The sequence below is a fragment of the Anolis sagrei genome, chromosome 10 (assembly GCF_037176765.1).
Source record: "Anolis sagrei isolate rAnoSag1 chromosome 10, rAnoSag1.mat, whole genome shotgun sequence".
Taxonomy (NCBI): domain Eukaryota; kingdom Metazoa; phylum Chordata; class Lepidosauria; order Squamata; family Dactyloidae; genus Anolis; species Anolis sagrei.
In genome coordinates, this window is record NC_090030.1 from 20,798,665 (window position 1) to 20,942,843 (window position 144,179).

The 144,179-nt window shown below is 44.4% G+C and overlaps 1 protein-coding gene across 2 annotated transcripts; it reads right to left on the minus strand.

The window, feature by feature from the left end:
• Positions 1-55,432: 55,432 nt before the first annotated feature.
• On the minus strand, positions 55,433-118,916 carry LOC132762903 (BTB/POZ domain-containing protein KCTD12-like). Of its 2 annotated transcripts, XM_060756142.2 has the most exons (5): positions 118,838-118,916; positions 106,857-107,727; positions 72,879-72,935; positions 64,726-64,851; positions 55,433-58,376 (listed from the first exon to the last, which is right to left on the minus strand). In XM_060756142.2, exons 2-5 carry the CDS (start codon positions 107,701-107,703, stop codon positions 57,793-57,795), a joined length of 1,614 nt encoding a protein of 537 aa, XP_060612125.2. In that variant the 5' UTR covers positions 107,704-107,727; positions 118,838-118,916; the 3' UTR covers positions 55,433-57,792. The 2 variants fall into 2 exon arrangements, with proteins under 2 accessions (XP_060612125.2, XP_060612126.1); XM_060756143.2 differs by lacking the exons at positions 55,433-58,376; positions 64,726-64,851; positions 72,879-72,935 and having other exon boundaries at positions 103,735-107,727.
• Positions 118,917-144,179: the final 25,263 nt, after the last annotated feature.

Consider the following 144,179-nt stretch of genomic DNA (forward strand, 5'->3'; position numbering starts at 1 on the left):
TTGTAGTTCACCTACATCCAGAGAGCACTGTGGACTCAAGCTATGATGGATCTGGACCAAACTTAGCATGAATAATCAAATGTGAACATTGGTGAAGTTTGGGGAAAACAGATTTGACATTTGGGAGTTATAGTTGCTGGCAGGCCCGTAGCCAGGATTTCGATTTGGGGGGGGGGGGGCTGAGTTTGTTTTGGGGGGGGGCTGCGTCTGAGTGAAAGAGGGTCTACCCTAGCAAACCTTTTGTATCGTTACCCCAATACCCCCATGCATATGGGATATATGGAGCATGGTGATCAGATCATGATATGAATAAACATTACAGTTTAAGTAATGCACCAGTAAGGCCTTTCCGCGAACCACCATGAGAATTTCGGGGGGGGGGGGGGGGCTGAAGCCCCTCAACCCCCCCCCCCCCCCCCGGCTGCATGCCTGGTTGCTTGGATTTATAGTTCAACTACAATCAAAGAGCATTCTGAATTCCAGTGATGATGGAATTGAGCCAAATTTCACACACAGAACTCCCATGACCAACAGAAAATATTGGGTTTGGTTGGCATTGATCTTGAGTTTTGGAGTTGTAGTTCACCTACATGCAGAGAGCACTGTGCATCCAAACAATGATGAAACTGGGCCAAACTTAGCATGAATAATCAATATGCCCAAATGTGATCATTGGTGAAGTTTGGGGGAAATAGACTTTGACATTTGGGAGTTGTAGTTGCTGGGATTTCTAGTTCACCTACAATCAAGGAACACTCTGAACACAGCCACATTGGATCTGCACCAGACCTGGCACTCTACCTACATGACCAACATTGAATACTAGTAGGGTCGGGAGGGGGCTGTTTTTGAGTTCTGGGAGTTGTAGTTCCCCAACCCCAAAAATGAAGAGAAGGACAGGCAGAGAAATCTTCAGCCTTCTCTGTCAAAGGGATTTCTAAGACCATCAGAAATATGTATTTCTGATGGTCTTTGGTGACCCCTCTGAAACCCCCCTCGTGACCACCCCCAGGGGTCCCGACCCACAGGTTGAGAAACACTGATCTAGATCTAACTGCATGAAAGTTTGGAAAATTTCTTTTCAGAACACTTTGCTTGTTACAGTAATTAATTGCCATTCATTGTTGCGTGTTTGTAAACGAGCTTTTCTTTGGCTTTGTGCAAATGGGATTGATGATCCCTTTGGAAGGATGAGAGAAGGGCAGAACGGCTAATGGAATTCCTCTCGAAACGTCTCCAAAGGGCCCCAAACCTCCTCCGAAAGGGAGCTCTGCAAAGTAACAAGGAAACATTACTCATTGTGTCAATAAAGTGATTTCATGTCTCCATATCAGCTTGCCTTTGAAAGGTGGTTTTGATCGGTCAATACCGGAGAAGGAGGAAGAAGAGGAAGGATCCAGAAGCTCCACTTTAACAACCCAAAGTTGGACCTCTGCCATTGCAATTCACTCTGAGCTTGCAAGGAGGAACTATACCACGGAATTGACTCAGCTTGGCACCACTTTCAATAGCCATGGCTCAACGCTTTGGAATCCATGGAAATGTAGCTCTGCAAGTTGTCATACTGCTCAAGATGCACCTCCAAAAACTACAAATTCCATGATTCCACAGCATTGAACCAGGGCAGTTCAAGGGGTATCAAACCGCATTAATTCCACAATATAGATGCACCTGCGGCCTCCAAGCCTGGAAGCGGTGCTCTTGTTTTCGAGACACATGGAAAGGGGGAAGAGAGGCAACCAAAGTGGATGCAAACGAAGGGTTTTGTGAGCAGATTTGAATAGGATGCAAAATGTCTCATGGGAAGGGAGGGCGGCAGGAGATCCTAGATGAAACTCCTCTTAAAACACTGTTTTTCAACCTTCCTAATGCCTCGACCCCTTAATATAGTTTTTCATGTTGTAGTGACCCCCAACCATAACATTATTTTCACTGCCATTTCATAAATGTAATTTACTACTGTTACGAATTGTAATGTAAATATCTGATATACCGGATGTATTTTCATTCACTGGACCAAATTGGACACAAATACCCAATATGCCCAAGTTTGAATACTGGTGGGGTTGGGGGGAGGTTGGTTTTGTCATTTGGGAGTTGTAGTTGCTGGGATTTATAGTTCACCTACAATCAAAGTGCATTCTGAACTCCACCAACAATGGCATTGAACCAAACTTGGAACACAGAACTCCCATGACTAAGAGAAAGTACTGGAAGGGTTTGGTGACCATTGATATTGAGTTTTGGAGTTGTAGTTCACCTACATCCACTTTGGACTCAAACACTGATGGGTATGGACCAAACTTGGCACAAATACACAAAATAATAATAATAATAATAATAATAATAATAATAAACTTCTCCAGCAAAGGATCACCGCCTTGTCGGGGCGCTGGAGCTTGAGCACCTCAATGATGTCATGAGCGAAACCGTGAAGGGACACCCAAGACGGGACGGTTGTGGCAGAGAGGTCAGACCAAGCGTGATCCCTGGGGAAGGCAATGGCAAACCACTCCAGTATCCTTGCCAAGAAAACTAAATGGACCAGTACAATCAGAGATATGTCGGTATGCCATTGGAAGATGGGACTCCCAGGTCGGAAGATGGCCAAAATGCTACTGGGGAGGAGCAGAGGATAAGTTCAACTAGCCCCAGATGTGATGACGCAGCTAGCTCAAAGCCGAAAGGAAGGCTAGCGGCCGACGGTACTGGAGGTGAACGACGAATCCGATGCTCTAAAGATCAACACACCATAGGAACCTGGAATGTAAGATCTATGAGCCAGGGCAAATTGGATGTTGTTATTGGTGAGATGTCAAGACTAAAGATAGACATTCTGGGGGTCAGCGAACTGAAATGGACTGGAATGGGCCACTTCACATCAGATGACCACCAGATCTACTACTGCGGACAAGAGGAACATCGAAGAAATGGAGTAGCCTTCATAATTAATAAGAAATTCGCTAAAGCGGTGCTTGGATACAACCCAAAAAATGACAGAATGATCTCAATTCGAGTGCAAGGAAAGCCTTTCAACATTACAGTGGTCCAAATATATGCCCCAACCACAGCTGCTGAAGAAGCAGAAGTAGATCAGTTCTATGAGGATCTGCAGGAACTACTGGATAATACACCAAAAAGAGACATTATTTTCATTACAGGAGACTGGAATGCCAAGGTGGGAAGTCAAATGACAACAGGGATCACAGGCAAGCATGGTCTGGGAGAACAAAATGAAGCAGGACGCAGGCTGATAGAATTCTGCCAGGAAAACTCGCTGTGTATAACGAATACTCTCTTCCAACAACCTAAAAGACGGCTTTACACATGGACCTCACCAGACGGTCAACACCGAAATCAGATTGACTACATCCTTTGCAGCCAAAGGTGGCGGACATCCATCCAGTCGGTGAAAACAAGACCTGGGGCTGACTGTAGCTCAGATCACGAACTTCTTATTGCCCAATTTAGAATAAAACTAAAGAGATCAGGGAAAATACACAGACCAGTTAGATATGATCTCACTAACATTCCTAGCGAATATACAGTGGAAGTGAAGAACAGATTTGAAGGACTAGATTTAGTAAACAGAGTCCCAGAAGAACTATGGACAGAAGTCCGAGACATTGTTCAGGAGGCGGCAACAAAGTACGTCCCAAAGAAAAAGAAAACCAAGAAGGCAAAATGGTTGTCTGCTGAGACACTGGAAGTAGCCCAAGAAAGGAGGAAAGCAAAAGGAAACAGGGATAAGGGGAGATATGCCCATTTAAATGCGCAATTCCAGAGGTTAGCCAGAAGAGATAAGGAACTATTTTTAAATAAGCAATGCATGGAAGTGGAAGAAGACAACAGAATAGGAAGGACAAGAGACCTCTTCCAGAAAATTAGAAACATTGGAGGTAAATTTCAGGCAAAAATTGGTATGATAAGAAACAAAGATGGCAGGGACCTAACAGAAGCTGAAGAGATCAAGAGAAGGTGGCGAGACTATACGGAAGATCTGTATAGGAAGGATAATAATATTGAGGATAGTTTTGACGGTGTGGTGAATGAATTAGAACCAGACATCCTGAGGAGTGAGGTTGAATGGGCCTTAAGAAGCATTGCTAACAACAAGGCAGCAGGAGACGACGGAATCCCAGCTGAACTGTTTAAAATCTTAAAAGATGATGCTGTCAAGGTGATGCATGCCATTTGCCAGCAAATATGGAAAACACAAGAATGGCCATCAGACTGGAAAAAATCAACTTATATCCCCATACCAAAAAAGGGAAATGCGAAAGACTGCTCAAACTTCCGTACAGTGGCCCTTATTTCTCATGCCAGTAAGGTAATGCTCAAGATCCTGCAAGGAAGACTCCAGCAATACATGGAGCGAGAGTTGCCAGATGTTCAAGCTGGGTTTAGAAAAGGCAGAGGAACGAGAGACCAAATTGCCAATATCCGCTGGATAATGGAGAAAGGCAGGGAGTTTCAGAAAAACATCTACTTCTGCTTCATTGACTATTCTAAAGCCTTTGACTGTGTGGATCATAATAAATTGTGGCAAGTTCTTAGTGGGATGGGCATCCCAAGCCACCTTGTCTCTCTCCTGAGGAATCTGTACCAGGACCAAATAGCAACAGTAAGAACTGACCACGGAACAACAGACTGGTTCAAGATTGGGAAAGGCGTACGGCAAGGCTGCATCCTCTCACCCAACCTTTTTAACTTGTATGCAGAACACATCATGCGATGTGCGGGGCTGGATGAATGCAAAGCTGGGGTGAAAATTGCTGGAAGAAACATTAACAACCTCAGATATGCAGATGACACCACTCTGATGGCCGAAAGCGAGGAGGAGCTGAGGAGCCTTCTAATCAAGGTGAAAGAAGAAAGCGCAAAAGCCTGGTTGCAGCTAAACGTCAAAAAAACTAAGATTATGGCAACAAGAATGATTGACAACTGGAAAATAGAGGGAGAAACCGTGGAGGCCGTGACAGACTTTGTATGTCTAGGTGCAAAGATTACTGCAGATGCAGACTGTGGCCATGAAATCAGAAGACGCTTACTTCTTGGGAGGAGAGCAATGTCCAATCTCGATAAAATAGTGAAGAGTAGAGACATCGGACTGGCAACAAAGATCCGCCTAGTCAAAGCCATGGTATTCCCTGTAGTAACCTACGGATGTGAGAGCTGGACCTTAGGGAAGGCTGAGCGAAGGAAGATAGATGCTTTTGAACTGTGGTGTTGGAGGAAAGTTCTGAGAGTGCCTTGGACTGCGAGAAGATCCAACCAGTCCATCCTCCAGGAAATAAAGCCCGACTGCTCACTGGAGGGAAAGATACTAGAGACAAAGTTGAAGTACTTTGGTCACATCATGAGGAGACAGGAAAGCCTAGAGAAGACAATTATGCTGGGGAGAGTGGAAGGCAAAAGGAAGAGGGGCCGACCAAGGGCAAGATGGATGGATGGCATCCTTGAAGTGACTGGACTGACCTTGAGGGAGCTGGGGGTGGTGACGGCCGACAGGGAGCTCTGGCGTGGGCTGGTCCATGAGGTCACGAAGAGTCGGAGACGACTGAACGAATGAACAACAATAATAAACTTTATTTGTACACTGCTACCATCTTCCCAATGGACATGGTGCGGCTTACATGAGGCCAAGCCCACAGCACATCAATAAACAAATATTCAATACAAAACAGTTAAAATAAACTCAAAAACAGAAAATACACAATAAGCAATAAACAATAACAATAACATACAGCATTTGAAACCTATGGCCGGGCCAAATGTAATAATTAAAATTAAAATTTAAAATGCTGGGCATGAATAAGGTAGGGTAAACCAGGATAGAATTTTCAGAGAAAGATGAGGGCGCACAGACAATCCTAAGTCAATATTAAAGTGTATTTGAGGACATATTGCTAAGAGTTTTCCTTATTCTGGGAAGGCACACTGGAACAACCACATTTTCAAGCTCCTCCTAAAGACTGCCAGCGTTGGGGCTTGCCTGATGTCCTTAGGGAGTGAATTCCAGAGTCGAGGGGCCACCACCAAAAAGGGAACATTGGCGAAGTTTGGGGAAAATACACCTTGACATTTGGGAGTTGTAGCTGCTGGGATATATAGTTCATCTACAATCAAAGAGCATTTTGAACTCCATCAATGATGGAAATGAACCAAACTTGGCACACGGAACTCCCATGACTACCAGAAACACTGTGTTTTTGATGATCTTTGGTGACCCCTCTGATACTCCCTTGTGCCCCCCTCAGGGGGGCCCGACCCCCAGGTTGGGAAATGCTGCCTTAAAGTCATAAAACATCCTCAGAACCAACTTTGCCAAGAAAATTATTATTATTATGTTTCTTATCATGTTTGGAGCCTTTGGTGGCACAGTGGGTTAAAGTGTGAGCTGCTGAACTTGCTGACCAAAAGGTTGCAGGTTCGAATCCGGAGAGCGGCGTGAGCTCCTGCTGTTAGCCCCAGCTTCTGCCAACCTAGCAGTTTGAAAACATGCAGATGTGAGTAGATCAATAAGTACCGTTCCGGCAGGAAGGTAACCACGCGCCATGAAGTCATGCTGGCCACATGACCTTGGAGGTGTCTACGGACAACGGCAGCTCTTCGGCTTGGAAATGCAGATGAGCACCAACCCCCAGAGTTGGACATGACTGAACTTAGTGTCAGGGGAAAACCTTTACCTTTACCTATCATGTTTATTTAACCCCGCTTTTCCCTCCACAAAGAGACTCAAAACCCTGTCATAGGTTTACCTTCGGGCCACCGTAGGTCAGGAACGGCTTGTGTTTGTGTGTGTTGCCATTTCCCATTGACTTTGTGTGATCTTCCACACACTGAGACCCGTGTTTGAGTCTGGTTGCCTCCCTCCCTTTCCTTGTCAAAGCCAAGCCCAGCCGCCAAGGCGAATGCGATTAGCTGCGTTTTGCAGCTCCGTTGCTTTTAAAGAATTGTTTCCATGAGAAACCAGCTTGGCAAATACACACTTCAGAGGAGGAGGAGGAGGCCAGAGGTGAAAGGAATAATAGGCACATTCCAGCAACATGAGACACACACATGGAGAAAGACACAGGCACACGCACACGATTTAACCCTTCCCTCGCTGGGCTGTAGACGAGAAACCTTTTGTGTTTACAGGTTTGGGATGCTGACGCCGTCTCCGTCTTGCCCCAAACGTGTCCAAACAGGTCCAAGTCTGCTAGGCCTCCTCCGCTTTCGTTCCTGCCAAAGCTGCTATTCTTCTCCAAAATCTCCACCAAAAAAACTTCTCAAGCAACAGCAAACTGCGGACCACCCACCACACTAAACTAAACTATCTCCTAGAGTTTCAGGTTCAAATCCCCATCCTGCCATTGTAGCGTATTTTGGCCAAGTCACACTCTCATAGGATGCTTCTGCATTGTAGGATTAATGCAACTTGATACCACTTCAATTGTCAGGGCTTGTAGTTGGAGTTTCACAAGGTGCTCTGGGCCAGAGTGAAGAGAGAGGGGGCCAGGGGACAGTTCCATCTTGTCTCCTGCATATGCCATCAGTTGGGGACCCTTCCCCTCAGCACCAACTGCTGCTCTAGGCCAGAGTGAAGAGAGAGGCGGCCAGGGGACAGTTCCATCTTGTCTCCTGCATATGCCATCAGTTGGGGACCCTTCCCCTCAGCACCAACTGCTGCTCTAGGCCAGAGTGAAGAGAGAGGGGGCCAGGGGACAGTTCCATCTTGTCTCCTGCATATGCCATCAGTTGGGGACCCTTCCCCTCAGCACCAACTGCTGCTCTAGGCCAGAGTGAAGAGAGAGGGGGCCAGGGGACAGTTCCATCTTGTCTCCTGCATATGCCATCAGTTGGGGACCCTTCCCCTCAGCACCAACTGCTGCTCTAGGCCAGAGTGAAGAGAGAGGCGGCCAGGGGACAGTTCCCTCTTGTCTCCTGAATATGCCATCAGTTGGGGGGCCCTCCCTTCAGCACCAACTGCCGCTCTGGTCCAGAGTGAAGAGAGAGGGGACTGAAAGACAGTTCCCTCTTGTCTCCTGCATATGCCATCAGTTGGGGACCCCTATCCCGAGCACCAACTGCCGCTCTGGGCCAGAGTGAAGAGAGAGAGAGCCAGGGGACAGTTCCATCTTGTCTCCTGCATATGTCACCAGTTGGGGACCCCTCTCCCCAGCACGAATTGCCACTCTGGGCCAGAGTGAAGAGAGAGGGGGCCAGGGGACAGTTCCATCTTGTCTCCTGCATATGTCACCAGTTGGGGACCCCTCTCCCCAGCACCAACTGCCACTCTGGGCCAGAGTGAAGAGAGAGGGGGCCAGGGAACAGTTCCACCTTGTCTCCTGCATATGTCACCAGTTGGGGACCCCTCTCCCCAGCACCAACTGCCACTCTGGGCCAGAGTGAAGAGAGGGGGGTCCGGAAGACAGTTCCATCTTGTCTCCTGTATATGCCATCAGTTGCGGACCCCTCCCTCCAGCACCTACTGCCACTCTGGGCCAGAGTGAAGAGAGAGGGGGGCCAGGGGACAGTTCCATCTTGTCTCCTGCGCTATGCTAATAATATAATATAATATAATATAATATAATATAATATATTGTATATACATATAAAATTTATAATTTTAAAATGTGATACAATATAATACTACTACTACTAATAGTAATACAATATTATAATTATATATTTTATATTACATGTAATATTACTAATAATATTACAATATAATGGTGTAGTACAATACAGTAATATATAATACTGATATTTTACTATGCTAATATTTAATATATTGTGTATATATGTATATATAAATAAATAATAGGCTGTGACGGGTAAGGCATATCAATGAAGCCTATCTCAAACCTGACAATGGAAAGGTAAAGGTGTCATGGGGTGTGGTACTCATCTCCAGGCCTGTAGCGAGGTGGGGGTTTTAGGGGTTCAACCCTCCCCCCCCCCCCCGGAATGTTTCAGATTTTTTTAAAACCCTGGTTTACTCATGAATTTTCACTGGTTAACCAAATCCCCATGCTAAGTCTATGAGATGCAAAAAATTAAGAGTCCCTCCAGAACTGCAAGCACTATCTCAGGCAAATATTGACAATTTATTCACACTGTCATTACTTGCAGCAATAACCGATGTAGTGAAGCAACCAAGTTGGGGGGCGGGGTCTTGAATGTTCTCATTAAGGAGGCCAGACTTGGTGGAGGTGGTTGACAGGGGCGGAGCTGCAGGCTATTGAAGGATGCTCTGCCCCCTGCTGTGCTCTTGGCTTCAGCATGAGCTAGGAGGCATGTTTCAACGCCCCCCCCCCGTGAAATTTTCAACTCCCCCCCCCAAATTTCAACCTCTCCCAAAATAATTTTCTGGCTACAACCCTGCTCATCTCCATTTCTAAGCTGAAGAGCCGACATTGTCCATAGACACCTCCAAGGTCATGTGGCCGGCATCTCCATTTCTAAGCTGAAGAGCCGACATTGTCCATAGACACCTCCAAGGTCATGTGGCCGGCATGACTGCATGGAGCGCTGTTACAATGGATACATGGTCTAAATATACAAGGCTTATAGGATTTTTAATATAATTTCTTCTGGACGACTTCAGTGCCTGAGGCCCAGGGAATGTTAGTGGTATCTGCTGTATTTATTAACTTGTTATCTATGACTTACATAACTGTGTTATCTGTTGATCAGTTTTATTTTATTTTGTGTCTTGTAGTTTCTGTCATTTTTGTTTGTTCGCCGCTTTGAGTCTCACCCATGGGAGAAAAGCAAGACGAAAACAAACAAACAAACAAACAAGCTCCAAAAGGTGAGCATTAGATTTGAGTAAATAGGGGTTACATAATTATAAAAGCAATATGGACACATTTCCTCCTTGGCAAGTAATACTGCAGAAAGTGATGCCTGAGTGCCACGGGAGAGGGAAGCCTTGGCAGGGACTCAACTGCCAAACTCCCTCCTCCTCCTCCTCTTTACCGGAGGCGTCACCTTTCCCACAGTCCCAATCAGGCCTCCTTGGCGCTCCTTTGCCATCCAAGTGTTTGCCGAGCGGCCGCCGCGGTGCCAGGCGGGTGAATCAGGGGCCACGGCGGCAGGAAGCGGTTGCGCCCTGAAGCCAAGGCCCAGAGGCCAGTGAGAGCAGGGCCCATGCGGAGCAATGTGCTCTGGCATCTATGATTCTTTGCCACCTCCCAGCAGTGAATCACTTGCCTGGCAAATATTGCAAATACTACCTTGCAAATAAAAAGAGTGTGTGGCATTTCCGCTTGAGCAGGGATAGCTTTCTCTTTGGTCCTTCTCTTTCCCTCTTCTCCCAAACAGGGAAGTTTTGCTCTTTAGTATTCGTATGTCGTCAGTTTTTAATTGCATGTTGTATTTTTTTTTGCATGGTTTGCTGCTTTGAGTCCCTTTTAAGACAGGAAAGCAGGATATAAATAAAAGATAATATTATTTATTTGTTTGTTTAGAACTTTTATATACCAGTCTTCTCACCTCCGCAGAGGGTGGAGTAACACAACAGTATTACAGACAATCGTCTAAAAACCTCACATCCCATAATACACTAAAACATTAAAATACTAAAATACAATCATATAATTACATTGGCCAAGTCGTCAAAATAAAATCGTAGTTCATCACCCTCCGTCCGTGTAGTCACAAGTTATTGACTCACTCGTCAAATGCCAGTTTCCAGAGCCAAGTTTTCACCTGTTTTCTAAAAGTCAGGAGAGAAGGGGCAGTTCTAATCTCCAGTGGGAGAGAGTTCCAGAGCCAAGGGGCCACCACCGAGAAGGCCCTGCCCCTCGTCCCCACCAGACGCGATTGCGAATGTGGTGGGACCGAGAGCAGGGCCTCTCCAGACGATCTTAACAATCCTGATGGTTCATAGGGGAGAATCCGTTCGGACAGGTAAACTGGACCGGAGTTGTTTAGGGATTTATAGGTTAACACCAGCACTTTGAATTGTGCTCGGAAGCTAATTGGCAGCCAGTGGAGCTGGCGCAACAGAGGAGTAGTATGCTCCCTGTACCCCGCTCCTGTTAGTAATCTGGCTAGTGCTCGTTGGACTAGTTGGAGCTTCCAGGCAGTCTTCAGAGGCAACCCCATGTAGAGAGCGTTGCAGTAGACTAAACGGGATGTAACCAGAGCGTGGACCACCGTGGCCAAGTCAGACTTCCCAAGACATCCCATAATAACTACAATGATGACGATACTGGTCTTTAAGAAGCAGATCTTAATGACGTTTAGCTAGAGATTACACTACGTAGCATGATTTTTGTTCCTGGATTATACATGTCATTTCCTAATTGGTTCTATCATTAAAACATAAGGAAAGTTTACTAAACTGCAAAAACTTTGTCTTTGCGGATGGGATATCATCCTGCAGCACATTTTGCTCTAGTTTTTCTAATATCTCACTGAGGGTCAACTAATCCAAACTAGTTTGTGTCATCCACAAAAACAAAAATTCTGGAGTGGAACAACTCCTTTCAAAGCAAGGACTGCACAATTAGGAAACAGGAAATAACAATTTCAAACCAGGAACAGAAAATGTTTCAAATTTTGTTACGTAGTGTTATTATGAGCATCTTAGCAGATCAGCCACATTCGTTCATCTTAACATGGCCAAAGTTTGGCATGGGGCACATCATTGTGCATGAGTGCAGATAATGTATGCTGATGTATGTGCATTTATTGGGTTGTGTATTCTAAAAGATTGCAATATGTGAATGAGACCTCAGTATCATCATCATAAAAGGTAAAGGTTTCCCCTGACATTAAGTCTAGTCGTGTCCAACTCTAGAAGGCGGTGCTCAACTCCATTTCTAAGCCGAAGAGCCAGCATTATCCACAGACACCTCCAAGGTCATGTGATCAGCATGATTGCATGAAGCACCGTTAACTTCCCGCAGAAGCTGTACCTATTGATCTACTCACATTTGTTTGTTTTTGAACTGTTAGGTTGGCAGAAGCTGTGGCTAACAGTGGGAGCTCACCCTGCTTCCCGGATTCAAACTGTTCACTTTTCAGTCAGCAAGTTCAGCAGCTCAGCAGTTTAACCAACTGCACCACCACGAGGCAATCATCACCATAGTTATTCTCTTTTATTTATGTCCTGATTTCCTCTTTTAGATAAAGGTAAAGGTTTTCCCCTGATATTAAGCCCAGTCATGTCTGACTCTGGGGGTTGGTGCTCATCTCCATTTCTAAGCCGAAGAGCTGGCATTGTCCGCAGACACCTCCAAGGTTATGTGGCCGGCATCACTGCATGGAGCGCCGTTACCTTCCCGCCAGAGCAGTACCTATTTATCTACTCACATTTGCATGTTTGCAAACCGCTAGGTTGGCAGAAGCTGGGGCTAACAGCGGGAGCTCACGCCGCTCCCTGGATTCGAACCTGCGACCTTTCAGTCAGCAAGTTCAGCAGCTCAGCTCTTTAACCCACTGTGCCACCGAGAGCTGCTTAAGGAGGAACAATGTTAAAAACAATACAGTGTACCACTAAAAACTGACCACATATCAACACTAAAACAGAATTAAACACAGAACTAGTTAAAACCATTGAAACTATTAAAAATAGTGAACAACCTGTGTGTAAGTTTGTGAGTATAAAGTTATGTTGTGTGAATGCAATGGGAGTTTATGTTCCCTCCCCAAACTTGCTCCCCTGAGTAATCATTCCCTCTTTTGCCACACTCTGTATTTTCTCTTTCTGCTAAACTGGTCCTAGCCCTCCATCAAACATCGGGCTGTGCCTCTGCTCTAACAGGCCCAAACTTGCACTGACACAGAGATACATATTTATGTGCCATTATGTAAAAAAGCGAGGCTGATGCTTTGCGGAGGAGAATCATAATAATCCTATCTTGCAAAGGTGGGCCCTGCCTGCGCCGAGAGGAGACATTGCAGCACAGCGTAATCCATGCGCCATGTGACCAGTTGCACCTTATCTCCCCGCCGCAGTGGTTAATGCAAATAGGACAAAGGCAATGCATTTAGCCTCGCCATTGTGTGGCTTCTGCAGACCCTGCGGAGTACGTGCTTTCATGCGCTGTGCTGAGGGGTACACGGCCTGGTTGATGCAGTTTGCAGCCAGAGCATATGTGCTCACCTGCTTTGACTTTAGCAAACTGCATGCATCAAGAATCTTAGGAGTCTAAGCAGAACACAAACTGATCATAAGCCAATAGTGTGATGCAGCAGCTAAAAAAGCCAATGTGATTCTCGGTTCCATCCACAGGAGTGTAGAGCAGTGGTTCTCAACCTGGGGTCCCCTGATGTTTTTGGCCTTCAACTCCCAGAAATCCTAACAGCTGGTAAACTAGCTGGGATTTCTGGGAGTTGTAGGCCAAAAACATCTGGGGACCCCAGGTTGAGAACCACTGGTGTAGAGTGTAGACCAGGCATGGGCAAACTTTGGTCCTCCAGGTGTTTTGGACTTCAACTCCCACAATTACTGGGCTCAGGCCCTTTCCTTCTCATTTGTCATTTGGGAGTTGTGGTTGCTGGGATTTATAGTTCACCTACAATCAAAGAGCATTCTGAACTCCACCAATGATGGAACTGAACCAAACTTGGCACACAGAACTTCCAAGACAAACAGAAATACAGGAAATGTTTGGTGGGCATTGACCTTGAGTTTTGGAGTTGTAGTTCACTTACATCCAGAGAGCACTGTGGAGTCAAAGAACGATAGATCTGGACCAAACTTGGCATGAATCCTCGATATGCCCAAATGTGAACACTGGTGGAATTTGGGGAAAATAGATCTTGACATTTGGGAGTTGTAGTTGCTGGGATTTATAGTTCACCTACAATCAAAGAGCATTCTGAACTCCACCAATGATGGAACTGAACCAAACTTGGCACACAGAACTTCCAAGACAAACAGAAAATACTGGAAAGGTTTGGTGGGCATTGACCTTGAGTTTTGGAGTTGTAGTTCACTTACATCCAGAGAGCACTGTGGAGTCAAAGAATGATAGATCTGGACCAAACTTGGCATGAATCCTCAATATGCCCAAATGTGAACACTGGTGGAATTTGGGGAAAATAGACCCTGACATTTGGGAGTTGTAGTTGCTGGGATTTATAGTTCACCTACAATCAAATAGCATTCTGTGAACACCACCAATGATGGAACTGAACCAAACTTGGCACATAGAACTCCCAAGACGAACAGAAAATACTGGAAAGGTTTGGTGGGCATTGAGCTTGGGTTTTGGAGTTGTAGTTCACCTACATCCAGAGAACACTGTGGAGTCAGACAATCTATGGGACGACTGGACAATGCGACCGGATAATGATTTTAGTAATGAGATGCTGAGGATTTTATTTTTATTGGTTTTTACTGCTTTGTGTGATGTTATTTATGTGAATTGTTTTTAATTGCTTTTTATGTTGGGAGGGAAATTTGTAAACCACCCCGAGTTGCCTTCTGGCTGAGAAAGGCGGTATATAAATTAGGTAAATATATAAATAAATAAATGATGGATCTGGACCAAACTTGGCACGAATCCTCAGTATGCCCAAATGTGAACACTGGTGGACTTTGTGGAAAATAGACTTTGACATTTGGGAGTTGTAGTTGCTGGGATTTATAGTTCACCTACAATCAAAGAGCATGATGAACCCCACCAATGATGGAATTGAACCAAACTTCCTACACAGAACCCCCACGGCCAACAGAAAATACTGTGTTTTCTGATGGTGTTTGGTAACCCCTCTGATATCTTCTCTCCATCCACCCCCGGGGTTATTGACATAGGGTATATACATCCCTCTCTCTCCATTTCTAAACTACTGTATATACACTTCTTTTGATAACCAAATTTTACCATGCAAACTCCAAAGTATCAAATCATTTTCTTTTCAAAGTATGAAATCATTTTCCTCCCTCCCTCTCTCCCATTTCTTTCTTTCTTTCTTTCTTTCTTTCTTTCTTTCCAAAAGTCATTGTTTTTGTTGTTTCCTTTATTTCATACCTGTTTAGATACAAATACAGGAAAGAATGCAGTTTGGTTTGTTTCCATGGCGGAGTCTCATAACAGAAACAAACCAAGCTGCCAGGAAGCCAGGCGCTTATAATGTGCTGCCTCATTGAGGCATGGTGGAGAACATGGCCCTGCTTGCATTGGAGTTGCATAGAAGTCCTTGAAACTGAAGCCTTAAATAACGACAGTGTGTCAAGAGGCATTCCTCATGATGGCCTTCTTGTCCTCTGCTTTCAATTGATAGGAAAGCAGGCCTTCTTCATGTGTATTTTTCCTGCAGCCTGCCGATACTTGCTTGATTTCCCCATCCGTTTCCATGGTAAATATTGTCCCTCCGTTGCCACGTTCCGATCGACAGCTTTTCCCCAGGCCTTTGGCAGGACTGTTGCACAACCCTCCACATGGCATGAATGGGAGACGTCAGCGTCTTCCTGGGTGTGTTTCACATGGATCAACCTGCACACTACAATCGGGCACCCTTTTCCTGACTCTGGGCAACCCTCTGCCCCTTGGTGGCATCCATCCAGAGTTTTGGGAGCTGCAATCCACCACATGCGGTGAGATGACGTTGCTCTGCCATTGGGAGTTGTGGCTGTCATTGCTTTATGTCCTGTTTTCCCCTGCAGTACTAAACAGGATTTAAAGCATAATAATAATAATAATAATAATAATAATAATAATTATTATTATGTGGTGTTGTAGGTTTTTCCGGGCTATCTGGCCATGTTCTGGAGGCAATTTTTCTCCTGACGTTTCGCCTGCATCTATGGCAAGCATCCTCAGAGGTAATGAGGTCTGTTGGAACTAGGAAAAATTGGTTTATATATCTGTGGAATTATTATTATTATTATTATTATTATTATTATTATTATTATTAGCAGAGACTCTGGCACAAACCAGTAAAGGTTTGTTTTCTAGAAATAGTTTCTAGAAATAGTTTTCTAAGATCTACAGAGACACTCGCTGGAACACCTCAGCAAGCCAGAGTCCAAAAGTGGCAGGCTCAAACCCAGCACCTCAACCAGTGGCTGATACCAAGTGAGAGACTCCCTCCTGGGCACACAGAGGACTGGGCGACTTGGAAGGCGCTGAACAGACTGCGCTCTGGCACCACGAGATGCAGAGCCAACCTTGAGAAATGGGGCCACAAAGTGGAATCCTCGACATACGAGTGTGGAGAAGAGCAAACCACTGACCACCTGCTGCAGTGCAACCTGAGCCCTGCTACATGCACAATGGAGGACCTTTTTGCAGCAACACCAGAAGCACTCCAAGTGGCCAGATACTGGTCAAAGGACATTTAACCAACTACCAAACTCACAAGTTTTGTATTTGTCTGTTTGTTTGCTTTGTTCTGAAATGTAATATAATGGACTGGTTGCTCTGACACGACAAATAAATAAACCAGTAAAGGTGGTCCCAGTGGTGATTGGCACACTGGGTGCAGTGCCTAAAGACCTTGGCCTGCACTTAAACACATTCGGTGCTGACAAAATTACAATTTGCCAGCTGCAGAAAGCCACCTTTGTGTAATTTGGCCCAATTCTATTGTTGGTGGGGTTCAGAATGCTCTGTGATTGTAGGTGAACTACAAATCCCAGCAATTACAACTCCCGAATGTCAAGATTCTATTTTCCCCAAACTCCACCAGTGTTCACATTTGGGCATATTGAGTATTCGTGTAGAGATTGGTCCAGATCCAGGCATGTAGCCGAGGGCGGGGGGGGGGGGGGGAGGGGGGGGCTTGAGGGGCTTCACCCCCCCCCCCCCCGAAATTCTCATGGTGGTTCGCGAAAAGGCCTTACTGCTGCATTATTTAAACTGTTATGTTTATTCATATCATGATCTGATCACCATACTCAATATATCCCATATGCATGGGGGTAGTGGGGTACCGATACAAAAGGTTTGCTAGGGTAGACCCTCTTTCACTCAGACTCAGCCCCTCCGAAACTCAGCCCCCCCCCGAAACCCCCCCTGAAAAAAACTCAGCCCCCCCCCCCCCCGAATCGAAATCCTGGTTACGGACCTATCCAGATCCGTCATTGTTTGAGTCCACAGTGCTCTCTGGATGTAGGTGAACTACAACTCCAAAACCAAAGGACACTGCCTACCAAATCCTTCCAGTATTTTTCTATTGGTCATGGCATGGTTGGTCTGTGTGCCAAGTTTGGTTCAATTCCATCGTTGGTGGGGTTCAGAATGCTCTTTGATTGTAGGTGAACTATAAATCCCAGCAACTACAACTCCCAAATGACAAAATCAAATTTTTTTTGAGTGAAGGACATCATTGGGTTGTTAGGTGTCTTGCATCCAAATTTGGTGTCAATTCATCCAGTGGTTTTTGAGTTCTCTTAATCCCACAAACAAACATTACATTATTATTTATATAGATTCCAGGCACACTCTGTCAGCACTTATTGTTATGGTTCAGAATGTATTAGGGTCCCCAGATTTTCCTAACTGAAATGAATATCCCGAATCAGATGAATTTATTGTGCTTTGGATTACCTAATGAGATGGGGACGATGGGAGATTTCGGAGGCACGAGTATGATCCCCAAGGCAGCCGAGCCCATCATCCTTGCCCTCTTGGCTGCTCCTCCTCGCAGTGGATGAAGATGCTTATCCGAAGCAGGCGTTCACTAATCCCTGCTTTGCTCTTCATTTGTAATATGCAAAAACGGAGGTGTAATTGCAGGGCTCAGGCCCTGTGCCCAGAAGCGGTGGAAAAAACAGGATGGTAAAAAAACACAGAGCGAAGGCAAATAGGAAAAGGAGAAGGCTGGATCCCAGACAGAGAGTGATCTGACTTTGCAAGACCTGGGTTGCCCTGGCTTTACATAAGCCACCTTGGCGGCAAAGCAACAAACAAAGCAGACGAAGCACCAGGGAATCAGAACTATTGCACACAAAGAGCCAGCTCTGATTTCATTTTATTGCATTAGCATTATTTTAAGACCAAACCCGTTTGGAGGAAGGCAAGATTTTAAGCAAGCTGCCTCGCTCCCATCTGTCTGCATACATGCATACTAGGCTTGGGCAATCCATGGTTCTAAATGGTTCTAAACAGGCCTGTAGCGAGGGGGTGGTTTTAGGGGTTCAACCCCCCCCCCCGAAATGTTTCAGATTTTTTTTAAAAAACCTGGTTTACTCATGAATTTTAACTGGTTCACCAAATCCCCATGCTAAGTCTATGAGATGCAAAAAATTAAGAGTCCCTCCAGAACTTCAAGCACTATCTCAGGCAAATATTGACAATTTATTCACACTGTCATTACTTGCAGCAATAGCCGATGTAGTGAAGCAACCAAGTTGGGTGTGTGTGTGTTGAATGCTCTCATTAAGGAGGCCAGACTTGGTGGAGGTGGTTGACAGGGGCGGAGCTGCGGGCTATTGAAGGTTGGTTCTTGTGAGGTTTTTTTTGGGCTATAGGGCCATGTTAGAGGCATTTCTCCTGACGTTTCGCCTGCATCTATGGCCTATGCCTCTAGAACATGGCCCTATAGCCCGAAAAAACCCACAAGAACCTAGTGATTCCAGCCATGAAAGCCTTCGACAATATATTGAAGGTTGCTCTGCCCCCTGCTGTGCTCTTTGCTTCAGCGTGAGCTAGGAGGCAAGTTTCAACCCCCCCTCCCCGGAAATTTTCCACCCCCCCCCCAAATTTTCAACCCCCCCCCCCCCGAAATTTTCAACCCCCCCCCCCCCCGCCAAAATTGTCAACCCTCCCCGAAATTTTTTTCTGGCTACGGCTCTGGTTCTAAAGTACTTACAAAACTAAAGTTCTGGTGGTGAAAATTTCAGAACTCTAACAAAACTTTCAAAATTTAATTATTATTTCATTATTGGTGATTTTAATGACAGAACCAATTGGGAACTGCCATTTATTATGAAATTTTGAGAGTTTTGTTAGAGTTCTGAAATTTTCACCACCAGAACTTTAGTTTTGTAAGTACTTTAGAACCATTTAGAACCATGGATTGCCCAAGCCTAATGCATACATATGTATATGCACATGTACGTAAATTAGCGGCTCTCTTTGAGTCTCTTTTAAGAGCTATCCAAGTGCTAGACTTCATTCCCTATTATTGGGGGAAAGACATAGAATATTATACATTAAAAATATCAAAATGCAAAAGAAAAAGAGGAGAAGAAGAAATGTCACTTCCTAGACTCCTTTTAACAGTTTTGGTGTTGTTGTTCATTCGTTCAGTCATTTCCGACTCTTCGTGACCTCATGGACCATCCCAAGCCAGAGCTCCCTGTTGGCCTTCACCACCCCCAGCTCCTACAAGGTCAATCCAGTCACTTCAAGGATACCATCCATCTTGCCCTTGGTCGACCCCTCTTCCTTTTTCCTTCCATTCTCCCCAGCATCACTGTCTTCTCTAAGCTTTCCTGTCTTCTTGGCCAAAGTACTTCATCTGTGCCTCTACTATTCTTCCCTCCAATGAGCAGTCGGGTTTTATTTTTTGAAGTATGGACTGGTTGGATCTTCTTGCGGTCCAAGGCACTCTCAGAACTTTCCTCCAGCACCACAGTTCCAAAGCATCTCTCTTCCTTCGCTCAGCCTTCTCTAAGGTCCGGCTCTCACATCCGCAGGTGAGTACGGGGAATACTATTGCTTTGACTATGCGGATCTTCATTGCCAGTGTGATGTCTCTACTCTTCACTATTTTATCGAGATTGGACATTGCTCTCCTCCCAAGAAGGAAGCGTCTCCTGATTTACTGGCCACAGTCTGCATCTGCAGTAATCTTTGCACCTAGAAATACGAAGTCTGTCACGACCTCCACGTTTTCTCCCTCTATTTCCCAGTTGTCAATCATTCTTGTTGCCATAATCATGGGTTTTTTTATGTTTAACTGCAACCCAGCTTTTGTGCTTTCTTCTTTCACCTTGATTAGAAGGTTCCTCAGCTCCTCCTCACTTTTGGCCATCAAAGTGGTGTCATCTGCATATCTAAGGTTGTTAATGTTTAATTGTTTGGGGCTCATTGTCTGTAGCCCCAAACAATTCTTCCTCTGTACATGAGGCAGGACATTGTGGACAAGCATGCAGATGCGGAGTTGTATATCCTTGCGACGTGAGGCAGGATAAGGGTAACGATAAAGGTTTTCCCTGAAATTAAATCTAGTCATGTCCGACTCTGGGGGTTGGTGCTCCTCTCCATTTCTAAGCCGAAGAGCCAGCGTTGTCCATAGACACCTCCAAGGTCATGTGGCTGGTATGACCGCATGGAGTGCCATTACCTTCCCACAGAAGCTGTACCTATTGATGTACTCACATGTGCATTTTTTCAAACTGTTAAGTTGGCAGAAGCTGGGGCTAACAGCGAGAGCTCACCCCACTCCCCGGATTCGAACTGCCGACCTGTCATGTTCAGCGGCTCAGCGGTTTAACCCAATGAGACACCAGGGGCCCCTCAAGGCAGGGTACAACAGGGTTAAAACAAAACTCCCTCCTATCCTGCTGGAAGGCCCCACTAATTCCCCCCCCCCCCCCCGCCTTTGCCACTATTTGTTTTAGTTTTACATTTTTGAAGTGTAACCAGCTATATATATATATATATATATATATATATATATATACACACATACACACACACACACACACACACACACACAAACATATACATGAGCCCCTGGTGGTGCAGCGGGTTAAACTGCTGAGCTGCTGAACTTGCTGACCAAAAGGTCAGTGGTTTGAATCCGGGGAGTGTGGTGAGCTCCTGCTGTTAGCCCCAGCTTCTGCCAACCTAGCAGTTCGAAAAAATGCAAATGTGGGTAGATCAATAGGTACCGCTTCTGTGGTTTGAATCCCGAGAGTGTGGTGAGCTCCTGCTGTCAGCCCCAGCTTTTGCCAACCTAGCAGTTCAAAAATATACAAATGTGAGTTCTTTATTTTTGAATAAAAATTTTGTTTTTAAAAATTAGGCATATGATTTTGAGACTGTAAAACGGATGCCATAATGGAGAAAACAACATTATTTTGTGCAAAGAAGTGTCTTTACAAAAAATAAATATGGTGCATTGCTGGCATTAGGAAGGAAACAGGCCTAGCTGGATTCCCAGACCCTCCCCTGCTTGTTGCAATCCAAGGCAGCTTTGCCCCAGGGCTGCCACCCACCAGCATTGCCATTCCCCCCATTCCCCTCACTTCACCCCACTTCTCTCCATCCATGAGAGATAGATAGAGAAATAGATGGATAGATGCTTAGGCTCCCTTCTCATCTCTCCCCAAACGCCTCCAGGCACCTCCCATGTCAGCTTCGGTGATTAATGGGGCAATTCAAAACCTGATTTTTGGGTCTCTTTGTGAACCTGAAGGAGGAGGATTAGCATCATTACGGTTTCATTGCAGGAACCCAGCAGAAGGAACAGGTCTGGGTGGTGTCTGGGGCCTGCTGAGACTCGCCAAACCAAAACGGGGATTGACTCCCAATGGGGCCCATCAGCCAGAAACATCACCACAACGAACGTTTCCCTCTTTTGGGAACAACTAGAACTGCCAGATTTTGGGAGTTGTAGCCCAACGAAGAACTACATCAGACCTAGTAACAGTTCGGGAAGGACGTGTTTACATCAGGCATGGGCAAACTTGGGTCCTCCAGGTGTTTGGACTTCAACTCCCACAATTCCGAACACCCTCAGATCCCTTCCTTTTTGCCCTATGATTGGCTGGCCTCTCAGCCAGAGGTGGCCCTAGATAATTTTCAATGGTAAGCAAACAGTATTTTGCCCCCCCCCCCCCCCGGTGAACTACAACTCCCAAACTCAAGGTCAATGCCCACCAAACTCTTGCAGTATTTCCTGTTGGTCATGGGAGTTCTGTGTGCCAAGTTTGGTTCAATTCCATCATTGGTGGAGTTCAGAATGCTCTTTGATTGTAGGTGAACTACACATCCCAGTAACTACAACTCGCATATGTCAAGGTCTGTTTTTCCCCAAGAGCGTCTCAAGAGCGCCCCTGGGCAAAATCAACTATACTGTGAATGCTTACTTTGCGTAATGGGTTGAGCCGCCCCTGCTCTCAGCCAAGGGGGGGACTGTTTCTGAGGCTCCAAGCATGGAGGGGAGAGCAGGCATACTCGACACATGGCAGCATGGTTCGCATGCTCGGGAGAGGGTGAGCGTGCGAGGCTGGAAGGAAGCTCATGCCAGCAAATCCCTTCAAGGCATGAGGGTCCTGCGTGGGAAGTTCGGCCCAATTCTGTCGTTGGTGGGGTTCAGAATGCTCTCTGATTGTAGGTGAACTATAAATCCCAGCAATGACAACTCCCAAATGTCAAGGTTTATTTTCCCCAAACTCCAGCAATGTTCACATTTGCACATATTGAGTCTTCGTGCCAAGTTTGGTCCAGATCTTACTTACTTACTTACTTAGGCGATCCCTCTTTGTCTGAGTAGGATAGTCTTCCAAGATCAGTGTACTGGTGGTTGGTCCGTAGGTGACTGTGGAGCCCCATTCTTGATCTGCATCTTCTCCCGTAGTTTTTTTTTGGTCATGTCAGGAGCGACTTGAGAAACTGCAAGTCGCTTCTGGTGTGAGAGAATTGGCCGTCTGCAAGGACGTTGCCCAGGGGACGCCTGGATGAATTGATGTTTTTATCATCCTTGTGGGAGGCTTCTCTCATGTCCCCGCATGAGGAGCTGGAGCTGGTAGAGGGAGCTCATCCACCTCTCCCCGGATTCGAACCTGCGACCTGTCGGTCTTCAGTCCTGCCGGCGCAGGGGTTAAACCCACTGCGCCACCGGGGGCTCCTCTTCTCCCGTAGTGAGGGCATTGGTTTCCAGGTGGAAGGCGGTCTTGGTCGGGGTTGGCTTGATGCACCTTCCTCTTGGCACATTTCTCTCTTTCGTCCTCCATTCGTGCCTCTTCAAATTCTACAGCACTGCTGGTCACAGCTGACCTCCACCTGGAGCGCTAAAAGGCCAGGGTTTCCCAGTTCTCAGTGTCTATGCCAGAGGTTTTAAGGTTGACGTGGAGCCCATCTTTCAATCTCTTTTCCTGCCCATCAACATTCCATTTTCCATTCTTGAGTTCGGAGTAGAGCAACTGCTTTGGGAGACGGTGGTCGGGCATCTGGACAATGTGGCTGGTCCAGCGGAGTTGATGGCGGAGGACTATCGCTTCAATGCTGGTGGTCTTTGCTTCTTCCAGCATGCTGACATTTGTCTGCTTGTCTTCCCAAGAGATTTGCAGGCTTTTCCGGAGGCAACGCTGATGGAATCGTTTCAGGAGTTGCATGTGATGTCTGTAGACAGTCCATGTTTTGCAGTCGTATAGCAAGGTTGGGAGGATAATAGCTTTATAAACAAGCCCCTTGGTGTCCCTACGGATGTCCCGGTCCTCAAACACTCTCTGCTTCATTCGGAAAAATGCTGCACTCGCAGAGCTCAGGCGGTGTTGTATTTCAGTGTCAATGTTGACTTTTGTGGAGAGGTGGCTTCCAAGGTAGTGGAAATGATCAACATTTTCTAATGTTATATCATTAAGCTTTATTTCTGTCATTGGAGAGGGATTGGCTGGTGACTGTTGGAAGAGCACTTTGGTTTCCTCAATGTTCAATGACAGGCAGAGCTTCTTGTATGCTTCTGCAAAGGTGTTTAGAATGGCTTGTAGGTCTTCTTCTGAATGCGCACAGATGACATTGTCATCAGCATACTGGAGTTCTATAACAGATGTTGTTGTAACCTTGGTTTTGGCTTTCAATCTGCTAAGGTTAAATAGCTTGCCACCTGTATCTGGACTATAGACGGTCCAGATCTATCATTGCTTGAGTCCACAGTGCTCTCTGGATGTTGGTGAACTACAACTCCAAAACTCAAGGTCAATGGCCACCAAACCCTTACAGGATTTTCTGTTGATCATGGGGAATATGTGGGAAGCTTGGCCCAATTTCATCATTGGTGGAGTTAAGAATACGCTTTGAGTATAGGTTAACTACAAATCCCAGCAACTACAACTCCCTTGGGATGCCCCTCATCACAATGTTTTTAAAGTGGGAACTCTTTCTGTCTCTGTCTGTGTCTTTGATCCGGGGGTTTCTTCGCCGGCGCCATCGCAGGAGCCATCGCTTGCAAGGCCCAGGCAGTTAAAGTTAACTATTATCCAATGGGACTTTTTAATTGAGGCCATAAAGACCTCCGGAAAGTAGGGAGGAAGGCCGGCTCTTCTTGGGAACCAATGCCAGCCATGGGGCAGCTGCCCTCTATGGCAAACGCAGGCCTCCCCCATTGCCCCCCCCCCTTTCCAGGTGCTTAAACAAGATTAATGTTTAAGTAATAGACCATAAACATCATGTTGGAGCCTTGGCTGGGTGCCCTCCGCCTGCCTGCTGCTGCTGCTCTTGCAGATCCTGGGAAGGAAGGAACCGCACTGCATGGTTATTATATGACTTGGCTCCACTCCTGTGGATTTGTAGTTTGGAGAGGTACTTTCTGAGCTCAAAAACCCCCACCTGCTCCCTAGATGTCTCTCCTGGAGAATCCAAAGTCCTGCAGGAGACCAGAAAACCACAGTTATGTATGGGAATATTTAGTATATGCAACCAAAGTATCAGAAGTAGAGTATGAGACTTTAGATCAGGGATTCCCAGATGCTGGTCTTCTTGGTGTTTTGGACTTCAGCTCCCAGAAGCCTCTGCTGTCTTGGTCAGTGTTCAGGAATTCTGGGAGCTGAAGTCCAAAATCCCCGGGAAACACTAATCGATAGAGATAGGTAGACAGGATAGACAGGATAGATGGATAGATAGATAGATAGATAGATAGATAGATAGATAGATAGATAGATAGATAGATGGATGGATATAGGTGGATGGATATATCTGATAGATAGATAGGATAGATATAGATAAATAGAAATGAATAGGTAGCAGATAGACAGACAGGATAGATAGATGGATATAGATGAATAGATATAGGTGGATAGATATGATAGACAGATAGAGATAGGTTATAAATAGACAGATAGGCTACATACGATATAGATAGAAATTGTTAGATAAAATAGGTAGAGATTGATAGATATAGCAGATAGATGGATAGATAGATAGGATAGATATAGATGGATAGATTGATCAAGTGATGGATAGATTAATCGACTGATAGAGATAGATATGAGAGAAAGAGAGAGCGAGGGAGGGAGGGATGGGGGAGGACAGGATAGATAGAGATGGATAGATATGAGAGAGACACAGATAGGATGGATAGACAGACAGATAGATAGAGACAGATATGAGAGAGAGGATAGATAGATGGATAGATATAAGAGAGTGATAGGATAGATATAGATAGATAGATAGATAGATAGATAGATAGAGATGGGTAGATATGAGAGAGGGATAAGATGATAGATAGATAGATAGATAGATAGATAGGAGAGGGGGATAAGATAGATAGGTAGGTAGATAGATAGATAGATAGATAGATAGATAGACAGACAGACAGATAAAGACTGATAAATATGAGAGAGAGGATAGATAGATAGATAGATAGATAGATAGATAGATAGATAGATAGATATGGATAGATATGAGAGAGGGATAAGATAGATAGATAGATAGATAGATAGATAGATAGATAGATAGATAGATAGATATGGATAGATATGAGAGAGGGATAAGATAGATGATAGATAGATAGATAGATAGATAGATAGATAGAGATGGATAGATATGAGAGAGGGAAAAGCTAGCTAGCTAGCTAGCTAGCTAGATAGATAGTGATAGACCAAAATGAGAGAAAGAGAGAGATAGGATAGATAGATAGATAGATAGATAGATAGATCAATAGATAGTGATGGATAGATAGGAGAGACAGAGAGAGATAGAATAGGATAGATAGATAAATAAATAAATAGATAGTGATAGATAGATATGAGAGAGAGATAGGATGGATAGATCGATAGATGGATAGAGATAGATAGAGACAGAGAGATAGGATAGATAGATAGATAGATAGATAGATAGATAGATAGATAGATAGATACAGATAGATAAAGATGGATAGATATGAGAAAGAGAGAGAGAAATAGGATGGATGGATGGATGGATGGATGGATGGATAGATAGATAGATAGATAGATAGATAGATAGGGATAAAAGAGAGAGTGAGAGAGAGAAATAGGATAGATAGACAGACAGACAGACAGACAGACAGACAGACAGACAGACAGACATATATCTTGGGCAAAGCATATGATCAGACTAATAAAGGAAATATCATAGTGATCAACAGAATAGACGCTCATAAGAAAAGAGCACTGCATGGTATGAGGATGGATTCCATGAAGGCTTCATGGCTGCTGCCCTGAGTTGGCAAGACACAAAGAGGACCATTGAGGATGATGCTCTCAGCTGTCTCTCATTTCTGTGGTTGCCACAACTCAAGGTTAACCTGTCTGCAAAGGCCAACAGCAACCAATGCTGGAGAGACTCTCAAAACTGGGAATTGTTCCCTTTTGTAACTCCAGTTTACATCATTCTTTCCGATCAGCTGGCTACTGAGTGTTGAGGTCCAAAAACCCCAGCTTTGCTTGGCAAAACTTCTATGAGTGGGGGACACCCCCTGAGATGTTGGGAGCCCCAAGATGGCTCAGGCCCCCATCATGAGAGGCCAAGGCTCAGCTTTCTTAACAGAAGGACACAGAGACGCAGACACCATGGAAGGAGACCTCTAATCCCCGCTAAGCTGTTTCCAAGGAGACTCCTACCTACTGTCACCAAAGAAGAAAAAGGAAGGGGAGCCACAAGCGGATAAACCGGTTCTTGTTCCCAGTGCAAAGTTCTCTCTCTTTTAGGGTCTAACTGGGGGACCACAGATTTGGAGGAAGGGGGAGAGAAAATTGCATGAAAATAGTAGGCCTCTTTGGGGGCTTGGTGGGGGGAAAGAGCCCTGAGTTGGCCATTGCCAGCCAGAGGTTGGAAGCCTTCTCCATCCCACCAATCTGCAGTTTTGAAGCTGAACCAGATTTCAGCCCAGGATTAATTTGCTGTTATTTCCTTCCTCCTCTTCTGCTGGCTGTTAAGTATGTAAATGTATGGCATCTGTATGTCCTAGATGGCCATCTGTCAGGGATGATTTGATTGTGCTTTTCCTGCCTGGGAGAAGGGGTTGGACTGGATGGCCCCTGGAGTCTCTTCCAACTCTATGATTCTATGTATTTAATAAGTCACCATTTCCCCAGAGCAGGACCCAGGGTGGCTTCCAAAAATATCAATACTCTATTATGCTATGCAACATGATTTTTGTTCCTATTTCCTTATTGGCGCTATCATAAAAACATGGGGAAAGTATATTAAACTGCAAAAAACTGTCTTTGTGGGAGGGACATCCTGCTATAGCACTTTTTGCTCTAGTTTTTCAATCTCATAGAGCAGTGTTTCTCAACCTGGGAGTCGGGTACCGGGGAGGGGAGGGGGTTGTGAGGGGGGTGTCAGAGGGGTTGCCAAAGACCATCAGAAAACACTGTCTTTTCTGTGGGTCATGGGGGTTCTGTGTGGGAAGCTTGGCCTAATTCTATCATTGGTGGGGTTCAGAATGCTCTTTGACTGTAGGTGAACTATAAATCCCAGTAACCACAACTCCTAAATCTCAAGGTCTATTTTCCCCAAATTCCACCACTGTTCACATTTGGGCATATTGAGTCTTTGTGCCAAATTCGGTCCAGATCCATCATAGTTTGAGCCCACAGTGCTCTCTGAATATAGGTGAACTACAACTCCAGAACTCAAGGTCAGTGCCCACCAGACCCTTCCAGAATTTTCTGTTGGCCATGGGAGTTCTGTGTGCCAAGTTTGGTTCAATTCCATCATTGGTGGAGTTCAGAATGCTCTTTGATTGTAGATGAACTATAAATCCCAGCAACTACAACTCCCAAATGACAAAATCAATCCCCTCCCAACCCCACCAGGGTTCACATTTGGGTGTATTGGGTATTTTTGCCAAATTTGGTCCAGTGAATGAAAATACATCCTGCATATCGGATATTTATTTATTTACAATTTATTTATTTACAACATTTGTATCCCGCCCATATCAGCCCGAAGGCGACTCAGGGCGGCGTATTGACATTACAATTCATAACAGTATGAAGTAGCAATGAAAATAATGTTATGGTTGAGGGTCACCACAACATGAGGAACTATATTAAGGGGTCACGGCATTAGGAAGGTTGAGAAACACTATAATAGAATCTCAGCCAATTCAACATAACTTGTGGCAGCCACAAAAATTAAGTTTCTGGAGTACAACCACTTTCAAAATAAGGGCCACACAATTAAACAGGAAATAACATTGTCAAAGCAGGAACATAATTTTTTTCAAAGGTTGTTGCATAGTGTTATGTAGCTCTGTCTCCTCATGCAATATTTTGGATGTTATTCTTCCTCATCTTTCTCTCCTACTCTTCTTCCTCTTCCAGAAATGGCCTGTGCAAATGAGTCTTCCAAGACCCCTCTGCTTTGGGAGATGATCAATCCAAAGTGTGCTCATGCTCAATTCTCTGCAGGATTTTCTCCTGGCCTCCTGCGCCATCTAGTGAGAGACAGAGCTGGATTCTAGGCCTGGGTAACAACGGAAAAATTTGTTTCTAAAATCGATTCGTTTTTTGGGGTTTTTTGCGTTTCGTTATTTAAAAGAATTCCGAAATTTTCCTTTTAAAAAGTTCGATATTTACGAAAATTCATTATTATTAACGAATCGATTCGTTAAGATGGCGGACCCCCCCGCGCATGCGCAAATCACTTCCGAAACTTCGTTATTAAAACGGGGTCGATTCGTTAAGGTAATAACGAATCGATTCGTTAAAATGGCGGACTCCCTTGCGCATGCGCAAAAACGACTTCCGAAACTTCGTTATTAAATACGAATCGATTAGTTATTAAAATGATAACGAATCGATTCGTTAAAATGGCGGACGCGATTGCGCAATGCTAAATGCTCTACAAACAAAATCATTTCATAAAATAAATCAAATCAAATAATCAAATAGAATAAGATATTAAGATATTAAATAAAAAAGTAATAAGATAAGTAGCCAAAACTGAGTCAAATAATATAATGAAATAAACAATAATATAATAATAAAATTTAAATAAATATAAATAATAATAAATAATAATAATTTATAAATAATAATAATAAATATTAATAATAAATAATATAAAATTATATAATATATATAATATAAAATAAAATAATATAATATAATAATATATTATTATATATTATTATATAAATGAAATAAATAATAATATAAATATTTAATAATAATAATAATAAAATAATAATAATAAAAATAATATATAAAATTAAATGATAAATTATTAATAATATATAAAAATAATGTTATTATAAAAACTTAGAAAGTAAATATAAGAAATAAATAAAGAAAAAGTAAAAAAAAGTAACAGAAATTGCACTTTGAAAAAACTCTGAAAATTATCTGGGAAGTATTGCATACATACTAATTTCTGTAGCAGTATTGCAAGTTAAGGAGCACTGTAAGAAGCACTGTAAGCACTTTGTGTTGGCAAAAGGGCCGCACTGGTTGGAACTACACAAATAAGGTGCACTGTAAGCACTTTGTGTTGGCAAAAGGGCCGCACTGGTTGGAACTACACAAATAAGGAGCACTGTAAGCACTTTGTGTTGACAAAAGGGCCGCACTGGTTGGAACTACACAAATAAGGAGCACTGTAAGCACTTTGTGTTGACAAAAGGGCCGCACTGGTTGGAACTACACAAATAAGGAGCACTGTAAGCACTTTGTGTTGACAAAAGGGCCGCACTGGTTGGAACTACACAAATAAGGAGCACTGTAAGCACTTTGTGTTGACAAAAGGGCCGCACTGGTTGGAACTACACAAATAAGGTGCACTGTAAGCACTTTGTGTTGGCTTATGGGCCGCACTGGTTGGAACTACACAAATAAGGAGCACTGTAAGCACTTTGTGTTGGCAAAAGGGCCGCACTGGTTGGAACTACACAAATAAGGTGCACTGTAAGCACTTTGTGTTGACAAAAGGGCCGCACTGGTTGGAACTACACAAATAAGGAGCACTGTAAGCACTTTGTGTTGACAAAAGGGCCGCACTGGTTGGAACTACACAAATAAGGAGCACTGTAAGCACTTTGTGTTGGCAAAAGGGACACACTGGTTGGAACTACAGAAATGAAGTGCTCGCCCTGTAGTGGGGCGAAAACAGCCACAACAACTGGGTGAAACAGCTTTTGTTTCACCAAAGCCAAAGGGGGTTTTTTTCCTTTTTTTTTTTGAATATTTTTTGAATATTTTTTAAGAATAAAAGAAATATTTAGCAGAAAAAGTTTAAAAATAGAAAATTAACAAAATGCTTGCCCTGTAGTGGGGCAAAAACAGCCACAACAACTGGGTGAAACAGGGACAAACACACACACAGGCAGAGCAGCAAGCAATGCCTCCCCGCTGCTCCCAGCTCCTTAAACCGCCCTCGCTCTCCCGAGTCCCAACACACAGCAATGAATGAATGCAAGCAAGCAAACCTCCCGCACCTCCCGTCTCCTCGCCTTCCCAGCCCAAACTGAGCAATGCGGCCACGCGTAGCCGCTTTTAAAGGGCAGCCCGCCCAATCAGAATGAGACACGGTGCTTGGGAGCGCCGGATTGGCTCCCGGCGCACCCAGCATCCTACATCCTTAAACGTCATTTCCGAAACGGGCGGAAGCTCGTAAAAAAGATGGAGGATGCCGTTTCGGTATTGAAAAACACTTCCGGGTTTGAAAATATATTTCAATATCATTTTGTAAATGAAAAAAATAACGAATAATTAACGAATTACAAAATTAATGAATGAAACCTCCCAGCCCTACTGGATTCCTCAATAGCTTTGCTACCAATCGGTGGTCCTCTCCATGCCTCCTGTTTAGGAGGACTAGCCAAGGAGAGCCATAGGGCCAAACACAGTGGTGCTTGGGACTCCCACTGTGGCTGCAGAGCTCCATTCTACAAGGTGGCACAAGCTCAAGCTCCTTTCCCAGGGAAGCCTGCTGGAGTGCAAAGAATGAAGAATATAGGAGACTGAATGGGTGCCATCTGCACCAGGCCCAGCTCTGTGGACACCAGAGGGAAACTGGCATTTTTCATTTGGGAGAGCCATTTGGAAAAATAGCCCTTTAGTGGGAAATGAAGCAGGATGAGTACACCTTTTGGGATGGGTGCATTCCCTTCTCCAGAACTTCCGGGAGACTGTCTTTGAAAGGGATTCCCTGATTCCCTCCAGCATCTTCGGGTATGATAGTCTATGTATCTATTTAAAGATTTATAGTAAAGGTAAAGGTTTCCCCTTGACATTAAGTCTAGTTGTGTCCAACTCTAGGGTGTGATACTCATCTCCATTTCTAAGCTGAAGAACCGGTGTTGTCCATAGACACCTCCAAGGTCATGTGGTTGGCATGATTATATGGAGCGCTGTTACTTTCCCTATTGATCTACTCATGTTTTTTGCATGTTTTCGAACTGCTAGGTTGGCAAAACCTGGGGCTAAGAGTGGGAGCTCACCCCACTCCCCAAATTTGAACCACCAGCCTTTCATAGAATCAAAGAGTTGGAAGAGACCTCATGGGTCATCCAGTCCAACCCCCTGCCAAGAAGCAGGAATATTGCATTCAAAGCACCCCTGACAGATGGCCATCCAGCCTCTGTTTAAAAGCTTCTAAAGAAGGAGCCTCCACCATGTGCCGGGGCAGAGAGTTCCACTGCTGAACGGCTCTCACAGTCAGGAAGTTCTTCCTCATGTTCAGATGGAATCTCCTCTCTTGTAGTTTTGATCAGCAAGTTCAGCAGCTCAATGGTTTAACTCTCTGCACCACTGTGATTTAAAGCTTTATAAATTGTCTTAAATATTCTATTTACTCAAATATAATGCTCACCTTTTTTTGATAAATCATCTTCCCAAAATTAGGATGCACAATAGATGTGCATAATACAGAAATCATAGTACTGAGCCAAAGCAAAAGGAGAAGCTGCTTCAGGAGCTCCTGTTTAAGGGATGTCACCTCTAATTTAATTATCATGGCTCAATGTTATGGAACGCTGGGATTTGTAATTTGGTGAGGCATCTGCATTCTTTGCCAGTCCCCATGATACGAAACTAGATCTCCCATGACCCCATGGCATTGAACAAGACCGGCAGTAAAGGTGGATTAATTCTACAGTATCAATAATAATAATAATAATAATAATAATAATAACAACAACAATAATAATAATGGCATAAGCCAGTCAAGGTGGTCCCAGTGGTGATTGGCACACTGGGTGCAGTGCCTAAAGATGTTGGCCTGTACTTAAACACAATCGGTGCTGGCAAAATTACCATCTGCCAGCTGCAGAAGGCCACCTTACTGGGATCTGCACGCATTATTCGCTGATACATCACACAGTCCTAGACACTTGGGAAGTGTCCGATGTGTGATCAAATACAACAGCCAGCAGAGTGTCTGCTCTGGACTCATCTTGTTGTGTTTCAAATAATAATAATAATAATAATAATAAAAAATTTATATTCCACCCTATCTCCCCAAGGGGACTCAGGGTGGATCACAGTACCCATACACTGCAAACATCCAATGCCGTTTTGGATAGAAAGGACAGAGACAGACAGAACAGAAAGGAGGAATGTTGTGTCAATGGTCAGCTTTTCGGCACCTTGGGGGTTGTGCTCGAATCCAGCCACAGGGGGGTGCTGTCGCTCCATCCTCTATGACGAAGAGCCATCAGGACTTCCTGCTTTGTTTTGGTCACCAGGCATTTTCTGATTTTTTTTCTTTATGGTGTTGTAAAATACCTCCTCTGCGTCTTTTAGTGGTACCTATTTACTTACAGCTCTAAGCTGTTTTCAAACTGTTTAGGTAAACAGTAAGCTGGGCTGACAGTCAGGTGTTAATGCCGACCCGAAGCTTCAAACTGGCAGCCTTTCAGGAGTTAGATCTTACCACTGCTGGTGATTTACCAGCTGCGCTAAAGCCCGTCCTAAAGGTTTTCCTTTCAGTTGCTGGAAGCTTTGGTGTCCTAACACTTTTGTTTTCAAATAAGGAATTCTAAATGTGCAACAACTGCAATGTGGATCTTTTTGGGCCAAAATGGCAAAGAGTGTGCTTTTTGTTGCTGTGCGTTACATTCACCAGCAAAGACTTTTTTTTTGTACTGTCGAAGGCTTTCATGGCCGGAATCACTGGGTTGTTGTAGGTTTTTTCGGCCTATATGGCCATGGTCTAGAGGCATTCTCTCCTGACGTTTCGCCTGCATCTATGGCAAGCATCTTCAGAGGTAGTGAGATCTGAGTATGATTGCCATAGATGCAGGCGAAACGTCAGGAGAGAATGCCTCTAGACCATGGCCATATAGCCCGAAAAAACCTACAATAACCCAGACTTTTTTTTTGTTCCAGAGTTTTGAAAATTGAGGTGCGCATTAGATTTGATGGTGCATGAGACTCAATACAGTAATATACAACAAGAGGAAGAGGAGGAGAAGGAAGGAGACACTCTGCCACCTGCCATCACTCATTTGGGAGACAACTTGCTATTCAATAACATTTGAGATGCCAGGCTGCTTTGGAGGATGATGCTCGGGCCCAGTGGTCAAGCAGAGCCAGCCTGCCTTGCCAGGGCCTGGCCACCAGGGGGCACTCCCAGCCTGGATAATCATGGACTCCAGCAATGTTATAAGAGCAGATCCTCAAAGATCCTTAGAGAATTATATAGAGCTGCAAGATCCAGGGCCATCTAGTCCAACCCCATCCTGCCTGGCAGGACTTCCCAGGAAGTGGCATTTATAACCCAGGAGCAAACATTGTGTTGTATAGCGTAATATCCAAACATTTTCCTTATTAATATCAAAACATGGGGAAGTTACCTCTAGTACGACTCCCTCCAGACCCTTCCTCCAAGCCACTGGCACCTAAATCCGGGGTAGGAATCATGTGGTTCTTGCTGGACTACAACTCCCATCTGTTCTTTCCAGCATACACAATGGCAATCTCTTGGGAAGACAAGCGGACAAATGTCAGCGTGCTGGAAGAAGCAAAGACCACCAGCATTGAAGCAATGGTCCTCCGCTGGATCGGCCATGTTGCCTGGATGCCTGACCACTGTCTCCAAAGCAGTTGCTTTACTCCGAACTCAAGAAAATGGAATGTTGGTGGGCAGGAAAAGAGATTTAAAGATGGGCTCAAAGCCAGTCTTAAAAACTCTGGCATAGACACTGAGAACTGGGAAGCCCTGGCCCTTGAGCGCTCCAGCTGGAGGTCAGCTGTGACCAGCAGTGCTGCAGAATTTGAGGAGGCACAAATGGAGCACGAAAAAGAGGAACGTGCCAAGAGGAAGGTGCTTCAAGCCAACCCTGACCAGGACTGCTGTCCACCTGGAAACCAATGCCCTCACTGCAGGAGAAGATGCAGATCAAGAATAGGGCTCCACGGTCACTTACAGATGCACCAGCACACTGATCTTGGAAGACTAACCTACTCGGACAAGTAAGACACAATGGCAAGACTTTCTGAGGTCTAACAATATCTAGAAGGTTGCATGCTTCTTATCTCTAGACTAAATCCAATTGGTCGTCCCAGTGGAAGTAAATCTATTAAGTCAGTGGAGCATGTTGACGTGCCAAGTTCCCATTCACATTCAAGACATGTGTCCTCTGCATATCTTGGAGCGCAGTGCCAGCAGGACTAAAGACTGACAAGTCGCAGGTTCGAATCTAGGGAGAGCGCGGATGAGCTCCCTCTGTCAGCTCCAGCTCCCCATGCGGGAACATGAGAGAAGCCTCCCACAAGGATGGTAAAACATCAAAACATCCGGGCGTCCCCTAGGCAACGTCTTTGCAGACAGCCAGTTCTCATACACCAGAAGTGACTTGCAGCTTCTCAAATCACTCCTGACATGGAAATAAAAAAACAAAAACCTTGCATATCTTAACTACAGAGCTGGGAACTGTATGGCCTACCAGTTGGTGGTGGACTGCAACTCCCATTGGCCCTAAACATTGGTGAAACATATGGGAGATGCAGTGCAACTACATCTGGAGGGAAATATGATTCTGCGTCCCTGCTCACCTGCCTTTTCTTGATCCAGAGCAATAGTGTTATTGGCAGTCATAAATGGTTGCAGCTGGTATTTTCTGCAGTCCGTTCCCCATTGCCTTTCTCGTCTGCTTTCCTGCCCACAGCCGTGTGTGTGCATACATGCATGGCATTCTGGATCATATGCCATGCATCTGCTGCAATAAATGTGTCCATCTGTAGAAGCTCGAGGGGAGGCTCCGAATGTCTGTGTGTGTTTTTATCATTGTGTGAGTTTCCCTTGCCGCACTGCCTTTACTCAGCGCAGGAAGGAAAGAGGATTAAGCTGGAGAATTACATATTAATTATCGGTTTCCAAGAACAGTCATCCCACGTGTATATATATAGAGTGGGGGGGGGGGGGGGCAGAGAAGGTTCATTTTCTGGAGCCAATCAAGGCCACCATCTCAAACCAGGAATGTCATCCTGAAGGGGAATGCAAAGCCTTAGAGAAAATCCTGGGTTCTCTTCCTTTGGGAAGCAGCATTGGGCCAGAACAAGAAGGAAATGGGGCTGTTTGTGACCCACTGATGAGTTTTTACTCTCTTTTTCCTTTTCTATTATCTTTTTTGTTCCTTTTAGCTCCACTTTCCAATTTGTTTCCGCGAAAGCAAAGCAATCCTTTTGACCTAACTCTGCCTTCTGTGGTGCTCCTATCTTGCAGGATGGGTGAACCCAAATATTCAAAACATCAAGAATCATCCATTTCTGGGAAGGAATGGACTAATAGGTAAAGGCAAAGGTTTTCCCCTGACATTAAGTCCAGTCGTGTCCGACTCTGGGGTGTGGTGCTTATCCCCATTTCTAAACACAGGCAGCCAAAGGCATTGGCTGAAGAGGCCCATTGGGGAAATGCTGTCTAGAAGGACAGGAGACATCACAGGCACCTGCCCTTTCCATCCTGGGGGTGCAGGGAGTGAAATGCCAGTGCCAGCAGGCTCTTCCATCTCCGCTTCTGCTGTCCGACCCTCCTGCTGATCTCCAAAAGCTTTGGTGTTCTAACACTTTTGCTTATAACGAAGGAATTATAAGCATGCAGCCACTGTAATGCACATCTTTTTTGACCAAATTAGAAAGAATGTCCTTTTTGCCAATGCACATTACATTTGCCAGCATATCTCTACCTCTCCCTCCCTCCCCCCCCCCCTATATATTGATCGATCGAATGTGTTCAGAGGAGGGCGACTAAAATGATCAAGGGTCTGGAGAACAAGCCCTATGAGGAGTGGCTTAAAGAGCTGGGCATGTTAAGCCTGAAGAAGAGAAGGCTGAGAGGAGACTGATAGCCATGTATAAATATGAGAGGAAGTCATAGAGAGGAGGGAGCAAGCTTGTTTTCTGCTACCCTGGAGACTAGGACGCGGAACAATGGCTTCAAATTACAAGAAAGGAGATTGTGTTATTGTTCAATGCTTATGCTATTTATGTATGAGATTTATTTTAATTGCTTTGTATTAGTATTTGTATTTTGCTTTGTATTGTGGTTGCATTGCTTGTATTGATGTATTGTGGGCTTGGCCTCATGTAAGCCGCACCGAGTCCCTTGGGGAGATGGTAGCGGGGTATAAATAAAGTATTATTATTATTATTATTCCATCTGAATATTAGGAAGAACTTCCTGACGGTGAGAGCTGTTCAGCAGTGGAACTCTCTGTCCCAAAGTGTGGTAGAGGCTCCTTCTTTGGAAGCTTTTAAACAGAGGCTGGATGGCCATCTGTAGGGGATGCTTTGAATGCAATATTCCTGCTTCTTGGTAGGGGGTTGGACTGGATGGCCCATGAGGTCTCTTCCAACTCTATGATTCTATGATTTATGATTCTATAAGTTCAACAGCTCAGTGGTTTAAACCGCTGCACCATTTATAAATGGTCTTAAATATCCTATTTACTCGAATCTAATGCTCACTTTTTTTTTTTGCTAAATTATCTCCCCAAAATTAGGGTGCACAATAGATGTGCATAATACAGAAATCATAGTACTGAGCCAAAGCAAAAGGGGAAGCTGCTTCAGGAGCTCCTGTTTGAGGGACGTCACCTCTAATTTAATTGTTATGGCTCAACATGATGGAATGTTGGGATTTGTAGTTTGGTGAATGCAATGTTCCTGCTTCTTGACAGAGGGTTGGACTGGATGGCCTTTGAGGTCTCTTCCAACTCAATGATTCTATGATCATTTCAGGGTTTTGAAAATTGAGGTGTTCATTAGATTTGATGGCGCATTAGACTCGAGTCAATACGGGTACTATTTAGCAGCTAAACGGTCCACAAACTGCTGCTTCCGAAAGCTTCCCAAAACAAGAGACCATTCACCCACCTATTTGGGATATCCAGGGGCCAAAGAGCTAATTTCCAGGGGCTAAATGTATCCACAGGCTGCACTTGCAGACCCCCTAAGTGCTGGTTTCAAGGCCAGGAAATCAGCTCTTCTCAAACCCGCAGAAAGAGCAGCAATGCAGCCCTGCGATGCAAAGGCAACTGCAGAGTTCTGCAGAACCACGTTGCTCATGTTGGGTTCTCGGCTCTTTGGCACAAAGCTACATCTCCTACCAATGCAACAAAATGTTTAATTTATGGCTATCATTAGTCAAACCCTGTAGAAGTGGAATTAAATACAAAGTGCCTACACAGAGTTCAGAGAAATCAATTAATGAGTGTTAAGCCTCCTTACTTAAGCAAAGCTTGCAATGTCGGGAGAGATGGAGTCTCTCTCCCTTTGCCCAGTTCAAAGGGACCTTGCAACTTGTTTAAAGTACAGTGACCCAGGGGGGCAGGAAGGCAGGGCCACAATCCTACACTGGTGTAGAGTAAATCTCGGTGTTACGTATTGATTTACTTTTATTTTTTATGATGTGTTGTTTTTGTGTGAACTGATATTGCTATTGTCTAGTATGTTGATGTCATCTTACCTGTATTGTATGTGTTTATGGCACTTGTATGTGCTTCCGTAAGCTGCCCCAAGTCCTTTTAGGGAGATGGTGGCAGGGCATAATTAAAGTATTATTATTTGAAACACAAAAAGATTAGTACACAGCCAGGGGCGGCTCGTCCATTACGCGAAGTAAGCAGTCGCAGAACACTTTTTTTTGCCAGGGGCACAGTGGTGCCTCTGTAAATGCCCCTTGACTGCCACTTGAGGAGCACCCCCTCAGCTCACAACAGCCCTAGCAGTCCGGGGGGAGCCTCAGCTTTCTTGCCTCGCTGCCGTGCGATCCTCTTCCCAAAGGGGCCGGACCCTTGAGCCTCGCCTAGCCCCTCTTGTTCCTGCTCCACCCGGCCACAGGGTGTGCGAGCAGAGCTGGCGTTCAATCGTTCTCTGCGTTCAATCCCTTCCCCATGACCGGCTCCCTTTCCTGATCCCCCGGCGCTCCACCCACCTCCTCTCCTCTCCCCAATCCGCAGGTGGGCCAAGGGGCAGAGCCACCACGCCTGGCCTGCTTTGGGTCCGGAGGCGTGTCTGAAGACCCCAGTGTGCGCACCAAAAGTCGCCTTTTCTCCTGACTTTCGCTTCAGCCATTGGGACCAAGAGAGAGAGAGAGAGAGAGAGGGAGGGAGAGAGAGAGAGAGAGAGAGAGCCCCTCTGGCTGGAGGTATCTCCCACCTCCGCTCCCTCCTTTGTTTTTGCGCCTACCTTTAGGAAAGGTGGGCATCTCCACCCCTCTCTCTCTCTCTCGGTCCCAATGGCTGAGGAGAAAGTCTGGAGAAGAGGTGACTTTTGGTGCCCACACCGGGTTCTTCAGGCACGCCTCTGGACCCAAAGCGGGCCAGGCAAGGGAGCAAATGCGGCAAGTGTAGTTACTGGGATGTATAGTTCACCTACAATCAAAGAGCATTCTGAACTCCACCAATGATGAAATTGAACCAAATATGGCACACAGAACTCCTACGACAAACAGAAAATATATATCAATAATTGGGTGGGGGGGGGGGGGGCGCCAAAATACTGTTTGCTTACCGTTGAAAATTACTTAGGGCTGCCTTTGTACACAGCAACCAAGGTGACAGGTGACTCTGCTGGCTGTTGTATCGGATCACACGTCGGACACTTCCCAAGTGTCTAGGACAGTGGTTCTCAACCTTCCTTAGGCTGCGACCCCTTAATGTAGTTCTTCATGTTGTGGTGACCCCCAACCACATTATTTTTGTTGCAACTTCATAACTATAATTTTGCTAATGTTATGAATCATAATGTAAATGTCTGATATGTAGGATGTATTTTTATTCACTGGACCAAATTTGGCACAAATACCCAATACACCCAAATTTGAATACTGGTGGGGTTGGGGGGAGGGTTGATTTTGTCATTTGGGAGTTGTAGTTGCTGGGATTTATGGTTCATTTAAATTCAAAGAGCATTCTGAACTCCACCAATGATACAATTGAACTGGACTTGGCACACATAACTCTCATGACCAACAGAAAATACTGGAAGGGTAGATTCTCCAGCTGGAGTCCTTTGGAACTGTTTCCCCCCGGAATTTCGCAAGAAACGAAGCTTCTCTACAGGTGGAGCTGATTCACGTCCTGTAGCTAAGCTTTCAACTGTAAGACTGAGCTAAAATGGCTCCTTTTCCTTCCTGAACCCTGGGGAAAGGGGCGGAACTAAAAAACCCAACAATGATAGGCAGGTGGTTGCAAACCAAGGGAAGCCACCTTATTGCAAAATGCATGGAACTTTGGAATACATGCAAACACTCAAAGAAAGAAAAGGAAGTTGGAGCTCCTGGTACAGCTGCACCAGCACAGTATTAAATAAAGATTATTATTATTATTATTATTAGTATTAGTATTATGCTGTCCCGAGTCCCCGTTGGGAGATGGTGGTGGGGTATTAAATAAAGATTATTATTATTATTATTATTATTATTATTATTATTATTATTATTATTATGCTGTCCCGAGTCCCCGTTGGGAGATGGTGGCGGGGTATTAAATAAAGATTATTATTATTATTATTATTATTATTATTATTATTATTATTATTATGCCGCCCCCAATTCCCGTTGGGGAGATGGTGGCGGGGTATTAAATAAAGATTATTATTGTTATTATTATTATTATTATTATTATTATTATGCCGCCCTGAGTCCCCGTTGGGGAGATGGTGGTGGGGTATTAAATAAAGTTGTATTATTATTATTATTATTATTATTATGCCGTCCCAAGTCCCCGTTGGGGAGATGGTGGCGGGGTACAAAAAAGTTGATTATTATTATTATTATTATTATTATTATTAACATATATGTAAGAACATTTGAAATCCTTGTAGTTTATGAAAGCAGGCAGAGGCTAGGAACAGCTTCGCTCCCTTTGGCACGGCTGTCTTTTGTACTTTTCCCCTTCTCTGCAATGCTAATGATGCTTTGGGAAGGAAGGACATCCTTCAAGGCACAAATGGGGTTGTAATCACAAGATTGCACGACTGTTTGGAAAAACAAATTAAACACTTTTTCACAAAGTCCAACTCCCATTTCCTGCCCTTGGCTGGAGACTGGCTTTTAATATGCCTCTAATTTACAAATAAATGGAGACCTGTGCTGGAGCCCTTTGCCAGCCAAGCTTTATGGCACTTTGGGGGTTATGGAGATAGAGCACCTGCCAAGAGGGAGGATATTTATTGCCCTCAAGAGGGTCCTACAGATTCAAGACTGGTGTTGCATCCTATCGGAGCCAAAAGCAGGAAGAGGAGAAGAAAAATCAGCATCCAGATGGTATCACTCTTCCTTTGCTGCCAGAGGCTTCTCCTTCTTCTCCAAAGCAAAAAGCAGGATTTTGAACAAGTGCATTTCATATCTGCTTTTCTGTAACTCGTCCTATTATTTAATATGTTTTGGTGAACCTATAATGGGGTTTTCTGGGGCTGAGAATATGTGACTCAGTGGATTTCCATAGATGAGCAGGAAATCAAACCCTGGTCTTCAGATTCATTGGGTGCATCTACACTGAAGAATTGCTGCAGTTTGAAACTGCACATCTGCAGTGACATATATTGCAGATTGAACTGCACTATATCTGGTCAATGTAGCCTCATACAATGCAGATTGAACTGGATTATATGAGTCTACACTGCCATATAATCCAGTTCAATCTGCATTATAATGGCAGTGTAGTTGGGACCAGGGGCGGCTCAACCCATTATGCAAAGCAAGCATTTGCAGTATAGTTGATTTTGCCCAGGGGCGCTCTTTAGGCGCTCTTGGGGGAAAATAGACCTTGACATATGTGAGTTGTAGTTACTGGGATGTATAGTTCACCTACAATCAAAGAGCATTCTGAACTCCACCAATGATGGAATTGAACCAAATATGGCACACAGAACTCCCATGACGAACAAAAAAAATATATATCAGTGATTGGTGGGGGGGGGGGGCGCCAAAATACTGTTTGCTTACTGTTGAAAATTACCTAGGGCCGCCTCTGGTTGGGAACCACTTTGACTGCCAAGGATCAATGTTCTGAGATCCTGGGAGCTGTAGTTTGGCCCTCTTTGGCAGAGAAAGCCAACAACCTTGAAAAACTATAACTCCCAAATTTCAATCCCATGAAGCCATGGCAGTTAAGAGGAACCCCGTGTAGTGCAATAGGTTAAACCCTTGTGCCAGCAGGACTGCTGACCAAAAGGTCAGCGATTCAAATCTGATGAGTGAGGTGAGCTACTGTGTGGCAGCTCCAGCTTCCCATGTGGGGACATGAGGGAAGCCTCCCACAGGATGGTAAAAAAACATCTGGGCATCCCCTGGGCAATATCCTTACAGGTGGCCAATTCTCTCACACCAGAAGCAACTTGCAGTTTCTCAAGTTGCTCCTGACATGAAAAAAAGGTAGTTAATGTGGTATCAAACTGCTTCTCTGGTCCAGAGAGAAGAAAGAGGGGAGCAGAAGACAGTTCCATTTTGTCTCCTGTTCTCTACTAATAATATAATATATTGTATATTCATATAATATTTATTATATTATAATGTAATACAATATAATAATAATGCAATGTTATGATTATATATTTTATTAAATGTAATATTACTAATAATATTACAATATAATGGTATAGTACAATATAGCAGTATACAAAATGATATTGTACTATGCTAATAATATAATATAGTGTATGTATATATATATCTTGTAAGATGCTCTGAGTCCCCTTTGGGGTGAGAAGGACGGCATATAAATGTCGTAAATAAATTAATAAATACCATAGTGTTGATGTCCAAATACAGAGGCACGCTCCTCTTGCTTCTTAAGCCCTGACATAATATGTCCCTGCAAATGATGTGTTCGTTTTTGAAAATACATGTTATGAAAGGATGTTTTGGAAGATTTGGAAACATGGAAAATGAGTCATACTTTTTGGAAGGCTGAAGTCATGCTTCTATCCCACTGAGGCATTGTGTGTAAATCGCCCTTTAAAGAGATATCATAGAAAGGACCAGGCTTTTTTTACCAGAATACTCCAAGAGGAGTGTCATGCAACATTGTGGGGTGCAGCTACCTTGCAGAATTAATGCAGTTTGGCACCACTTGAAAAGCCATGGGAGTTGTAGTTTCACAAAGACTGTAGCCTTCTCTGCTAGAGAATGCCAAACTATAAATCCCATGATTCCATAGCATTGAGACTTGTCAGTTAAAAAAGTGATGCCAAACTACATTAATTCTAGCCATAAGTGCTATGCATGGAAACCTCATCATCTGCAAGAAGAAATGAGCAAAGCTCTTGGTAGATTTCCATTCCTACATGCACTCCCCGCCTCCCCAGAAGTGCGTTTTCTGTTGTTAGTTTTGCATTTGTTAACATCTCAAAAGAGGAAGACGCTGTTCTTGTTCCTGAAAAACAAATCCTCTTTTGCATTCTCCAAAGTCTTCTTAAAGCAAAACGTTTGTAATACTTTTCCAATTGTTTGCTTCCAAATGTTTGGGAGGGGGAACCAAAATAGGAGGACATCTGCAGAACAAGCTGTCCTCAACCTTTGGCTGGAACTGCAGCCCAAACTGAATGTCAGCGATGTTCTTTGGAGGGAAGGATGTGCTAGATACATGGCATCCCTGAACAATTGGTGCTTCCTTTCCCATTTCTGGACCTCTTTCAAAGTCTAAGAGATAAGAATTCAGATAGTGGGGCCTTGCTTTAGGGCAGTGCTTCTTAACCTGTGGAGCACGGACCACCAGTGGGTTGTGAGGACGAAAATCTGGTCTGTGAACCTCCTTCCTTTTTATTTATTTATTCTGGTCGCTTCTGCTGTGAGAGAATCAGCCTCTACAAAGACATTGCCAGAGCAAACACAGACCACCTATTACAATGCAGACTGAGCTATTGGTTAAAGGACGTTTAATATAATGAAAGTGGTCCCTGGTCAAAGTGGTCACTGGTGAAAGGGGTCCCTGATCAAGTGGTTTCTGGTCAAAGTGGTCCCTGGTCAAGTGATCCCTGGTCAAAGTGGTCCCCGGTGAAAGGGGTCTCTGCTCCAGTGGTTGCTGGTCAAAGTGGTTCCTGGTCAAGTGGTCCCTGGCCAAGTGATTCCAGGTCAAGTGGTTCCTGGTCAAAGTGGTCCCTGGTGAAAGGGGTCCCTGATTGAGTGGTTTCTAGTTAAGTGGTTCCTAGTCAAGTGATCCCTGGTCAGAGGGGTCTCTGGTCAAGTTATCCCTGGTCAAAGTGTTCCCTGGTCAAAGGGGTCCCTGGTCTAAGGGGTCTCTGGTCAAGTGATCCCTGGTCAAAGTGGTCCCTGGTGTAAGGGGTCCCTGATCAAGCGGTTTCTGGACAAAGTGGTCCCTTGGTCAAGGGGTCCATGAGTCAAAAGATCCCTGGACAAAGTGATCCCTGAGTCAAGTGGTCCCTGGGTCAAGGGGTCCCTGGACAAAGTGGTCCCTGGATCAAGTGGTCCCTGGTCAAAGGGGTCCCTGTTCAAAGTGGTCCCTGCGTCAAGTAGTCCCTGGTCAGAGTGGTCCCTGGTCGAAGTAGTCCCTCCCGGCCACCACCAACACCTGAGTATCATGTGACAGCATCAAGTCCAGGAGTACCCCCAAGCTATGGACCCGTGTCCTCAGGGGGAGTGTAACCCTGTCGAGCACAGGTTGCCACCCGAATACCCCGATCGGCCCCCCGACTGACCAGGAGGACCTCTGTATTGTCTGGATTAAGTTTCAACTTAATTTATCTGTAGGAACCTTGACATGTTTTGAGGCAATGAAAGGAAAGCTGGTCTCTCTTGGCTGGATGGGATTGCACAGCTGTTTTTGAGATTTCTCTTGAAGCCCTTCAATGGGAAGAGGCATGCAAACAAGAAAGTGGTGGGAAGAAATGGGGATGCTGTCTGATAAATTATGGGAGTTGTAGTCCAAAAGCATGATATTGCTAAGCAATAGCACTCTGTATCTCTCCTCTCCCCCCAGTACTTTGAAATCCAGTGAATCTCCAAGTATGAGAAGAGTCTCATTTTTTTGCTTCTAATAGGATCACAGCACCATGGATTTACCCCCCCAACCCCCCCCCCCCCCCTAAATCTCCTTGTGGCAAAGTGAACCTCTTCCAGCTCATTTTCCTTCTCTGCCTTGGCCTTGCTGGAGCTCAAATGTCATGCAGCCGCAGCAAAGCCACCCCCATAAATAAGGTTTATTAAGGAGAGAAACCTTTCTCTCTGCTGAAATATTCACAGCGAGGCTCCATCAGGGTTGGAGGGATCAGGGTGGAAAAGTCACAGCGGAAAAGAGAGAGGGGCTCTTTGTCTTCCACAATCTCTCCCTGTCAACTTTTGGGGAGACAAAGGGGAGGGTGGTCCAACTTTGCCTGAAAAAAGCCCAGGGAGGAGTAGGAAAGTCAGAAAATGAGTCACAGTCAGCAGTCGGCTCTGTTTAAATATTGCAAAATATAGAAAAAGAGGGGGAAGGAAGGAAAGAAGGAAGGAACTTATGAAGGAAGGAAGCAAAGTTGGAAGAAAGGAAGGAATCAAGGAAGGAACCAAAGAGGCAAGCAAGCAAGCAAGCAAGCAAGCAAGCAAGCAAGCAAGCAAGCAGGCAAGCAGGCAAGCAAGGAAGGAAGGAAGGAAGGAAGGAAGGAAGGAAGGAAGGAAGGAAGGAAGGAAGGAACCAAAGATGAAAGGAATCAAAGATGAATTGATGGATGGAAGGAAGGACCAAGGAAAGAACCAAAGATGGAAGGAAGGAATCAAGAAAGAAATGAACTAAGGAAGAACCAAGACAGGAAGGAAGGAAGGAAGGGAGGGAGGGAGGGAGGGAGGGAGGGAGGGTGGGAGGGAGGAAGGAAAGAAAGAAAGAAAGAACCAAAGAAGGAAGGAACCAAGGAAGGAACAAAGGAAGAAAGGAACCAAGGAAGAACCAAGACAGGAAGGAAGGAAAGAACCAAGGAAGGAACCAAGGAAGAAAGGAACCCAGGAAGAACCAAGACAGGAAGAAAGGAACCAAGGAAGGAAGGAACCAAGGAAGAACCAAGACAGGAGAGAAGGAAGGAACCAAGGAAGGAACCAAGGAAGAACCAAGACAGGAAGGAAGGAAGGAACCAAGGAAGAAAGGAACCAAGGAAGAACCAAGACAGGAAGGAAGGATCCAAGGAAGGAACCAAGGAAGAACAAAGACAGGAGGGAAGGAAGGAACCAAGGAAGCACCAAAACAGGAAGGAAGGAAGGAACCAAGGAAAGAACCAAGGAAGAAAGGAACCAAGGAAGAACCAAGACAGGACGGAAGGAAGGAACCAAGGAAGGAAGGAACCAAGGAACAACCAAGACAGGAAGGAAGGAAGGAACCAAGGAAAAACCAAGACAGGAAGGAAGAAAGGAAGGAACCAAGGAAGGAACCAAGGAAGAAAGGAACCAAAGAAGAACCAAGACGGAAGGAAGGAAGGAAGGAAGGAGGGAACCAAGGAAGAACCAAGACAGGAAGGAGGGAACCAAGGAAAGAACCAAAGATGGAAGAATGGAACCAAGGAAGGAAGGAACCAAAGATGAAAGGAACCAAGGAATAACCAAGACAGGAAGGAAGGCTCCTAATGAGACATTCTGTTCATTCCTTACATGTGTGCAATGATAAGCTTCATACAAAACTCAACTGCAGTTAAACTATCAATTGAAGCTGCAGTTTTGATGAGGAGATATTGGAAATATAGATATTTATACATATATTGTATGGACATTAGAAGCAGTGAAATGTAAGAAAAATCAGGTTCTCTCTGTATTAGGAAGCCAAGCTGACAGGACCAAAGGGTGCTGAAGGAGATCTGTGTTAAAAGGGGGAGGAGAAGGGGGGGGGGCTGTTATCTATACATTCCAGAGTCTGGTACAGCTTAGTATAGGCCATACCTTCTTACTTCTAAAAGTAAGGAGTCTCTCTCCCTCTTTCCTGACAGGTCAAAAGTAGGCCCCTTGATGGATCTGTGTAAGCTGAATCCTAGTATCGTGCTGTAAGCTGCTCTTTAAAAAAATGCTGACATGCCTCGCGCATTTTAGAAAGATATAATTTGATATTTCTATGATGCTTAAGGTGACGTAGTGGTGATGTTACCGTATGTAGAAGCACGTTTCTTTGTTTGCCTGCATTTGAAGATTTATAAAAGGGAAAGTCAATGCCTTTTGGAGGAGATTCCATGCCAGGGTCTTGGCTGAAAATAAAATGTACTTTTCTGCCTCTAACAAAGGATCGCTCTTGGTATTATCTCTCCTATCAGCCGCAACAGTTTAATAATATCTGGAGGATTATACTGCTTCCATCCCGGTCCTTAAAATGCCAGAAAAAATAAAATAAAATAAGGCCTTTCATTTATGGCAGAACATTACTCTAATTTAGGAAGATCCCACTTCAAATCTCAGCTCATCCATGAAAACCATTGGTTAGTCTTGGGGAAGTCCCAGGTTGGGTTGGTTTGAGTTTTCCAGTCTGTATGGCCATGTTCCAGAAGCATTCTGTCCTGACGTTTCACCTACATCTATGGCAGGCATCCTCAGAGGTTGTGAGGTCTGTTGGAAACTAGACAAGTGAGGTTTTTGTATCTATGGAATGCACAGGATGCAAAAAGAACTTATCTGTTTGAGGCAGGTATATGTTGCAATTGGCCACCTTGATTAGCATTTAATGGCCTTGCCGTTTCAAGCTCTGGCTGGTTGCTGCTTGGGGGAAATCCTTGGTTGGTTCTACATTGCCAGATAATGCAGTTTAAACAGCATTAAGTGATCAGTGTAGAACTGATTTTGCAAACATTAGTCATTTAAAACCAGTCAACTGGACATTTCTTCATTGTTTTCCTGTTGCCCGCCTCCCTTCAACCACATTGGCTGAGAGGCCAAAGCAGAGCTCAGGCTACCATTGGCTGTCTTGCTGGCTTGCCAACGTCACAGCCATTCACAACGAAGCTGGTTCAGGGAGTGGGCATGGAAACTTTTGAATCTGAAATCTATATATTCTGTATTTACCAGCCTAGCAGACATGTCGATTTGTTTGGCAGAATTACTGCAAATTCTGCCATGGGGGGAATCCTTTGTTGGTTCTACATTGACAGATAATGCAGTTTAAACAGCATTAAGTGATCAGTGTAGAACTTATTTTGCAAACATTAGTCGTTTAAAACCAGTCAACTGGACATTTCGTCATTGTTTTCCTGTTGCCTGCCTCCCTTCCACCCCATTGGCTGAGAGGCCAAAGCAGAACTCAGGCCTCCATTGGCTATCTTGCTGGCTTGCCAATGTCACAACCAATCACAACTAAGCTGGTTCAGGGAGTGGGCATGGGAACTTTTGAATCTGAAATCTATATATTCTGTATTTACCTGCCTAGCAGATATGTCGATTTGTTTGGCAGAATTACTGCAATCGCCATCCTTCCCAGCTGGAATGAAATAAACATCTCGGTGGCTTCTGCTTCAACTTGGTGAGATTTATTTTGCAATATTGGCTTCTCTTTTCTCACCAGGTAACCCACAATGGCTTGAGCCTAATCCACAGCCATTCTAAATTGCTCGATAACAGAACCATACAATGCAGTTCAAACGGTCAGTGTAGAACCAGCCTCAGGCCCTAGTGTGTGTGCTGTTGCACGCTGGGCCTGTGCATAAGACTGTAGACAGGACATAAATTCTGTGTACCCAACAGGATGCCGGGGCTGCCTTAGATTAAAGGCCCTTGGATTTCCTTAAACAGAGTCTTTAGATTGCTTAAAGGTTCAACAAAGTTCTTTATTATTGAAAACAAACAGGTACTTTAAGGCTTTCTTAACAGTCTATTGGCTCTCTCTCAATCTTGTCCACAGGGAACAGGCACTATCTTCATAATTGTGTACTAACTAATGGGGAAATCCTTAACTTCTAATCTGAGCAGTCTGTCTTTGCCTCTGTTGGCATGGAGCCCCTTCACCCGGTACCAACTGCTTCTGGCTTCCCCGAGTGACCCTTACCAAGCATAGCTTTGTAGACTTCCAGAGGAAAAAGGAGTTCAGCTTTCGGTGATGGCTGGCTGAAGTCCCTCAGCAAAGGAGCTGTAAGGCTGTATAATCCTCGGCCAAGCTACGGGACCTTTCTCCCCGGCCAAGCTGTAGAAGACGAAGCTTTCTACAGGAGCTCTTGGTATTATGTCCTGCATGGAAAGCTTCTCTGTGTGGACTGAACCCAAATTGGCTCCTATTCCCTCCAAAAACCCAAAAAGGGGGTGGGACCAGGGAAACTAACTATAATTGACAGGTGGCTTGCCCTATGATTGCAGCCAAAAGAAGCCATCTATCTGTAGAGTCCCTGAAACTTAGGACTACAACAAACATTCAATGCAAAGCAAACAAAATTGGAGCTCCTGGTACAGTTGTACCTGCACAGTGTGGGCTCATGTAATCTAGTTCAGTGGCACTCATCTGCATTCTGAAACTGCATTATATGCCAGTGTAGATACAGCCTCAAAGGGAGACAATGGTGGCAAACTTCTTCAAGGCTAAGTTCTAGTGCAACACTCAAACTGCAATTCTAGCAGAACCCTTCATCCTACAAAAAGATCAGCACATTTGGGGTGATCCTTTAAAGCAACCCCAACTAATAAAAGGCAGAAAAGGGGGCATATAGCTGCTCGATCCCACAGATCTAGAGGATGAACATGTTTCCTGGCGAACGGTGGGGACAGCTGGAGCAAACAACTCCGCCGATGACGCCAAGCGCCCTTTAATTAAAAGGGTTTGGCTTCTGTAGGCAGAAACATCATATGAAATATGCAAGAGCGGAGCCGAGGGGGGCATATGGCAGGGATCGTGCGGCCCCTTCCCTGGGCTCTGCTGGAAAGGCCGCCTGGCTGCGCTTAAAAGGTGGAAGGGGAAGGAAATTAAAAGCTCATTCAATGCAAGCCGCCGTTTCTGAGCAGGAAGATGATTAATTCATGTGCATGGAAGCAGAGGGGGGATTGTGCGCAGCCTTCAGAGCCCCCCTGGGAAGCCAGCTTTAAAGGGCCGGCTCTCTGCTTCAGCATATGCCAGCCACAGGCTGCGGTGGGCTTTGGAAGGCAATGCATTGCATAGTATTTATTTTCCCCCACCCCACACATACAATACGGCTGGATGCTTTTGCCCCGGAGATGAAGCTCCAAGCAGCACACTTTGGCTCTGCACAGGACTGAAGATGCTGCTTTGTCAAAACATCCACACTCTTTCCTTCCCATATTTCTCAACATTCCTAATGCCATGACCCCTTAATACAGTTCCTCATGTTGTGACTTCCAACCATAACATTGTTTTCATTGCTATTTCACAATTGTAATTTTGCTACTGTTATGAATCGTAATGTAAATATCTGATATGCAGGGTGTATTTTCATTCACTGGACCAAATTTGGCAGAAATACCCCATATACCCAAATTTGAATACTGGTGAGGTTGCGGAGGGTTGACTTTGTCATTTGGGAGTTGTAGTTGCTGCGATTTATACTTCACCTACAATCAAAGAACATTCTGAACTCCACCAACGACGGAATTGAACCAAACTTGATACAGAACTCCCAAACTGGAAGGGTTTGGTGGGCACTGACCTTGAGTTTTGGAGTTGTAGTTCACCTACATCCAGAGAGTACTGTGGACTTAAACTATGATGGATCTGGACCAAACTTGGTATGAATATTCAATATGCCCAGATGTGAACACTGGCGGATTTTGTGGAATATAAATCTTGACATTTGGGAGTTGTACTTGCTGGGATTTATAGTTCACCTACAATCAAAAATCATTCTGAACCCAACCACTGAGAGAATTGGGCCAAACATCCCACAAAGAACCCCCATGACCAGGCATGTAGCCGGGGGGGAGGGGACTTGGGGGCTTCAGCCTCCCCCCCCCCGAAATTCTGATGGTGGTCCGCGAGAAGGCCTTACTGGTGCATTATTTAAACTGTTATGTTTATTCATATCATGATTTGATCACCCTACTCAATATATCCCATATGCATGGGGGTATTGGGGTAATGATACAAAAGGTTTGCTAGGGTAGACCCTCTTTCACTCGGACTCAGCCCCCCTCCCCGAATCGAAATCCTGGCTACGGGCCTACCCCTAGGGCAATCCTGGTGACCTCCTAGGGGTCCTGACCCCCAGGATGAGAAACACTGCCATATAGGAAGTGTTGTGCAAATTTTGGTAAATACAGTACTTAAAACAACCCAACAAGCAAAACTAAATTCTTTGCACTTGGCATTTTGGAGAGGGAAGGTATATTGGACATCCTTGAACCGTGAATATTGAAAATGGCACCTAACCAAGAATGAAACCTAGCTTCACTCCAACATTGATTTCAACCCAGACTTTGAAGTATTTAAGCCAGGGATAGGCAAAAAGTGGGTTGAGGACTATTCATGTTTTGAGGCCTGTGGGACTTCAAGGGTTAACTATGGAAATAAAAAGTTGTGTGTGTGTGTGTGTGACCCAAAATGCTTTAAGATGCATGGGGCAGATGCCACCTGAGCTGAGGGTCAAGACTGCCTTTTCCCTGACGTTCGGATGCCTCGAAGCCTGGCTTCCGAGGGAGAGACGTGCCGCACGCCGCATTGTGCGATTTGCTTTCCAATTGGTTTTTAATCCAGCCGCCGTTTTAATGTGATGATTTGCTTTAATTGCACTGCCTTGTAATTGCAATGCATTGTGCTTTCTGGGGCTGCAATCAGGCAGTGAGCGACCTTGAGTAAAAGTGGGGCATCGATCAACGGACAAGACATACAATCCCACTTTGGGGCAACGTGGAGCATTGTTTTTTCACCCAACCCCCAAACATCTTCCATTCCTGGGTCCTTTGTTCTATATCTTTCAATGAGCCAGTGATCAATGAGAGCTGTTCAACTCTGGATTGTAGTCCAAACTTTAAAGTCACTGAATGTTTTGGGACCCACCTACCTGCATGACCGTATCTCCATTTACGAACCCACATGATCTCTTTGATCTTCCGGAGAGGCTCTTCTCTCGCTTCCGCCCGCGTCTCAAGTGCGACTTGCGGGGACGAGAGAGATGGCCTTCTCTGTGGTGGCCCCCCGGCTCTGGAACTCACTCCCCAGAGATATTAGGCAAGCCCCCACACTAGCAATCTTCAGGAGGAACCTGAAAACCTGGCTATTCCAATGTGCCTTCAGTGATTGAATGTAGGAACTCCCTGACCAAACTTTGCACTAAACGTCCTTAGAAGCACTTCATTTATGGTTCGTGCAATTGAAACCTCCCTCATTCTTGGATCCTCATCCTGATGATTTATATTGTCCTATCTCCCAGTTTTTAATTTTTTTAGCCTTGAATGTGGCCCTGCCCAGTGAAATTCTCTGTTTTTAAATGCATATTTTATATTGTCTGTGTTGTTTAGTACATTTCTTTGCATTTGATGTATTTATGTTCTGGTATTGTTATGTTTTTGTATTACAATGTATGTACTACACTGATGGACTTGGCCTCATGTAAGTCACACCGAGTCCCCCTGGGGGAGATGGAGCGGAGTATAAATAAAGATTATTATTATTATTATTATTATTATTATTATTATTATTAAGTGCTAAAATCGAGATAATGCCTTTAAAGTTTGGACTAAAATCCAAAGCGGATTGACATCCACATGCCATTGGTCACTGTACTTCCACCTTCCACCTGCACATTCAACTTTTTGTAGTCTTCCATACCTGTGGCCAGGTTTTTTATTATTATTATTATTATTATTATTATTATTATTATTATTATTATTATCATTATTATTTGAAACACAACAAGATGAGTCCACAGCAGATAAGATTACTCTGCTGGCTGTTGTATTGGATCACACGTCGGACACTTCCCAAGTGCCTAGGACTGTGTGATGTATCGACGAATAATGTGCAGATCCCGGTAAGGTGGCCTTTTGCAGTTGGCAGCTGGTAATTTTGTCAGCGCTGATTGTGTTTAAGTGCAGGCCAAGGTCTTCAGGCACTGCACCCAGTGTGCCAATCACCACTGGGACCACCTTGACTGGCTTGTGCCCCAAATTATGTCAGCTTTTCCAGTTGTTTCTCTTCAATCCTGTTGTCGCCTGGGATTGCAACATCTACAATCCATACTTTGGGTTGTTGTAGGTTTTTCCGGGCTATATGGCCATGTTCTGGAGGCAATTTTTCTCCTGACATTTCGCCTGCATCTATGGCAAGCATCCTCAGAGGTAGTGAGGTCTGTTGGAAGTAGGAAAAATGGGTTTATATATCTGTGGAATGACCAGGGTGAGACAAAGGACTTTTGTCCGCTGGGGCTAGATGTGAATGTTTCAGCTGATCACCTTGATTTGCATTCAATGGCTTGGAAGTGCCTGGGGGGAATCTTTTGTTGAGAGTGATTTTATGTGCCTCTTTGTTTACTTTGTTTTTTAACAGGATTGTTAGGTCAGGAGTATTGTGCTCCAAAACTCTGTCTGTCTGAATTCGGAAGTCCCAGAGTAGCTTGAAGTATTCATTCTCTGTAACTTTTTCCTGCTTGTGATCCCACCAGTTCTTTGTGGCAGGCAGATAGTATTTGTGGCACAAGTTCCAATGAATCATCTGAGCAACGGTGTTGTGCCTCTGCTTGTAGTCTGTCTGTCTGCATGATCTTCTTGCAGCAGCTCAGGATGTCATCTATTGTTTCATCTGCTTCCTTGCAGAGTCTACATTTGGGATCTGTTGTCAACTTTTCAATTCTGACTTTGATGGCATTGGTTCTAATGGCTTGTTCTTGGGCTGCCAGAATCAGGCCCTCCTTTGTCTCCTTTTTCAGAGTTCCATTTGTGAGCCACAACCATGTATTATTATTATTATTATTATTATTATTATTATTATTATACCTGCTTTTATCTCTTGATTGAGACACAAAGCTGTTTTCTAGTCAAAGAATGGACACTGGAGCCGTCCCTCACCCCAGAAGTGACCTTAGCTGGTGTCTCTTGTACTTTTCCAAGGAAGGCAGATGGGCAGTGAAGGAAGGATGGCAAAGGCACAGAGGGAGAGCTGAGTCAGGCTAGGTGAGAGCGGCTCATTTGTCTTTGCTCTTGCAGAGCTGGCTGGAGCTCAAATGAGATGCTGGCGACTGAGGAGCTTCAGGCTCTCGGCTTTCACAAGGCCAGGAGCCGAAGTCATCCTTACCTGGATGGTTGCTGCTTGACCCTCCTGAAAATGATGCCAAGGACCAGCAAATGGAGAGGCTGGCCAGATAGTGGAGATTCTACCCCTCGTAGCTCATTTGGGGGAAGAAATTGGGGTCCTTCCCTCCCTTCCCTCTTCCCTGGTTGGTTGCAGGAGCTGCATCTTTGCAATTTGAAACCTTCCAGTGTGACATATATTTCCAATTCCTCATATTTAAGAACCTCCCATGGTATAGCAGCTTGCATGTTCGATACTAGAAGAAAAGAGTTGAAATCCTTATTTATCACTTCCTTCGCCCATGTCCAGAATTATTTTGATTTTAATTACATTTGGCCTAAAGGTAAAGGTAAAGGTAGTCCCCTGACATTAAGTCCAGTCATGTCTGACTCTGGGGTGTGGTGCTCATCTCCATTTCTAAGCCGAAGAGCCAGCGTTGTCCGTAGACACCTCCAAGGTCATGTGGCCGGCATGACTGCATGGAGTGCCGTTACCTTCCCGCCGGAGCGGTACCTATTGATCTACTCACATTTGCATGTTTTCAAACTGCTAGGTTGGCAGAAGCTAGGGCTGACAGCGGAAGCTCACGCTGCTCCCCGGAATTGAACCTGCGACCTTTCGATCAACAAGCTCAGCAGCTCAATGCTTTAACCCACTACGCCACCGGGGGCTTCATATTTGGCCTACCCATAGTTTTTAAAGTGTATTGTCCTATTTGATAATGTTGTGTTATTGTGTTATTGTTTTGTTGTTTTTAAACGGCTTGTATTGTTGTTGTTATTGCTTGTATTGTTGTTGTTATTGCTTGTATTGTTGTATTTTGGGCTCGGCCTCATGTAAGCCGCACCGAGTCCCATGGGGAGATGGTAGCGGGGTATAAATAAAGTATTATTATTATTATTATTATTATTATTATTATTATTATTTAGCCGTAGGTGACCCTAGGCATGGCCCACTCTCTCAGTCGCAAAGGAAAGGCTGTGAATGTAGCTTGCCAAGAAAGGCCTATTTTGAAGAGCCAGTTGAGTTGCTAAAAGTTGTAATCCATTTGAAAACACACCACAAAAAGACCATCATTTCTAAATATCTCTCCAGCTTTGCAAATACAGTAGAGTCTCCCTTATGTGACATAAATGGGCCGGCAGAACATCAGATAATCGAAAATGTTGGATAATATGGAGTCTCCTACTGTTACCCGTCCGACGCAGCGCTACACACCCAAAATACTAACAAAGGGGACTCAAAGGGTTAAGGCAAGGCAATGCAAGTCTTTGGGATTAGAGTGGCCCAGCAGGAAGTGCCCAGTTGCGGAAGAGGAGCATGGAAATCACAGAGGGAAGGAGGGAGGATGCTTCTGCTTCCGGTCCTCCCTCTTCCTCTTCCTTGTCTCGTCTTTTTCATTTATTTGGAATGGAAAGAGAGTCAGGGAGCACTCTTTTAATTTAAGGGGAAGTGCTGGAGGAAAAGGGGGGTATCGGATAAAAGCGTCGGATAAGACGGAATGTCAGAAAAGCGAAGGTCGGATAAGCTAGACTCTATAGTATAGGGATTTTAGGAGGGTCTCCTGGAGGTGTCTTGAATTGGAGTGACACAGATTTGAGTTCTCAAGGACAGATCTTTGAGTTCAATTTTTATTGCTTCTTTTCCAAAGACTTCGAGGCCACCCTTTGATAGTCTACACAAGCTATTCTTACCAACCACCAGCATAGGGATTTTGGAAGGGTCTCCTGGAGGCGCCTTGAATTGGATTGGCACAGATTTGAGTTCTCAAGGACAGATCTTTGAGTTCAAATTTTATTGCTTCTTTTTGAGGCCACCCTTTGATAGTCCACACAAGCTATTCTTACCGACCACCTTGAGGCAACAGCTGAGTTTGGTAACTTGGCAGCCTTTTCCACCCTTTTAAAAATATTTAACGTTCTTTGCTTGAAGAAGATACCTTTGAAAGGAAGCATGGAAGCTCCACATCCCTTGAATTATATTATTATGCCATTCAACCCGCCCAACTCCAAGCCTACTGTGACCAAGCAGAGATAAGAAGATAATGGGCTTTATTACATTGGGATATACTCCATTTCCGAGAATCTTTGAATATGATTCCAAACAGGTCTCGTCACATGACATTTGCCCCATTCCATCAGTCACCTCAAATCAGTCTGCAAAACATTGCAGAAATGGAGTAATTGCACACGGGATTCAAATCGTGTGTTTTGATTGATTACAGTTTCATACATTGCTGAAGCACAATTTTTACAATTAAATCTTACCTTATCCCCCGGATCCCCTTTCCTGATATATTAAATTGCCCTATCACCCAATGATTTTAAATTTTTAACCTTTGAAATTGGCCCTGCCCACTGTGCTCATGTTTAGTGTTTTAATGTTCTGATTTTATATTGTTGCATTGTTTATTTATATTGGTTTTTGTATTTTATGTTAATATATTTTCTTATTTTCTGTTCTGTTCTTGTGTAATATTGACAAGCTGGAATGTGTCCAGAGGAGGGCGACTAAAATGATCAAGGGTCTGGAGAACAAGCCCTATGAGGAGCGGCTTAAGGAGCTTGGCATGTTTAGCCTGAAGAAGAGAAGGCTGAGAGGAGATATGATAGCCATGTATAAATATGTGAGAGGAAGCCACAGGGAAGAGGGAGCAAGCTTGTTTTCTGCTTCCTTGGAGACTAGGACGCGGAACAATGGCTTCAAACTACAAGAGAGGAGATTCCATCTGAACATGAGGAAGAACTTCCTGACTGTGAGAGCCGTTCAGCAGTGGAACTCTCTGCCCCGGAGTGTGGTGGAGGCTCCTTCTTTGGAAGCTTTTAAGCAGAGGCTGGATGGCCATTTGTCAGGGGTGATTTGAATGCAATATTCCTGCTTCTTGGCAGGGGGTTGGACTGGATGGCCCATGAGGTCTCTTCCAACTCTTTGATTCTATGATTCTATGATTCTATATTGTCTTACTGTACTGATGGGCTTGACCTTATGTAAGCCGCCCCGACTCCCCTTGGGGAGATAGTGGCCGGGCATAAATAAAGCTTATTATTATTATTATTATTATTATTATTATTATTATTATTATTTATGTGGGATCGGAAAATCAGTGTGCATCCCGTCAGCTAAAATCTCACGAGAACAATGGTTTGAGGCTTCTGGGCTCCATCACTGCGTAATATTAGAAAAAAATACATTTAAAATGACTTAGGGAGGCATTTGGATGGATTGGGAAGAGCCAGCCTTCCATTGTGTGATGAGTCAAAGAGCAGTACTTTCTAATTGTAAGAATCGGGTGTGATGGGGAGAGTATGAATGCATTATACATCCAATCCTAGAAAAATAGCTGAGTGAATACTGATGAATCAGAGTATATCCCAATGTGAGAAGGTCCAGCCATGCCTGTCTGTCATGATGTGCCTCATTCACATTCAAACACAGTCTATGTCCAAGTGCAGAGTTCTTGAATCAATGCCTAAATCCACAATCCCAGTGCTAGTAAGTAAGTGTCCACGTTCCAAGGTCAAAAAAGTCAATAAATAACAGTATAACTAATTGTAAGACAGAATCCAAAGTACTTAAAGTCCAGTTCCGGTCCAGGGTTTGTAAAGTCAGTCACACAATGAGTTCACGATAACACCATCCAGTAAGACGTTGCCTCCAGCAACAAGATTGTGAACTCAAGAAGAATCCTTTATGCTAAGGCCACAGGTGTTGCTTGTAGATAGCCTGTTTCTCAGCTAACCTGGCAGACCTGTGTCTTTGAGCTTGCTCTGGGTGAAATTGCACCTGAGAAGGAATATTTAACCCTTCTGCTGAAAGCTGTTGGTCTGCAGCTCCAGCCACTCACCCTCGCTGTCAGAGCTGACCAGGACACCTTCCTGGTTTGGTTGTTCAGCCCTGGAGCTTAGTCCACGATGAATTGGCTTGGTCCAGATCTCCTCCCAGCATATCTTCATCCGCTCTACTTGCACCCAAACTCATAAAGACATCCATGATCCTTTTCGTCTCTTCCATGGTCCAGAACCTCCATCCCTTGAGCTCAGCAGGAAAGGTCCACACTCTTCAAGGTGTCCGCTAAGTGTCACAAAGGACAAGGCCTTCTTTGTGGCCATGGAAGCAGCAAAGTTTGTGGGATTCCCTACCTCAAAGCTGGTATTTCTTCAGCAGTTCGTTCTGCCAGGGCCGCTTCCGGTTGGGGAAGGAGTTGGGAATCTTGATCCTCCGGAAGTCGGCAATACACTTGCCCAGTTCGGACTGCATGGCCGTCTTCTCCTCGTCGACCGGTGGCACCTCCGGACAGCTCTCCAGCCCATTCTCTTTGATGCTGGCTTGGTCACTGTTTCTCCGCTGCCCGGCCTGCTTGACCTCTTCCAACCTCTTCAGAGGCTTGGAGAAGTCTAGAGTGGTGGGCCGCTGAGGGCCACATTCCTCGGGGACATCTGGCCATGGAAGAGATCCCAAGGAGCCAGCCTCCGAAGGGGGACCCTTGTCCGGCGGAGGAGGGAGGTCCAAATCGGGGTCGCCGTCATCATTCGAGGGACCGAACTCCAAGTCCTTTTCCAGGGGGGGTTCCTCCTTACTGGTTCCTGGCTCTAAGGGAGCATTGGGGGCCTCCAGTGGGGTGACTTCCAAGGGGACTATGGGGATTTCCTCAATGGTGGCTGTCGGGGAGCACTCCATGGCAGCCAATGGGGTGATTTCAGTGGTACTCAACGAGGCCCCATCCACTGAAGGAAAGAAGAAGAGACAATGGTAAACATCAGAATAACACTATGTAACACAATATTTGTTCCTGGGTCATAAATGTTATTTCCTAATTGGTTCTATCCTAATTGGTTCTATCCTAAAAAGTACTGCTACTACTACTACTAAAGTAAGTAAAGGTTTTCCCCTGACATTAAGTCCTTCCCGTAGAAGTGGTACATATTGATCTACTCATATTTGCATGTTTTCAAACTGCTAGGTTGGCAGAAGCTGGGGCTAACAGCAGGAGTTCATCTCACTCCCTGGATTCGAATTGCCAACCTTTTGGTATGTCTGCGCCACCTGGGGGGCATTATTATTATTATATTTATTTACTTTATTTATTTACTTTACTTATATACCGCTGTATCTCAAGCCCGAAGGCGACTCACAGCGGTTCACAAACAGTAAAAACAGCAGAAACAGCAGTGGTTCCATACAACATACTCTGTAACTCTGTAACACGATTGTTCCTGGGTTATAAATGTCATTTCCTAATTGGTTCTATCATAAAAACATGGAAAAAGTTTATTAAACTGCAAAAAAATTTTATCTTGTGGGGAAGGACATCCTTTAGCACATTTTGCTCTAGTTTTTCAAGAAATATCTCATAGAGTCTCAACCAATTCAACCTAATTTGTGGCAGCCACAAAAACAAAGTTTATGGAGTAGAACAATTATTATTATTATTATTATTATTATTATTATTATTATTCTCTGTAACACGATTGTTCCTGGGTTATAAATGTCATTTCCTAATTGGTTCTATCATAAAAACATGGGAAAAAGTTTATTAAACTTCAAAAAAAATTGTCTTTATGGGAAGGACATCTTTTAGCACATTTTGCTCTAGTTTTTCAAGGAATAACTCATTGAGTCTCAACCAATTCAACCTAGTTTGTGGCAGCCTTAACAAAGTTTCTGAAGTAGAACAACTACTTTCAAAGTAAGGACCGACCAATTAAACAGGAAATAAGAATTTGAAACCAGGAACATATTTTTTTCCAAATTTTGTTACATAAGTAAAGGTAAAAGTTTCCCTTGACATTAAGTCTAGCTGTGTCATGTGGCTGGAATGATTGCATGGAGCGCTGTTGTCTTCCTGCCGAAGCGGTACCTATTGATCTACTCATATTTGCATGTTTTTGAATTGCTAAATTGGCAAAAGCTGGGGCTAACAGTGGGAGCTCATTCTGCTTCCTGGATTCGAACTGTCAACCTTTTGGTCAGCAAGTTCAGCATCTCAGTGATTTAACCCGCTGCACCACTGGAGGCTCTTTTTATTACATTATTGCATACTACTTCATCACACTAGAGAATGAATCCACTTTAAATCCGGTTTCTGCCTCCTGCAGAATTTTGGGGTTTGTAGTTTAGTGAGGCTGTTAAAGGCCCTAAACTACAAAACCCAGAATCCTACAGGAGGCAGCAACCGGATTTCAAATGGATTCATTCTCTAGTGTGATGTAGTCCTAGGGATGAGGTCCCAGGGTCCTAGTGGAGAACCCTATCTATCTATCTATCTATCTATCTATCTATCTATCTATCTATCTATCTATCTATCTATCTATTGTTTTCTCAGGCATGGTCTTTCCAAGGTGGCTTTGCCAGTCCAGCCTCAATCCATTGGTGGACTCCCATCCAACTCCAAACCAGGGCGGACCCTGCTTAGCTTCCAAAATGAATCAGAATCTGGTACCTTCGGGGTATAAAGGGTATGGGAAAATGCTCAGAAATATTGAGGAAGTGGTCAAAAATTTGCAGTTTGGGCCTTTTCAGCTTTTCTGTGCAGAAAAAAAGCACTATTGCTTTCTGCAGACTATTATATTTTGTGCAGAAAATGCTTTTTTTATACCCAAAGGAATAATATATGAATTGAGTGCAGAATAAGTCCCTAATTGTGAATAGGGATGTGCATGCAAGGGATTTGCTTAAATTATGCTTTTAACATTCCAAAATTGATTTATTTTTACATTGTTTAAATTGGCACAACAAAATCATTATTAATAGAAAAACGAATGAGAGATTTTGAAGCAGAGGCTGGATGGCCATCTGTTGGGAGAGCTTGGATTGTGTCATCCTGTGATTCTATGATTCTAAACCTGTTCTTATTCCCATCTAGAGGAGGCCCACCGCATCTGTGGGTTTACCTCTGTGTTGATTCTCCATTGGGCAGTTCATTCCATGGGTCTCCTCTAGTGCAAACCCACCCATCGGATCACATTTCCTTCGAGAGGAAGGACTGGCTGTTCCCTGAACTTCTGCAAACCCCATTAAGGCTAAACCAAAGCTGAATGCTAATGCAGCAAAGCCAGATCCATAAATCTGAAATTGTGCTGTGCTGTTTTATACCTGCTCCATCATTGTTAGCCACCTTGGACATCTATTTTATTTTATTTTTTTAATGGAGAGGCAGGGATATAACTCTCCCTGGCAAATCGATAAATCTCTCCGGACGAGGCGTCTCTGCTTGAATTGAGGAGCAGCGCCATTCATCCCCATTGATTAAGTGGCCACTTTGCCCTATCAGCCTGGGTTTCCAGATTTATTTGGGCCTATCTCCGCTCATGGCCTTTGGGTCACAAGGATAATTTGGGAAGGAGCCCAGGAGTTTTGATGGGACAGGTGCGTTTGCTCCTTGGAATCACTCTGCAAAGAGACACAGAGGACGAAACAGCAGGAGAGAGGGATTTTGGAAATGAGATCTACAATCCCCAGAAAGCCTCAACGAGCAAAGCCAGTGGCAAGCAGGACCATACTTGGAGTGGTGACCGCAAAGTAAGTAACTTTTCCATGCTCTGTAAAACAGTGATGCTAATGGCACCAAACTGTAGCATTTCCTAATTAGATTTGGAAATGCATCAATCAGGCTCTGAGTTCAAAATCAACCCAGAGTTTTAAGTTTTCTGGGCCAAAACCTTAAATCTACAACAACAACAACAACAACAACAACATAACTCGCACTTACTAATCTTTTAGATTTCTGGCCCCAAACATTAACTATCATATCTAACAACAACAACATTCGCACTCACTCAGTTTTAAGGTTTCTGGACCAAAACCTTAACTCTCATATCTAACATCATCATCATCATCAACAACAACAACAACAACAACAATAACAACATTCACACTCACTCAGTTTTAAGTTTTCTAGCCCGAAACCTTAATTATCATATCTAACAACAACAACAACAACAACATTCATGCCCCCACAGTCACTAATTTTTAAGGTTTCTGGCCCAAAACCTTAACTATTATATCTAACATCATCATCACCATCAACAACAACAACAATATTCATGTATTGTCGAAGGCTTTCATACTCACTCAGTTTTAAGGTTCCTGGCCCAAAACCTTAACCATCGTATCCAACAACAGCAACAACAACAACATTTACAGTCATAGAATCATAGAATCAAAGAGTTGGAAGAGACTTCATGGGCCATCCAGTCCAACCCCCTGCCAAGAAGCAGGAATATTGCATTCAAATCACCCCTGACAGATGGCCATCCAGCCTCTGTTTAAAAGCTTCCAAAGAAGTAGCCTCCACCACACTCCGGGGCAGAGAGTTCCACTGCTGAACGGCTCTCACAGTCAGGAAGTTCTTTCTCATGTTCAGATGGAATCTCCTTTCTTGTAGTTTGAAGCCATTGCTCCGCGTCCTAGTCTCCAAGCAGAAAACAAGCTTGCTCCCTCCTCCCTGTGGCTTCCTCTCACGTATTTATACATGGCTATCATATCTCCTCTCAGCCTTCTCTTCTTCAGGCTAAACATGCCCAGCTCCTTAAGCCGCTCCTCATAGGGCTTGTTCTCCAGACCCTTGATCCTTTTAGTTGCCCTCCTCTGGACACATCCCAGCTTGTCAATATCTCTCTTGAATTGTGGTGCCCAGAATTGGACACAATATTCCAGGTGTGGTATAACCAAAGCGGAATAGAGGGGTAGCATTATTTCCTTAGATCTAGACACTATTCTCCTATTGATGCAGGCCAAAATCCCATTGGCTTTTTTTGCCGCCACATCACATTGTTGGCTCATGTTTAACTTGTTGTCCACAAGGACTCACCCAGCTTTAAGGTTTCTGGACCAAAACCTTAACTTTAACTATCATATAATAATAGTAATAATAGTAATAATAATAATAATAATAATAATAATAATTATTATTATTATTATTATTATTATTATCATCCATCCACAGCCACTCACTTTTTCTTTTCTTGCCCCAAACCTTAACTATGATATCTAACAACAGTAACAACAACAACAACATTCACACTCACTCAGGTTTAAGGTTTCTGGCCCAAAACCTAACTATCATATCCAACAACAGCAACAACAACAACAACACAACATTTACACTCACCCAGCTTTAAGGTTTCTGGACCAAACCTTTAACCTTAACTGCCATATATTAATAATAACAATAATAACAATAATAATAATAATAATAATAATAATAATAAGCATGCTGGGAATGCAGAAGTACTTCATCAGTGTTGCAGATGAACGATGAAAGCCACAGCTCCTATCGCGGCCAGAAAAGTAAAATAGCCTCTGACTGTTTGTCTATATCTGTTGTCTGTTTTTGGCATTGAATATTTGCCATATATGTGTACTAGGGCTGGGTGGTTTCGTTTCGTTAATTCGTAATTCGTTAATAATTCGTTAATTTTGTTGATTACGAAGCGATAACGAACCATTCTGGAGCAATTTTTTTAAAAAAACGAATTTTTAAAGACGTTTTGTAAATGCTTCGTATTTCGTTATTGTATTCGTTTCGTTGTTGTTCTGAGGTCGTTTCGTTATTATTTCCGCATGTCTGGGCCAGTTTTATGGTTTAATTAGTGAAAAAAAAATTATAATATCACACCAACAGTCAACAACAGAGGGAGAGGGAAGCTTCAGAAGTTTTTGGAGGTTTTTTAGCGTATTTCGCGGTCGCATCCGCCATTAACGAATCGATTCGTTATTGTTTCGGAAATCGATTCGTTATTTTTTACCATTTACGAAATTTCGTAAATATCGAACTTTTTAAAAGGAAAATTTTGTAATTATTTTAAATATCGAAACGCAAAACCCCCCAAAAAACGAATCGATTTTAGAAACAAATTTTTCCGTTGTTACCCAGGCCTAATGTGTACATTGTAATCCACAGCCACTCACTTTTAAGTTTCTTGCCCCGAACCTTAACTATCATATCTAACAACAATAACAACATCAACAACAACAACATTCACACTCAATCAGGTTTAAGGTTTCTGGACCAAAACCTTAACTTTAACTGTCATATATTATAATAATAATAATAATAATAATAATAATAATAATAATAATAATAATATCATCCATATCATCCACAGCCACTCACTTTTAAGTTTCTTGCCCCAAACCTTAACTATCATATCTAACAAAAGTAACAACAACAACAACAACAACAACATTTACACTCAATCAGCTTTAAGGCTTCTGAACCAAAACTTTAACCTTAACTGTCATATAATAATAATGATAATAATAATAATAATAATAATAATAATAATAATATCATCCACAGCCGCTCACTTTTAAGTTTCTTGCCCCAAACCTTAACTATCATATCTAACAACAGTAACAACAACAACATCATCAATAACAACAACATTCGCACTCACTCAGGTTTAAGGTTTCTGGCCCAAAACCTTAACTATCATATCTAACAACAACAACATTTACACTGACTCGGGTTTAAAGTTTCTGGCCAAAAGCCTTAACTATCATATAATAATAATAATAATAATAATAATAATAATAATAATAATATCACCCTTTTTTTTTCATGTCAGGAGCGACTTGAGAAACTGCAAGTCGCTTCTGGTGTGAGAGAATTGGCCGTCTGCAAGGACATTGCCCAGGGGACGCCCGGATGATTTGATGTTTGTATCATCCTTGTGGGAGGCTTCTCTCATGTCCCCGCATATGGAGCTGGAGTTGATAGAGGGAGCTCATCCGCCTCTCCCCGAATTCGAACCTGCGACCTGTCGGTCTTCAGTTCTGCCGGCACAGGGGTTTAACCCACTGCGCCACCCATAGTCAGCCATAGTCACTTACTTTTAAGGTTTCTGCCCCGACACCTTAACTATCATATTTATTTACAACATCAACATCCACAGTTGCTCAGTTTAAAGGTTTCTGGGCCCCAAGTTGAGACCAATGAATGGTTCCTAGTGATATTATTAAGCATAATGTATTAAGTATTATCAACAATTTGATAATTGATAATTGTGCCCAAATTCCTTCCTTATGGAGACTCCTTAGAAAGAAAAGGCCTGCAAAGAAGGTCCTTCTCACCTAGAAGCACTGCGGCCGCGTCGGTCTTGATGTCCAAAATGGGCTCCGAGGAGGAAGTGAGATGTTTCCGGATGTTCTGCTCCAGTTCTGTTTGGGCAGGAGATGCCATACTGAGCCATAGGCTTCCTAGAAAGTCCGGAGTCAAGGATGGAGAGAGTCAGGGAGTCATATGGACAGAGAAACTCACAGAATGTGGAAGTCGGAGGGGACTCCAGGGGCCATCTAATCCACCCCATTGCTGTGCAGGAACACACAATGCAAGCAGCCCTGAGCATCATGAGAACCCAACTCCTACAAATCTATGCACCAATGGAAATGTTACTGGAACTGTTTGGATCACAACATTAAAGGACCATGATCCTATGCACTAATCATGATGGGTAAGGGATTCTGGGAGTTGTGGTTCCCAGAAAGGTCTTTTGGAGGTTGAGGAGTTGTTTCGAAAGGGCCTAATCGTCTTCCCCCGCTGCTTTAGGACTTCAAAGAAATCGTCATGGCTTCCCTAAAGATTTTGCAAAAGGCAAAGCTCTCCACGAAATTAGCAGAAATAAGCACCCAACCTCCAGCCATGCACTAGTTTGATGTGCACGCGCATGATGGGGCGAGTGGGAGGAAATCTACAAAGGAGAGAAGAAAGCCTTGCAGAAAATGAAAAAAAGGGAGGGTCCCTGTATATAAATATGGAGAAAGCCTGACACTTCTGTCCTGGTTATAGGAAAGGCAACGCTCCTCTGAAATCCGGGACTGTGGCACAGCTATCTGGGTGTCAGCTGCATTAAGATCACTTCTGACTATAAGGTCATGACTTCAAAAGCCAGACCGAATCGGAGTGAGCTTCCAACCAATTGTGTAGCTTGTTGTCGACCTTTGCAACCCGAAAGACAGTTGCATCTGTCAAGTACCACCTGTGTGTGGGGAGGCTAAATTAACTAATTTATGAGGCCATAAAAAAGACTCCAGCAAAGCACTCCAGTAAAAGCATGTGGGGAATGCGGAAGTACTTCATCAGTGTCGCAGATGGACGATGAAAGCGACCGCTCCCCTGGCAGCCAGAAAAGTGAATTAGCCTCCAACTGTTTGTCTACATCTGTTGTGTGTCTTTGGCACTGAATGTTTGCCATATATGTGTACATTGTAATCCGCCCTGAGTCCCCTGCGGGGTGAAAAGGGCGGAATATAAATACTGTAAATAAATATAAAATAAATAATCCCAGCTTTTCAAGCTTAAGTTTGGTGTGACTGCTTTTTTGCTTTTGCGCTGAGCTTCTCAAACTGCATTGTGCCACTTTGAAATGTTGAACTACAGCTCCCAGAATCCACACCATGCTGCCCAGGAGCCACAGCCATGCTCGCTGAGGATTCTGGGAGTGCTCGTCCAACTTTCTGAGTTGGAAAGTCTTTGTTCTTTCTCCGTTTCTCAACCTCACGCCCACGTTTACAGCCACAAACACCTGCAAGGAGCAAGGACTCTCTAGCGCCAGCGCTAATTGGCACAGGATGGCCTCCTTGGTGCCACCGGTAATTAGCTGCCAATTATGAAACCAAACAAAGAAGCAGACTCTGTCTGTGTAGGTTAATGAACTATCAGTGATGCTGGTGTGTTGTGGTAAAGGAAGTGGGTTATAGCTAGAGATAAGGAACAAAAGGGCATTGCCCCCTTAAAAGAAAAACTCTTTCCCTCCAAATGGAGTTTCCCCTCATGGCTGTGCTTATGGTCAAACGTCCCCTGAAGCAGTCATTCACACCTAGCTCCAACAGACAAGAGTTTTTTCTCCCACCCTGGACATTCCACAGATATATAACCCTAATTTTCCTAGTTCCAACAGACCTCACAACCTCTGAGGATGCTTGCCATAGATGCAGGCAAAACGTCATGAGAGAATGCTTCTAGAACAGTGGTTCTCAACCTTCTTAATGCCACGACCCCTTAATACAGTTCCTTATTTTGTGGTGACCCCCAACCATAACATTATTTTCATTGCTACTTCACAACTGTAATTTTGCTCCTGTTATGAATCGTAATGTAAACATTCGATATGCAGGATATATTTGCACTCACTGGACCAAACTGGGCACAAATACCCAATAATACAGTGGTTCTCAACCTGGGGTCCCCAGATGTTTTTGGCCTACAACTCCCAGAAAGCCTAACAGCTGGTAAACTAGCTGGGATTTCTGGGAGTTGTAGGCCAAAAACATCTGGGGACCCCAGGTTGAGAACCACTGCAATAATACAACCAAATTTGAATACTGGTGGGGTTGTGGAGAGGATTGATTTTGTCATTTGGGAGTTGTAGTTGCTGGGATTTATAGTTCACCTCCAATCAAAGAGCATTCTGAAATCCATCAACAATATAATTGAACCGAATTTGGCACACAGAACTCCCATGACCAACAGAAAATATGGGAAATGTTTGCTGGGCATTGACCATGAGTTTTGGAGTTGTAGTTCACCTACATCTAGAGAGCACTCTGCATTCGAACAATGATGGATCTGGACCAAACTTGGCACAAAACCTCAATATGCCCAAATGTGAACACTGGTGGAGTTTGGGGAATATAGACCTTGACATTTGAGAGTTGTTGTTGGGATTTATAGTTCACCTACAATCAAAGAGCATTCTGTTCTCCACCAAGGATAGAATTGGGCCAGACTTCCCACACAGAACACCCATGACCAGGGGCGGCTCGTCCATTACGCGAAGTAAGCGGTCGCAGAACACTTTTTTTTGCCAGGGGCGCAGTGGTGCCTCTGTAAATGCCCCTCGACTGCCACTTGAGGAGCACCCCCTCAGCTCACAACAGCTCTAGCAGTCCGGGGGGAGCCTCAGCTTTCTTGCCTCACTGCCGGGTGATCCTCTTCCCAAAGGGGCTGGGCCCTTGAGCCTTGCCTAGCCCCTCTCGTTCCTGCTCCACTCGGCCACCGGGTGCGTGAGCAGAGCCAAAGTGGGCCAGGCAAGGGAGCAAATGCAGCAAGTGTAGTTACTGGGATGCATAGTTCACCTACAATCAAAGAGCATTCTGAACTCCACCAATGATGGAATTGAACCAAATATGGGACAAAGAACTCCTACAACAAACAGAATATATATATGAATGATTGGTTGGGGTGGGGGGCAAAATACTGTTTGCTTACCGTTGAAAATTACCTAGGGCCGCCTTTGCCCATGACCAGCAGAAAATACTATGTATCCTGATGGTCTTTGGCAACCCCTCCAACACTCCATCGCGACCTCCCCAGGGGTCCCGACCCCCAGGTTGAGAAACACTGTTCTAGAACATGGCTATGTAGCCCGAAACACCTACAACAACCTAGTCTTGCCAAATTCATCCTGGGAAAAAGGATTGGCCGGAATGAAGACTGGACTTGGAGGCACAGAGAAACCACAGAGTTTGGGGAGTGGGGCCACTTTGGATGTCTTTCCAGGATCCTCCAACCAGCATCACCAACCATTGAGAGGGTCATCCCCAAAAGGAATGTTTCTGATCCAGATCTTGGGTTCGGCTGTGCCTCCTCCAACTTGGCACACAAAACCCGAAGGCCAATGGAGCCCGAGTCAGATCGTTGTGAAGCTTCTGAAGCTTTTGCCCTGAGCTTGTGGTCTGAACATTACAAGAGGAAGGTCCCAGTGCTTGGGAGGGTAGCTTTAAAGTTCAGACTGAAACCAGGAATGAATTCTCCTCCATCGCTTTGCACTGTGCTCCCAGGTCCCTCCCTGGAGTGGTTCCTGAGTGGGGCCGCCAGGTAGCTACCTGCTTGCCTCCTTGCCTCCCTCCTGCTGTTGCTGCTGCTGAGTTTGGAGGAGCTAATGCTTATTAAAGATTTAAAAGGCAAGCTGTTGCAGGCAGCGCTGCTAAGAGGGGGGCTTTTTCCTCTTTTAGCTCGATCCATTCTCTTAGGTTAATAGGATTACCGGGAGGGAGGAGACCAGTGGCCCCACAGGAGCAAAGCTGACCTACTAAGGCTTGGGAGGGGGGCATACAGGGGGCTTTAATTTTCCCTAGGGCAGCATGATGCCACAGAGGGTTTTGCAGGAGCAGAGGGGGTATTTGGGAGATACCTTCATTTTGGTTCAGATGACAGGTGAGGAAGGTGTATTGGGAACATTTGGGGGAAGGGAATTCTTCCAGAATCCCTGGGAATGTCATCCCAAAGAGCCCCTTTCTGGACCTCTGGCAAAGATGGCCCTCCTGTGCCAGGTCTGTGGCCTACATGCAGGTATGCAGTGAACATGCAGGTGTGCAGGGAGACAGGTGAGCTGGGGACAGTGCCTCCTGACCTGAGCATTGGTCAGTTGTCTTGTCTGATCAGCCTCACTGGACCTGCAGAGTCTGCCTCCTGGCGGAGGACGCATTCATAGGATCATAGAATTATAGAGTTATAGCCACATAGGCCAGAGGTTCTCAAACTAAGGCCCAAGGGCCGGATACGGCCCTCCAAGGTCATTTACGCGGCCCTCGCTCAGGGTCAACCTAAGTCTGAAATGACCTGAAAGCACACAACAACAACAACAACAACAACAACAACAACAACCCTATCTCATTAGTCAAAAGCAGGCCCACACTTCGCATTGAAATACAAATAAGTTTATATTGGTTAAAATAGTTTTCATTTTAATTATTGTACTGTTTTTGAGTGTTTTTTTGCACTACAAATAAGATATGTGTGTGTGCATAGGAATTCATTCTTTTTTTTCTTCAAATTATAATCCACCCCCCCAACAGTTTGAGGGACTATTGTGTCCAATTCTGGGCACCACAATTCAAGAGAGATATTGACAAGCTGGAATGTGTCCAGAGGAGGGCGACTAAAATGATCAAGGGTCTGGAGAGCAAGCCCTATGAGGAGCGGCTTAAGGAGCTGGGCTTGTTTAGCCTGGAGAAGAGAAAGATGAGAGGAGACATGATAGCCAATCAATGTATAAATATGTGAGAGGAAGCCACAGGGAGGAGGGAGCAAGCTTGTTTACTGCTTCCATGAAGATTAGGACAAGGAACAATGGCTTCAAACTACAAGAAAGGAGATACAAGAAAGGACCTTACTACCTCTGAGGATGCTTGCCATAGATGCAGGCGAAACGCCAGGAGAAAAACTGCCTCCAGAACATGGCCATATAGGCTGGAAAAACCTACAACAACCCAAGGAGATTCCATCTGAACATGAGGAAGAACTTCCTGACTGTGAGAGCCGTTCAGCAGTGGAACTCTCTGCTCCAGAGTGTGGTGGAGGCTCCTTCTTTGGAAGCTTTTAAACAGAGGCAGGATGGCCATCTGTAAGGGGTGATTTGAATGCAATATTCCTGATTCTGGGCAGGGGGTTGGACTGGATGGCCCATGAGGTCTCTTCCAACTCTTTGATTCTATGACTGACCTGGCCCTCCATTTAAAAAGTTTGAAGACCCCTGACATAGGCCATCTAGTCCAACCCCTTTCTGCCTTCATGCAGGAAAAGCACATTCAAAGTAATCCCAACAGATGGCCATCCAACCTCTGAATCATAGACTCCTAGACTTGGAATAGACCCAAAGGACCACCCATTCCAACTCCTTTCTTACTGCCAGGCAGAAAAAGGACAATCCAAGTACACCCGAAAGACGGCCATCCAACCTCGGTTTATAAGCCTCCAATAAAGGTGCCTCCACTACACTCTGCGGCAGAGTGAAACTCTCTTCTCACAGTCAGGAAGTTCTTCCTAATGTTCAGGTGGAATCTCCTTTCCTGTCATTTGAACCCATTGCTCTGAGTCTTAGTCTCCAGGGTAGCAGAAAACAAGGCCTGCTCCCTTAGGACTTCCTTTCACATATTTCAACATGACTCTTATGTTTCCTCTCAACCTTCTCAACCCAGCACTAACTGCCACTCTGGGCCACAGTGAAGGGGGGGGGGGGGCAGGGGACAGTTCCACCTTGTCTCCTGTGCTATTCTAATAATATAATATAATATAATATAATATAATATAATATAATATATTGTATATACATATAATATTTATGATATTATAATGCAATGCAATATAATAATAATAATATGATTATTACTAATGACATTACAATATAATTGGTTTAATTCTGTTAAAGGTCTGGAGACCATGCATCCCTATGAGAAATGTCTTAAAGAGCTCTTTAAGACATTCCTCATAGGGATGCATGGTCTCCAGACCTTTCGCAGAAGAGCAAAAGAAGGAGAACTTCCTTCTTGTTGTGTGCCTTTGAGTCTTTTCTAGCTGATGGCAAGAGTATGGGCTGAGAGTGTGTGACTCACCAAAGGTCATGCAATGGGTTTCCATGGCCAAGTGGGGAATCCCTCTGGGGTCATAGTCCAACACTCAAAGCATTCTGTTACTCTTCCTTATGGGAATTAAGACTACAGACCAAGCATGGGCAAACTTTGGCCCTCCAGGTGTTTTGGACTTCAACTCCCACAATTCCTAACAGCCTACCAGCTGTTAGGAATTGTGGAAGTTGAAGTCCAAAACACCTGGAGGGCCAAAGTTTGCCCATGCCTGCTACAGACCTTTGTTCCGTCAAAGCAGAAATGTGAATGACTGCCACACCTCTCTGTGTCTGGACTGGGATAGCAGAGGTAATGGCTTGCATCTCATTGGTTATCCCATCCAAAGTGGACCCACTGAATCAATGGGATTTACTCATCTTTTGACAACAGATGGGTCTACTCTAGTTGGGACTCACAGATAGCATTGTGACCATCATCTGTGCATGGTTCCACCTTGGAACAGAGACAATGGCTTCCAGATCAATGGCCTTGAGTTTTTTGCTCTAAATTTTGGTCCAAACTTTAAAGGACTAACCAGGAGGTATGGTAAGGGGACTATATATATATATATATTGTCTCCTGCACTGTGCATATAATATAATATAATATAATATAATATAATATAATATAATATATTGTATATACATATAATATTGATAATATTATAATGTAATACAATATACTACTACTAATAATAATAATATATTATAATAATATATTTTATATTAAATGTAATATTACTAATAATATTACAGTATAATGTTATAGTACAGTGTAATATATAATATTAATATTCTGCTATGATAATAATATAATATATTGTATTTACTTTTTACTTATAAGCCACTCTGAGTCCCCTTCAGGGTGAGAAGGGTGGCATATAAATGTCGCAAATAAATAAATAAATAAATAAATAAATAAATAAATAAAGGCTTCATGACTTTGTTTAACTCCTTAAGGAGCTGAACCTTGTTATGTTTCAGCACCACAGACAGATCCTTTAACCTTAAAGGGGCCCTAGAATCATATAATCACAGAGTTGGAAAAGACCTCATGGGCCATCCATTCCAACCCCTTGCCAAGAAGCAGGAAAATTGCATTCAAAGCACCCCTGCCAGATGGCCATCCAGCCTCTGCTTAAAAAGCTCCAAAGAAGGAGCTTCCACCACACTCTGGGGCAGAGAGTTCCACTGCTGAACAGCTCTCACAAAAAGTTCTTCCTAATGTTCAATTGGAATCTCCTTTCCTGTAATTTGAAGCAATTATTCCACATCCTAGTCTCCAGGGCAGCAGAAAACAAACTTGTTCCCTCCTTCCTAGTACTTCCCCTCACATATTTATACATGGGCCTCATCATGTCTCCTCTCAGCCTTCTCTTCTGCAGGCTAAATATGCCCAGCTCTTTAAGCCGCTCCTCATAGGGCCTGTTCTCCAGACCCTTGATCCTTTGAGTCATCCTTCTCTGGACACATTGTAACATGTCAACATATCCCTTACATTACAGTGCCCAGAATTTGGCACAGTATTCCAGGTGTGGTCCGATCCTATCTAGCTCCTTTCCTAGCTGACTCCTTTGGTTATAGGACCCTATTGGTCTCAGGACCTTGGAAAGCTCCTTTAAAGTTCAGCAGATGAACCCTGCCTTGGATTAAAACCCTAAAATGTGCGAATGAATGCATGACCAAATGTGCATGTACATGGTTGAGATTTCTCCATGTGCAATGGCAAAAAATGGAGCTCTCCTACATCAGACAAAAATATCCAACTACTTCCATAGGAGAGTTTAGACACCAGGAGATTATACACCAGTCATTCTCTGCCATTATCATCATTGTCATCATCATCATCATCATCATCATCCCTTTTGGCCTGTGCCTTACCTGGGACACCTGGAGGTCCTGAATCCTTCTGTGACTCTGGAACAGAGGTTGAGGGACCTACGGAAGGAAGTCAAACAAAACAATTAATTTTGTGTTGTTATTTCATTGCCATTCCTTTCCATTCTCCAGGGGGAAATATTTCCAAACTCTGAATTCCTTTTCTGAAAAGTTTTCCTGGTCCTCCCAAACCTGAAATAACCCGAATGAGTTTATAAGCTTTGAGACACAGGAGGAAAAACGAGACCGAGTTGCAAGCTATAAATAACGCCCTGATCTTCAGCACATTAGGTGGGAATTAACTTTTACAGGTGAGTGTGTTTGTATTAGCATTATAATTTCCTGTTTATGATCAGTGGGAATTATTTCCAGGCAAAGATAAGCAGCACATACATGGCTTTAAGGCTCTGACATGGGAAGATGTCTCCTCCTCAGTGAGGAGAAGACGGAGAAGTGGCAAGATGGTCCTCCTTAAATACATCAAGAGATGTCCAACAAAGGAGGAAGAGGACCAGAGTTTAAAGTGACAGGAAGGTAGATTTCGACTGAATTTTGGAAGGAACTTCTTGACCGTAAGAGAAGTTGGGCCATGGAGCTATCTGCCGAGAGAGATGACAAGGATCCCTTCTATGGACATCTTCATAAAGGGTTGCTGTGGGTTTTCTGGTTTGTCTGGCCATGTTCCAGAAGCATTCCCTCCTGATGTTTCACCCACATCTATGGCAGGCATCCTCAGAAGTGGAAGGGTTTATTGGAAGCTAGGCAAGTGGGGTTATATATCTGTAGAATGTCCACGGTGGAAAGAAGAACTCTTGTCTGCTTGAGGCAGGTGTGAATGTTGCAATTGGCCACCTTGATTAACATTGAATGGCCTTTGCAGCTTCAAAGCCTGGTTGATTGCTGGCCATCATTGCTGAGATAGAAGACAGAACCTGGTCCATAACTGTCCTTTGAGCCTTCTGTATGAGAAGTCATTTGGACTGGGTCCCTCCAGCATTAATTCAGTGCCATAACCATGACCCAACTCTGTCTATCCATCTCTTGCTGTGAGTTTGCAGTATGGCCATGTTCCCGAAGCATTCTCTCCTGACATTTTGCCTGCCTCTATGTCAGGCAATCTCAGAGGTTGTGAGGTCTGTTGGAAACTAGGAAAATTGGGTTGATATATCTGTAGAATGTCCAGGGTGGGAGAAAGAACTCTTGTCTGTTTGAGGCAGGTGTGAGTGTTGCAATTGGCCACCTTGATTAGCATTTAATGGCCGAGCACTTTCAAGGTCTGGCTTTTTACTGCCTGGGGGAATCCTTTGTTGGGAGGTGATTAGCTGGCCCTGATTGTTTCTTGTCTGGAATTCCCATTTTTGAGTGTTCTTCTTTATTTACTGTCCTGATTTTAGAGCTTTATTGAATACTGGCAGCCAGGTTTTGTTCATTTTCATGGTTTCCTCCTTTGTGTTGAAATTGTCCACATGCTTGTGGATTTAAGTGGCTTCTCTGTGTAGCCTGACACGGTAGTTGTGAGAGTAGTCCAGCATTTCTATGTTCTCAAAAAATATGCTGTGTCCAGGCTGGTTCATCAGGTGCTCTGCTATGGCTGACTTCTCTGGTTGAAGTAGTCTGCAGTGTCTTTCATGTTCCTTGATCCGTGTTTTGTCGTCCCTATGTAGACTTGTCCACAGCTGTATGGTATATGGTAGGCCCCTGACTCTTTCCTTCTCACGGAGCATCCATCTGCCTGCAATGGAATCCCCTCTAATGGGCCAGAAAGGTAAATATTATGCCTCGGAGGGGTAAACTTTCCTTCCATGTGTCTTCTCCAAGAGGCCTCAGCTGAAGCCACCCAGCTGGCCTCTAATCCTCCTTTCAAACAAACCCATCCATGCACTGAACCTCACTCACATTTCACAGGACTTGGGAAAACAATCTGCAAAAATGTTTGGAGTTGTGTGTTATTTGAAAAAGAAAATATTTTAATTGGTTCCCCCACCCCCAAACAAGCACACCACATAGCATATAAATCTCTAATGGAAATCTCTATCCCTCCCATGTGGCTTACTTAATGCACATTTTAAACCTTAATTGCTACCAGAACGTCTTTTGACAGTTTTCTAAATAATGCAATGTATTGTATCAGCATCTGTTTTGCTAAAATTCTAGTTTTTGTTCTGTGGATTCCTGCATGGAATTAGGGCCCATACAATAAAGGAGAAATGGCAACCAGGTCGTCTTCAATGCATCTTCCTTTATCGCTCTCCCAGCTCATCCTTTCAGGGAGAGCTTACGACACTCTTTCTATTCTGAGCAATGAATGCTGCAGTTACACCCAGAAATCATCCAATGAATGCTTCGGGTTTTGCATTTTCGTCTTCTCCATCACAAAGTGACAATGTCAGTAGCATGTCTTTACACTGAATAGCCCAATTGCTCACATTTACTAACCAAGTTATCATTTTTCCTACAGTTCATAGGAAACGCTTGCTGTTCTGTCCTCCTCCAGAGAACCATATACGAGGAGCGTTCATTAAAGATTTTCCCTTTTTTTGTCATGCCAGGAGTGACTTGAGAAACTGCAAGTCGCTTCTGGTGTGAGAGAATTGGCCGTCTGCAAGGACGTTGCCTAGGGGACACCTGGCTGTTTTGATGTTTTACCATCCTTGTGGGAGGCTTCTCTCATGTCCTCGCAGAGGAGCTAGAGCTGACAAAGGGAGCTCATCCACACTCTCCCCAGTTTCTAAATTCCAACCTGTTGGTCTTCGGTCCTGCTGGCACAAAGGTTTAAAAATAAAGAAGTATCAGACTCAATTCAATGGGCGGCAGCCAGATTTCTAACTGGGGCGGTATACAGGGAGCATACCCCCCCCCCCCCCACTATGCCAACTCCACTGACTGCATGGGGAGCTAGAGCTGACAGAGTGAGCTTGTGGTAGTACGGGTGTACCAGGAGCTCCAACCTCATTTTCTTTCTATTGAGTGTTTGCATGTATTCCCAGTTTCCATGCATTTTGCAATAAGGTGGCTTCCCTTGGTCTGCAATTATAGGGCCAATGACCCATCAATCATCATTATGTTTTTTAGTTCCGCCCCTTTCCCCAGGGCTCTGGGAGGGAAAAAGAAAGACTTCAGGCAGTCTTACAGTTGAAAGCTCAGTTACAGGACGTCAGCTTTCCCCACCTGTAGAGAAGCTTAGTTTCTCATAGCATCTGGGGGAAACAGCCCTAAAGCTTCTAAGGAAAACAGTTTTACAGCACAACCCTTATTGGGGTTAAAGATATAGATCCACACCATTCGTGGAGAAAATCCAAAAGGACTCCAGCTGGAAAATCTACAAAGTCTTGGCTGGTAGGTCTACTCGGGTAACCAGAAGTAATTGGAGCCGGGAGTAGGGTCCACACCAGCAGAGCCTAGAAAGCAGATTGCCCGGGAGGGGTCAAAAAGGATTTTCCTTGTTAAAGAAAGAAATAGTTCTCCAAGCAAGGTGCCTGTCCATTGTAGACAAGTCAAGAAGCCTTTGTTTAATTTGTTGAAGATCCAAGAAGAATTTGATTGTTTGTTGAAGACCTAAGCAATAATAAAGGACTTTGTTAAACCTTTCAAGCTTCTAAAGACTCTGTATAGGAAAATCCTTAGGGCCTCTCAGCCGAGGCACCCCGGCTTCCCGCTGGGCACAAAGAGCACGTCCTGTTCAAAAGCCAACTGCTATAGGCCCAGCGCATGACAGAACAGAGCTCATTCACACTCTTCCTGGATTCAAACCTCCGATCTGTCAGTCTTCAATCCTGCCAGCACAGGGGTTTAACCCACTGCGCCACTGGGGGCTTCTAGATTTCCCCTGACACACCGCTATCACAGGATGCTGAAAATGCACATGTATAATAATATAAGTCTTTATAGGCTACGTGCCAATTTACAACTCAGAATTGATAATAGTCTTGATTTTACAGGTGCTGAAGTGTTGTGAGGGTTGAGAATGGACCCAGTGGAATACAGAGCAGTCATCAAGTTCCTTTCCTTGAAAGGCCGCACACCAGAGGAGGCGTTTGATGAGATGAAAGAGGTTTATGGTGATGATTCCCCATCAGATGATGTAGTCAACAACTGGCATCATCCATTCCAATGTGGTCGGGCTTCAGTGGAAACAGCTCCAATTCCAGGGTGACCCCACTCTGCTATTGATGAACACACCATCCAGCAAGTGGAGGTCCCCATTTTGGAAAATCACCACATAACCATTCGCCACCTGGCCCAAAATATCAACATTAGTGTGGCGTCCATAGAAAAAATCATCCAAGACCATCTTCCCATGCATAAGGTATTTTCTTGCTGCTCACACCTTTCCAGAAGCAGGAAGGAGTCAAATACTTTCAGGCTCTCTTGACAATGATGTGCCATGGAAACCAGGAGGACTTTTTCAACAGACTGATCACACAGGGTGGAAGCTGGCTCCACCACTCTGATCCTGAGACTCAAGTCCATTCAATGCAATGGAAGCATCCTGACTCATCACCTCCAAAGTGGCCAACTCTCGGCAGGCAAGATCATGCCCACAGTATTTTGGGACCAGCACAGAGTAAGATTGATGGATTTCCTAGCAAAGAGGACTATGATCACTGGGGCATATGATGCTTCACTGCTGCAGAAATGGTGGAAGGCCATCGAAACCAATGTGACATGCTCACCAAAGGTCACCGCCTTCTGCAAGACAATGCACCAGTTCACAACTCACATGTTGCCCAAATGGAAACATGATCCTGTGGCTTTGACATTCTCCTGCATCCCCCTTATTCACCCGACCTCACACCATCGCACTCCCACCACTTTCCAACAAGGACATCTAATCACCTCTCAACAAAAGATTGCTCCAGGCACTGCCAGGCAATCAAATGCTAATCAAGGTGATCAGTTGTAACATTCACACCTAGCTCCAATAGACAAGAGTCCTTTGTCCCACCCTGGTCATTCCACAGATATATAAACCTTTTTTTGTAGTTCCAACAAACCTCACTACCTCAGAGGATGCTTACCATAGATGCAGGCAAAACGTCGGGAGAAAATGCCTTTGGAACATGGCCATATAGCCCGAAAAAACCTTACAACAACCCAGTGATTCTGGCCATGAAAGCCTTCGACAATACAATGAAGTTATTTTTGAAGGGTAAGCATTTTTCAGATGATGACACTCTCATTTCTGGTCACAACGTGACTTTTGGAACAACCTGTCGACTCCTACAAGCGAGGTGTTTACACTTGCTTAACAAGATGGGAGAAGTGTGTGTCCCTAAGTGGCACCGATGGAGAGAAGGACTCAGAACTGGGACAAGTTTCATTGCTTTTAGTCTACAGGAAGTGGGTCAGGGGAAATATTTAATGAACATTCCCTCGTATCTGCCTGCGAAAAGAAGTTTTTATTCCAGCCATTGCCAAGAATAACCCAGGAGCGTGTTGTGTAGAGATGGATAGTATCAGAAAGGGTACTCGGTTGTTCCATAAGATGCCAAGCAATGAGCCTTCGATTTCAGCAGACATATGGAAATGGTCCAAGAAATATGGTTCCAAAATGAGTTTCCTAACTGGTGGGCAAGGCATCCCATGTCATGGAGGTGGGTTGTTTTTTTGTTTTTGTTTTGGTAGTGTCAGAAGTGACTTGAGAAACTGCAAGTCGCTTCTGGTGTGAGAGAATTGGCCATCTGCAAGGACGTTGCCCAGGGGATGGCCGGATGTTTTGATGTTTTTTATCATCCTTGTGGGAGGCTTCTCTCATGTCTCCGCATGAGAAGCTGAAGCTGATAGAGGGAGCTCATCCGTGCTCTCCCCAGATTCGAACCTGCAACCTGTCGGTCTGGAGTCCTGACCACACAGGGGTTTAACCCACTGCGCCACCATGGAGGTGGTGAATCCACTTTTGGATGGCTTTAAAGGAACTCCCCAAGGTCCTGAACCTATTTGGGAGAGGATTCAGCATCACAGTGAGCCTCTTCAAAGCCCAGAGTGGATTCAGCATTCCATGGGAGCCATGGCACTCAAGGGCCTCCAACTCAGCCAGGGAGCTTGGAACAAACATGTGGAGTAAGTCTTGAAAAGGAAAAGGTGCAAGAGAAGGTTGAGAGGAGACATTACTGGTATGTTTACATATCTGAAAGGCTGCCATATGGAAGAGGGAGGAGGCTTCCTTTCTGCTGCCCTGGAGATTAGGACTCAATGGAACCATGGCTTCAAATGGCAGGAAAGGAGATTCCACCTGAACATTAGGAAGAACTTCCTGATCATGAGAAGAACTGTTCAACAGTGGAACTCTCTGCCTTGGAGTGTAGAGGAAGCTCTTTCCTCAGAGATTTTTAAGCAGAGGCTGGATGGCAATCTGTTGGGGGTGTTTTAATTGTTAACAGTGGAACTCTCTGCCTTGGAGTGTAGTTGAAGCTCCTTCCTCAGAGGCTTTTAAGCTGAGGCTGGATGGCAATCTGTCGGGGGTGTTTTAATTGTTAACAGTGGAACTCTCTGCCTTGGAGTGTAGTTGAAGCTCCTTCCTCAAAGGCTTTTAAGCAGAGGCTAGATGCTCATCTGTCAAGAGTGTTTTAATTGTGCTTTTCCTGCATGGCAGAAATGGGGTTGGACTAGGTGGCCCATGTAGTCCTTTCCAATTCTATGATTCTGTGATTCTAATGCAGGCATAGGCAAACTTGGGCCCTCCAGGTGTTTTGGACTTCAACTCTCACAATTCCTAACAGCCTCAGGCCCCTTCCTGCTACTCTTTTGTGACTTATGGATAAGAGACATCCAAGATTCATGGTCAATGGTTGTCCTGCTCAGACTGGAAAATTCAGTGTGGCTTCCATGGTTGAATCAACACACCTTCAGCATGGTCTTTTCCTCCTCCTTTCTTTCCATATGGTGCTTCCCAATAAGATAAGCCCAAAGTATGGCAATCTCAGCTGAGTCCTTTTGGCTTCTAGTGAGAGGAGTCCAATCTGGATTTGAACTTGGACCCATCTATTTGTCTCTTTAGTGGTGTCCAGCCTCACATATATATGAACTGATCATGTCAATGTATTGTCAAAGGCAATTGTCAAAACAATCAGGGACAGCTAATCACCTCTCAACAAAGGATTTTCCCCAGGCAGTAAGAAGCCAGATCTTGAAACTGCTAGGCCATTAAATGCTAATCAAGGTGGCCAATTGAAGCATTCACACCTACCTCAGACAAACAAGACTTCTTTCTCCCACCTTGGACATGCAATGGGAGAAGAAGCATGTGTACAATTTCAACAGAAGGGAGGAAACCATGAAAATGAACAAAATCTGGCTACCAATATTAAAGAAACCTCTAAAATCAGGACAGTAAATAAAGAACAACACTCAAGGTAATTCCAGACAAGAAACAATCAGGGCTAGATAACACCTCCCAACAAAGGATTCCCCCAGGCAGGAAGCAGCCAAGCTTTGAAATTGCAAGGCTATTCAGTGCTAATCAAGCTTGTCGATTGCAACATTTACACTTTCCTCAAATAGACAAGAGTTCTTTCTCCCACCCTGGACATTCCACAGATATATAAACCCAATTTTCCTAGTTTCCAACAGACCTCACAACCTCTGAGGATGCCTGCCATAGATGTGGCTGAAACGTCAGGAGAGAATGCTTCTGGAATATGGCCATACAGCCTGGAAAACTTACAGCAACCCAGTCATGATGTCAACTTTGTTGACAATGAAGTCAGAAGCAGGACAGAACAGACCATCCTGGCTTTAACATTCAATGCATGATGTTCACGCTGAATGCGTTTACATAAAAGAACACTAGTCCCAATTCAGCCATGGGCAAGGATGGGAGTACAATTCATTTGTTGCAGGCCAAAGGAAATCCTGTTATTCCGGTCCATAAATGACCTGGCTTAGGGCCGGGCCTTTGGCTCTTCTGCCCCCTCCCTCCCTGCCCGACCCCCAAGGTATAATCTCAACATTGCCTGGATCCCATGATTAATATTACTATGAGTCTCTTTCAGGGCCAAATCCAGGAGCATTGAAACAGCGACAGCGGCAGGAAATCCTAAAATTACAATCGAGCCATTATTTAAGTAATCACAGCTCGCTGGTCCTGGGGGAAAGGGCTCCGCAGGAGATTTATCTCCAAGACTAAGCCGGAGGGGCTTGCAATTTGCTGATTAATTTCTCTCCAAACGATGGGAGAGGGAGATCCCCCCAAAGGCCCGGTTTCTGCAAAGAGAAAGGCTGCAGGTGGAGGACCAGCAGTGGACATCTTTATCTATTTTATTCTTTCATGCTCTGCATTTTTTCCCTGTTACAAAGGAAAAACAACAACATTTTTGAAGTTGAACATGCCCCCCCCCCCCATGAAAGATAGTAACTTATAGTTTTGCTAACAAGAACAAGGACACCAGACTGGATAATAAGGGTAAGCCTTGGTCAATTTGTCAAGCCACTAGCATCCTCAGAGGTTGTGAGGTCTGTTTTAAACTAGGCAAATGAGGTTTATATATCTGTGGAATAATGTCCAGGGTGGGAGAAAGAACTCTTGTCTGCTTGAGGCAAGTGTGAATGTTGCAATTGGCCAACTTGATTAGCATTGAATGGCCTTGCAGCTTCAAAGCCTGGCTGCTTCCTGCCTGGGGGAATCCTTTGTTGGGAGTATTCGCTGGCCCTGATTGTTTAATGTCAGGACTACCCCTGTTTTTTGAGTGTTCTAATAGACTTCACAACCTCTGAAGATGCCTGCCATAGATGTGGGCAAAATGTCAGGAGAGAATGCTTCTGGAACATGGCCATGCAGCCTGGAAAACACACAGCAATTGCATTTATCCAAATTAAGTCCTCTTTAAGCATGGGCCTGGAAAATCCATGCTGGAAAATCCATTTCCTATCGCATGAAGATGGTTGTTGTCTGCTAGTGCTTTTGTGCACCCATTCTGTTTTACCAGTATTTTGATTTCTTCTTGAAGCTCGACATTCTTGCTTGTTTTTTTTTAATGAACTGAAAAGCCCTGTAAACAGAAGGGCCCCTGGTCTTAAAAATAACCTCCTGAAATAGATTTGTGGTTGTGTCCTTGTTCCCGTCACTCCAAAACCACATCCCTTCATGGCCAGTGCCTTTCCTCCATCTCAATGGAGACTTCCAAATTTTGGGGCAGTTTCTTCCTAGCAATGCAGCAGTGAGAGTCTTGCTGGTGGCCGTTTCCTGACTCTCGGGAGCCAAGCGTTTCCGACGGAGCGACTGCCATTTCGGTATTTAAGGTATAAATTTAGCTCAGCTGCATGTCTCTCCCTGCCTCCGCGCAGCCTTTGTGTCATTCCATGTGCCTTCGCGGTGGCTTGGAAGATAGCCCACGAAGACAAGAGACAAGGAGGGATTTGCAGAGCCACTCAAGGATGCGTTGGGCCACTAGCCTTTGGCCACCCAGAGACCCAAGGAGATGCAAGGGAAAGAGGGAGGCAGATTGGGTGCCTTCAGAGATATGGCATAGCATTAGTCCTGGAGGGTTCAATGAGAGGTTTGAGGGCCACGCTGGGTTAAGAAGAATACACAATTATTTTCCTGGTTCTCTCCAAATGCCCATAGATGTGACCTTGTGACATCACAGATTCTGCTGACTGTGAGAAGGTGGAATATGCTGGCTTGAAGTCTCATAGACCAGTGGTTCCCACCCTTTTTTTGACCAAAGACCACTTTGACCAGGGACCACTCTCCAACATTAGTACCAAAAGGATTACAAATCAGTTTTTGGTCAACTTTAGATTCAGTTTAGTTATTTGGGGTGAGGATTCAGGAAATTGCATTGGATAGACCACACCAGCTCTCGTTTCTGATACAGAACATATGCCATCCAGTAGTTGCCATCTGCTTGCCCATAGAAAACAATCTATATAGATAAAAATGTAATGTTCGTTTGTGGGATTAACATAACTCAAAAACCGCTGGGCAAGTTGACACCAAATTTGGACATAAGACACCAATCAGGCCAATGAGTGACTATCACTCATAAAAACACTGAAAAACACAGTGGAAGAGACTTAAAAAGCTAAAAAATAAAAAATACATTACAATGCATGCGAAAAACCACACACACACACACACACACACACACATATATATATATGCAAACACACATATACACTAGGGCTGGGCGGTTTCGTTCGTTAATTTCGTAATTCGTTATTGATTCGTATTTAAATTAGCTAACGATCCGATATTGAACCATTCAGGAGCAACTAAAAATCGAAACGAATTTTTCAATTAATTTCTTAATTGTTTTGAATTTGTTTCGAAATTGTTTTGAAATCGTTTCGAAATTGTTTCGAAATTGTTTCGTTATTATTTCCGTATGTCTGATGCAAGTTTTATAGTTGTTGTTTGTTTTATCAGTGATAAAAAAATAAATTATCACACCAACAGTCAACAACAGAGGGAGAGGGAAGCTTCAAGTTCCCCCTGTCCCATTTGGAGGTTTTTTTAGCGTATTGCGCAATTGCGTCCGCCATTAACGAATCGATTCGTAATCGATTCGTAATTGTTTCGTAATTTCTGAAATTTCGTATATTTCGAACTTTTTTAAGGAAAAATTTCGGAATTCTTTTAAAAAACGAAACGCAGAAACCCCCTAAAAACGAATCGAGTTTAGAAACAAATTTTTTCGTGGTTGCCCAGCCCTAATATACACATATACACAGACTGGGCCACAGCAACACATGTCAGGGGATGGCTATTATTTAATAATCTAGAGCTGATGTGGTCTATCCAATGCAATTTTATGAATCGGCACCCCAAATAACCCCAGAAACAGGCCTAAAATGAAGATACCACACACACACACACACACATATATATATGGTTGGGCTCTGTTATTATCCACATTTCTCACGGACCTAATTTTATGTCTCGCAGCCCACAGGTTGGGAACCACTGCCAAAGTAAGCAGAGGCTGGATGGCCATCTGTCAGGAGGGCTTTGATTGTGCCTTCCTGTGTGGCAGAAGGGGCTTGGACCAAATGGCCTTTGAGATCTCTCCCAACTCTAACATGAGATTTTGACCTGAGGATTCGGTGGCATCGAGAGCTCTGCGAGGAGAAGAAATGTGGGCAACTTGGAATAGAGCCAATCAGGACTTGAGAAATCTCAGCCATTGACTAAGATCCAGCATTGGAGCTGGGTTAGCAATCATCTTTACGCATTATCGTGTTGCACAACTGAGTGCATAACCACATGTGCAACCAAATGTGCAGGCTCATGCATTTACCCGTGTGCAAGCTGTGCACCATTTAATGGCATGTGCGAATATGCGGACACTTTTCATGGGACCAAAAGGTCCAACCACTTTGGCAGGCAAACTTGCACGGGTATGAGACACTTGTTGGATCCCAGCACCCAGAACGTAGCTGAGTTTTCTAAATTCTCTTTGATTTTTTGGCTTTGATCTAGGCAGCATTAGATGTTAAGACTGGGAAGCTAATGATAAGGAAATCGTGGCCAGAAGGCAATCACTATCTTCTGGCCCCCTTTGTCCTCCAAAAATCATTTCTGAGCTGATGGATCAAGGTTGGCATTGCGTCTTCACCTGAAAAAAATCATTGAGTTTCTCAAACTTGCACCCAAAATAGACCCAGCTCATTGGGCAGCCCCTTTAAAGTTCAGACTAGATCCCAGAGCAGATTCACTAACCAGTGACCAGCGATCCCTACTAGTCTTAACCAGACATTGTAAGAAAAGCAATTCCACCTTAACACTAGGAAGAACATCCTAACGGCGAGGGCTGTTTGAGAGTGGAAGATGCTCCATCTGATCTGGAGGAATCTCCTTCTCTGGAGGCTTTGAAACAGAGTCTGTCTGACCATCTGTTGGGAGGGCTTAGATTCATAGAGTTAGAAGAGACTGCATGGGCCATCTAATGTTGCAGGAAAAGCACAATCAAAGCAGCCCCGACAGATGGCCAGACAGACTCTATTTCAAAGCCTCCAGAGAAGAAGACTCCGCCAAATCCGATGGAGCATCTTCCGCCAGATCCAATGGAGCAACTTCCAATCTCAAAGGAAGCTGTTCAGCAGTGGAACACTCTGCCCTGGATTGTAGTGGAGGCTTTTTAGCAGAGGCTGGGTGGCCATCTGTCAGGAGTGCTATGAATGAGATTTTCCTGCTTCTTGTCAGGGGGTTGGACTGGATGGCCAATGAGGTCTCTTCCAACTCTATGAATCTAAGAAGCATCCATCAGAGGCTGATGTTCCATTGTTGAACATCTCATCTTATGGTCAGGATTGTCTTCCTTATGTTCAGGTGGAATCTCCTTTCCTGCCATTTGAACCTGTGGCTCCATTGAGTCCTAGTTTCCAGGGCAGCAGAACGGAAGCTTCCTCCCTCTTCCTTATCACAGCTTTTCAGATATTTGAACATTGCTCTCATGTCTCCTCTGAGACTTCTCTTCTGCAGGCTGTACAGGAGTTGATTATAAATTGTATGATTTTAACTGTATTTGTGTTTAGATTGGCTGCAATAATGCTGGAGCAGCCTAAGTCAGAGGAGTCCTCCATGTGCATTGCCATGGAGACCGATGCAGGAGAGAGGGAATTGGGAGGAGCTTAGAGGGGAGAGTTTGAAAAAAAAAACGACAGTTAAAATTCAGTTAGGGTTTAGGTTTAGAGGAGTGAGCAGTCCGGGTTTAGGTTCAGAGGTGTCAGGAGTTAGGTTCAGAGGAGTGAGGAGTTAGTTGTTGGGAGAGAAGGAAAGGAAAGGTGGCGGAGTGACTTGTGAAGCAAAGCTTTGAGGCTTTGAAAAGCTGGGTTTGGCTATTAGAAGTTTCTCAGGCTAGTGCAGCCGAATGGTGAAACATAGCTGGTATTCTTTTAGTCTAAGGAGAGGCTAAAGAATAGTTTACTTAGTATTTGATCTAGGGAGGATCAAATAAGGGAAACATCCCTGTATTGAAACTTTGTCTGAAACAAGTGCTCTACGTCAGAAAGATACTGTGTTACTTGAAAGAATGAACTGTTAAAGTTACAAGTATTATTCCAAGTACAACAAGGAAAAGTTACGTCTTGCAAGCACACGCTGTGTACTTAATAAAATTGTTAACTTTTATTTGAAGATTGCCTCAGCTCCGTCTATTCTGTGTCCAAAGTGCCATTTCTCACAATATTACAACTTACCTCACGTGGTGGCAGAAACGCAGGGAAAAGTAACCAAATAAATCTACATTCTTCTCTCCAGTCACACTACAGTATATACAGTGTAATTACTACTAAGTTATTACTTTCTTAATAAAGGAGGAGGTGCAATTGAACAGCCTCCCTTCCAACTTGATGGTAAATTTGGTTCCTAATCGGCAACCTCCATTGCAAATCGGCCAGTTCTTTTTAAAATTGGGAACTGGGGTAAAATCTCCTGACTACTGGTTCCTTTTAAATTGGTGGCAACAATAAATCATCCCTCCGTTCCCTTGCTTCTTTTCACAGGCTAAACATAGCGGATGATGTCATGGCAGAAGGGGGTTGACTGGATGGCCTTTGGGGATCCCTTCCCACAATTGGATTCTATGGTATCCTGTATTCTCCCCTCCCTGCAACCAAACCATTTTAACTACTTGTAGCCATTCAAGTTTAATGCAGTTTTAAAAAGTCTTCTCAATCGTTTCCTCCATTTTTCTGGCTTATTATTATGAGTCATAGGTGCCCGAAATGCATCCGCATTTCCTTCCAGCCGCTGGCAAAACCCTTTTGACCCTCTAAGCTCTTTATGCAGTGGCTGATCTCTTGAGAAGCTGGGAGGGTTGTGAGTTAATTTCAGTCCGGAGAAGTCCAGCCTTTTGCCACAGTCGCTGGGGAGGATTCAGAGAGGACCGTTTCTGTTTATCTCAGCATTCCTTCCTTTTGAACGGCTTTATTTTTTCAAAAAAAGAGAGATAAAATTGGCATCTTAGCAAAAAAAGAAGACGAAAACACGTGCTGTTTATCTGCAAGATCTACACATCCTGTGTTTCCATTTAACATGTCATTACTGTCTCTGCTGCAGAACATCCAAGGGCTTTGACTTTGCAGAAAGTCAGCCGCTTTCGGCCTCTTAGGAGGAGCTCAGAGCAGGCTGTGGGTCTCTCCCTAAAACAATATCTCTCAACCTCCCTAATGCCACGACCCCTTAATACAGTTCCTCATGTTGTGGTGACCCCCAACCATAACATTATTTTCGTTGCTATTTCATAACTGTAATTTTGCTATTGTTCTGAATCGTAATGTAAATATCTGATATGCAGGATGCATTTTCGTTCACTGAACCAAATTTGACACAAATACCCCCATACACCCAAATCTGAATTTGGGACTGAAGGGAGGATTAATTTTGTCATAGAATCATAGTATCATAGAGTTGGAAGAGACCTCATGGGCCATCCGGTCCAACCCCATTCTGCCAAGAAGCAGGAAAATTGCATTCAAAGCACTCCCGACAGATGGCCATCCAGCATCTGTTTAAAATCCTCCCAAGAAGGAGCCTCCACCACACTCTGGGGCAGAGAGTTCCACTGCTAAACGGCTCTCACATCTAATTACCTCTCAACAAAAGTTTGCTCCAGGCACAGTCAGCCCATTGTATGCTAATCAAGGTGGTCAGTTGAAACATTCACACCTAGCTCCAGCAGACAAGAGTCCTTTGTCTCACCCTGGTCATTCCACAGATATATAAATCCTTTTTCCTAGTTCCAAAAGACCTCACTATCTCTGAGGATGCTTGCCATAGATGCAGGCAAAATGTCAGGAGAGAATGGACCATGGCCATACAGCCCGAAAAAACCTACAACAACCCAGTGATTCCGGCCATGAAAGCTGACAATAGATGGAATATCCTTTCAGAAACTGGTGTTCTCACTGCAGGAGAACATAGAATCATAGAGTTGGAAGGGACCTCATAGACCATCCATTCCAACCCCCTGCCAAGAAGCATGAAAATTGCATTCAAAGCACCCCCGACAGATGGCCATCCAGCCTCTGTTTAAAAGCTTCCAAAGAAGGAGCCCCCACCACACTCCAGGGCAGAGAGTTCCACTGCTAAACAGCTCTCACAGTCAGGAAGTTCTTCCTCATGTTCAGATGGAATCTACTCTCTTGTAGTTTGAAGCCATTGTTCTGCGTCCTAGTCTCCAGGGAAGCAGAAAACAAGCTGGCTACCTCCTCCCTGTAACTTCCTCTCACATATTTATACATGGCCCTCATTATGTCTCCTCTCAGCCTTCTCTGCTTCAGGCTAAACATGCCCAGCTCTTTAAGCCGCTCCTCATAGGGCTTGTTCTCCAGACCCTGGATCATTTTAGTCGCCCTCCTCTGGACACATTCCAGCTTGTCAATATCTCTCTTCAATTGTGGTGCCTAGAATTGGACACAATATTCCAGGTGTGGTCTAACCAAGGCAGAATAGAGGGGAGACTGACTTCCCTGGGAATTGTAGTTGCTGGGATTTATAGTTCACCTACAATCAAAGAGCATTCTGAATCCCACCAACAATGGAATGGAACCAGACTTGGCACATAGAACTCCCATGACCAACAGAAAATACTGGAAGGATTTGGTGGGCATTGACTTTGAGTTTTGGAATGGTAGTTTACCTACATTGAGAGAGCACTGTGGACTCAAACAATGATGGATCTGGACCAAACTTGGCATGAATACTGAATATGGACGAATGTGAACACTGGTAGAGTTTAGGGAAAATAGACCTTGACATTTGGAAGTTGTAGTTGCTGGGATTTATAGTTCGCCTACAATAAAAGAGTCGCTTGAACCTCACCAATGATAGAATTGGGCCAAACTTCCCACACAGAGACCCTCATGACCAACAGAAAATATTGGAAGGATGTGGGAGGAATTGACAGTGATTTAGGGGAGATGTAGTTCACCTACTTCCAGAGAGCACCGTGAAACCCAAATAATGTCAAGGAAAGAAACTCTTGCCTGTTGGAGGCAAGTGTGAATGTTGCCACTGGCCGTCTTCATTAGCATTGAATAGACTGGCAACTTCTCCCACCCTGGACATGTCACAGATCTATAAACCTCACTCGCCTAGCTTCCAACAGACCTCACAACTTCTGAGGATGCCTGCCATAGATGTGGGCAAAACGTCAGGAGAGAATGATTCTGGAACACGGCCAAACAGCCTGGAAAACTCACAACAACCCAGTGATTCCGGCCATGAAAGCCTTTGACAACACAATTCCACATAGTTCGTGGCAGCCACAAAAACAAAGTTTCTGCGTTAGACTATTCCTTTCAAAGTAAGGATTGCACAATTAAACAGGAAATAACACTTTCAAACCAAGAACAGAAAACAATCAAAATTTTGTTACATAGTGTAATAGTTTGGCACAAGTCAATGTGTGAGCATGCGAGAAATAAATAATAAGAAGAAGAAAATAAAACTTTATTTATATACCACTCCATCTCCCTGAGGGGACTCAGAGTGGTTCTTAGGTAACATCACAAAACATACAAAGTAAAAAACAACATAATCATAAGATTATGCAAAATATAAGCATAAAAATTGAAATGCACAGTAAATCATGGCTGATCTGCTCCGTTTTCTTTGCTGGACCCAGAGGCGGCCCTAGGTAATTTTCAACGGTAAGCAAACAGTATTCCCCCCCCCCCCCCCGCCAACCAATCACTGATATATATTTTCTGTTCGTCGTGGGAGTTCTGTGTGCCATATTTGGTTCAATTCCATCATTGGTGGAGTTCAGAATACTCTTTGATTGTAGGTGAACTGTACATCCCAGTAACTACAACTCACATATGTCAAGGTCTATTTTCCCTCAAGAGCGCCTCAAGAGCACCCCTGCGCAAAATCAACTATACTGCAAATGCTTACTTTGCGTAATGCATTGAGCCGCCCCTGGCTGGACCAAAGGGGAAGGGAAGGAACAGAGGCTGGGTGGCCATCTGTCAGGGGTGCTTTGATTGTGCAGAATGGGGTTGGACTAGATCAGTGTTTCCCAACCTGGGGGTCGGGACCCCTGAGGGGGTCGCCAAGGGGGGGTCAGAGGGGTCGCCAAAGACCATCAGAAAACACAGTATTTTCTGTTGGTCATGGGGGTTCTGTGTGGGATGTTTGCCCCAATTCTATCATTGGTGAGGTTCAGAATGCTCTTTGATTGTGTTGTTGTTCATTCGTTCAGTCATCTCCGACTCTTTGTGATCTCATGGACCAGCCCACGCCAGAGCTCCCTGTCGGCCGTCACCGCCCCTAGCTCCTTCAAGGTCAGTCCAGTCACTTCAAGGATGCCATCCATCCATCTTGCCCTTGGTCGGCCCCTCTTCCTTTTGCCTTCCACTTTCCCCAGCATAATTGTCTTCTCTAGGCTTTGCTGTCTCCTCATGATGTGGCCAAAGTACTTCAACTTTGTCTCTAGTCTCCTTCCCTCCAGTGAGCAGTCGGGCTTTATTTCCTGGAGGATGGACTGGTTGGATCTTCTCGCAGTCCAAGGCACTCTCAGAACTTTCCTCCAACACCACAGCTCAAAAGCATCGATCTTCCTTCGCTCAGCCTTCCCTAAGGTCCAGCTCCTTGATTGTAGGTAAACTATAAATCCCAGTATCTACAACTCCCAAATGTCAAAGTCTATTTTCCCCAAACCCCATCAGTGTTCACATTTGGGCATATTGAGTATCCATGGTCCAGATGCATCATTGTTTGAACCCACAGTGCTCTCTGGATGTAGGCGAACTACAACTCCCAAACTCAAGTTCAATGCCCACCAAACCCTACCAGTATTTTCTGTTGAGCGTGGGAGTTCTCTGTGCCAACTTTGGTTCAATTCCATTGTTGGTGGGGTTCAGAGTGCTCTTTGTTTACATGTTAACTATAAATCCCAGCAACTACAACTCCCAAATGACAGAATCAATTTCCCCGCCAACCCCACCAGAATTCAAATTTGGGCATACCGGGTATTTGTGGCAAATTTGCTCCAGTGAATGAAAATACATCCTGCAGATCATTATTTACATGATGATTCATAATGTTAGGGTTATGGTTGGGGGTCACCACAACATGAGGAACTGTATTAAGGGGTCGCGGCATTTGGAAGGTTGGACTAGATGGTCCATGTGAAGTCTCCCAACTCTATGATTCTATAAGGGGCAATGAAGAGAGGTTTTGCCTCCTGTGGCTTCTCCATCTCCATCCTGTTATAAAGGCCCCAAGTTGGGAGCAGCGCTGGGCTTTGCTCCTTTGCCAGGCCTCTCAGAAAATAAATAAACCTCCCTCTCATCTCTTTGCTGGTGACGAAGACAGCCCCAGCGCCACCAGTCCAAGCCACATCTGCTGCTCCAGGCAGACAGCGGTTTCTTCTTCATCTTCTGCGTAATCCTTGAGTAAACACATCAGGCCCAAGTGTTTGTTTACCTTCCCTTGTCAGACGTCTTTGCAAACCTCCAGAGGAGCCAGGAATGGGACCAAATGGCAGGTTGTGTGTTCCCAGCCCCAATGTTCCAGCCAGGAGGAAATAATTGACGACGAGACCCAAGGAAAGGCCAAGGCAAACAAGTGTGCTGTTCCTCCCGCGGCTGCGCTTGTTGTCTAGGATGTGGGACTGGAACATGAATCACGGGCCGATGGTAGATGAACTCTGGCCGACCTCCGACAGGCCCTTTGACGTAAAACAGAGGTTCTGGTTTACCTTGGAACAGCAGGCTCTTTCTCCAGCATCCACATCGCCTGGACTCTCGACTGGGCCTCTTGCCATCCTTTGCAAAATAAGAGGGCCCTGCAGAGCATCAAACTTGCCACAATGCAAGCCAAGCCAACCACTTTTGCAGAGAGAGATGTATAGCCTCCGTTATTGGGTCGAAGGACAAAGTCATGCTACTCCTCTATTCTGCCTTGGTCAGACCACACCTGGAATCACACTGTGTCCAATTCTAGGCACCACATTTGAAGGGAGATGTGGACAAACTGGAATGTGTCCACTAAAATGATCTTGATCAATGTATTGTTGAAGGCTTTCATGGCCGGAATCACTGGGTTGTTGTAGGTTTTTTCGGGCTATATGGCCATTTTCGGGCTGTCAGGCCATTATATGAAGCTCTGAAGATCACCAGTGGAATCCTCGACATGCGAGTGCGGAGAAGAACAAACCACTGACCACCTGCTGCAATGCAACCTGAGCCCTGCCACATGCACAATGGAGAACCTTCTTGCAGCAACACCGGAAGCTCTCCAAGTGGCCAGATACTGGTCAAAGGACATTTAACCAGCTACCAAACTCACAAGTTGTGTATTTTTCTGTTTGTTTGATTTGTTCTGTTAGAAATGTAATATAATGGACTGGTTGCTCTGACACGACAAATAAATAAATAAATACCTGGGAGCTCTGAAGATCACCTGGGAAGGAACCTCACTGGAGCATTGCAGCGCACCCAAATACCTGGGAGTCACTCTGGACCGTGCTCTTACCTACAAGAAGCACTGCCTGAACATCAAGCAAAAAGTGGGCGCTAGAAACAATATCATACGAAAGCTGACTGGCACAACCTGGGGATCACAACCAGACACAGTGAAGACATCTGCCCTTGCGCTGTGCTACCCTGCTGCTGAGTATGCATGCCCAGTGTGGAACACATCTCACCACGCTAAAACAGTGGATGTGGCTCTTAATGAGACATGCCACATCATCACGGGGTGCCTGCACCCTACACCACTGGAGAAATTACACTGCTTAGCGGGTATTGCATCACCTGACATCCGCCAGGAAGTAGCAGCCAATAGTGAAAGGACCAAGGCAGAGACATCTCCAGCTCATCCCCTGTTTGGGTATCAGCCAGCACGTCAACGACTTAAATCTAGAAATAGTTTTCTAAGATCTACAGAGACATTCGCTGGAACACCTCAGCAAGCGAGAGTCCAAAAGTGGCAGGCTCAAACCCAGAACCTCAACCAATGGCTGATAGCAAATGAGAGACTCCCCCCTGGGCACACAGAGGACTGGGCGACTTGGAAGGTGCTGAGCAGACTGCGCTCTGGCACCACGAGATGCAGAGCCAACCTTCAGAAATGGGGCTACAAAGTGGAATCCACGACATGCGAATGTGGAGAAGAGCAAACCACTGACCACCTGCTGCAATGCAACCTGAGCCCAGCCACATGCACAATGGAGGACCTTCTTGCAAAAACACCAGAAGCACTCCAAGTTGCCAAATACTGGTCAAAGGACATTTAATCAACTACCAAACTCACAAGTTTTGTATTTGTCTGTTTGTTTGCTTTGTTCTGTTAGAAATGTAATATAATCTACTGGTTGCCCTGACACGATAAATAAAAAATAAATAAGGTCATTATATGCTAATCAAGGTGGTCAGTTGAAACATTCATACCTAGCTCCAGCAGACAAGAGTCCTTTGTCCCACCCTGCTCATTCCACAGATATATAAACCCCTTTTCCTAGTTCCAACAGACCTCACTACCTCTGAGGATGCTTGCCATAGATGCAGGCAAAATGTCAGGAGAGAATGCCTCTAGACCATGGCCATATAGCCCGAATAAACCTACAACAACCCAGATCTTGATCAAACTTGGCATGAATAATCAATATGCCCAAATATAAACACTGGTGGAGTTTGGAGACAATAGACCTTGACATTTAGAAGTTGCTGTTATTGGGATTTATAGTTTGCCTGCAATAAAAGAGCTGCTTGAACTCCACAAATGATAGAATTGGGCCAAACTTCCCACACAGAGACCTCCATGACCAACAGAAAATACTGGAAGGATTTGGGAGTTGTGGTTTCTAGGATGTATAGTCCACCTACAATCAAAGAGCATTCTGAACCCCACCAACCATATATTTGGGCCAAACTTCCCATGCAGAATCCCCCATGAACAAAAGAAAATACTGTGTTTTCTGATGGTCTTTGGTGACCCCTCTGACACCCCCTATGACTCCCCTAGGGGTCCCTCAGGGGTAGAGAAGAGACAGGGTATAAATACATATATATATGTCGTGTCAGGAGTGACTTGAGAAACTGCAAGTCACTTCTGGTGCGAGAGAATTGGTTGTCTGCAAGGACGTTGCCCAGGGGATGCCCAGATGATTTGATATTTTTATCATCCTTGTGGGATGCTTCTCTCATGTCCCTGCAACAAGGTGCTGGAGCTGACAGAGGGAGCTCATCCACCTCTCCCCAGATTTGAACCTGTGACCTGTTGGTCTTCAGTCCTGCCGGCAAAGAGGTTTAACCCACTGCGCCACTGGGGGCTCCGGAAATAAATAAATAAATGAAATAAACTTCCCACACAGAACCCCCATGTCTTGAAGGCGTGAGCCTCCTTCCAGCCTCGCATGCTCGTCCACACATGTGCACCATTCCTGCTCTCCTCTCCCACACTTGAAGTCTCAGAAACAGCCAATCACAGCAGGAGGAGGGCTTTTGGTGGGACGATTCACCATCTGTTTCCAAAAAGGAAGAGAAAGAGAGGAGGAGAGATCTTCAGCCTTCTCTGCCAAAGGGGTTCCTAAGACTATCCAAAATATGTTTCCTAATGGTCTTTGGCGACCCCTTTGAAACCCTCTCACGACCCCCACAGGGGTCCTGACCCCCAGGTTGAGAAATGCTGGCATAAGGGGAATCTATCACACGCCTGGATTCTTGTTCAGAAGGGGTTACCCTAGCCTTCCTCTGAGGCTGAGAGAGTGTGACTTGACCAAGACCACCCAATAGGTATCAAGGCTGAGCAGGGATTTGAACCCAGATCCCCAGAGCAAGTACTCCCCACACTTGGAAAGCGTTATGCCTGTATTATCCCAATGTTTGCACATTACAAAGCATTTGGGGGAATCTTCTGTGTCACATGACTTGCTTCTGCAAGCACCGTGTGGGTTTTGCATATGAAGAAACTGGCGCAAACGTCTGCAGCAGATCATTTCAGGCCACAGAATGCAAAAAAGAAACGTGCACAAAGAACCATCTGCTGTGTGTTCTGCTTTCCGACCTGCAACACTTTCTTGTGGTCAAGGAGGAAAAAGAACAGCAAATATTGTTTCCATTCCTGTTCCAGAAAAGAGACGATGGGGAAAGGATTGTTCCAGGGAGCACATGTTGTGCTTTTAAAGCGATGGAAGTATTGGGTTGCGGTGAGTTTTCTAGGCTGCCTGGCCATGTTCCAGAAGCATTCTCTCCTGACGTTTCGCCCACATCTATGTCAGGCATCCTCAGAGGTTGTGAGGTCTGTTGGAAACTAGGCAAGTGGAGTAATGTCCAGGGTGGAAGAAAGAACTCTTGTCTGCTTGAGGAAAGTGTGAATGTTGCAATCAGAGGTGGTCCTAGGTAATTTTCAACGGTAAGGAAACAGTATTTTGCCCCCCCCACCCCCACCCCGCCAACCAATCACTGATGTATATTTTCTGTTCGTCGTGGGAGTTCTGTGCCATATTTTGTTAAATTCCATCATTGGTAGAGTTCAGAATGCTCTTTGATTGTAGGTGAACTATACATCCCAGTAACTACAACTCGCATATGTCAAGGTCTATTTTCCCCCAAGAGCACCTCAAGAGCACCCCTGGGCAAAATCAACTATACTGCCAATGCTTACTTTGTGTAATGGGTTGAGCCGCTTCTGGTTGCAATTGGCCAACTTGATTACCATTGAATAATAATAATAATAATAATAATAATAATAATAATAAACTTTATTTATACCCTGCCACCATCTCCCCAAAGGGGACTCGGAGCGGCTTACATGAGGCCAAGCCCAGCGATACATTACAGCAAAATAAAATATAAACAACAAAAATAACATCACAATAAAATAAATAAGCCAATCAAGAAAAATAAACAGTGCAAAATAACATAATGGAAAATCAAACACAGTGGGTGGGCTGAATGCATGACATAAAATGAATGGCCTTGCAGCTTCAAAGCCTAGCTGCTTCCTTCCTGGGGGTATGCTTTGTTAGGAGTATTAGCTGGCCCTGATTATTTAATGTCAGGACTTCCCGTTTTTCGAGTATTCCAATAGACTTCACGACCTCTGAAGATGCCTGCCATAGATGTGGGCAAAACGTCAGGAGTGAATGCTTCTGGAGCATGGTCATACAGCTCAGAAATCTCACAGCAACCCAGTGATTCCACCTGTGAAAGCCTTCGACAACATGATATTTCTCTCCGCCTCACCAAAAAGCAGAGGGGATGGAGTCAGCTACAAGGCATTCATCAGAGTGTGTTCCAGAAGGCCAAAGGTCCTTGTGATTTTATCACTGGGGGCTTTCCATTCTTGGTATTTGCATTAGAAGCCAGACAATAGGCAGACTTCTATGCAAGTTGCCCACTTGGCCTTCAAAGTGTATGGCTGTGGTCTATGGCTAATCTGCATGAGGATTGAACACTGTTGTTCCTGCCACTTTCGTACCATTTTGGAAGCCACTGAGAGACAAGGAAGGAAATGCACATAATGTCCAGGCTGCTGCTGAATGCATTTAACGCTCTTCCGCTCTTCACAGCTGGAAGGAATTAGCAGCAAGGCAGGAACGCAGCTGGGCCCCGGATTCAGAGCGCTTCCAGCCCTATTCCTACATCCGATTGGGGCCTTGCAATAATTTATAAAGAGAAGATCCAGATGGAGCAGAGAAGGGATGGAAGAGATAGTTCAGGCCTGGGGACAAATGCCATCCTTCTCCATTTCTTCGATAAAGAAAGGCCACTCAGGAAGAGCTTGGAACAGCAGTCATCTCCTGTCCAGAATATGGAGAAGCTAATGTTTTGGACAAGATGGATGGATGGCATCCTTGAAGTGACTGGCTTGACCTTGAAGGAGCTGGGGGTGGTGATGGCCAACAGGGAGCTCTGGCGTGGGCTGGTCCATGAGGTCATGAAGAGTTGGAAACGACTGAACGAATGAACAACACAACAACAAACAATGTTTTGGAGGGCTAGTCCCCAGGTTACCCCACTAATATGTCCATATATCTAGACCTCTCCATTGACCAATCTAGTGATAGATGATGGATGGATGGATGGATAGATAGATAGATAGATAGATAGATAGATAGATAGGATGATTGGATGGATAGATAGAGATGATAGAGATGATGGATGGGTGCGTAGGTAGATATGGATGAAGAGACAAATGCATAGAAAGGGACAGAGATGGATGGAAGATTAAATGGCTGTCTGGATAGATGGATAGACAGATAAATGGATAGGAATGGATATATGACTGGCTGAATGGATGGATGGGTGGGATGGATGGATAGATAGGGATGATGGGTGAGTGAGTAGGTAGATAGAAAGATGGATGGGTAGATATGGATGAAGAGAGAAATTGATAGAAAGAGACCAAGATGGATGGAAGATTAAATGGCTGTCTGGATAGATGAATAGACAGATAAATTGATAGGAATGGATATATGACTGGCTGAATGGATGGATGGATGGATGGATGAGTGGGATAGATGGATGAATAGATAGATAGATAGATAGATAGATAGATAGATAGATAGATAGATAGATAGATAGATGATAGATAGATTGAGCTCTGTGAGTGCAGCATTTTTCTGAATGAAACACAGAGTGTTTGAGGACTGCGACATCCATATGGATACCAAAGTGCTTGTTTATAAAGCTACTGAACTCCCAACACTGCTATACACCTGTGAAACACGATCTAAAGACATCACATGCAACTCCTGGAATGATTCCATCAGCGTTGCCTCTGAAAAATCCTGCAAATCTCTTGGGAAGGCAAGCAGACAAATGACAGCATGCTGGAAGAAGCAAAGACCACCAGCATTGAAGCATTGGTCCTCCACCATCAACTCCGCCGGACTGGCCACGTTGTCTGGATGCCCGACCATCATCTCCCAAAGCTCTACACCGAACTCAAGAACGGAAAATGGAATGTTGGTGGACAGGAAAAGAGATTGAAAGATGGGTTCAAAGCCAACCTTAACAATTCTGGCATATTCACTGCGAACTGGGAAGCGCTGGCCCTTGAGCGCTCCAGTTGGAGGTCAGCTGTGACCAGCAGTGCTGTAGAATTTGAAGAGGTACAAATGGAGGGCCAAAGAGAGAAACATGCCAAGAGGAAGGTGTGTCAAGCCAACCTCAACTGGGACCGCCTTCCACCTGGAAACCGATGCCCTCACTGCAGGAGAACATGCAGATCAAAAATAAGTCTCCACAGTCACCTAAGTACCCACCGCCAGTACACGGGTGGGTAGGTAGATAGAAAGATGGATGGGTGGATATGGATGGAGACAGAAATGGAAAGAAAGAGACAGAGATGGATGGAGAAGGCTGTCTGTATAGATAGACAGATAAATAGATATGAATGGATAGACGACTGGCTAAATGGATGGATGATAGGTAGGATGGATGGATGGATGGATGGATGGATGGATGGGTAGGTAGATAGGTAGGTAGATAGATTGATAGATTGATTGATAGGGATGGTGGGTGGGTAGGCAGATAGAAAGATGGATGGGTAGATATGGATGGATAGAGAAATGGAGAGAAAAAGAGATGGATTGAAGATTAGATAGCTTTCTGGATAGATGGAAAGACAGATAAATGGATATGAATGGATATATGACTGGTTGAATGGATGGATAGATAGACAGACAGACAGACAGATAGCTAGATATGATGGGTGGGTGGATAGGTAAATAGATGGGTGGGTGAAAATAAATGGAGAGAGAAACAGAGAAAAAAGGGACAGGGATGGATGAAAGACTAAATGGCTGTATGGATCGATGAATAGATAGATAAATGGATATGAATGGATATATGACTGGATGGATGGATGGATGGATGGATAGATAGATAGATAGATAGATAGATAGGGGTAGATGGATGGATGGATGGATGGATGGATGGATGGATGGATGGATAGATAGATAGATAGATAGATAGATAGGGGTGGTGGGTGGGTAGATAGACGGATGGAAGGAAATGGATGGAGAGAGAGAAATACAGAGAAAATGAGACAGAGATGGATGGAAGATTAGATGGTTGTCTGGATAGATGGATAGACAGATAAATGCATAGAATGGATACATGGCTGGCTGAATGGACGGACGGATAGACAGACAGACAGATAGATAGAGGTAAAGGTTTCCCCTGACATTAAGTCTAGTCATGTCTGACTCTGGGGGGTGGTGCTCATCTCCATTTTCTAAGCCGAAGAGCCAGCATTATCCATAGATGCCTCCAAGGTCATGTGGTCAGCATGACTCCATGGAGTACTGTTGCCTTCCCACAGACGCAGTATCTATTCATCTGCTCACACTTGTAGGTTTTCGAACTTGGCAGAACTAGAGCTAACAGCAGAAGCTCACCCCTGCTCCCCGGATTCGAACTGCCAACCTTTTGGTCAGCAAGTTCAGCAGCTCAGTGGTTTAACCTGCTGTACTACCAGGGGACCCAGATAGATAGAAAAATGGATAAAAGGTAAAGGTTTTCCCTTGACATTAAGTCCAGTCGTGTCCGACTCTGGGGTGTGGTGCTCATCTCCATTTCTAAGCTGGAGAGCCGGCGTTGTCCATAGACACCTCCAAGGTCATGTGGCTAGCATAACTGCATGGAATGCTGTCACATGATGGATGGATGGATAGATAGATTTTCAAGGCATTCTTGAGGGCAAAGGCCCTCAACTCAAACCCAGGACTGCCCTGGGAGGGCCTTGATCCTCTCTGTTGGCCAGAAGGGCTTCTCTGGCCTTTTTCTTTTTGGGGGGGGTTGGGGGTCCTTGCAGAATGGTTTCTAACAAACTGGGAATTCCTCCAAAGGATTGCTGAGGGAATGTTGAGCTCCCCCTGCTCTGTCTGAAATCTTTTGTTCTGTTTTGTGTCTTTGAGAAATGCAAGGCACATTCCTCCCATCCCTGTGGTTTTTGTGTTTCGCAGCAAAGAGGAGAACAGAGGAGGGTTCCTTTCAGAGTCATAGAAAAATGAAGAGCGCTATGCAGAAACACGTTCCTCTATGGAAGCTGTTGGACATTTTGGAGGCTGTTAAGACCTCTGTATCCGGTTCAAAGCTGAGTTTCTTCAAAGGCAACCAAAGAGGCCCTTACAATCCATTCGCTGCAAACTGGAGATTGCCAGCAAAGGGCGGCTAACCTCCTCTGTTGCTTTTCTTCATTGTTTGCTTTTAGGAATCTGCTCAAGTGGCCAATTATATTTTTTTCAATTACACTGTTCCTTTGAGCACGCTTTTCTTTTCAGGTTAAACACTTGCAGTCTCTGTGGTTCAAAAGGTACAGCAGCAGGAATGCTTCAAATGTGATTAAGAGCCTTTTCCCCACCAACCATTTTTTCTGCTGTGAATCGCGTGCCAAGGGCTCAGCCATCCATCCCTTCGCTTCCCCCCCAGACTTTCTCCCTCCAAGGCATCTGTGATCACTTCACCAACTAGGATGGAAATGAGGATGAATGGGAAATGAACACGACTGCTTCCATAACATCACAGTTGGGCCCTGGCTGCCTATGTGTGTGTACAAGGCCTGTTGTTATTACACTAGGTAACACAATTTTTGATCCTGGGTTATAAATGTCATTCCTGTTGGAGCATGTCAAAATCAGTTGGTGAATGCGTTAACTGAAAAATGCAAACCATGAAAATGCACACCCAGGATGCTAGCGCAATTAAAACTTGTTCAGCAGTTGCGCCCGTACCTTGGGAAATCTGATCTGGCCCCAGTGGTCCACGCTCTTGTTACATCCTGTATAGACTACTGCAACGCACTCTACGTGGGGTTGCCCTTGAAGACTGTTCGGAAACTTCAACTGGTCCAACGAGTGGCAGCCAGATTGCTTACTGGAGCGACATACAGGGAGCACACCACCCCCTGCTGTGCCAGCTCCACTGGCTGCCGATTCAATTCCGAGCACAATTCAAGGTGTTGGTTTTGACCTACAAAACCCTTTACGGTTCCGGTCCTGTGTATCTGTCTGAACGTATCTCCCTCTATGTCCCACCCCGAAATTTGAGATCATCTGGGGAGGCCCTGCTCTTGACCCCACCGCTATCACAAGTGAGACTGGTGGGGACGAGGAGCAGGGCCTTCTCAGTGGTGGCCCCTCTCACCTGTGGAACTCACTCCCTGGGGAAATCAGGGCATCAACATCCCTCCTCGCCTTCAGGAGGAAGGTAAAGACATGGTTGTGGGACCAGGCCTTTGGGCAATCTGACAATTAGATATGGAAACCAGATGGATAGGACTGAAAAGACTGACAATTGTGGAATTTAACTATGAGATTGTGAAACGCTGACCGTGAATGAGGTTTGTATTGGTTTTATTGCTTTTATGGTTGTTTTTGCCTATAATTATTGTTTTCTGTTAATTGTTGTTATTGCTAGAATTGCTGTCTTGTTAATTGATGTTATTGTCTTTTGTTGTTATGTGATGCAGGCATCGAATTGTGCCTCGCCTTTGTAAGCCTCCCTGAGTCCCCCCCCCCCCCCCCCGGGGTGAGAAGCAACCAAAATAAATAAATAAATAGCTGAGCCTGGGACTTTTGGCAACAGTCACATATTTAGGTTTTCTGTCCACAACTTGCCAAGACTATATGTTTTCTGCTTCTGAGTTGGTGGAACAAGATCCTTCACGTGGACACCTAAGGACCATTTGAATCTCTCTCAAAGGGCATTATGTATGTCAATGCAATTGTTCACATGACTGTATATATGTTGCTCTGCATAACAAAGAGTAAACAGCTTATTCTTTACTGATCATCTGTGTGGCATATCTTTTCTCTAGCAAGACTGTGTAAATTGGTAAACCATACGTGAACCATACGTGATTTTCATTCCGCCACAATTTCCTAATTGGTTCTATCATAAAAACATGGAAAAAGTTTATTAAACTACCAAAACTTTGTCTCTATGGGAGGGACATTTGGTCTAGTTTTTCAATGTATATCTCACTGAGTTTCAACCAATTCAACCTAGTTTGTGACAGCCACAAAAACCAAGTTTCTGGAGTAGAACAACTACTTTCAAGACGAACACCACACCCAGAGTCGGACTCGACTAGACTTAACGTCAAGGGAAAACCTTTACTTACTTTACCTTGAAAGTAGTTGTTCTACTCCAGAAACTTGGTTTTTGTGGCTGTCACAAACTAGGTTGAATTGGTTGAAACTCAGTGAGATATACATTGAAAAATGTTTTTATGATACATACATGGGGACATGGTAGCACAGCAGATTAAACTGCCAGCTGCAGAAAATCTTGACAACCAGTATGTTGGCAGTTCAAAGCCACAGGTCAGGGTGAGCTCCCACTGTGAACCCTAGTTTCTGCCTACCTAGCAGTTTGAAAACAAAAAATGTGAGTTGATCAATAGGAACCGTTTTGGTGGGGAAGTAAAAGGCGCCCAAGCAGACTTGTAGACAATTCATCAGTAAGGCGGGCGTCCACGGGCAACAGCCTTCTCGGCATGGAAAATGGAACAAGAACAGCTCCCCATGCCTGGAGTTGAGCACAGCCTCCAGATGACGGTGATGGAAAGGGGGAAGCCTTTACCTCTGTCTGTGTACTGTCTGTGTTTGTTGTTAATTGTGTAATGGCATTGAATGTTTGCCATATATGTATTCTGTAATCTGCTGTCAGTCCCTTCAGGGAGATAGCACGGAATATAAATAAAGTATATTATAATATTATTATAGTGTTGTTGTTAATGTATTGTCGAAGGCTTTCATGGCCGGAATCACTGGCTAGTTGTGAGTTTTCCAGAAGTATGGCTATGATCCAGAAGCATGCTCTCCTGACATTTTGCTCACATCTATGGCAGGCATCCTCAGAGGTTGTGAGATCTGTTGGAAACTAGGCAAGTGAAGTTTATAGATCTGTGACATGTCCAGGGTGGGAGAAAGAACTCTTGTCTGTTGGAGGCAAGTGGGAAGGTTGCAATCAGCCAGCTTGATTAGCATTGAATAATTTGGCAACTGTATGGCCATGTTCCAGAAGCATTCTCTCCTGACATTCTGCTTGCATCTATGGCTCTGAAGATGCCTGCCACAGATACAGGTGTTTTTTGTTTTGTTTTTTTTTTGTCGTGTCAGGAGTGACTTGAGAAACTGCAAGTCACTTCTGTTGTGAGAGAATTGGCCATCTGCAAGGACGTTGCCCATGGGACGCCCGGATGATTTTTATCATCCTTGTGGGAGGCTTCTCTCATGTTTTTATCATCCTTGTGGGAGGCTTCTCTCATGTCCCCACATGGGGAGCTGGAGCTGATAGAAGGAGCTCATCCACCACTCTCCGGATTCGAACCTGCGACCTGTCGGTCTTCAGTCCTGCCGGCACAGGGGTTTAACCAGAAATAAATAAATAAATAAATGAAATAAACTTCCCACACAGAACCCCCAGATTCGAACCTGTGACCTGTCGGTCTTAGGTCCTGCCAGCACAGAGGTTTAACCCACTGTGCCACCGGGGGCTCCATACAGATACAGGTGAAACGTCAGGAGATAATGTATATAAATTTTATATAATATAAATATTATATATATATATATATATATATATATATATATATATATATATATAATGTATATAAATTTATATAAATACGGTAAATAAATAAATGCTTCTGGAGCATGGCCATACAGCTCAGAAAACTCACAACTCATTATTGTAACTCTTGATTGAGATACACATCACTCCACAACATGAAGGGATTTGGTTCACGCAAGGCCTTTCTGTCCATATCCAAAGGAGACTGGCACCATCTCTGCAAATATTTTGGGAAGGGAGTGACCGCATACCAACCGTTCCTCCGACGCTTTTCTGGTTCAGCGGTCTCCAAAGACGAATGCAGGAATATTAATAAAGCAATGAAGAGAAGAGGCAATATTTTCCATTTTCCTCGGCTCCGAAGCAGAAAACAAGGGTAGAATGTGGCTCTCCCATTTGGTTCCTTTATTACACAGAGCCCCTTCCCCTCAAAGGCTTGCCAAAGCTCCAGCTGCTCAGCGCCTGCCCCCCCCCTCCCACCCTCCCTCCCATAATACACACAGTGCGGTTGCTATGCTTTAGAAAGAGGCTTTTTGAAAAAGGTGCGGCCCAAGTTAAAGAAAAGGAATGGCTTAACTCCCACCCTTTCCCCAACCGTCTGCCTGATAAATCCAAAAGGAAGAAGTCGTCCTACGAGCAAATGGTCACCAGTGCTGCGCAGCTCTGCAATGCAAGCCAGCTTCTCTGAAAAGCAAGGGTTGTCTGCCTCCCTTTCTTTCTTCCTACTCTATAAAGTGAAGGACAACACTGGACTGGAAACACGTTCTATGGCACTAATGTTTACATCCTATGTGCGGGGCTCTCCAAGGGGCCACATCCCCTCTCCTCGCTCCTAACCAGGAAAGGAAAACATGGCTTTTACTGAAGGGTCATCCAAGTAAACATGCTCTGCTGCGGAAACGTAGGCCTGGAAAGCCATCACCAACGGGAGCTATTTCCTTATGTAGAACTTCCATGCTCAGAGGCACTGTATCACTGGGAAGAAGCATGATGGTGGGATCGTTGTTGTAGGTTGAGGGTCTACTGCTCCTTCCTGCTGAGTCTCCAAACCAACCACTGCAGCTTGTAGCTTCCACCTCAATTTGTCTCTGTGTGGATGCATCAATTTTGAGGATTGGCCCAAACCTAAATGGAGCTATCTGAGATGCCAGTCCTATTTGGAAGGGGAGAGAGTTCATCTGGGATGTCTCTTTTGACATCCACACTAAAACCCAGAGTGAATTCAGCACCTTGAAGATGGCCTCCCGGTACAAAAAGGTATTCCTTACACACATACCATATTTATTCAAATCTAATGCTCACCTTTTGGGCTAAATGTCCTGGCCAAAATGAGGGTGCCCATTATGTGTCATACGGTGATCTTATTGCCAAGCCAAAGCAAAAGGAGATACACCAGGACCTCCTCTTTGAGGGGCCTCATCTCTAACTCAATGTTATGCCACCCTGAGATTTGTAGTTTGGTGAGGCATCATCATCCTTTGGCAGATGGGCCAAAGGATGATGATGATGACATCCCCCCGTGATTCCACGGCATTGAACCAAGGCAATTAAATTGGATTCATTCTACAGCAATGTTTCTCAACCTTCGTAATATCATGACCCCTTAATACAGTTCCTTATGTTGAGGCGACCCCCAACCATAACATTATTTTCATTGCAACTTCATAACTGTAATTTTGCTACTGCTATGAACCACAATGTAAATAACTGATAGGCAAGATGTATCTTCATTCACTGGACCAAATTTGGCACATATACCCGCTACACCCAAATTTGAATACTGATGGGGTTGGGGGGGATTGATTTTGTCATTTGGGAGTTGTAGTTGCTGGGATTTATAGTTCACCTACAATCAAAGAGCATTCAGAACTCCACCAACGATGGAATTGTACCAAACTTGGTACACAGAACTCCCATGACCAACAGAAAACACTGGAAGGGTTTGGTTCACCTACACCCAGAGTGCACTGTGGACTCAAACAATGATGGATCTGGACCAAACTTGGCACAAATACTTAATATGCCCAAATGTGAACACTGGTGAAGTTTAGGGGAAGCTAGACCTTGATATTTGGAAGTTGTAGTTGCTGGGATTTATAGTTCACCTACAATCAAAGAGCATTCAGAATTCAGCCCATAATGGATCTGCACCAAACTTGGCACACTATCTACATGGCTAACATTGCATACTGGTGGGGTTGGGGGGGGGGAGGGGAGCTCTTTTTGAATTCTGGGAGTTGTAGTTCACAAATAATCCAAGAACACTGGTGATGGTACTAGTAAACTTGCCACGCAGAACTTGTCTCAGAAACAGCCCTTCCCTTGGCTGAGAGGTCGGCCAATCACAACAGAAGAGGGATTTTGGTGGGTAGATTCACTATCTGTTTCCAAAAATGAAGACAAGGACAGGCAGAGAGATCTTCAGCCTTCTCTGCCAAAGGGGCACCTAAGACCACCAGAAATATGTTTTCTGAAGATCTCTGGCGACCCCTCTGAAACCCTCCCTTGCGACCTCCCAAGGGGTCCCGACCCCCAGGTTGAGAAAAGCTGTTCTACAGCACAGATGCATCTCAAGGTTTTCTTTTTCATTGCTGAAAGCTGTGGTGTCCTAACACTTTTTTTTTTTTTTTGGAAGGAGGAATTTTAAGCAAGCAGCCACTGTAATGCACATCTTTTTTGGCCAAATTATAAGGAGGGCACTTTTTGCTGCTGCGCATTACATTCGGCAACAGATACTTCTTTCAGTTTCTGGTTTTTGAAAATTGAGGTGTGCATTAGACTCCAATAAATACGGTAAATACCATCCTACTCGAAAATCCTTCAAACCAGAGGCATTAGTCTGCCCAATCAGTCTACATGCAAACAAAGTACTCAGTTACCTTGGATTATAGCCCTTCCCCATCTCACCAAGTAACAGAAATGGGTCGAATGGCATTGTTTTCAGCAGAGGCAATGGGAGAACTATCCCATGGCAGGGAGGTGCATGGTTTCTAGTTCACCTTTCCAAAGCACTGGCAGTCTATGCGCTAAGCCGCTTAACTGAGGCTATTGTTAATATGTCTGCGGAAGGGAGAGAGACTTTCTGGATCTTTTTTTCCCCTCTTCCTCCCTCCGTCCACCAAGAATGGATCCTGGCCCATGCAAAATGCTTTAGGATAGGCCTAAGCGAAGGCAACTAGCAGTTCGAGGCATGAGGACCCACCCCAACTCTCCCACAATGGTGCATTGCTGGTTAATACTGGCAGATGATCCCTCCCTGCATCACCCGGAAAGAGAAACCTCCCCGCATCCAGACACACAAACACAACAGCGTCCAAGTCCAGGATTCAGGGAAAGCTGCAAGGAAGGAGCCGGAGAGGGATCACAGTTTGGAGAGCAAGGGGGGAAGGAAGGTCCAAGGTTCGAGGGTTCAATGGTGTCTAGGTTCTAGAGACAAGAGGATCAGTCGAGGGAGGAACTGCCTTTTGGTGCAGGGTGTTTTTTGGTTTTGGAAGCGTCACTCACGGTAGAAAACGTATTCGGTGTAGGAGGTCCAGATCTTGTCGTCGGTTTGTTCGTGGGCGAAGGCGCAGGTCCCCGTGGAGTTGCAGGCCACCATGTGAAAGCCCGCATCAGCCAGTTTGTCAAAGGCCTGCTCCAGGAAGGTGAACTTGAGGTAGTAGCGGGAGGTGTAGCGCTCCGGCGGCCGGTCGGGGTCCCGGCTCTCGTTCAGGGTCTCCCCAAAGACCTCTTTCGCCAGGGAGGTCTTGCCGCAGACCATGATCCGGGCCACGCGGCGGAACTTGGCGTCCGTTTGGCTGTCTCGGCCCAGAGTGTAGGAACCCCGGTAGCCGATGGTGATGAAGCCCGACCGCCGTAAGTCTTGGCCGGGACCTCCGGACAGAGGGGCCAGGGACCCTCCAGCGGCAGCCAAGCATCGGGCTACGTCCACATTTGGGGACAGCTCTTCGGGGTCACTCTGGCAAGGCTCGTCCCCAATGGAGTTCTGCTTGCTAACCTTTGGAGCCAAGGACTTGACAAGTTCGGGGAGCTTGAAGAACTCGGCTTCCCTTTGCAGCCGGCCACGTTCAGGGAAGTGCTCTGGCAGCACCAGCTCCTGATCCCGCATGAAGTCCAGGATGTAGCGGAAGAGGAAGCCATCGCGATCCACAAAGAAGCGCCCTCGGCTGTCCCTCGCCAAGGAGCGTGTGGTCTTCTGGGTGAACATCTCCCACAGCAAGGATCCCGGGATGCCCACCAAGGTGCTATGGCGCGTGATGTAGACCTGCCCACCCACGTTCAGCTCCACGATCTCCGGGAAGACCATGTCCTCGCCGGCTTTGGCGCAACCGGCGGAGTCTGCCAAGGCCATCGCCGGCGCCGTTCTCTTGCCCTCCTGGAAGAGGAAGCGACAAAGAGGTGTCAGTTTCACAATGCTGAAGAGATTGAGACTATTAAGTGTGAATTTGAGAAGAAGAAAGTTTTGAGAAAGGGTTAAAGAGAGGGGAAGAGGGAGTGAAAAGAGCAAAGGAGGTGGCTGAGACAGATTGCCAGGCAAGGTGTGTAAAAGGTGAAGAGGTGGGAGAGGGGAGTGCAGGAAAAATGCTTTGGAAAACAGAATTGTTTTGAAACAGAGAAGTGCAGAATTGAAAGATAGAGCTGGGAGGGAGAAGTGAAGGAAAGAGAGAGAGGTTTGATTGAATGTGTGTACATGTTCACTTCAATCTGACTCGAGTCAACTATAAAACCCATGATGCAGGTCAGTCTAACATGGCACTTTCATGCATATTAAACTATTGTATTTTCATCTCCTCATCTCTAGTGTCTGATTGGAAATAGAAACTAGGGATCCAGTGTGCACTGAGTCTCAACAATGCCCTGCTGACCAGACACCATCTACACAAAGTACATGGGATGCCTGGCTTTGGAGATGTGTCCACAGCATGGATTTCAGATGGTTTCTCACATCTGCCCACCCAATGTTACTTTATGTATTTATTTGCAGTATTTGTATTCCACCCTTCTCACCTCGCAGGGGACTCAGGGCGGATTACAATGTACATATACATGGCAAACATTCAATGCCATAGACACACAACATATATAGACAGATACAGAGGCAATTTAACATTCCAGCATTTTCTTGAGGGTATTTTTGGCCACCAGGGGAGCTGTCGCTTCACCGACCATTTGTGACACTGATGAAGTACTTCCTCATTCTTTGCATGCTTACTGGAGATTTTTATGGCCTCGTAAATTTGCCTCTCCACATAAGTGGTACCTAAATTTCCTACTGTTTTTTTGGGCTGCAAAGATCTACAGCAAGCTACAGAAATTGGTCAGACACTTACTCCAACCCGAGCTGGCTTTGAACTCAAGACCTTTTGGTCAGTAATGATCTTAATGCAACTGACTTGAAAGGGTGTGTCAGAGGGGTCACCAAAGACCATCAGAAAACATAGTATTTTCTGTTGGTCATGGGGGTTCCGTGTGTCAAGTTTGGTTCAATCCTATCGTTGGTTAAATTCAGAATGCTCTTTGATTATAGGTGAACTATAAATCCCAGCAGCCACAACTCCAAAATGTCAAGGTCTATTTTCCCCCAAACTCTACTAGTTTTCACATATGGGCATATTGAGTATTCGTGCCAAGTTTGGTCCAGATCCATCATTGTTTAAGTCCGCAGTGCTCTCTGTATGTAGGTGAACTACAACTCCAAAACACAAGGTCACTGCCCATCAAACCCTTCCATTATTTTCTGTTGGTCATGGGAGTTCTGTTGTGCAAGTGTGCTTCAATTCCATCATTGGTGGAGTACAGAATGCTTTTGGATTGTAGGTGAACTATAAATCTCAGCAACAGCAACTCCCAAATGACAAAATCATCCTGCATATCAGATATTGTCCCCTGTGCTATGTTAATAATATAATATAATATATTGTATATACATGTAATATTTATAATATTATAATGTAATGCAATATAATACTAATTATAATAATATAATATTATAATTATATATTTATATCACATTTAATATTACTAATAATATTACAATATAATGGTATAATACAATATAGTAGTATTTAATACTGATATTGTACTATGCTAAAATATAGCATATTGTATGTATGTGTGTGTGTATATATATATCTTGTAAGCCGCTCCGAGTCTCCTTCAGGGTGAGAAGGGCGGCATATAAATGTTGTAAATAATTAAATAGTATTTACATTACGATTCATAACAGTAGCAAAATACAGTTATGAAGTAGCAACCAAAATAATTTTATGGTTGGGGTTCACCAGAACATGAGGAACTGCATTAAGGGGTTGCGGCATTAGGAAGGTTGAGAAACACTATCTTATAGACTTAAATAAGACCCAGTGTGAAGTTATGACTTGAGTGACGGACTAAGGCTGGCTAAAGTTCAGTTAATTGTTTTGGAAATGTCCTACTTGTGAGCAAATTTTCCACTCTCCCCCTTATTTTATAGGGTTAACCAAGAGCCAGGAAGATGTACTAGTTTGGGTGAAGGACTAAGAAGGTATTTGAACTCTAATCTCCCAAAACCCAAAAGCCCAAGGAAGCCTGTTTTGAAGGCAATGCCCAAAATCAGCCTGCTTCAATGCATCAAGGCTGATTCTGTTGCCAAAGGCGCTGCATTCAAGGAGGGGGGACGGACACCAGGTGCTTTACATTTCGGCTGACTCAGAACAGGATTTGCAGCAAATACGGTTGCGGTAGAGTTTGGCATGACATCACCAGCCGTTGGAGGGAATATGGGATCTCAACTCACATCTGGATCAAAATTTTCTGCAATGAAACAGGGGCCAAGACCCATCCTAACTCTATGATCTGCTGGACAGGTCTGGCTATGCAACCTCAAAAGGTGCATCTACAACAGGCATGGGCAAATTTGGGCCTTGAGGTGTTTTGAACTTCAACTCCCACAATTCCTAATAGCCTCAGACCCCTTCCTTTTCCCCCTCAACCACTTAAGCGGGAGTTTTGTGTGCCATATTTGGTTCAGTTCCATCATTGGTGGAGTTCAGAATGCTCTTTGATTGTAGGTGAACTATATATCCCAGTAACTACAACTCACATATGTCAAGGTTTATTTTCCCCCAAGAGCGCCTCAAGAGTGCCCCTGGGCAAAATCAACTATACTGCAAATGCTTACTTTGTGTAATGGGTTGCCAAGTCTTCCCCCGGACTGCTAGGGCTGTTGTGAGCCAAGGGTGTGCTCCTCAAGTGACGGTTGAGGGGCATTTACAGAGGTGCCTCTGTGCCCCTGGCAAAAAAAAGTGCACTGCGACCGCTTACTTTGCGTAATGGATGAGCCGCCCCTGGGTGTCAACCTGCATTCATTCTACAATGGAGATGCGCCCTTAAGTCTACTTCATCGGATGCAAAAGTGCAACATAGAATCATAGAGTTGGAAAAGACCTCACGGGCCATCCAGTCCAACCCCCTGCCAAGAAGCAGGAAAATTGCATATCCGACAGATGGTCATCCACCCTCGGTTTAAAAGCTTCCAAAGAATGAGCATCCACCACACTCCGGGGCAGAGAGTTCCGCTGCTGAATGGCTCTCACAGTCAGGAAGTTCTTCCTCATGTACAGATGGAATCTCCTTTCTTGTAGTTTGAAGCCATTGTTTCGCTTCCTAGTCTCCAATGCAGCAGAAAACAAGTTCGCTCCCTCCTCCCTGTGACTTCCTCTCACATATTTATACATGGCTGTCATGTCTCCTCTCAGCCTTCTCTTCTTCAGGCTAAACATGCCCAGCTCTTCAAGCCGCTCCTCATAGGGCTTGTTCTCCAGACCCTTGATAATTTGAGTTGCCCTCTGCTGGACACATTCCAGCTTGTCGATATCTCTCTTGAATTGTGGTGCCCAGAATTGGACACAATATTCCAGGTGTGGTCTAAGGCGGAATAGAAGTATAGATTCCCTGGATCTACTGGATCTGTCATAACAAAAAGCCATGGAGTCCTGGGAATTGTAGTTTGCTGAGGCAGAGAATGACAATAAAGACCTTAGAAAACTGCAACTCCCAGGAGTTCCCATGACAGTTCAAGTGGTGTCAACCTGCATTCATTCTACAATGGAAATGCGCCCTTAAGTCTACTTCCTCGGATGCAAAAGTGCAACAAGAACCTTCAAAAGAGAAGGAGTGGGAACACAGATCTATAGACGTTTGAGGGGTGGATAACTTTCACCATCTCAATACTAGGAACCCAGGGATTGAAGGCATATTTCATTACACTACATAATACATTTTTTTTCTTCCTGGGTTATGAATGCCATTTCCTAATTGGGGAAAGTTTATTAAACTGCAAATACTTTGTTTTTGAGGGACATCCGGCAGCAGATTTTAGCTCCAGTTTTTCAGTGACTTTCTCATCGAGTCTCAACCAATTCCACATACTGTAGTTTGTGGCAGCCACAAAAACAACGTTTCTGGAGTAGAACAATGACTTTCAAAGTAAATGCCACACAATTAAACAGGAAATAACACTTTCAAACCAGTAACATATCTTTTTTAAAAAGTTGGCCCTTTTAGCCACACTCCTGTTTTCTGGTTATGCTTTTTGTCCCAAAATGGGTTCCAGCAAGAACAACAAAAACAGAACTATGTTGCCGAAGGCTTTCCTGCCTGGAATGATTGGATTGCTGTGAGTTTTCCGGACTGCATGGACATGTTCCAGAAGCATTTTCTTCTGATGTTTCACCCATATCTATGGCAGATATCCTCAGAGGTTGTAAGGTCTTATCGAAGGCTTTCATGACCAGTATCACTGGATTGCTGTGAGTTTTCCGGACTGTATAGCTATGTTCCAGAAGCATTCTCTCCTGACGTTTCACCCACATCTATGGAAAGCATCATCAGAGGTTGTGAGGTCTTATCGAAGGCTTTCATGACCAGAATCACTGGATTGCTGTGAGTTTTCCAGGCTGTATGGCCATGTTCCAGAAGCATTCTCTCCTTACGGTTCACTCACATCTATGGAAGGCATCCTCAGAGGTTGTGAGGTCTGTTGGAAACTAGGCAAGGGGGTTTATGTATCTGTGAAATGTCCAGGGTCAGCTAACACCTCCTAACAAAGGAAAGGAGTCCATGAACAACTGGCTCCTTGGCGTGGGAAATGAAAGAACAGCACCTCCCCATGGCTGAGTTGGGCACAGCAGGATGCTGGAGATGACAAGAGGGAATCCTTGCCTCTGTTTATGCACTGTCTGTCTCTGTCAATTGCATAATGGCACTGAATGTTTGTAATATCTATCTATAATTCACTCTGAGTCCCCCCAGGGAGATTGCGTGGAATATAAATAAAGTATGTATTATATTATTTCCCCAGGCAGGAAGCAGCCAGGCTTTGAAGCTGAAAACCCATCCAATGCTAATCAAGGTGGCCAGTTGAAACATTCACACTGATCTCAGGCAGATAAGAGTTCTTTCTCCCACCCTGGACATTCCACAGATATGTAAACATCACTTGCCTAGTTTCTAATAGACCTCACAATATCTGAGGACGCAGCCAGGCTTTGATGCTGAAAAGCCATTCGATGCTAGCCAACGTGGCCAACTGCAACATTCACACTTGCCTCCGGCAGACAACGAGTTCTTTCTCCCACCCTGCACATTCCACAGATATATAAACTCCATTTTCCTAGTTTCCAATAGACCTCACAACCTCTGAGGAAGCAGCCAGGCAAATGCAACATCCACGCCTGCCTCAAACAGACAAGAGTTCTTTCTCCCACCCTGGACATCCCACAGACATATAAACCACACTTGCCTAGTTTCCAATAGACCTCACAATATTTGAGGAAGCAGCCAGGCTTTGATGCTGAAAAGCCATTAAATGCTAACCAACATGGCCAAATGCAACATTCACACTTGCCTCCGGCAGACAAGAGTTCTTTATCCCACCCTGGACATTCCACAGATATATAAACCCCACTTGCCTAGTTTCCAGTAGACCTCACAACATCTGAGGAAGCAGCCAGGCTTTGATGCTGAAAGGCCATTCAATGCTAATCAAAAAAGGCAAATGCAACATCCACACCTGCCTCAAACAGACAAGAATTCTTTCTCCCACCCTGGACATTCCACAGATATATAAACCTCACTTGCCTAGTTTTCAACAGACTTCACAACCTCTGAGGATGCCTAGCATAGATGTGGGCGAAACATCAGGAGAGAATGCTTCTGGAGCATGGCTATACAGCCCAGAAAACTCACAGCAATCCAGTGATTCTGACCATGAAAGCCTTCGATAAGACCTCACAACCTCTGAGGATGCCTGGCATAGATGTGGGCGAAACGTCAGGAGAAAATGCTTCTGGAGCATGTTCATACAGCCTAGAAAACTCACAGCAACCCAAAAGCAGAATGAGCATACATTTTCTCCTCCCTTTTGCTTGCTGTTCCTAAGCTTCTTGCTATTTATTATTTTTGGAAGCTGTCTTCATTCTTTGGGAAATCAATTGGATACTTCTTCCAAAAAGACCACAAACCAAAGCAAACCAGTGTTTTTCGCCTGGAAGGCAGGGAGGAAGAAGGAGGGAGAAGCGCCCAAATCCCTGCAGCGATTCCTTCTCTGGTTTGGCACAAATAACCAGGATTCCTGTGAGTATGTCCCGTATGCGCTGGGCAAGCGAGAGGGCAGCAGATGGCCAGACGGAAAAAGCACTTTTTAAGTAAGAGGCCACACTCACTCGCGCACTCACACTCAAGAGGGAGCAGAAAGGAACGTGAATGCAATAGCGGACACAGACATTTTGAGATAAATACAGATAAAAGGTCCTTCCATAGTCAAGAAAGACTTGGAAACCGTCCAAAATTTCCTGGAAGGAAGGAAGTTTTCCAACGTGTGGATTTAATGTTGAAAATGTCAAAGTATTATATTATATTTGACACTGCGAAGCACATAACAACAAAAATAATAGGAAATATATAAAATATATAAAATCCAGATTATCTGCTTTGAACTGGATTATATGGCAGTGTAGAAGGGACTTAGACTCTCCTTCCACTGCACAGTTGGTCACTCCTTAGGTCAGGGTTTCTCAACCTTCCTAAGGCCGCGACCCCTTAATACACATCCTCATGTTGTAGTCACCCCCAACCATAACTATTTTTGTTGCTCCTTTGCAACTGTAATTTTGCTACTGTTATGAATGGCAATGTAAATATCTGATAGATATTTTCATTCACTGGACCAAATTTGGCACAAATACCCCATACACCCAAATTTGAATACTGGTGGGGTTGGAGGTGGGTTCATTTTTGTCATTTGAGAGTTGTAGTTGCTGGGATTTATAGTTCACCTACAATCAAAGAGCATTCTGAACTCCAATGATGGGATTGGACTAAACTTGGCACACAGAACTCCCATGACCAACAGAAAATAATGGAAGGAATTGGTGGGCATTGACTTGAGTTTGGGAGTTGTAGTTCACCTACATTCTGAGAGCAGTGTGGACTCAAACAATGATAGAACTGGACCAAACTTGGCACGAATACTCATTATGCCCAAATGTGAACACTGGTGGAGTTTGGGGGAAAAGAGACTTTGACATTTGGGAGTTGTGGCTGCTGGGATTTATAGTTCACCTATAATAAAAGAGCATTCTGAACTTCAACAATGATAGGACCAGGCCCGTAGTCAGGATTTTGATTCAGGGGGTGCTGAGTTTGATTCGGGGGGTGCTGAGCTTGATTCGGGGGGGGGGGGCTGAGGACCTACCCTAGCAAACCTTTTGTACCGTTATCCCAATAGCCCCAATATCCCAATAGCATGGTGATCAGATCATGATATGAATAAACATAACAGTTTAAATAATGTACCAGTAAGGCCTTCTCACAGACCGCCCTGAGAATTTCGGGGGGGAGGGGGAGGCTGAAGCCCCTCAAGCCCCCCCCCCCCCCCAGCTACATGCCTGGATAGAACTGAACCAAACTTGGCACACAAAACCTCCATGACCAAGAGAAAATACTGGAAGGGTTTGGTGGGCATTGACCTTGAGTTTTGGAGTTGTAGTTCACCTACATTCAGAGAGCACTGCGGACTCAAACAATGATAGAACTGGACCAAACTTGGCATGAATACTCATTATGCCCAAATGTGAATACTGGTGGAGTTGGGGGAAAAACAGACCTTGACATTTGAGAATTATGGCTGCTGGGATTTATAGTTCACCTATAATCAAAGAGCATTCTGAACTTCACCAATGATAGGATTGAACCAAACTTGGCACACAAAACCCCCACGACCACAAAAAATACTGGAAGGATTTGGTGGGCATTGACTTGAGTTTGGGAGATGTAGTTCACCTACATCCAGAGAGTACTGTGGACTCAAACAATGATGGATCTGAACCAAACTTGGCATGAATAGTCGTTATGTCCAAATGCAAACACAGGTGGAGTTTGAGAAAAATAAACATTGACATTTGGGAGTTGTGGTTCCTGGGATTCACCTATAATCAAAGAGCATTCTGAACTTCACCAATGAAAGGATCGAACTAAACTTGGCACACAGAATCCCCATGACCAACAGAAAATACTATGTTTTCTGATGATCTTTGGTGACCCCTCTGAGTGACACCCCCTTGCGATCCCCTCAAGGGTCTCGACCTCGCCAGGTTGAAAAACACTGCCTTAGGCCTTTCTTTGATCCAAATCCGCCAGACATCAGCCAGAGTGGGATTGGTAGCCACAAATGCTACAAGTGATAGAAGATGCAGCCCTGTGCCCACCATAACCCCGCCCTTCCCTATCCCCCTTTCCTCTGCTCCTGGGAGCATCTACACTGTGGAATGAATGCAGTTTGACACAAGTTTGAGCTGCCGTGGCTCGAGGCTATGGAGTCCGAAGAGCTGAAGTTTGGCAGAAAAGGCGAAAGGCCTTGCAAAATGACAAATTGCACAATTCCATAGCAGCGAAAGTGGCATCAAACGGCACTGACGCTTCTCTTCTTTTCCACCTTCTGCAGGTAAAGAACTCAAGGTGCATCTATACTACAGAACAAATGCAGTGTGACACCACTTGTACTGCCATGCAGTAAAAGTAAGAGTCAAACTGCATTCAGTCTACAACAGATACAAGCAAACTTGGGCCCTCTAGTTGTTTTGGACTCCAACTCCCACAATTCCTAACAGCCTCAGGTTCCTTTCTTTCCCCCTTCACCCACTTTGCCCCTTTTTGCAGCCCACCTCAAAGGCCCTGACCCAGTGCCACCGTTCTGCTCCAGACTTATAGATCTTGGAAGAAGGCCAGGAGTGGACCCTTGCTTCTAATGGCACGGCATTGCTTCTGATCCCAGTGGCAGAATGTGGCATTTTAAGGGGAATGGGCTGGAAGCAAAGCATGAATTGTTATCCTCATCATGACCGCCCTGGATTTGCTTCAGATCCTAGTGGCAGGATGGGGCGTTTTGTGGGGAAGTGGGTAGAATCGGAGCATCAGTCAACATCATCATCATCATCACAACATGGCTTTGCTTCTGATCCTAGGGGGACCTTTAAGGGGCAGAAGGGAGTCGGGTAGAATAAAAGCCTAGTGATGATAATGATGATTAATAATATAAATAATAAAATCATCGTTAATAATAAAAATAATATAAAAATAGCCAATCAATGAGGGTGGCCTACAAATAGCCTACTGAGGAAGGATGATGATGATGATAATAATAATAATAATAATAACCTACCAATTAGGATGGCCTACAAATAGCCTACTGAAGGACAACAATAATAATATAATAATAATAGCCTACCAATGAGGGTAGCCTACGAATAGCCTACTGAGGAAGGAAGATAGTAATAATATATAATAATAATAATAGCCTACCAATGAAGATGGCCAATGAATAGCCTATTAAGGAAGGTCGATAATATAATAATAATAATAATAATAATAATAATAATAATAATAATAGCCTATTAATGAGGGTGGCCTACCAGTAACCTACTGAGGAAGGGCGATAATATTAATGATAATAATAATAGTCTACCAATGAGGATACCCTACCAATAGCCTATTGAGCAAGAACAATAATATTAATGTTAATAATAATAATAGTCTACCAATGAGGATATCCTACCAATAGCCTACTGAGGAAGGATGATGATGATAGCCTACCAATGAGGGTGGCCTATCAATAGCCTACTGAGGAAGGGTGATCTACTACTACTACTACTACTAATAATAATAATAATAGCCTACCAAGGAGGCTGGCCTGTGAATAGCCCATTGAAGGATGATAATAACAGCAATAATAATAATAATAATAATAATAATATATAATTATAATATTAATAGCCTACCAATGAGGATGGCTTACCAATAGCCTACTGAGGAGGGACAATAATAATAATAATAATAATAATAATAATAATAATAATGTGATCCAAAACAACAACCGGCATAGTGATCTTGTTTGCTGTGTACTCATCTTGTTGTGATAATAATAATGATAGTAATAATAGACTTGTGATCCAATATAACAGCCAGCAGAATGATCTTGTTTGCTGTGGACTCATCTTGCTGTGATAATAATAATAATAATAATAATAATAATAATAATAGACTTGTGATCCAATACAACAGCCAGCAGAAGGATCTTGTTTGCTGTGGACTCATCTTGCTGTGTTTATAATAATAATAATAATAATAATAATAATAATAATAATAATAATAATAGACTTGTGATCCAATACAACAGCCAGCAGAATGATCTTGTTTGCTGTGGACTCATCTTGCTGTGTTTATAATAATAATAATAATAATAATAATAATAATAATAATAATAATAATAATAGACTTGTGATCCAATACAACAGCCAGCAGAAGGATCTTGTTTGCTGTGGACTCATCTTGCTGTGATAATAATAATAATAATAATGTATTGTCGAAGGCTTTCATGGCTGGAATCACTAGGTTCATGTGGGTTTTTTCTTATGGGTTTTTCCTCTGAGGATGCTTGCCATAGATGCAGGCGAAACGTCAGGAGAAATGCCTCTAGAACATGGCCCTATAGCCCGAAAAAACCCACAAGAACCTAATAATAATAATAATAATAATAATAATAATAATAGACTTGTGATTCAATACAACGGCCAGCAGAATGATCTTGTTTGCTGTGCTTCTAATAATAATAATAATAATAATAATAATAATAGCAGCCTATTGGGGAAGGAGGATAATAATGAGGCTGTCCTCCCCCTAGCCAACTGAGGAAGGACTCGGCCACGTTTCTGGCTGCGGGAGGGAGCCTCTCGCGTGTCAGCACCCAGGAGGGCGAGGTCCGCACGTCGGAAGGAAGGCAATCCACGCGTCTTTCCTTTCTTCTTCCAGGAGGGAAGGATGGAGATCCCCCCTTTGGTTGCCCTCTCGAAATGGGGGGGAGGGGGTTAAGAGGGTGTTCTCCCCCTGAACCCCCCCCCTTTTTCCGCCCCGCGACCTTCCCCAAGGTCTCCCCCGAAGAGCCCACCTACCTTTCCTTGGGGCGGCGTCCTCTCCTCCTCTTCCTCCTTCTCTTCGGAAGCCTTGCAGGTAGAATGGGGCTCCCTCCCTCCCTCCCTCCTTCTCTCTCTCTCCCCCTTGGGCTGGAAGGAAGGGTCTCTTAGGAGGCAGAAGGCGAAGGCGAGCCAGGGGAGCGGGCGGCGCTGCTCATGCCTGCCCCTGCTGCCGCCCCCTCCTCTTCTTCTTCCTCCGCCTCCTCCTCGCAAGGCGCATCCAGGCGGGGGAACGCGGCGGAAGGCGGCCCCAGCGAGGCGGCAGCAAAAGGAGGGGATGGAGACCCCCCCTCCTCTTCCTCCTCCTCTTCTTCTTCTTCCTCCTCTAGCGGCACTCCTGCCTGCCTGCCTTCCTTCGTTCGCTCCCCCTTGCCTTCCTTCCCTCTTTCCCTTCGGCGGGAGGGCTTTTTATCCGCCAGGAAGGAAGGACGGCCCTCCTCCGGCTCGCCACGCCCGCCCCATCCCGCCTCTCGGCCTTCCCTCCCTGCCTCCGAGAGGGAGGAGGGTTGGGGGAAGAAGAGAATGAGGAGGAGGAGGAAGATGAAGAAGAGAAGGAGAAGGAGGGAGAGGAAGAGGAGAAGGTGAACAAGGAGAAGCAGAAAGAGGAGGAGGAGAATAGGAAGGAGGAGGAGGAAGAAGAAGAGGAGGAAGAAGAGAAAGAGGAGAAGGTGAATAAGGAGAAGGAGAAAGAGGAGGAGGAGGAAGAGAATAGGAAAAAGGAGGAGGAGGAGGAGAAGAGAAGGTGAATAAGGAGGAATAGAAGTAAAATGAAGGAGGAGGTGAAGGTGAATAAGGAGAAGGATGAAGTTGAGGAAAAGAAAGAGAAGTAGGAGGAAGAGGAGGAGCAGAAGAAAGGAGGAGAAGAAAGAGGAAGGAGGAGGAAGAGGAAGGAGGAGGAAGAGGAAGAAGACAAAGAAGAGAAAGAGAAGGAAGAGGAGGAAGAAGAGAAGGAGAAGGAGGAAGAGGAGAAGGTGAACAAGGAGAAGGAGAAAGAGGAGGACGAGGCAGAGGAGGAAAAGAAAGAGGAGAAGGTGAATAAGGAGAAAGAAAAAGAGGAGGAGGAGGAGGAAGAGAATAGGAAGGAGGAGGAGGAGGAAGAGAATAGGAAAAGGAGGAGGAGGAGGAGGAAGAGAAGGTGAATAAGGAGGAGGAGGAATAGAAGTAAAATGAAGAAGGAAGAATTGAAGGTGAATAAGGAGGAGAAGGATGAAGGTGAGGAAAAGAAAGAGAAATAGGAGTAAGAAGAGAAAGAGGAGGAAGAGGAGGAACAGAAGAAAGGAGGAGAAGGAAGAGAAAGGAGGAGGAAGAGGAGGAAGATAAAGAAGAGAAAGAGAAGGAAGAGGAGGAGGATGAAGAGGAGGAAGAGGAGAAGGTGAATAAGGAGAAAGATGAGGTGGTGGTGGTGGAGGAAGAGAATAGGAAGTAGAAGAAGAAGGAAGAAGAGGATGAAGAGGAAGAAGAGAAGGTGAATAAGGAGGAGGAGGAATAGAAGAAAAATGAAGAAGAGAAAGAGAAGGAGGAAGAGGAAGAGGTGAGGGTGAATAAAGAGAATGATGAAGCTGAGGAAGAGAAAGAGGAGAAGGAGGAAGAGAATAGGAAGAAGGAGGAGGAAGTAACGAAACAGAAGGAAGAGGAAGAGGAGGAAGATGAAGAAGAGAAAGAGGAGAAAGAAGAGAAAGAAGAGGAGGAGGAATAGAAGTGGGAGGAAGAAGACAAGAAGGAGAAGGGGAATAAGGAGGAAGAAGATGAAGAAGAGCTGTAGGAGGAAGAAGAGGACAAAATCAACCCCCCCAACCCCACCAATATTCAAATTTAGGCATATTTGTGCTAAATTTTGGTCCAGTGAATGAAAATACATCCTGCATATCAGATATTGACATTACAGTTCATAACAATAGCAAAATTACAGTTATGAAGTAACAACAAAAATAATTTTATTGTATGGGGTGACCACAACATGAGGAACCGTATTAAGGGGTCGCGGCATTAGGAAGGTTGAGAACCACTGATGTAAAGGAACCTAGTGCCTTCATCAAGGGAAGTTCAGTGTCTAGTTCAGCGCCTTGGAAAGCTCCTTTAGAGATGGGAATCAAAATCTTAATGGATTCAGTTCACTCCCAAAAGGCACTCCCCTCTATTTTCTGATGCCTCCTTTGAGTAGGGCGCATAGAAGACTCCCTAAGAAATATATATTTCTCTGCAGTCACTGAAGTAACATGTCAGGATCCTGAAATGTTTTGTATTTTATTTGTTTGTTTGTTTGTTTATGGCATTTATATGCCACCCTTCTCACCCTGAAGGGGATTCAGAGCCGTTTACAAGATATATATATATATATATATATATATATATATATCTCATATATATCTCATATATATCCATATATATATACACACACACACATACACACACATACATATACATATATACATATATACAGCTATTAGCATAGCACAATATCAGTATTATATATTACTATATTGCACTATACCATTATATTGTAATATTATTAGTAATACTACATGTAATATAAAATATATAATTATAATATTATTATTATTAGTAGTAGTAGTAGTATTATATTGTATTGCATTATAATATTGTATGTCTTGGTGTTGTTGCTACATTGGTTCATGTAGAAATGTTTACACAAGTCTTCACATGCAGGTTGAGTTGGTTAGTATGTTATGTATTGTATTTCAGTGTGGTATACTTACTTACTTACTTAGGCAATCCCTTGATGTCTGAGTAAGATGGTCTTCCAAGGTCAGTGTTCTGGTGGATCCGCAGGTGGCTGTGGAGCCCTATTCTTGATCTGCATCGTCTCCCGCAGTGAGGGCATTGGTTTCCAGGTGGAAGGCGATCTCAGTCAGGGTTGGCTTGACACGCCTTCCTTTTGGCACATTTCTCTCTTTCACCCTCCATTTGTGCCTCTTCAAATTCTACAGCACTGCTGGTCACAGCTGACCTCCAGCTGGAGCGCTCAAAGGCCAGGGCTTCCCAGTTCTCAGTGTCTATGCCAGAGTTTTTAAGGTTGGCTTTGAGCCCATCTTTACATCTCTTTTCCTGCCCAACAACATTCCATTTTCTTGAGTTCGGAGAAAAGGAACTGCTTTGCGAGAAGATGGTCAGGCACCTGGACAACGTGGCCGGTCCAGCGGAGGACCATCGCTTCAATGCTGATGGCCTTTGCTTCTTCCAGCATGCTGACATTTGTCTGCTAGTCTTCCCAAGAGATTGCCATTGTGTATGCTGGCAAGGACAGATGGGAGTTGTAGTCCAGCAAGAACCACACAATTCCTACCCTGGAGTAGAGCAACTGCTTTGGGAGATGGTGGTCGGGCATCCCAACAATGTGGCTGGTCCAGCGGAGTTGATGGCGGAGGACCATCGCTTCAGTGCTGGTGGTCTTTGCTTCTTCCAGCACGCTGACATTTGTCCGCTTGTCTTCCCAAGAGATGTGCAGGATTTTCCGGCGGCAGCGCTGATTAAATCATTCAAGGAGTTGCATGTGACGTCTGTAGACAGTCCACATTTCGCAGGCATATCACAGGGTTGGGAGGACAATAGCTTTATAAACAAGCACCTTGGTATCCCTAAGGATGTCCCGGTCCTCAAACACTCTCTGCTTCATTCGGAAAAAAGCTGCACTATAGCCTATAGCAAAACCATAACACAGAAACATAGCAGGGCCTAAGCGTGTAGGATCCTGACACAAAAGCCAAATGGCCACCTGACAGGAGGGCTTGGATTGCGTCTTTCTTTATCGCAGAATGGGGTTTGACTAGATGACCTTTGGGGAGATCCCTTTCAACTCTAGGATCATGAACGGGCCTAGGTAGAAGAACTGCTCCATGTATAGGTTCTTGTGGTTTTTTTCGGGCTATAGGGCCATGTTCTAGAGGCATTTCTCCTGACATTTCGCCTGCATCTATGGCAAGCATCCTCAGAGGTAGTGAGGATGCTTGCCATAGATGCATGCAAAACGTCAGGAGAAATGCCTCTAGAACATGGCCTTATAGCCCGAAAAAACCCACAAGAACCTAAGGACTGCTTCCTTTTGCTATCCTCAGGCTCTGAGATGTAGCAGTTTGCAACACAGAAGCTCAATTTACCTATTTACATCTAATTATCACTGACAGGCTTCTGGCTTGTTTTCCTTTGTCTTTTTCATCTTGTCTTCCTTCCTTCCTTCCTCCTGATGTCTGAGTTCCAAGTTATCTTGGCATCCGGCTTCCTGAGCTAATTATGTTGTCTCAAAAATTAATTTATTTGGTCTCTTTTTGTTGTGCTGTCCATTGATTTTAGTTTAAAGCCTCCGGTTTTATTATTGGGATGAGCCCATGCCTTCCTCATCACCCGCCAGAAGGCCTGATGGGAGTTGCAGTCCACAGACAACCGCATCTGTGCCCTCTCAAATCTTTGAAGGTGATGCTTCACCAAAAAGTGATTAATCCAGATCTTTGCAAAAAGAGAGACAGGTCGTGCAAAAGGGTAAAATGGACACAAAGGGATTAACTCAGTGTTTCTCAACCTTCCTAATGCCGCAACCCCTAAATACAGTTCCAAATGTTGTGGTGATCCCCAAACATAACATTATTTTTGTTGCTACTTCATAACTGTAATTTTGCTACTGTTATGAATCATAATGTAAATATCTGATATGCAGGATTTATTTTCATTCCCTGGACCAAATCTGGCGCAAATACCTCAAATTGGATTGATTTTGTCATTTGGGAATTGTAGTTGCTGGGATTTATAGTTCAACTACAATCAAAGAGCATTCTGAACTCCACCAACGATGGAATTGAACCAAACTTGGCACAAAAAACTCCCACGACGGACAGAAAATACTGGAATGGGTTTGGTGGGCATTGACCTTGAATTTTGGGGTTGTAGTACACCTACATCCAGAGACTCAAACAATGATACATCTGGACCAATTTGGCACCAATACACAATATGCCCAAATGTGAATACTCGTGGAGTTTGGGGAAACTAGACCTTGAAATTTGGGAATTGTAGTTGCTTGGATTTCTAATTCAGCTACAATCAAAGAGCATTCTGAACTCCACCAAGAATGGAATTGAACCAAACTTGGCACACAGAACTCCCACAACGGACAGAAAATACTGGAAGGGTTTGGTGGGCATTGACCTTGAATTTTGGGGTTGTAGTACACCTATATCCAGAGACTCAAACAATGCTAGATCTGGACCAAATTTGGCACCAATACACAATATGCCCAAATGTGAACACTGATGGAGTTTGGGGAAACTAGACCTTGACATTTGGGAGTTGTGATTGCTGGGATTTCTAGTTCACCTACAATCAAAGAGAATTCTGAACCCTAGCAATGATAGAATTGGGCCAAACTTCCCACAGAACCCCCATGCCTTGAAGGGACTCATTGGTGTGAAACACACATCGAGAACAAAGAACAACCTTTGAAGTCTTCTACTTCAAAGAAGATGAGCATGGCCCTTAGTCACATGTGCCATGGAGAAGGGGGCATGCAAATGGGATTGGGGGTCATAACAAACAAGCAGGGAGAAGCATTCATCCTATTGATGGCCCCAAAGACAGGACCCTGCAGTAGGGAGGTTTTGCTATATGCAGGGATGGTGAAGCTTCAGATATATTGTTGGAATTCAACCTCACACTGCACAAGTCTGTAGTCCTCAGTGAGGAGAGAAAGATATAGGATACAAGAGAGGCTTGGTTGTTGTGAGTTTTTTGGGCTATATGGCCATGTTCCAGAAGCATTCTCTCCTGACATTTCGCCTACATCTATGGCAAGCGTTCTTTATTTACGGTTATGATTTACTGTGATTTACTCAAAAACAAAGGAATTCCAGACAAGAAACAATCAGGGCAAGCGAATCACTTCCCAACAAAGGATTCCCTCCAAGCAGTAAGAAGACCTTGAAACTGCTAGGTCATTAAATGCTAATCAAAGTGGCCAATTGAAATGTTCACACCTACCTCCAAGAGACAAGAGTTCTTTCTCCCACCCTGGACATTATTCCACAGATATATAAACCCTGTTTGCCTAGTTTCCAACAGACCTCAGCCAGTAAGAAGCCAGACTTTGAAACTGCTAGGCCATTAAATGCTAATCAAAATGGCCAATTGAAACATTCACACCTGCCTCAAACAGACAAGACTTCTTTCTCCCACCCTGGACATTCCACAGATATATAAACCCCATTTTCCTAGTTTCCAACACACCTCACAAGCTCTGACGATGCTTGCCATAGATGCAGGCGAAATGTCAGGAGAGAATGCTTCTGGAACATGGCCATACAGCCTGGAAAACTCACAACAACCCAATGATTCCGGCCTAGAAAGCCTTCAATAGTACAAGAGAGGCTTGGTTCTTGCACCCAGATCTCCTCTGAACCAGTCTGGACCAATATTTCTATGCATTCCGGCTCCATTCAGCTATAATTCTCCATACAAATCCATCAAGGCGCCCCGTGTCAATCCCAATGACAGAACCATAAAGATCAATCTTGATTTGTTCCTTATGAGTAGACCACAAGGGCCTTGTTCTGAACTTACACAAATTAGACGAATCAATGCTGGTTTTGTAAATGAGTCCCAGACAGTCATTAGAAGATATCACAAGGTCGGGGTTCTGGTCACAAAGAGGTCTCCGCTTCACAACTGGCATGGCGAAAGCAGACATCCAGTTCTCGCTTTGGGATCTCTATGCGTGTTTTCAGGCAAGAAATGGACAGAACATTGGAAAGCCATAGAACAGTGCTTTCCAAACTTGTCCTGTGGGTGACACTCGTTTTAGATTTGCATCCTTTCGTGACACAATCATTCAGTTTTACTTGCAAATCAGAGATTAAACCAACCTCTTAAAGGAGTTGCATACAATATACAGTATATATAATAGTTTCATATAATCTTTGCCATTGAAACAAAGTTTGGAAATTTCTCCTGGACTCTTCTTCTGCAGTAGAGTTGATTCTTGCATAGTTCCCTCTATGGCTGCTTAATGGGGTTCTTCACAAACCTCATAGTCAACAGAATATATGATTGAGAGAAAGAGAGAGAGAAAAGATAGATAGATAGATAGATAGATAGATAGATAGATAGATAGATAGATAGACAGACAGACATGACTGAGAGAGAGAAAGTGTGTGTGTGTGTGTGTGTATACATATGAGGGGTGTTTTTTTTTTTGTCATGTCAGGAGCGACTTGAGGAACTGCAAGTCGCTTCTGGTGTGACAGAATTGCCCATCTGCAAGGACGTTGCCCAGGGGACGCCCGGATGATTTGATGTTTTTATCATCCTTGTGGGAGGCTTCTCTCATGTCCCCTATACGAGGGGTATTTTTTAAGTAAGGTCTGTTTTGTTGTAGATACTAGTAGTTCGCGCGCATACTGCAACGAGCACGTGCATTGTGTACCGGCATGCCTCGGGAACAACTGTGCTCAGTTTCCGCTCTGTAGCTAACCTGTACAGTTCTGTTCTGAGCTTTAAAAATGTTTAAGACTATCAACTCACCCTCCGCATGTGAGGTTTGCTCAGTGATACGGTTTTTGTCAGCAAGGAACCTGCCTGCTGCAGAAATTCATCGACAGATTTGTGAAGTGTACGGCGATACTGTTATGAGTGAAAGCAAAGTGCGTAAATGGGTACAACAATTCAAAGATGGCCATGACAATGTCCATGATAAGGACCGCTCTGGTTGCCCTTCTTTGATTGCAGACGATTTGGTTATCGGAGCAGGCAGCAAGTTTTTATGAAGAGGATATTTTAAAATTGGTTCAGAGGTATGATAAGTGTTTGAACAAACTTGGCAACTATGTCGAAAAATAGAGTGAAGTATGTACTTTCTGAAAATAAATTTACTTTTTTGAAATGAACTTTCGTTGTGTACTTAAGTTCCAACGGACCTTACTTAAAAAATACCCCTCGTAGATAGCAGACTGGCAGTTAGTGGAGTTGGCGAAACAGGGGAGTTGTGTGCAGGGCCGTAGCCAGAAAAAAATTTCGGGGAGGGTTGACAATTTTGGGGGGGGGGGTTGAAAATTTTGGGGGGAGTTTGAAAATTTCAGGGAGGGTTCAAAAATTTGGGGGGGAGGGTTTGAAACCTGCCTCCTAGCTCACACTGAAGCAAAGAGCACAGCAGGGGGCAGAGCAACCTTCAATAGCCTGCAGCTCCACCCATGTCAATCACCTCCACCAAGTCTGGCCTCCTTAATGAGTTGCTTGGTTGCTTCAGTACATTGGCTATTGCTGCAAGTAATGACAGTGTGAATAAATTGTCAATATTAGCTTGAGATAGTGCTTACAGTTCTGGAGGGACTCTTAATTTTTTGCATCTGATAGACTTAGCATGGGGATTTGGTTAACCAGTTAAAATTCATGAGTAAACCAGTTTTTTTAAAAAAAATCTGAAACATTTCGGGGGGGGTTGAACCCCTAAAACCACCCCCTCGCTACAGGCCTGGTTGTGTGCTTCCTGAGTGCCGCTGCTGTTAACAACCTGGCTGCCACCTGTTGGACCATTTGAAGCTTCCGAACAGTCTTCAAAGGCAACCCCACGTAGAGAGCATTGCAGTAGTCTATACGGGATGTAACTAGAGCATGGACTACCATAGCCAAGTCAGACCTCCCAAGGTATGGGCTCAGGTGGCGCACAAATTTTAACTCTGCAAATGCACCGAGAATATTCTTTCCTGGATTTCTCCTTCTCTTGAAGTCTTTAAATGGAGGCTGGATGGCCATCTGCCGTGAGGGCTTGGATGGTGTCTTCCTTTATGGCAGAAGACGGTTGGACTGGATGGCCATAGGTTCTCTTCTGACCTGTCTAAGATTATATGCATCAAACCCCAAAATGCAAATCGTGGCAACTTCCCGTTGGGTCTTGGATGTGGGCTTCCATCTCCGATTTGGCACCCAATTGGCACCCAACTTGCCAGGAGCCACCATCTGCTCCCAGGTCCCTCCATTGCAATCTGTCACCTGGGTGGCACAAAGCCACAGGACGGTGCCATCGGAAGCAGCCCATGTTCCATCTTAGCTGCATGCATTATGTGTGTTGCATCTTGTCTGGGTGTGTTTCCTTTGCCAGGAAGGCCCACAATCAAGCATCAGAGCGGCATGCCCTCATCTCCGTGTCACCGAGCGCTGCCCAGCGGAGCATGAGGGATGGAGGGCCTTTATAAAAAATGGAGGATGGGGAAAGAGGAGAGGAGGAGGAGGAGGAGGAAAGAGGATTACGCTGAGCGAATTATCTGGGGCATGCAAGACAGGAGAGACTCATCCGCCCGACATAAATACAGAGTCAGGGGGAGGCGGAGAGAGCAGGAATGAGACCAAGAGAGAGAATAAGCCTTAAGAATATAAGAGTCCATATTGGCCCTGAATCTCAGCCATTCCTTGGAGGACCATCACACAGAATGGCATCACCCTTTGTGTGTTTGGGTCCAATCCCCAACAGAAACAAATGGACAGTTTTGTCTGACATGTCTTTGGCTCGAGATTGCAGGAGTTGCATTGGATGTGCAACTCCATGGAGTATTTGGCTGCACAAATGGTTTGTGTGTTCTTTGTCTTACAGTCTTGGTTTCCTTCTTCAGTCACAGAAGGGAAGGAAAAAGAAGTACACAGGGGATGAATGTGGGCTTGGAAAGCACGTTAATGTTTGCTGACCATATTTTCAGAATTATGTTGTCTTGCCGACAGTATCAATAAAAACGAATGCTCATGGGCTGCCAAAGGCCGGGAATGATGGATAGTCCTCTTTCCAGGCTTGGACTCCTTGCAGGGGAAGCATGTTGGCCATAAAACACTCGCACAATAACATCCCAAATCCTCACCTGGGCAATAAGTTTACTGAGCCAACCCAAAAGCATAGGAAAACTAGCATTATATAACCCAAAAGGGGTATTGCTACAGGGGGGATTCAGACTTGGAATATAACATTGTCTTATATTTATTTTTTACCACATGGAGTGACTATATTGGGAGGAAAGTGGGATACAAATGAAGTCAATAGATTTTTTTGTGTGGATAGAAAACTGGGACTTTTGTGAACAAACATTTCCTAGGTTTTTTTTTTCCGTGTCAGGAGCAACTTGAGAAACTGCAAGTTGCTTTTGGTGTGAGAGAATTGGCTGTCTGCGAGGATGTTGCCCAGGGGATGCCTGGATTTTTTACCATCCTGTGAGAAGCTTCTCTCATGTCCCTGCATGGGAAGCTGGAGCTGTCAGGCAGGAGCTCACCCCGCTTCCAGATTCAAACTGCCGACCTTTCAGTGAGCAGTTCTGCCAGCACAAGGGTTTAAATCATTGCACCTTTTTAAATCTTTGATCTAAGTCAGTGGTTCTCAACCTTCCTAATGTCGCAACCCCTTAATACAATTCCTCATGTTGTGGTGACCCCCAACCATGAAAGTATTTTCATTGCTACTTCATAACTGAAATTGTGCTACTGGTATTAATCGTAATGTAAATATTTGATATGTAGGATGTGACTTTATTCACTGGACCAAAATACCTGATATGCCCAAATTTGAATACTGGTGGGGTTGGGAGGGGATTGATTTTCTCATTGGGTGGACACTGACTTTGAATTTTGGAGTTGTAGTTCACCTACATCCAGGGAGCACTGTGGACTCAACCAGTGTTGTCAAACTTGGTACGAATAATATGCCAAATATGTGAACAGTGATGGAGTTTGAGGACACTAAACCTTGACATTTGGGAGTTGTAGTTGCTGGGATTTATAGTTCACCTACAATGAAAGAGCATTCTGAATCCCAACAATGATAGAATTGGGTCAAACTTCCCACACAGACACAATAGAAAATACTGTGTTTTCTGATGGTCTTTGGTGATCCCTCTGACACCTCTTGCGACCCCTCCAGGGGTCCCGATTCCCAAAGTTGAGAAACACTAATCTAAGTCAATAGATAAAAATAAATAATGGTTGACTTGACCTATGGAGCTCAGCATCTGCTCTTGGCTCTTGGCTAATGCTACGTGGCTGCTTTGAATCTCCGTTAGGAGAAGCAGGAAATTTATAATAATATATATACCTAGCCAATGTTTTTGGCTTCCAAACACACTCCACGGCACACGTTCCTGGCCCTTTCTGCATCCCTGGTTTGTAATTTCATTGTGGCCACAAAATTGGACAGCGGCGTTTGCTGGACAAGCACAGAAGTGACCCAAATGTCACCGATAAACTGGCTCCAGCTGTCAGCGCTGTGTTTTTCTGGGGTCTGCAGCTGAATTGGCGAGCTCTGCCTTTGCATCTTGACGAAAGGGAAGAGTGGATCCCATGGGTCTCCCCTCCGACGTGTGTCACAAGAAATTAGGTCACCTTCATAGGAAAGAATGGCTCACCAGAGAAGCCTCTGAGCTGGTTGCTTCATGGATGTTGGCTTGTGAGCGATTTGCTGCCAGAAAGAGTGATGCAAACTAAGAGGCGTGTTTCCTGCCATCGAATGGAGGGAAAATTAGGCCCAGTTTGGGAAAAGTCAAGATTTTCAGATCAACAGGAACCATATAGTCATGTAACAGACCCTTCACTGTTTTCACAGACAAAAAAAATTGAAACATATGGCCAGGCAACATCAAATAGAAAGAAATATTAATAGGAAATGACGATAAGGTGGGAGAGGCTGCAGCTTTTTACTTTAGCCTGATTCTATAGGGGAAAGCAGGATTCCTCTTCTGTTGCGTTAATGGAGTACAAACTTCAAAATTGGGAGTGCTGTGTCATGTTTCATGTGTTTAAATATGAAACTATTTGCTTGTCATAGTTCTACAAGGGTTGAATGAAAAGTAATGCCTCCACCTTCGTTACTTGGGTTTGATGGGAATATTTTAATTTTTTTTGTCATGTCAGGAGCGACTTGAGAAACTGCAAGTCGTTTCTGGTGTGAGAGAATTGGCCATCTGCAAGGATGTTGCCCAGGGGACGCCCAGATGATTTATCATCCTTGTGTGAGGCTTCTCTCATGTCCCCACATGAGGAACTGGAGCTGATAGAGGGAGCTCATCCGCGCTCTCCCCGGATTCGAACCTGCGACCTGTCGGTCTTCAGTCCTGTCGTCACAGGGGTTTAACTTAATTAATATTTTAATAAATCAAACACAGAAATTATCCTTAGAATGTATTCTTTAACAACTACTATTCGTTTTCCACATAATCACCAGACAATTGGATACATTTCTGCCAACGATGAACAAGTTTTCTGAAGCCGTCATGGAAGAAGTTGTGCATAGAAGTGTGCATGGAAGAAGTGTGATAGCAAAGCAAAGCAATAATGTGACCCACACGTTCTTGTGAAATGCCGATTATGCTTGAAATTTCTCTCTGAGTGATACGACAATCGTCCTGAATCAATCTGTCAACCTTTTGCTTTTGAAACTCAATGGTTGCTGTCACAGGACGTCCAACTCTTTGTTTGTCACACAAGTCAGATGTTCCCACCTCAACATCTTTAAACTTTCTCGCCCAGCAACGCACAGTACTCACATCAACACAATCACCATAAACAGCTTGCATCCTCTGATGAATCTCCTTTGGGGTGACACCTTTTGCTGTCAAGAATTCAATGATTGCATGTTGCTTAAGTCGCATTGACCGAACGTCTGCGCAGGGTTCCATACTTCACACTTTAACAACACAACCGTTCAATACTAAGGCTTCCTGCCAAAATGGAACTGTAGAGGAAAGTCTACTGAACAAGTAAGTACCTGCTGCATACCAGTATTGCCATCTGTTGAGGAGTTACGAAGGTAGAGGCATTACTTTTCATTCAACCCTCATATGTTTAATTCTGTTCCAGTGTTTATAGCAGGCATGGGCAAACTTTCTAACTTGGGGGCCGCATGGCAGGCTGGAGCAGGGTGGGTGGGCCAGAAAGGGGGGGGGGTCTCCCCAAGTCCCCTCCCTGCCCTTTTCTCCTCTTCCTCTTCTCTTTCGGAGGGAGAAAGTGAAGGAAAGAGAGTAAACATTTGGATGTCAAAAGGGTTGGCCTTGGTCAGGATGAGATGGTGGACAGGAGAGGAAAAGTGCTTCCATTAGACTCCATATTGTCTGAGCCACTGGGGGATGTTATCAGAAGTGGATCTAGGTAATTTTCAACGGTAAGTTAACAGTATTTTGGCGCTCCCCCCCTCCCCCCAACCAATCACTGATATATATTTTCTGTTCATCGTGGGAGTTCTGTGTGCCATATTTGGTTCAATTCCATCATTGGTGGAGTTCAAAATGCTCTTTGATTGTAGGTGAACTATACATCCCAATAACTACAACTTGCAGAAACAACAACAACATGGGGGTTCTGTGAAGGAAGTTTGGCCCAATTCTATTGTTGGTGGGATTCAGAATGCTCTTTGATTATAGGTGAACTATACATCCCAACAACTACAACTCCCAAATGTCAAGGTCTGTTTCCCTTAAACTCTATCAGTGTTCACATTTGGGCATATTGAGTATTGGTGCCAAGTTTGTTCCTGATCCATCATTGTTTGAGTCCACAGTGCTCTCTGGGTGTAGGTGAACTACAACTCCCAAACTCAAGGTCAATGCCCACCAAATTCTTCCAGTATTTTCTGCTGGCCATGGGAGTTCTGTGTGCCAAGACTGGTTCAATTCCATCATTGGTGTAGTTCATAATGCTCTTTGACTTTAGGTGAACTATACATCCCAGTAACTACAACTCCCAAATGTCAAGGTCTATTTTTCCCCAAGAGCACCTCAAGAGCTTTTTACAAGCATTTCATATACACAGAAGAAGGCAACCAAGCTTATGAGGAATTCTTTAGAGAGCAGTGCTCTCTGGATGTAGGTGAACTACAACTCCCAAACTCAAGGTCAATGCCCACCAAACCCTCCCAGTATTTTCTGTTGGTCATGGGAGTTCTGTGTGCCAAGTTGGGTTCAATTCCATCCTTGGAGGAGTTCAGAATGCTCTTTGATTGTAGGTGAACTATGCATCCCAGTAACTACAACTTGCATATGTCAAGGTCTATTTTCCCCCAAGAGCGCCTCAGGAGCGCCCCTGGGCAAAATCAACTATACTACAAATGCTTACTTTGCATAATGGTTGAGCTGCCCCTGGATGTTATCTTAATATTTTCCGGGAAATATTTCCTCATCTCAATTGCCAAAGTGGACCCCGTTCCTGGGGATCCTATTCAAAGTGTGCCAACACCTTCAGCACCCATTATATGATTAGTCAAATTCCATTGTCCTGTTCCGAATAGGCAGGAACAGGGCGATCACATATTATTACCTTCGAGATTCCTTTCCTCCTGCACCCCTTTCTTGGATAGATTGAGAACAGCCACTAGAATTCAAATTCAGCATATGGCAGTTTATTAAAGGCCCCGCCACGACCGGAGTCAATCAGAAGTTACAATGTCTCAGCTGACATCCTCTTTTTGTCAAAGGAGAATAAACCTTCTGTTCTTTGCCTTTGGGACCTTTTGGGATCTTGACCTGCCAGGATCCCAAAGCTGAAAAGCTGAAATCCCTTGACAGAAAAAATGAAGGATGTTTTTAAAGCAGCTGAAAAAGTGGGACAAAAGAAGACAATTCAGAGTTGCCAAATCAAGACAGTTAGAAGATTTGCATTCCAACTCCTGGAACGATTCCATCAGCGCTGCCTCCAGAAAATCCTGCAAATCTCTTGGGAAGACAAGCGGACAAACGTCAGCGTGCTGGAAGAAGCAAAGACCACTAGCACTGAAGCGATGATCCTCTGCCATCAACTTCGCTGGACTGCCGACATTGTCCGGATGCCTGACCACCGTCTCCCAAAGCAGTTGCTCTACTCTGAACTCAAGAACGGAAAAAGGAACATTGGTGGTCAGGAAAAGAAATTTAAAGATGGCCTCAAAGACAACCTTAAAATCTCTGGCATAGACACTGAGAATTGGGAAGCCCTGGCCCTTGAGCGCTCCAGCTGGAGGTCAGCTGTGACCAGCAGTGCTGCAGAATTCGAGGAGGCACGAGTGGAGGGTGAAAGAGAGAAACGTGCCAGGAGGAAGGCGCATCAAGCCAACCCTGACAGAGACCGCTTCCACCTGGAAACCAATGCCTTCACTGTGGGAGAAGATGCGTGTCAAGAATAGGGCTCCATAGCCACCCACGAATCCACAAGGAAACCCATCATGGAAGACCATCTTACTCATCCAACGAGGGATCGCCTAAGTAAGTAAGTAGTATGGATTTGTACTGTTAAAAGGGTCTCCAAGGACCATCTAAACCAGCCCAAAGGCAGTGCAGGAATCTGAGATGAAGTCCCCATGAGAGGTAGACATCTGGCTTCTCTATAAAAGAAATAGGTTTAGATGCTCACCTTTCAGGTAAATAACTGTGGGCCTTACCCTTGAGACATAAAAGAGGTCAAGCTTTGGCTTTAAAATCCTATTTCCCTCTCGTTTCTGAATCGAGACAAATTGGGTCCTGGAGATGGCTTAAGAGGGGGCCATGCTGAAGCCTCTGCTCCTCCTAAGAGAATGATTTACCCAAGAGAGGCAAGGGATTAAACCCTGAGCTTGCAGCAACTGCAGCAGCGGCTGCCTTGATTCCATGCAGTAAATCTCATGCGGGTGTAATGCATTCCTGCCGCATGCAGCAAAGAGAGGGAGAGGGATCGCAGCCTGCAGTCATTTTGCTCTGCCACACATGCAATGCTCCCAAATGCTAATGGTGCTCTTTCCCGTCCCCATTGAGTAGGAAGTGCTTTTCGTTCTCCAAATGGCAGGGAAACGGGGAGAGCTTTGTTGGTGCCTTGGACTCTGCATGAGGTTGGCACGGTGCCCTCGGATTTGTTACAAGCATGGCTTAATTAGCAACATGGAAGTGCCCAAAGCCTTGGCACACGGCCGCATTTGTCCAAAAGCAGATGGCAAAAGGGAAGGTGATGTAAGGGAGATGGAACGGCTGCTTTTCTCCCTTCTGCTCCATACTAAGGGATCTCAGGAAGGCCTTGGTCATACCACACCACCTGGAATCACACTGTGTCCAATTCTGGGCACCACAATGGAAGGGAGATGTTGACTCTAAGCTGGAATGTGTCCAGAGGAAGAGAGCAACTCTAAGGATCAGGGGTCTGGAGAACAAGCCCTATGAGGAGCGGCTTGAAGAGATGGGCATGTTTAGCCTGCAGAAGAGAAGGCTGTCTCCCCAGATCTGAAGATAATACAGATATATATTGCAAATAATACAGATATATTTGCTTTTTATATTGTACTAGCCGTCCCCTGCCACGCGTTGCTGTATATATATATGTGTGTGTATATATTTGGGTATATGTATATATGTGTGTTTGTGTGTATATGTGGTTTTGTGCATGTGTGCGGTGGCCCAGTCTGTGTGTTTTGTTTGTGTATATATGTGTATATGTGTGTATTTGTGTATATATGTGTGTTTGTGTATATATGTGTTTTACACATGCATTGCAATGAATTTTTTGCTTTTTGTCTTTTTAAGTCTCTTCTGCTGTGTTGTTCAGTGTTTTTTATGAGTGATGATCACTTGTTGGCCTGATAGGTGTCTTATGTCCAAATTTGGTGTGAATTCGTCCAGTGCTTTTTGAGTTATGTTAACCCCACAAACAAACATTACATTTTTATTTATATAGATTATATTATATTATTATTTTTTTATATTTTAAGTATTGAATTGTTTTTATAATTGTTTTAACTGTACTTTGATATTTCTTATGGCATCAAACTGTGAACTGCCTAGAGTTGCCTCTGGCTGAGAAAGGCGGTATACAAATGTGGTATAAATAATAAACAAGAGTCCCAGCAATTCTTGCTTATGTTTACAAAGCATTCTTTGCTGTTTTATCACTTATCAGCAACATTCTCAACCTAAAAAGTGGCAGTATTGTCACAAGAAATATAATATGCAACAAACCCTATGAGGAGTGGCTTAAAGAGCTGGACATGTTTAGCCTGAAGAAGAGAAGGCTGAAAGGAGACATGATAGCCATGTATAAATATGTGAGGGGAATGTTGCAACCCAGAGCAGGAAATGAGACCCTAAGATAACCATCCACCACACTTGACTGTAGGAAAAACAATCCTTTTTTATTGATGAAAAATGGTTACAAAATAGAGGAAAATGCACAGTCAAAAAGCCACAGTAAAAATCAGCAATCAGAAATTTCCATGTACTGGATCAAAAACCAAAAGCAACACTGTAAAATCCTGGAACCTGTTAGCAATCCGCTAACCGTACTTGGAGCACTAGAAGCCTCTTGGGATGAAGGCCACGGGAAACGGGAGATCTGCCAAGGTAATGCCTCAGTCTAAAACGATGCCTGATCTAAAGAGTCAACCCGGCGAGAGGCACTTAAAGCCAAGAAAACTGTTTCGTGACACGCCTCCAGGCTTTGAAGCCCTTGTTTCTCTTTCTTTTAATCTGCTTGACTCTGCGATTCACTCCTGCTTTTCCAAATCTGTCCTCTTCTATCCTCATTAAGGATCCCAGGTGTTAGCTTCTCTGGAGAGCTATCACCACTTGACCCTTAAACATTCTCAGGAGAATGTGTACTTTCAGTTTCCAAGCCTTCCAAGCCTGTTGGAGTTTCTTCTACACTGACCTCAGAATCAACATTTTCATTCGCATCAGGAAATACATTATCATTAGAATCATTTTCAGTAGTGTCAGGAAATACAATCAGAGAAGCAGGTTCAGGTTCAGGTTCACACCCAGGCTGAACCCCAACAGGGAAGTCCTAGGGAGCAGGCTTCCTTTCTGCTAACCTGGAGACCTGGACACGGAGCAATGGCTTCAAACGACAGGAAAGAAGGGATTCCACCTGAACATGAGGAAGAACTTCTTGACTGTGAGAGCTGTTCAGCAGTGGAACTCACTGCCTCAGAGTGTGGTGGAGGCTCCTTCTTTGGAGACCTTGAAACCGAGGTTGGATGGACATCTGTCGGGGGTGCTTTGAACGTGATTGTCTTGCTTCTTGGCAGAATGGGGTTGGACTGGATGGTCCATGAGGTGTCTTCCAACTCTAGGATTCTAGGATATGAGTACAAAGATCAGTCCCTGCACCCTAAAAGGCAAGCCCCGAACCCCGAAGAATGGCTCAGGCCTGGGGTCAGAGCACAGCAGCCGCACTCACTTTCGGTCCCTAATGTCAATTTCTATTGTTGTCACACACTGCATGCTCATTGCACATGGGTCTGCGTTGTCTATTGCAGCTCCGCTTGTGCATTTGAGGACACATCAACCCTGGGCTCCTGCCCTTTATGCAAAGCTGTAAAAGAAGAATTGTGCTCTTCCTGCTCCTCTCCAGCCTTGAAGCCTCTGCCTCGGCCATCAATTTCGTTTGGGACGGAAGAATAGGTCACAGACGTGCCTCTGCTGTGCATCAGCGCTAAGCCTGGCCCCATCTTTGCCAAAGCCATTCCTTGGAGAAAAGGGAAGGCTTGAAATAAAAGGGCAGTAAATTTGGAACAGAGAGTAAAAAGGCAAACCCTTCACAAGATTCATCGCTTGGGTTGCGAGGCTGAGTGATCTGGAACGACGGAGGTGTCGGCACTGCAGTGAACCTGGAAGGCTGGAGGTCTTGCTTCGAAATGTCAAAGAGGAAAGCTTAAATGGACATGAAAAATGGGGCAAGGCAGGGTCGCTTGAGGATGCAGAGGCACTCCACTCTTTGTATCACCAGAGGACTATCCTGCACCAGTATAGCAGTGAATAAGGATGCTGAGAGGCCCAAGTTCGAATCCCCGCTTGGCCACGGAAACACACTTGGGCAAGTCACATTCTCTCAGCCTCAGAGGAAAGTAATTACACACACCTTACGAAGCATAAAGCTCTTTGAAAGGTCCACTTTAGCATTGCCATAAGTCAAAAATAGCTTGAAGGCACACTGCAGCAATCTATAATAATTAGGCCTGGGCAATCCATGGTTCTAAATGGTTCTAAAGTACTTACAAAACTAAAGTTCTGGTGGTGAAAATTTCAGAACTCTAACAAAACTCTCAAAATTTCATAATAAATGGCAGTTCCTAATTGCTTCTGTCATTAAAATCACCAATAATAAAATAATAATTACATTTTGAAAATTTTGTTAGAGTTCTGAAATTTTCACTGCCAGAACTTTAGTTTTGTAAGTACTTTAGAACCATTTAGAACCATGGATTGCCCAAGCCTAATAATAATAATAGGTAAAGATTTTCCCCTGACATTAAGTCCAGTCGTATCCAACTCTGGGATGTGATGCTCATCTCCATTTCTAAGCCGAAGAGCCGGCGTTGTCCATAGACACCTGAAAGATCATGTGGCCAGCATGACTGCATGGAGCGCCCTTACCTTCCCACCAGAGCAGTACCTATTGATCAACTCACATTTGCATGTTTTCGAACTGCTAGGTTGGCAGAAGCTGGGGCTGACAGTGGGAGATCACGCTGCTCCTCAGATTCAAACCTGTGACTTTCAGTCAGCAAGCTCAACAGCTCAGCGGTTTAACCCACTGTGCCACCAGGAGCTCCCAATAATAATAATAATAATAATAACAACAACAACAACAACAACAACAACACTTTATTTGTACTCTGCCCTTTCTCCCTGAGGGGACTCAAGGCAGATTCTAGCATATACAGCAATGTTTTTCAACCTTCGTAATGCCGCGACCCCTTAATACAGTTCCTCATGTTGTGGTGACTGCCAACTATAAAATTATTTTTGTTGCTTCTTCATAACTCTAATTTTGCTACTGTTATGAACTGTAATGTAAATACCTGATATGCAGGATGTATTTTCATTCACTGGACCACATTTGGCACAAATACCCATTACACCCACATTTGAATACTGGTGGTGTGTCTGTGGGGGGGGGGGGGGGGGGGGAGTTGATTTTGTCATTAGGGAGTTTTGGTTGCTTTGACTTACAATCAAAGAGCATTCTGAATTTCAACAACGATGGAATTGAACCAAACTGGCACACAGAACTCCCATGATCAACAGAAAATGCTGGAAGGGTTTGATGGGCATTGACCTTGACTTTTGGAGTTGTAGTACACCTACATCCAGAGACTCAAACAATGCTAGATCTGGACTAAATTTGGCACCAATACACAATATGTCCAAATTGAACACCATTGGAGTTTGGGGAAAGTAGACCTTGACATTTGGGAGTTGTAGTTGCTGGGATTTATAATTCAGCTACAATCAAAGAGCATTCTAAACTCCACCAACAATAGAATTGGGCCAAACTTCCCACACACAACTCCCATGCTTTGAAGAGACTCGCTGGTGTGAGCCTCCCTCTAGCCTTGCACTGTCTCTTGTCCGCACGTGTGCACTACGCTGTCATGCACCTAGCACACCTGCTCGGTGTCTCAGAAACATCCCTCCCCTTGGCTGAGAGGCCAGCCAATCACAGCAGGATGAGGACTTTTGGTTTGAAGATTGGCTGTATTTTTCCAGTAAGGAAGAGAAGGACAGGTAGAGAGATCTTCAGCCTTCTCTGCCAAAGGGGTTCCTAAGGCCATCATAAATATGTGTTTTCTGTGTATTGTCGAAGGCTTTCATGGCCGGAATCACTAGGTTGTTGTAGGTTTTTCCGGGCTATATGACCATGATCTAGAGGCATTCTCTCCTGACGTTTCGCCTGCATCTATGGCAAGCATCCTCAGAGGTAGTGAGGTCTGTTGGAACTAGGAAAGTGGGTTTATATATCTGTGGAATGACCAGGGTGGGACAAAGGACTCTTATCTGCTGAAGCTAGGTGTGAATGTTTCAACTGACCACCTTGATTAGCATATAATGGTCTGACAGTGCCTGGAGCAAACTTTTGTTGAGAGGTGATTAGATGTCCTTGTTTGTTTCCTCTCTGTTGTTGTGCTGTTGTAATTTTACAGTTTTTTAAATACTGGTAGCCAGATTTTGTTCATTTTTATGCTTTCCTCCTTTCTGTTGAAATTGTCCACATGTGTTTTCTGTTAGTCTTTGGTGACCCCTCTGAAGCCCCCTTGTGAGCCCCCAGGGGTCCCAACCCCCAGGTTGAGAAACACTTATATACAGAAACATTAAATGCCTCGAAACAATGATACACAGATAGAGGTAGAGGCTTCCCCTTCATCTCTGATTCTGGGGGTGGTGCTTATCTCCATTTCTACACCAAAGAGCCTGCATTGCCTGTAGACACCTCCTGGTCATGTGGCTAGCATGACTGCATGGAGTTCAATTTACCTTCCTGTCAAGGTGCTACCTAATAATCTATTCACACTTGCATGTTTTCTCATTGCTAGGTTGGCAGGAGCTGGGATTAACAGCGCATGTGACGGCGCGAGTGGCACCACCTATGTATAGAACTGTTAGTTGCAAGATTTAAACTGTTGTATCATGCTTAATCCTGCCCCTTTTTATACCCTGCTTATGTATAGTTGTATGGATTGGTTTCTTATAGCTGTCAATCAGTACTGTTTGGCTCCACATCTTCCTGCAGGAGGGGAGTGCTTCCTTTCTTTTTCATTCTGCCATCAGAGTTCCTACCATATGGATGTGAGTAAAAGACTTGACTCTAAAGGACCCTGATTTAAGTTACCTCTTAATACCAATTCTGAGGTTTTTTACCCTTGGGACTCATGCTTTATGTCCAGATCGTCCTGGACAACATTGAGGAGACCCAAGCGCCTTCAAGCCGGTTCTTTTGGAACCAAAGGAAGATCCTGAGTCTTCAAAACATAGGCTATCTAAACTGGGGTTGTGGTTTGCTCCGGCATTCACAGCCATTGAGGAAAGAGGAAACTTGGAGAGGCTTCTCAGCTTCAAACACCTTGGACCCAGGACTAATTGAGACTATAATGTTTATTTTCCTTCACCCCTCTGAAGTTTCCAGCTTATTGCTTTAAGAAATAACTCTTTGTGATCAATAAAACTTATTTTGAGTTATTTATAACGTTTTGGGGTTTTGGGAGTTCCAGTTTCCTATAGGAGGGCAAGAAGCAATCCATCCCTCCTTCTTTAAGAAAAATAGCCCCCAAGCGCGATGGCACAGTGCAAGTTCACCCCATCTCACAGATTCGAACTGCCGACCTTCTGGTCAGCAAGTTCAGCAGCTCAAAGGTTTATGCCATTGCGCCACTGTGGCCCCTACATCTCTATTTCTCTACATCTCTATTTATGCCCGACATGATAAGAAACAATTGAAACCATTTAGCAGAAAAAATGAACCTAGTCTTAAAAAAACATTCAACCATTGAACAGATCTGAAAAATGTGAAGTCAGTTAAAACCCCATACATAGTACGGTCAAAAAGCTGTGTTATTTTGGCAATGCAACAAAGCTAACTTTGGTGCCCATTGGGTCTCTATGAGTCTGACAGTCCCTCCATTTTGCCCATTGAATCGTTCCTACATGGATCGTTTCCTTTTCTGCCCTTGCGGCCCTGGCCTTAATGAGGAGTGAAGCCATGCATGGAACATAGGCTCATATATACATATATATGTCACAGGGAATCGAATGCTCCTTGCCTTAGGAAAGCAAAGATATTTGTCGACCGCCGGACGGAAGGGAGCGGTAATTGCTTGTTAAACATCCCTGACAAGATCCATTAGAGATTTAATGTTCTCCCAAAGCTAACTGCCTCCCTTCCCTCTGGAATGAATGAATAGCATTCTGGACATCAAAGTAAACAATCAATAGTAGAACAAGAACCTGCGAGATGTGAGGTTTTGGAAAGGCACGATCTTTTAGAGACTATAACCTTTTGAAAAACCAGGAATCTCCATAGCCTTTTGGAAGTGTGACCCTTTTGGAGATTAATTTGTTAGAAGTCAACCCTTTGAAAAAGTGATTTTCACAAGCATTCCTATAATGGCACACAGGTAACTCCACTGGCTGCCGATCTGCTACCGGGCTCAATTCAAAGTGCTGGCGTTGGCCTATAAAGCCCTAAACGGTTCTGGCCCAAGGTACCTATCCGAACGTATCTCTGCCTATCAGCCCGCCAGGACCCTAAGATCTTCTGGGGAGGCCGTGCTCTCTATCCCGCCTGCTTCACAGGTGCGGCTGACGGGGACGAGAGACAGGGCCTTTTCTGTGGTGGCCCCTCGGCTGTGGAACGCCCTTCCCATGGAGGTAAGATCAGCCCTCTCGCTAATGGTGTTCCGAAGAAGATTAAAAACTTGGATGTTTGAACGGGCATTCGGTTAAACAGTGCAATGAATGTGATGATTACAGGAATGGAAATTTGGACGACGGATTGGATCACGACTCCAGTTATGAGATGTATTGTGTTGTCGATGGTTGTTCAATATTGTATATTATGCTTTTATGGTTTTAAATTGTATATCGTTGATTGTTTTTTATCCTTGTTGTAAACCGCGTTGAGTCGCCTGTTGGGCTGAGAAACTGCGGTATACAAGTAAAGTAAATAAAATAAACTCAGATGTTAAACTGATAAACCATGTCTTTGAACTGTCAGGGACAAAGACATGCCACTGCAAAAAAAACATAAATTTAACTAGCAGAGTTTTAAAATGTTTCTTTGAAGTTGAAATTGCAGTTGCCCAAAACATATACTCTCCCTTGAAACCTTAGTTTAAAAATATGCACTCAGACAAAGTCTTCTTTAAAAAGTAACATATCTTGTTTACTCATAGACATCTTGTATTAAATCAGCATACTGGCACGCTTCTTATTAAAGTTCGGTTATAGATAGGATGTAGCTCTCTTTGTTGAGAACACAGGGCATCATTCTTAATCAATAGTCCATAGTTCAAAGTCTTTAATTATACATCTTATGGAAAGTCCAAGCTGTAAAAGTATACTCACTTCTTCTCAAAGCAAACATATAGTAAACTGTTCCTGCATATGTCCAAATGCAAACTGAATCCGCTTCCACTGAGGTCTAAAGCGAACTGCTAACATTGAAGCCCAAAACCATACCAATAACTAAATGGAGCCTTGCGTCTCAGTGCAATTACATGTCTGTAGCCCCGCCCACACCTAAGAGGTCAATCAAACCGGCAAATCAATCTTCTATATAAATAAAAATGTAATGTTCGTTTGTGGGATTAACAGAACTCAAAAACCAGGGGGCCAATTGACACCAAATTTGGACAGCATACACCTAACAACCCAATTTATGTCCTTCACTCAAAAAATTTTGATTTTGTCATTTGGGAGTTGTAGTTGCTGGGATTTATAGTTCACCTACAATCAAAGAGCATTCAGAACTCCACCAATTATGGCATTGAATCAAACGTGACATACAGGACTCCCATGACCAACAGAAAACACTAGAAGGGTTTAGTGGGCATTGACCTTGAGTTTGGGAGTTGTAGTTCACCTACATCCAGAGCACTGTAGACTCAAACAATGATGGATCTGGACCAAACTTGGCACAAATACTCCATATGCCCAAATATGAATGGAGTTTGGGGGAAATAGACCTTGAAATTTGGGATTTGTTGTTACTGGGATTTATAGTTCACCTATAATCAAAGAGCGTTCTGAACCCCACCAACGACAACATTGGGGCACATTTCCCACACAGAACCTCCATGACCAAGAGAAAATACTTAAGGACATCCAGTCCAACTCTCTTCACCTGGGAAAGAAAATGTTAGAAACCAACACTTTCTCATTACTTTATTTTTCAGATCACCAGGCTGGGCCACAGCAACGCGTGGCAGGGGGTGGCTAGTATATACATACAATAGTAAAGGTAAAGGTTTTCCCTTGGCATTAAGTCCAGTCGTGTCTGACTCTGGGGGTTCATGCTCATCTCCATTTCTAAGCCAAAGAGCCAGCGTTGTCCATAAACACCTCCAAGGTCATGTGGCCAGCATGACTGCACGGAGCACTGTTACCTTCACATCGGAGTAGTACCTATTTATCTACTCACATTTGCATGCTTTTGAACTGCTAGGTTGGTAGAAGCTGGGGCTAACAGCAGAAGCTCACCCCACTCCCCGGATTTGAACCTGCGACCTTTCGGTCAACAAGTTTAACAGCTCAACGGTTTAACCTACTGTACCACAGGGGTCTCCAACATACAAGGTTAGCAAATAGATACATTAACAAACAAATAGTGAAGGCTTAGAAGGTTGCTATTTCCAACAGCATTTCATCCAATGACAGGAATGGAAAGTGGATGATGGGTGGTGCAGTTGGCTTCATAGAACCAATTGTGGGCATTGCCACCTGGGAGCCTTGGAGTCACCTTTCATTGCAGCCAAATTTCACCCTTTGTCCAGCCGCAGCCCTGCACTGCACCGCAGGCCCAAAGCCAGACTTATTGTTATTAGACCAATAAAAGTGGGAGAAAAAACCACAGGGTTGGCCCATTTATTCAG

Bases quoted from the DNA above. Each gene is read 5' to 3' on its own strand.
- LOC132762903 (XM_060756142.2), bottom strand. From the start codon at position 107,703: ATGGCCTTGGCAGACTCCGCCGGTTGCGCCAAAGCCGGCGAGGACATG. The intron at 72,936-106,856 runs GTGAGTGACGCT...TTCCTTCCGTAG, and splicing joins CACCGAATACGTTTTCTACC to GTCCCTCAACCTCTGTTCCA. The intron at 64,852-72,878 runs GTAAGGCACAGG...CGGACTTTCTAG, and splicing joins AGGACCTCCAGGTGTCCCAG to GAAGCCTATGGCTCAGTATG.